Source organism: Brassica rapa, chromosome A09 (genome assembly GCF_000309985.2).
Source record: "Brassica rapa cultivar Chiifu-401-42 chromosome A09, CAAS_Brap_v3.01, whole genome shotgun sequence".
NCBI lineage: Eukaryota > Viridiplantae > Streptophyta > Magnoliopsida > Brassicales > Brassicaceae > Brassica > Brassica rapa.
The window spans coordinates 11,202,510-11,342,800 of NC_024803.2; the positions used below are offsets into that span (position 1 = coordinate 11,202,510).

The 140,291-nt window shown below is 33.4% G+C and overlaps 13 protein-coding genes, 1 long non-coding RNA gene and 2 pseudogenes across 23 annotated transcripts; 6 read left to right on the forward strand and 10 right to left on the reverse strand.

Moving 5' to 3' along the window:
- Positions 1-1,345: 1,345 nt before the first annotated feature.
- LOC103838604 (protein PHLOEM PROTEIN 2-LIKE A10) lies at positions 1,346-3,204 on the reverse strand. Its single transcript, XM_009115051.3, has one exon. It carries the CDS (start codon positions 2,628-2,630, stop codon positions 1,515-1,517), a length of 1,116 nt encoding a protein of 371 aa, XP_009113299.1. The 5' UTR covers positions 2,631-3,204; the 3' UTR covers positions 1,346-1,514.
- Positions 3,205-5,909: 2,705 nt separating this feature from the next.
- LOC103838764 lies at positions 5,910-7,861 on the forward strand (annotated as a pseudogene).
- A 402-nt stretch (positions 7,862-8,263) lies between these two features.
- Positions 8,264-9,551, reverse strand: LOC103838605 (GDSL esterase/lipase At1g59030-like). The gene is made up of 5 exons (XM_009115052.2): positions 9,422-9,551; positions 9,191-9,321; positions 8,885-9,109; positions 8,542-8,797; positions 8,264-8,457 (listed from the first exon to the last, which is right to left on the reverse strand). Exons 1-5 carry the CDS (start codon positions 9,549-9,551, stop codon positions 8,264-8,266), a joined length of 936 nt encoding a protein of 311 aa, XP_009113300.2.
- Positions 9,552-12,871: 3,320 nt separating this feature from the next.
- On the forward strand, positions 12,872-15,008 carry LOC103838606 (annotated as a pseudogene).
- Positions 15,009-18,105: 3,097 nt separating this feature from the next.
- On the reverse strand, positions 18,106-19,495 carry LOC103838607 (GDSL esterase/lipase At1g59030-like). The gene is made up of 5 exons (XM_009115055.2): positions 19,252-19,495; positions 19,028-19,158; positions 18,719-18,943; positions 18,381-18,636; positions 18,106-18,299 (listed from the first exon to the last, which is right to left on the reverse strand). Exons 1-5 carry the CDS (start codon positions 19,493-19,495, stop codon positions 18,106-18,108), a joined length of 1,050 nt encoding a protein of 349 aa, XP_009113303.2.
- Positions 19,496-20,132: 637 nt separating this feature from the next.
- LOC103838609 (RNA-binding protein 1) lies at positions 20,133-22,837 on the reverse strand. 3 transcript variants are annotated; one of them, XM_009115060.3, is made up of 3 exons: positions 21,845-22,837; positions 21,373-21,608; positions 20,133-21,241 (listed from the first exon to the last, which is right to left on the reverse strand). In XM_009115060.3, exons 2-3 carry the CDS (start codon positions 21,592-21,594, stop codon positions 20,369-20,371), a joined length of 1,095 nt encoding a protein of 364 aa, XP_009113308.1. In that variant the 5' UTR covers positions 21,595-21,608; positions 21,845-22,837; the 3' UTR covers positions 20,133-20,368. The 3 variants fall into 3 exon arrangements, with proteins under 3 accessions (XP_009113308.1, XP_009113307.1, XP_033136175.1); XM_009115059.2 differs by having other exon boundaries at positions 21,373-21,613; positions 21,845-22,836; XM_033280284.1 differs by lacking the exon at positions 21,845-22,837 and having other exon boundaries at positions 21,373-21,838.
- A 2,755-nt stretch (positions 22,838-25,592) lies between these two features.
- On the reverse strand, positions 25,593-29,264 carry LOC103838610. 4 transcript variants are annotated; one of them, XM_009115061.3, is made up of 4 exons: positions 28,843-29,264; positions 28,553-28,651; positions 28,294-28,366; positions 25,593-27,993 (listed from the first exon to the last, which is right to left on the reverse strand). In XM_009115061.3, exons 1-4 carry the CDS (start codon positions 29,164-29,166, stop codon positions 27,962-27,964), a joined length of 528 nt encoding a protein of 175 aa, XP_009113309.1. In that variant the 5' UTR covers positions 29,167-29,264; the 3' UTR covers positions 25,593-27,961. The 4 variants fall into 4 exon arrangements, with proteins under 4 accessions (XP_009113309.1, XP_033136177.1, XP_033136176.1 ...); XM_033280286.1 differs by having other exon boundaries at positions 25,593-28,161; positions 28,843-29,234; XM_033280285.1 differs by having other exon boundaries at positions 25,593-28,366.
- LOC117128247 lies at positions 28,937-29,375 on the forward strand. Its single transcript, XR_004451507.1, has 2 exons — positions 28,937-29,142; positions 29,228-29,375. It is a non-coding gene; the product is annotated as an uncharacterized LOC117128247 (long non-coding RNA).
- Positions 29,376-36,455: 7,080 nt separating this feature from the next.
- LOC103838611 (squalene epoxidase 1) lies at positions 36,456-39,365 on the forward strand. Its single transcript, XM_009115063.3, has 8 exons — positions 36,456-36,916; positions 37,037-37,148; positions 37,436-37,610; positions 37,770-37,938; positions 38,029-38,247; positions 38,317-38,592; positions 38,662-38,940; positions 39,012-39,365. The coding sequence occupies exons 1-8, from the start codon at positions 36,638-36,640 to the stop codon at positions 39,132-39,134; spliced, it is 1,632 nt and encodes a 543-aa protein (XP_009113311.1). The 5' UTR covers positions 36,456-36,637; the 3' UTR covers positions 39,135-39,365.
- A 1,874-nt stretch (positions 39,366-41,239) lies between these two features.
- LOC103838612 lies at positions 41,240-46,121 on the reverse strand. The gene has a single exon (XM_033280288.1). The coding sequence runs from the start codon at positions 41,956-41,958 to the stop codon at positions 41,428-41,430; it is 531 nt and encodes a 176-aa protein (XP_033136179.1). The 5' UTR covers positions 41,959-46,121; the 3' UTR covers positions 41,240-41,427.
- Positions 46,122-46,429: 308 nt separating this feature from the next.
- LOC117128246 (probable disease resistance protein RXW24L) lies at positions 46,430-64,238 on the forward strand. 2 transcript variants are annotated; one of them, XM_033280281.1, is made up of 5 exons: positions 46,430-46,652; positions 60,856-61,701; positions 61,795-61,938; positions 62,043-63,869; positions 64,018-64,238. In XM_033280281.1, exons 2-4 carry the CDS (start codon positions 60,864-60,866, stop codon positions 63,848-63,850), a joined length of 2,790 nt encoding a protein of 929 aa, XP_033136172.1. In that variant the 5' UTR covers positions 46,430-46,652; positions 60,856-60,863; the 3' UTR covers positions 63,851-63,869; positions 64,018-64,238. The 2 variants fall into 2 exon arrangements, with proteins under 2 accessions (XP_033136172.1, XP_033136173.1); XM_033280282.1 differs by having other exon boundaries at positions 46,445-46,652; positions 60,853-61,701.
- A 4,133-nt stretch (positions 64,239-68,371) lies between these two features.
- Positions 68,372-72,461, reverse strand: LOC103838616 (endo-1,4-beta-xylanase 1). 2 transcript variants are annotated; one of them, XM_009115067.3, is made up of 8 exons: positions 72,144-72,461; positions 71,993-72,037; positions 71,466-71,848; positions 71,232-71,385; positions 70,811-71,163; positions 70,560-70,737; positions 69,704-70,243; positions 68,372-69,629 (listed from the first exon to the last, which is right to left on the reverse strand). In XM_009115067.3, exons 1-8 carry the CDS (start codon positions 72,210-72,212, stop codon positions 68,502-68,504), a joined length of 2,850 nt encoding a protein of 949 aa, XP_009113315.1. In that variant the 5' UTR covers positions 72,213-72,461; the 3' UTR covers positions 68,372-68,501. The 2 variants fall into 2 exon arrangements, with proteins under 2 accessions (XP_009113315.1, XP_009113316.1); XM_009115068.3 differs by having other exon boundaries at positions 72,118-72,461.
- Positions 72,462-83,378: 10,917 nt separating this feature from the next.
- LOC103838617 (amino acid permease 1) lies at positions 83,379-87,412 on the reverse strand. The gene is made up of 6 exons (XM_018654928.2): positions 86,937-87,412; positions 85,363-85,456; positions 85,043-85,257; positions 84,742-84,884; positions 84,079-84,306; positions 83,379-83,988 (listed from the first exon to the last, which is right to left on the reverse strand). The coding sequence occupies exons 1-6, from the start codon at positions 87,283-87,285 to the stop codon at positions 83,560-83,562; spliced, it is 1,458 nt and encodes a 485-aa protein (XP_018510444.2). The 5' UTR covers positions 87,286-87,412; the 3' UTR covers positions 83,379-83,559.
- Positions 87,413-97,984: 10,572 nt separating this feature from the next.
- Positions 97,985-99,039, reverse strand: LOC103838766 (putative nuclease HARBI1). The gene has a single exon (XM_009115216.2). The coding sequence runs from the start codon at positions 98,986-98,988 to the stop codon at positions 98,032-98,034; it is 957 nt and encodes a 318-aa protein (XP_009113464.2). The 5' UTR covers positions 98,989-99,039; the 3' UTR covers positions 97,985-98,031.
- Positions 99,040-107,301: 8,262 nt separating this feature from the next.
- Positions 107,302-108,236, reverse strand: LOC103838767. The gene is made up of 3 exons (XM_033278296.1): positions 108,224-108,236; positions 107,672-108,110; positions 107,302-107,605 (listed from the first exon to the last, which is right to left on the reverse strand). The coding sequence occupies exons 1-3, from the start codon at positions 108,234-108,236 to the stop codon at positions 107,302-107,304; spliced, it is 756 nt and encodes a 251-aa protein (XP_033134187.1).
- A 3,974-nt stretch (positions 108,237-112,210) lies between these two features.
- Positions 112,211-117,955, forward strand: LOC103838618 (protein FAM135B). 3 transcript variants are annotated; one of them, XM_033278971.1, is made up of 15 exons: positions 112,211-112,463; positions 112,821-113,111; positions 113,185-113,270; positions 113,347-113,492; positions 113,585-113,838; positions 114,259-114,313; positions 114,414-114,635; positions 114,724-114,857; positions 114,932-115,118; positions 115,189-115,248; positions 115,333-115,581; positions 115,654-115,912; positions 115,995-116,200; positions 116,283-116,307; positions 117,823-117,955. In XM_033278971.1, the coding sequence occupies exons 2-15, from the start codon at positions 112,933-112,935 to the stop codon at positions 117,936-117,938; spliced, it is 2,178 nt and encodes a 725-aa protein (XP_033134862.1). In that variant the 5' UTR covers positions 112,211-112,463; positions 112,821-112,932; the 3' UTR covers positions 117,939-117,955. The 3 variants fall into 3 exon arrangements, with proteins under 3 accessions (XP_033134862.1, XP_009113319.1, XP_033134861.1); XM_009115071.3 differs by lacking the exon at positions 117,823-117,955 and adding an exon at positions 116,764-117,066 and having other exon boundaries at positions 112,212-112,463; positions 116,283-116,333; XM_033278970.1 differs by lacking the exons at positions 112,211-112,463; positions 117,823-117,955 and adding an exon at positions 116,764-117,231 and having other exon boundaries at positions 112,933-113,111; positions 116,283-116,333.
- Positions 117,956-140,291: the final 22,336 nt, after the last annotated feature.

Sequence of the window (140,291 nt, forward strand, 5' to 3'; positions counted from 1 at the left end):
TCAAATCTTTATTATTCAAAATCATTAATTATCATATATACTTTAGCCACATTAGGTAATTCCGTGATTTTTATTTCAGGAAACAATGAAGAACATTTATGATAAGTTTATGGTTAGTTTAATAAAAAGCTTATTATATATTTATATGGACCAACATATTTTTCTAAGGATTCATATATATATATTTCTGCCCTGGCCATGTTTATTAGAATGTTGTAGATATAAGACATTTGAACTCTGTGTCTTCAGAAGCTCAAACTCATTCAGACAAGAGTGATCTAATTAGTTACTTTCTGCTTTGCCGTTTTGATTCTACCTTATGTGAACTCTGGGATGTTATGATTCAAAACACAAGTTGGGCAGACCTTTTCGTGAGATATGTAAGAGAGAAAACTCAAAATGATTCCAAAAATGCTGGTGTATGATATCATGTGATTCCATAGGGCAACACATTGTCTTTAGAGTTGATTAGTTCAGTTGAATCATAACCTCTAGAAAGCTCAAAATGATTCCAAAATGCTGGTGTATGATGTCAGGATTTCTTCCCTGAGTCAGGTTTACTCGAATGGCCTAACCCTCCAGGTCAAGCCCATCAAGCGATCCAAGCGCGGTTTCCATTTCAGCTTAGGAAGAGTAACATACAAAGCCACAACCCCTTGATTTCCCCGTGTCTCCGTCAGACTCATTCACAACTCTAGCACCAACCACATCGACTCCACACTCTCGAAAGTCACCACGCTCTAGCTAGTGACTCAGAAGTGCTGTCCACGACAAGTTACTAACAAACAGCTTGTACTCTGTTTCTGGATACAGAGGTTAACTTTCAAGGTCCTACCAAGATACTCCTGAATAAGAAACAATAGAAACGTGACTTTATGTTTGTAAAGCTTCACACCTTTTAACTCTCACTTACAATTCCATCGAGGTTTTCGATAATGACGTTGCGATCTTCTGACGTTTCTCATGGTCACAAAGGTGAATCCACGACGACGTGCTCAGAGTTAGCGAAGCCTTGGATGATTTGAGCGAGTGTTGCACTGTCAACACTATTAAGGCAGGTTGCCAAAGTAGAGCTTAGTGTTGACGGTCGAAGGAGGATTGTCATCAGAAGTTGTTTCGTCCTCTTCTTCTATTTTGACGGCGATGGTCTCTGACAGGACTCTGAATTGCCGAGAACTGTCACTTGAGGAGTTCAGGAGAGGTTTTGGAGGCGCAAAGTGGAATCAAGGAGAGTGTTTTAGACTCCAAAATCACAGAATAATATTAATTTCATCTCAAACATCAAACACTCTCATATGATCTTTTCGGCTTTGCGTTGGCACTTTTATACTTGCATAGATGCAAATATTATCTCAAGAACTTACTTTATCAATTAGAATCAATCTGTGTTGACAGCACAAAAAAATCTACATTATTCAGCTCTAAACTATATTAAACCAATAGAATGTGGAAGCTGAAGATCCCACGTCCCTAACATACATATTCTAAATAACTAAAAAAAATCGACCCAACGACTAGAAATGTTGGTTTAAACAAACCGGAGAACCTCGAACAAAGCGGTTCACAACATGAAAGTAAACCGCAAGGCAAAGAGTGATTATCACCGAAGATTTAGCACCAACATACCCAACAACTTGCCGTCCTCTATCCGTAACCTCTTCTTGAACCGCATCCAAACTCCTCCTAAAGCTCTGCGACGTCTTCAACACCACAAACTCAAGAATCGATCTCATCGTCTCCAGCGTCACTCTTCCCGTAACATCGAACATAAACTTCCTATTGCTCGGAACCGCTAACGTAGTCCTGAACATCTCCGCCCATCCATTTCCACCAAAGGAAGAAGAATCCCTAACGGTTTCTTCTTCCGAAGATGTGAAGACTCCGCGAGACGTTCTCACGAACGTCTCGAGAGCTCCGTTACAGACCGAGACGAGAATGTCTCGCGCTCGATCTCGGTGTTTCGGATTCGTCAAGCCAGAGAATATCTGGTCGTAAGCGTTGACCCCGGCCGTTTTCTCTATATAGACGGTTACAGCGGCACTAGTGAATCTCTCAATGCAATCAGCTAACACCTCTCTAAACTTGTCATCGCATAACAAACTCATCCACCTAGGATTCGTCGTCGTTTCGACATTACTCTCAACCTCGTAGAATCCAAGAACGAGATTCTTCGCGAAGCTACCGACGAGAACTGAGACGAAACCAGTTCCCGCCTCTGAGAATAAAACGCTTGGATTCGAATCTGCTTCGACGTTGTTATTGACTATATACCCGCGGAGGACACCGATAGCTAGGGCCTCGGAAACCCTAGATATTGAATCGGTGAACTCTTTCGATTTGGTGATTTTCGCGATCTGTTTCAAGCTGTTTGGGATTTCGTCGGAGTCGGATTCGAGAAACTGCTTCAAGTCTCGGGAGACGAGAGTTATCGTCTCTGCTGAGTCGGTGACTAGCTCGGCGAAGGAAGCGATTCCTTCGAAGAGGTTCGTGAGACGCTTCCTCTTCGCGGCGATGTATGGGGAGTTGTAAGCTTTGTAAGCTCCGTAGCTCGAGACTCCGAGAAGGGATAATAGAATCAGCCATTTCCTTCTTCTATGAGGTGAAATCGAACCTAAACGAAGAATGTCCATCAAAATCGCGAGGCAGAAAGAGAGATTTAGGGATTGTGAGATTCGTGAGTAGAAGAAGGGGATGATTTGATTACGTGATTGATTTGGACTGTGACATGAGTGTAGAGCCAAGAAGTGAGGAACTCCGAAAGGCGAGAGAGGAAAAGGAAACAGATATCAAGTTGAAGAAGACGACGAATCTTTGGTTTGGTTCTTATTGGAATCTTTCCGGTTTGGGTTAAACATTTGGTTCTTTTTAGGGAAAATCGCATAAAAAACCTTCAGGGTGGCAACCACTTACACTTTAAACCCTGAGATTATTTCACAAGCACTTCAAACCTTCAAAGTGACACTTTTATCAAAAGAAACCTCCAACCTGGCTTACTTTTACATCAAGTCAAAACGGTAACCGGTACTGTTCAAAAACGATGACGTGTCGGTTTTATCTTTTTTTTTTTAATTTTTTTTTAATTATTTTATTAATAAAATAAATATTAAAAATAATAATATAAAAAAATCATACAAAATAAAAAAAAATCACTAAAAATTCACAAAAAAATCAAATTATTCACCAAATTTTTTTAAAATTATTTTATTAATAAAATAAGAATCAAAAATACAATAATATAAAAAATTCATAAAAAATCATAAAAAATTCAAAACAAATCATAAAAAGTCAATAAAATTCACAAAAATTCATAAAATTCACAAAAATATTTTAAATTATTTTATTAATAAAATAAATATAAAAATAATCATAAAATTTTACAAAAATAAAAGATTCACAAAAATCTTTATATTATTTTATTAATAAAATAAGTATAAAATACACATAATATAAATAATCATTAAGAAATTGAGACAAATCACAAAAATTCACAAAAATCAAGAATAAAATTATATGTGGTTTTATAAAAGCGACTAAGGAATAACGTGCATTGAGTGCTATAAACTGGCTACCCTCAAGCTATCATTAGTATACATTCTTCCCTAACAATCCTAAACTTTTTCAAATCCAACCAACACACATAGAACATAACAGATTAAAAAATATCCAAAATAGTAGTCTGGGTTATGATTACTCTAACTTAGATTAGAAAATATCATTATTTTATATTTATTTTATTAATCATAACCCAGAGACTGTGAATTTTAAAATATTTAAAATATTTTTTGTGAATTTTAAGATTTTTTTGTGAATTTTATTGACATTTTATGATTTATTTTCAATTTTTTATGAATTTTTTATACTTTTGTATTTTTATATTAATTTTATTAATAAAATAATTTAATTTTTTTTTGGTGAATATTTTGTTTTTTGTGAATTTTTAGTGATTTTTATGATTTGTTTTGAATTTTTTTATGAATTTTTATATTTTTTTATTTTAATATTTATTTTATTAATGAAATATTAAAAAAAAAAAAAAACCGACACGTCATCGTTTTTGAACAGTACCGGTTACCGTTTTGACTTGATGTACAAGTAAGCCAGGTTGGAGGTTTCTTTTGATAAAAGTGTCACTTTGAAGGTTTAAAGTGCTTGTAAAATACTCTCAAGGTTTAAAGTGTAAGTGGTTGCCACCTTGAAGGTTTTTTATGCGATTTTCCCGTTCTTTTTACATACCCACCAGCCATCATGTATAAACTAGTGCCTAACAATGGGCTTAACATATTAGCCCATCGTGAAGTCTAAAACGTTTTCTTTTTGCAGAGTCTAACACATACGAGAGTCGACAAAGAAACGTAGTGCAGGAGAAGAATAAAAAAAGTCGACAAAGAAAAGAAGAGTTTAGAGACGCGTCCACACACGTTGCCAAGAGCCACCACACGTGTTCTCATTTCTCAATAGGTTGCCAGAAAGAAAGAGGAGCCGTTTACGGCATGATTAACCCCAGTTTTTTAGCTGAAGTTCGTAATTTATGATTTGACATTTTTTTTTATATTTTTCTGTTAAGAGACGGTTTTTATATCTGTTACTTAAGACACATTTCTTAATTTTTCTTAGTTAAAATTTTAGAAAAATTAAGAACCATCTCTTATCCAATGCTAAGAACCCCATGTAAAAGACTGGGGTTAATCATGGTCTTAATTCATCATGTGGTTAATCTGACTCGCTTGGTCTATGTAAGGATAGTAGTGATTGAAGTTCGGGAATATTTCCCTGAAACTGAACCAATAAAATTAAAATTGAAACAAAATTCATAAATATATGAATGAATTTTATATTTTGTAGAAGCAAAAAAACAAAACTGAAACCACACAAAAGCCGAATGAATATCGAAAATTTTAAAATACAGTTTATATTCATAAAATATTAATTAAATTAAGTATTTAAGGTTTTGAAATAACCAAATATTTACTTTTTTAACATTGATATATTAGGATATTACAATTATGATAAAGATTACCAGAGCCGCTCTATGAAAATCAACGCGTGATCGGGTTTATTTGCACAATTTTTAAAATCTATTGTCAGTCTTTCCTCAGTATCATGTATAATTGTTTAATAAATTGTTTTCTCCATAAATTGAAACATGCACCTGCTGGTGTGGAAACATTAATGAACTCTTAGTCAAACCACTGGACTAAATGAACTATCTACAAATAACTAAATATTCTAAACTGATTTACAAATCAAATTATAAAAAAAAAAACTGAATTATCGGAATGCTTTTATCCAAAATATTTCAAAACGTTTGAATTATGAGATATTGTTGGATATACCACAAGTTAAGTACCATTTTTCAAAAATACCACCAATCAAAAAATATACAAATATTCGGGTTTATGCTTTAGTGATTATTGTTTATGGTTTAGTATTAAGGGATTGGGTTTATAAATATTTTATAAATATTTTAAGAAATTAGTTTAGTGTTATTTTATCACAAGTTTAGGTATTTGTGTAATAGTTATTCAGTAATGGTAAATTTAAAAAGTTGTATCAAATTTATGGTAGAATTGAATTTTTTGAATAATCCAATATCTTATAAAAAAAAGTCCGAATTATTTGAAATTTTCTTTGAAAAAATGGGGTTATCAAACTTCAGCCCACAAGCCAAGAGTTGGGAATTTGAATCATTATACGCGGGCTCCGTTCCGTTTGATCTGCCGCGGGACGAGTTTGGGTCAAGTGATGATTTAAAAAAATTGATTCACGGACCCACAAAAATAAGAAAAAAGAATTTTTTTAAGAAAAAGGATATTTTTAATACAAATTTTAAAATATTTATTTAATTTTAATTATAAATCAATTTTTGTTATGATTTTTAAATTTTTTGAATCCAAAAAATCACTCAACCCATGGGTTGGCCGAGGATCAAGCTGGACATGTCAATTGGTGACAACTCGTCCAAAGTGAGCGGGACGACCCGCAGCGCAGCACTACATGACAAGCCCATAATTCTGGTTTAAGAAAACCCTAATCTTACGCCCACTAATATACCTTCAAACCCCTAAGCAAGCTCACTGCATCGACATTGGCGGAAAGAGGTGGAGAACGCGGCGCTGAGCGTGGTGGTTTCGGACGTGGCTTCGGCGAACGTCGCGGCGGAAGAGGCGGTCCAAGAGGCCGTGGACGTCGTGGAGGCCGTCCCACAGAAGACGAGAAATGGACACCAGTCACCAAGCTCGGCCGTCTCGTTCAGAGCGCTAAAATCACGCAGCTAGAGCATATCTATCTCCACTCTCTCCCTGTCAAGTAGTACCAAATCATAGACCTTCTCGTCGGACCATCGTTGAAAGACGCGGTTATGAAGATCATGCCTGTCCAGAAACAAACAAGAGCTGGTCAGAGGACGAGATTCAAGGCCTTTGTCGTTGTCGGAGATGGTAACGGACACGTTGGGTTGGGAGTGAAATGCTCGAAGGAGGTTGTGACCGCCATTAGAGGCGGGATCATTCTCATGAAGCTTTCTGTGGTTCCTGTGAGGAGAGGCTATTGGGGTTAACAAGATTGGGAAGCCACATACGGTTCCTTGTAAGGTTACGGGGAAGTGTGGTTCGGTTACTGTGAGGATGGTTCCTGCTCCGAGAGGTGCTGGTATTGATGATGTCTTCACTTCCTCTAGAGGTTCAACCAAAACCCGGTAACTTCGTTAAGTTCTGTTTCTGTCCTTACTTGTAGCAGAAGTTACGACCTTGATGCGTTTGTTCATTTAGTTGACATTGGCTTAGTCATTTCATCTGATAATGATATGAGTGTACGTTTATTATGGATTTAGTGCACACTTGCTTAGGTGTTTTATATGTGAATGTCTAATCCAGATTCTTGATAAAGCTTTATATGTAGTGGAGAACATGTTAATTATATTCTGTACAGTATTATATTCAATTCATTGATGGATTATTGGTTGATCTCGTTTTTAATGTTTGTTTTTGATGTTTGTTGTTGTTAATACACATGCTACATTTGATTGTATTCAGAAGACATATGGGTTTATTACACCTGAGTTTTGGAAAGAAACTAGGTTCCAGAAATCGCCATACCAAGAGTACACGGATCTCTTGGCTACCAAGCTTGATTCTGCGGCCAAAGCTGTTACCGAGGTTGAAGACCAAGCTTAAGATTGTACAACCTTTATGAGGTTGGGAATTGTTAGTTAAGAAATGGTTTTATTATATGTTTGGTTGTTTTAAATGTTTTTGTTAACGACCTTGGCATGTTGATTTTTGATATTGGAGATTTAGTTGAAAGATATATATATATATATATTTTTTTTGTTAGTTTGTCTTTAATACTCTTTTGTGCAATTCAATTTTAATGAATAACATTTCCAATAAATTGACTTTTATTAATGCCTTATCTTCGAAGCAGTCTGTAAAGATCGTTTTTCAGTCAAGGCCACTTAATTTGACTGGCACAACTCTTATCATATGCAAATGTTTGTCTAAAATAATTTTAAGGCTTTTTTTTTAGTGTGATTGAACATAATTAGATAGAATGATGTGACTGATAATAGAACTTAACTTATACACGCACATGACTTTTCATATTGACCTATAATACAACTAAAGGTAGAGAATGCATTACTTGAATAACGTGAAACTTTTGTGCATTCAACATGTTAAGCAAAACTTGTCTTGTGGAGAATTTAAAAGTAAACTATATGTGGAGAATTTATTCAACGTGTTGACATATACAACTAAAGTTGTTCTCTTTCTACTACAATCATCGGTTCCAGACTGAACAATAGCGAAGTTAGGTTTCATTGTGTCACATACCTCCTTTGGAATTTTTCCGAAGAGGTCAAGGAGATGAGTTTCCCTACTCGATACTCTTCATCTCTATGAGAAAACGAAACTACTTGCGTTTTGATTCCACATGCTGAGAGAACGAAAAATCAATGTAGTAATATCGAAACAACAATATCTAACATCATGATCTATTAAGTTCAGTTATTTAAGAAAGAACCCTAAAAGTTTTTAATTTGTGCTTTAGTAGTGCTTCTTTCATATGTTAATGAGTCCATTATATAATATAAAGAAGTCTTTAAGTTTAAAAAAATATAATGAGTAAAAGTGGCATAATACCTTGAAAATATGAAGAGTGAATACATATAGACAAGAAAATAAAAATAGAAAAATAAAAGAATACATAGATAAAGAAAGCCAACAAGACACAATGATATAAATAGGTTTAATTTAGATGATTAACATCAATAGATCTTGCTCAAGTATTTGTCGAGTAACTTGTCAACAATAACTTGATAAGCTCTTTCAGTGGGATGATAGCTATCCCAAAATACATAGGCAGACGAATTAGAGCATGTGAATGGGTTCAATGAGTTACACAAATAAGATATTGCAACAGTGCCTTTACCACAACATCCTCTGTCAGCTACCTCAAAACCTGAAAGAAAATGAGACTTAATTTAGTTAACGTTACAAATACAGAAAAAAAAATTATAGAGATGTATTTGTAAGACGAACTTACCGTATTTTTCATGGTTTTGGATAATGTCTAAAAGAGTATCATAAACATTAATGTAGAAGATAACACCATCTAATTCTTTATCAAGAGAATCCAGTGCTGGAGAGAGTCTAGCGTTGAATTGTTTTGCCATTTTGTTTAAAGGCTTATTACATCCTCTTGTAAACAATCCTCCGAATAATGTTCTTTGAAGTGGTACACATCCAACAGGCACTGCGCTAAATACTCCAATTTTCCGAGCTCCAAGCTTATGTAACTCCTATATATATTACATAAAAGATAATCAATTAGTTTTAAATATAACTCTGTAATCGGTTGCTTTATATAAATTAGTTAGGATACTTACTCTTACGAACTTAGCTGCTGAGTCAGCCAAGAAATTAGCATAAGAAGTACGATCATATTTATAAGATTGAGCTAGAAACGTGTGAGCAAGATCATTGCTACTAGAAACCACAAGAAAAAAACTATGGTCCAAGATATTTTGGGCTTTTTCTTCTCCAAACTGTTGCTTGATGGTTGCTATGTATTGTTTGAAATATGTTAGTTGATCCCACACTGATATTACAGACTACAAAAGAACAAAACAATAGAAATTGTATTAGATTATAATATGAAGCTAACGTTGACGTGAAAGTATATTATAATGTACCATCATCTTAGCCGTTAATGGATCGTAACCAGTTCCTCCGGATGCAAATGTTACACCTTGAAGAAGATCTTCAGGCTTCAAATTTGGGCTCAAATATGCTGGCAATGTTTTAGTCAATCCCAACTTCTCCGCTGAAAGACAATTGGTTAACAGCAAAAATGTATCATCATATAAAAATAGCTATACAATTTTATAACAGCAAAGGTAAGCAAAAAGACTTTGAATCTTTACCAATGAGATCAGAGGGGACTTTTCCATCGGAAAATCTTCCAGTGGCATAGCCGCCGGGAAAGTCCTTGCCGTAGGGAGGAAAGTTGCATTTTAGAATTGTGTGAAGTCCATTGTTATTACCAGTATCCATTATGGAATCTCCAAAAACTATTAGAGCAGGGATTGTTGTATTATTTCCTTGCTTTGCTGCATTAATTTTAACGGCTATTAGTACCAAAGCGAGCCATAACATTTGAAGCTTCATTGTTTTGTCTGAGTTGTTTGGCTCTAAATTTGCTTGTGTGTTTTACAATGTTGAAGACATGCATGCATTTATAAATTGTTGGACTTCTAAAAATATATCCTATGAACAATAGGTCGTTACACCAGATGTCTTATCTCTAGTTAGTTATTAAAACTTACTTGGATGATGGTTCGTCACAACGACAACAGAATCAATTCTCTTCACAACTTGAATGTACTATGTTTAGTTTCTACACATATTTCATAATGTTTTTCCAGTTTTTAATGTTTTTGAAAGACAATTTTCTTTAAAATAAAATATTAGTTAATAGTAACAAATTTCAGGTATCAGAAAATATTTATCAGTAGTTATAATTTTAATTGTGTTTCAAAAACAATGTCAAAAAGTTAAAATTTTAATTGCTATCAGTTTAGATCAAAAATATGTTTAGATAAAACTCATATATTTATAATTTAACATTAATTATTTTAATATATTCTTAACGTTGATATATTGATCTTTCAAGGGAGTATATTAGTTTTTCTTTCAGTGCCAATGTTGTTTGGTATGCATACACAACAAGATAACAACACATAAAGCAAAAAAGGTTGAACGAAATAAGTGTGGCATCTATACTATACTAAAAGGGGCATATAAGCCATGGAGAGGGTGTCCACATAGGATAGAAAAATCAACCAATCAGAGAATCCGAAATTGCCATGTCATCTCATTTATTTTTCGTAAAAAATAAAAAAACAATGCGAATGTGAGAATCGAACCCGGGTTAGTATGATATATATAGGACAGTTACCAGTAAGCCATTGAAACTTTCTTGGACACATATACAAGAACCACTAAGTATATAATCACAAACTCTTATGTACATTTACAATAATATGAATTCAACTTTCAAGACTCCGATACTTTGTTTTTAAAAAAAATATAAGTAAGTGACTAAGCTAATATATTCTTAGAAAGTGTGAGAACGTTGACAAATATGAAAAAACATATATTTTTGTTTTCGTGACAAAGTTAAGAATTTTGTAAAAGTAAGTTTAACATATAAATTTTTGTGACAAATATGAAAAAACATAGATTTTTGTAAAATTTTGACAAAACAACTCATAACATACTTCTCTAATGTCTTAATAAAATATTATTTAAGGGTGCAATAATTAAATATATTAATTCAATAAATTTTGTAATTTATAGACAAAACAATAACACAACAAATTTTGAAACATTTGTTTAACCTATCGATTTTTTTTCATGAGAATCCAACTAAACAAGATAAAAAAATAATTAGATTTACAAATATTTAATTACCATTTTATTCAATTTTGATTAATTTCAAATTATCATAATGTATCTTTTTGAAGTTACAAATATGAAAAAACATAGATTTTTGTACAATTTGACAAAACAACTCAAAACATATTTTTCTAATGTCTTAATAAAATATTATTTAAGGATGCAATAATTAAATATATTAATTCAATAAATGTTATAATTTATAGACAAAACAATACCACAACAAATTTTGAAACATTTGTTTAACCAATCGATTTTTTTTCATGAGAATCCAACTAAACAATTAGATTTACAAATATTTAATTACCATTTTATTCAATTTTGATTCATTTTAAATTGTAATAATGTATCTTTTTGAATTTACAAAAAATAATGTTCTTTATTTATTACACTAGCATTATATATAGATTCTATATACACAAAATAAATATAATATAACAACATAAGCTTGCTTTCCCCGATTCATATGAAAACTTTTTAAGTTATCCACCAAAGCAAATTAATTAAATCAATGAAATTGTTAAAATACAGCAAATTAGTATATAATTTTATTTTAAATTAAATTATTTAAAAAGTGTATTTTCGTTAAAACAAAATAATAAATAAGTAAAACTGATTTGATGGTAATTTTTATGATATATATATATATATATATATATATATCAATTCTGTGAAAGAAATAGAAGCTTAATATGGAAAAAAATCTTAAATACAAAAACCTCTACAAATTAACAAAAAAACTAATAAATTAAACTATGATATCACTTAAAAGCTTCTTAGACCATATTAATAAAATATTTAGGCGATAATTAGACAAATTTGATTTTTTTCCAGCAAAAAGTTTATTATTAATTAGCATCAGTTATTTCAAGATGTTTAAGAAATGGTGGACAAAATAATAGGATGGACATTAGTGATATATGAACTATGAATAGTACTTTGTGAAGCAGACTTAGATAACATATCTGCACATCCATTTTCAGTCCTTTTTGATACTTAAATTCAATTTCTTCAGAGTAGTTATTCCACAAATAGATCGTATGAGATATTGTTTTGATATGTAGATTTGTTTTTTCAATGTTAAGAAGATTGATAACTGTAAAAATATCTCCTTCGTATATGATATGTCTATAACCGAGTCTCCAACATGAGACAAGTCTGTTTAAAAAGTAAATAATTTTATTTTTCTTATATTATATAATCAATATATATTATTTACTGATAATAAAAATATAGTTATCTATCACAAATATCTATGCAAATATGTGAATCAAGTACAACAATCAAACAACATAATGATTTCCACAAAGAAAATTTAAAAAATATATTTATGTTATGTAGTCATATTTTATATATTTTTAAATAATGTAATACAATATTATACATTATTTTTTAGAATTGAGAAATACATATATCAGTTAGACAAATTAAGCGATAATTAGACAAATTTGATTTTTATTTTGTGAGCAAAAAGTTTATTATTAATTAGCATTACTTATTTCAAGATGTTTAAGAAATGATGGACAAAAAAATAGGATGGACATAAATGATATATGAACTATAAATAGTTTTTTGTAAAGCTGACTTAGATAACACATATGCACATTCATTTCGAGTCCTTTTTGATGCATAAATTCAATTTCTTCAGAGCAGTTATTCCACAAAGAGATCGTATGAGATATTGTTTTGATATTCAGATTTGTTTCTTATTGTTAAGAAGATTGATAAGTGTAAAAATGTTTCGTTCGAATATGATATGTCTATAACCGAGTCTCCAACATGAGACAAGTTTGTTAAAAAGTAAATAATTTCATTTTTCTTATATTATATAATAAATATATATTATTTACTGATAATAAAAATATAGTTATTCATCTATCACAAATATCTATGCAAATATGTGAATTAAGTACAACAATCAAACAACATAATGATTTCTACAAAGAAAATATAAAAAATATATTTATGTTATGTAGTCTTATTTTCTATTTTTTAAATAATATAATATAATATTATACATTATTTTTTAGAATTGAGAAATATATATAATATCTTATCCGCGCGTAGCGCGGTTAAAAAATCTAGTATTACAAATGATGTTATATATTACAGATGTTTTCGGGGTTAAATAAAATAGCTAAATAATATACAAGGAAACCAAAGCCACCAACACATGTACGTTAAAACAAAAGATGAGAGACCTTTTTTTTTTTTTGCTAAAGAAAGATGAGAGACCTAAAACCATTAAAAGAGTTTAAAAGAATTTCACTAGCCTTGTGAGATCCTAACTGCATTTTTATTCTGCAACTGTCATCTATATGTACCATTGGGCAATGGCTTCACCATGATACCTCCGTTCATTCTCTCATGGACTTGACTAGGGACCTCAAGCTTCAAATCTTCTAACCGAGGTATTATCACACCAACTCCATCACCAGCTACAGGCCATGGCATAGCATTGAACACAGTAACGCTCATACCCGCAGGATCAAACCCGTTCATGGAAGGGAGACACCAAGGAGTGTTGGTGGGAAGAGGAGGAGGATGGCAGTAAAATCCCGCGGTAGGTGGCATAATCTGGTTATTCCATGGAAGGTTAGCCGGTTAGGCCCTTGAGCTGTGACTGGATAACCTAATCTTACGCCTACCTATATACCTTCATACCCCTATGCAAGCTCACTGCATCGACAATGGCTGAAAGAGGCGGAGAACGCGGCGCTGAGCGTGGCGGTGACGGTGGTGGTTTCGGACGTGGCTTCGGCGAACGTCGCGGCGGGAGAGGCGGTCGTGGAGGCCGTCCCACAGAAGACTAGAAATGGACACCCGTCACCAAGCTCGACCGTCTCGTTCAGAGCGGTAAAATCACGCAGCTAGAGCATATCTACCTCCACTCTCTCCCCGTCAAGGAGTACCAAATCATAGACCTCCTCGTCGGACCTTCGTTGAAAGACGAGGTCATGAAGATCATGCCTGTCCAGAAACAGACCAGGGCTGGTCAGAGGACAAGGTTCAAGGCCTTTGTCATTGTCGAAGACGGTAACGGACACGTGGGGTTGGGTGTGAAATACTCTAAGGAAGTTGCGACCGCCATTAGAGGTGGTATCATTCTCGCGAAGCTTTCTGTGGTTCCTCTGAGGAGAGGCTATTGGTGTAACAAGATTGGGAAGCCACATACTGTTCCTTGTAAGGTTACGGGGAAGTGCGGTTCTGTTACTGTGAGGATGGTTCCTGCTCCGAGAGGTGCTGGTATTGTAGCGGCTATCCTAAGAAGGTTCTTCAGTTTGCTGGGATTGATGATGTCTTCACTTGCTCTAGAGGTTCTACTAATTAAAACCCTTGGAAACTTCGTTAAGGTCTGTTTCTGTCCTTTCTTGTAGCAGAAGTTACCATTGGGTTTGATATGACTGCTTTGTTATATTTGATTGTTTGATAATGGGTTTGGTTCTGTGTTGTTACGATGAATATGTATAAAGTGCACACATGTTTAGTTGTTTTATGTGAGGATGTAATGATAATTTTTTTATCCTAATGATTCTTAATTAACCTTAGTTTAGTTTTTTTTGTCAATTGTAATCTGTAGAAGACTTCAGCACATACCTTTTTGATTATGTTCAAATCGACTGCTGCTTAGTTATCTTTGATTGATTTATATTGGGTTTGAAGCTGTGTTGTTTCTACGGCCAATATGTATTAAGTGCATGCATGCTTAGTTGTTTTATATTTGAATGCAATGTTAAGTAATTTTAATGATTCTTGATTAACCTTTGTATGTATGCAGTGTGGTTTTACATGTCAATTGTAATCTGTAGAAGATTTAAGCACATACATTCTTGACTATGTTTAATTGGTCGATGGATTATTGATTGATCTAGCGATTTGATGTTTTTGTGACTACACAGGCTACATTTGATTGTCTTCAGAAGACATATGGGTTTCTTACACTTGAGTTTTGGAAAGAGACAGAAATCGCCATACCAAGAGTACACGGATCTCTTGGCTGCCAAGCTTGATTCTGCGGCCAAGGCTATTACCGAGGTTGAAGACCAAGCTTAAGATTGTACTTGCCTTGTATGAGGTTGAGAATTGTCAGTTAAGAAGTAGTTTTATTAAGCTTATGATTTTTTATATCGGAGATTTTGTTGAAAGATATATTTTCTTTAATACTTTTTTTTTTCTCCAGTTCAATTTTAACGAGTAGCATTTTCAATAACTTGGCGTTTTATTAAGTCGTCTTCAAACTGTGTATAAGATTGTTTTACTTGGTCAATTTGATGTAATTAAGGCCACGTTATTTAAAATGAGTAAAAGCCCGGTTAACTCAATCACATACACTGCCTTTTGTATTGTAGTGTATTCAATCACAGACACTGCCTTTTTGTATTGTAGTGTATTCCCTTTTCTTGTAACCAAAAAAGTTAAGTCATAATGAAACTAATTTGTGTTTCAAAAAAAAAATTAGCGTAGTTGATATTTTGCATATTTACATTGTTTTAATCATCCATTCTTGTACATGTTGATCTTTTATAATAGCATTTATACATATTTAGGTTGCCTTGTCATGCATTAGTCATGAGGTGTTCGAGAGAGCTTCATGATGAATTTTGTGGCCAAAAGAGTGTTTGGTGTCTTAAGAGTGTAGAAGAGTCGTTGAAGGATCCTAGCGGCCAGGTCGCTACAGAAGATAGAGCCGGAAACCTGAGACACGTCCTAAGTACCGTAGTGGTAGTGTTATATCGGTTCAGAGAAGCCGCTAATTTTGGAGCGCCTTTCACATCGTTGCACCATAGCAACTTCACAAGGTTGCTATGGAATCAAGACTTCTGAATCTCCCAAGTGTCGTAGCAGCCACCACTGTAGCGGCCAAGACAAGTCGCTATGAGCATAGCGACCCACTGTAGCGACCTCATCTAGTCACTATTGAGAAAAATACTTATATTTTCATGGGTTAGCCCATGTTTATTGGGTTGACCCAGCTCGAGTTTTAGCCTTTTATAAATACTTTTTAGACATAAATTTGAGATTATCTTGTTTTCTCCCAAAATATTCTCTTCTACTTTGGTGAAAGCTTGAATTTTTAGTATTTTAAGATATCTTTCTTTGAGTGATTTGAGTTTATATCATCTTCTTAGCATGATTAGTCTTGAATCTATGATGGGTTTAAGGTTAAACAAAGTGATTAATGCGTAGACTCCTTTTGAATCCATGAGTTAGGTAGATCTAGGGTGATTAGTGAAGAGTTAAGGTGTTTAATGTTATATCTACTTGTTTCTATGCTTATTAAGTGATCTTAATGCTTGATTTGACTTGATCACTCTCATCTTGATATAAAACTATGTTTTGCACCAAAAGTGTTTATTAAAATGCTTGACTGAACTTAATATTGCTCAAGCTTGAATAACCAAAGGGATTTGATGTTAGGATTGCTAGATGGTTAATAGTCTTTAACATAATTCATGCTTAAATGATTTGAACCAATGGGAATTGATGTTTAACTCATGATTGCATAATCTCTATCTTCGGAAAGGATTGATCTTTACTAGTGTCTAGGCCTATAGAAACTTGTGATTGCTAAAGTTAACACCTTGATTTGGAAATTAAATGTCTTGGATCAATTGTCTTAGCCCATGGATTCTCCTTTGAAGAATTTATTGAAAGCTTTAGATATTGCATTGCTTAGATTAAATCTTGTTACTTATAAACTTGAATTCACTAATTGCACTAAGATTGAGTTGTATGGCTTGCATTCTTAGTAATTGAAATTATCTAGAGATTGGATTTACCGTAAAGTACTACAACTACTTAAGATTAAACTTATTTCATATCAGTAGTGTAGAAGATTCACTGCATTGTCTTACTTTAAGTTAAGACTTGTTATGTTTGATGTAAGGCCACAAACTCTAATATCATATGCAAATTTTTGTCTAACTAAAATTTGAATGATTTTCTTAGTGTGATTGAATAGAATTTGATAGAATGATGTGACTGAGAATAGAACTTGACTTATACACACACATAACTTTTCATATTGAGCTACAAAACTCTATGATATACCTTCAACATGTTGACCTATACAACTAAAGGTAGATAATGGAATACTTGAAGAAGTGAAACTTTTGTGCATTCAACATGTTAAACAAGACTTGTCGTGTGGAAAATAAAGTAAATTGTAAGTGAAAAATCTATTCAACATGTTGACCTATACAACTAAAGGCACATAATGCAATACTCTACATGCAACATAAACATAACGTAGACATGTTTGTCACGTGGCTTGGCCATTTTCTCCCTTTAGATTCCATTATCATCTCTGCATAAAATTGATATTGACTTTCTATTGAAGGGAGAGACACTCCATCATCTGGCAACGTAAGCGGTTCCTTACCAATATTTTTGATAACCTAGAATCTCTAGCAACACCTAGGCCCCATAAATGATTATATAGCAAGAAATTAAATTCAGCTTGGAACATGAATGTCACCTTTGTAAACACACAACATTTCTTTTTGCCAGTCTTTCGGTTCTTTACACTGCTCTCCTGTACTCTTTAGGTTTCTTTTTTTCGCTGAATATTCTTGATTCCTAAAAACATCTTGCCCAATTTTGATCTTATGATTGACTACCTATCATCATCCTCCAGTAACCAAATTTACATCCATATATTCTAATACAATCCTCAGTTCTAGATTTAAAAATGGCGGATTTAGGTTTCATAGTGTTGCACACCTCCCTTGGATTCTTGCCGAAGAGGTCAGGGAGATGAGTTTCCCGCTGATACTCTTCACCTCTATGAGAAAACATAACTACTTACATTTTGATTCCACATGTTGAGAGAACGAGGAACCAATGTCGTAATATCAAAACAACAACAACATCTAACATAATGATCTATTAAGTTTAATTACTTAAGAAATAACCCCAAAAGCTTTTAATTCGTGATTTAGTAGTGCTACTTTCATATTTTAATGAGTCATTTATAAAGGAGTCTTGAAGTTAAAGAAAAATATAATGAGTAAAAGTGGCATAATACCTTGAAAATATAAAGAGTGAATACATATAGAAAAGAAAAGAAAAATAGAAAAATAAAAGAAACATAGATAAAAAAGCCAACAAGACACAATGATAAAAATAAGTTTAATTTAGATGATCAACATCAATAAATCTTGCTCAAGTATTTGTCGAGTAACTTGTCAACAATAACTTGATAAGCTCTTTCAGTCGGATGGTAGCTATCCCAGAATACATACGCCGAAGAATTAGAACATGTGAATGGGTTCAGTGAGTTACACAAATAAGATATCGCAACAGTGCCTTTACCGCAACATCCTCTATCAGCTACTTCAAAACCTGAAAGAGAATGAGACTTATAAATTAGTTAATGTTATAAAATAGAAAAATTATATAGTTGTATTTGTAAGATGAACTTACCATATTTTTCAGGGTTTTGGATAATGTCTAAAAGAGTATCATAAACATTAATGTAGAAGATAACACCATCTAAATCTTTATCTAGAGAATCCAGTGCTGGAGAAAGTCTAGCGTTGAATTGTTTTGCCATATTGTTTAAAGGCTTATTACATCTTCTTGTAAATAAGCCTCCGAACATTGTTCTTTGAAGTGGTACACATCCAACAGGCACTGCGCTAAATACTCCAATTTTTCGAGCTCCAAGCTTATGTAATTCCTATATATTACATATAAGATAACTATTTAGTTTTAAATATAACTATAATTATTTGATTTATATATCAGTTTAAGATACTTACTCGTACGAACTTAGCTGCTGAATCAGCCAAGAAGTTAGCATAAGAAGTACGATCATATTTATAAGATTGAGCTAGAAACGTGTGAGCAAGATCATTGCTACTAGAAACCACAAGAAAAAAACTATGGTCCAAGATATTTTGGGCTTTTTCTTCTCCAAAATGTTGCTTGATGGTTGCTATGTATTGTTTGAAATATGTTAGTTGATCCCACACTGATATTACAGACTACAAAATAACAAAAAAAATAATAAAATGTATTAGTTTATAATATGAAGCTAACGTTAACGATGAAAATATATTGTAACGTACCATCATCTTAGCCGTTAATGGATCGTAACCAGTTCCTCCAGATGCAAATGTCACACCTTGAAGAAGATCTTCTGGCTTCAAATTTGGGCTCATATATGCTGGCAATGTTTTAGTCAATCCCAACTTCTCCGCTGAAAGACAATTGGTTAAAAACAAAATGTATCATTAAAATAGCTAGAAGATTTCTATTAGCAAATGTAAACAAAAATAATTTGAATCGTTACCAATTAGATCAGAGGGAACTCTTCCATCAGAAAATCTTCCAGTGGCATAACCGCCCGGAAAGTCCTTGCCGTAGGGAGGAAAGTTGCACTTTAGAATAGTGTGAAGTCCATTGTTATTACCAGTATCCATTATGGAATCTCCAAAAACTATTAGTGCTGGGATTGTTGCATTGCTTTCTTGCTTTGCTGCATTAGTTTTAACGGCTATTAGTACCAAAGCGAGCCATAACATTTGAAGCTTCATTGTTTGGTCTGAGTTATTTGCTGTTGTGCTCGAAATTTGCTTGTGTGTTTTACAATGTTGAAGACATGCATGCATTTATAGATTGTTTCAGATTGTTGGACTTCTAAAAATATATCCTATGAACAATGGTTTGTTACCAGATGTCTTATCTCTAGTTAGTTATTAAAACTTACTTGGATGATTCGTCACAACGACAACGGAATCAATTCTTTTCACAACTTGAATGTACTATGTTTAGTTTCTACACATATTTCATTAATGCTTTTCCAGTTTTTAATGTTTTTGAAAGACATTATTTTTTTAATAAATTATTGGTTAATGGTAACAAATTTCAGGTATCAAAATATATCTATCAATAGTTATAATTTTAATTGTGTTTAAAAAAAAAGTTTTTTAAAAAGTTATATAATTTTAATTGCTATCAGTTTAGATCAAAATTTTTAGTTAAAAATCATATATTTATAATTTAACATTAATTATTTTAATATATTCTTAACGTTGATATATTGATCCTTCAAAGGAGTATATTAATTTTTCTATGAATTTGTATAACTGCTATATTTCTCTGTATTCGCCTTTGAAATTAAAACGTCATTGGCAATGTTGTTTGGCAAGCATAAACACAACAAGGATAACAACACCACATAAAGCAAAAGAGGTTGAACGAAATAAGTGTGGCATATTACAAATGATGTTATATATTACAGATGTTTTCGGGGTTAAATAAAATAGCTAAATAATATACAAGGAAACCAAAGCCACCAACACATGTACGTTAAGAAAGAAAAGATGAGAGACCTAAAACGATTAAAAGAGTTTAAAAGAATTTCAGTAGCCTTGTGAGATCCTAACAGCATTTTTATTCTGCAACTGTCATCTATATGTACCATTGGGCAATGTCTTCCCCATGATACCTCCATTCATTCTCTCATGGGCTTGACTAGGGACCTCGAGCTTCATATCTTCTAACCGAGGTATTATCACACCAACTCCATCACCAGCTACAGGCCATGGCATAGCATTGAACACAGTAACGCTCATACCCGCAGGATCAAACCCGTTCATGTAAGGGAGACACCAAGGAGTGTTGGTGGGAGGAGGAGGAGGATGGCCGTAAAATCCGGTGGTGGGTGGCATAATCTGGTTATTCCATGGAAGGTTAGGCCCTTGAGCTGTGACTGGATAACCATAAGGATAGTGAAAGCCTGGGAGACCTTGATGATAACCATAGACAGGAGGAGGATACTGGAGAAACATCCCATATCCGTTACTCTCAGGCACATACGGTGTTGCTTTAAAGCTGCTGTAGGTAGGAGGAAGGTGATGATGATTACCACCGCCGTTATTGCTCTGGATCCCTTCTTTAGGTATTGCGCGTTTCACCTCCACGCGCTTATTACTCAACTCATGGAAATGACTCTGCATTACGATCTCAACAGAGTTCTCTGAATCATACGTGACGAACCCGAACCCCCTCGGCCTGTTCGTCACGCTGTCATGCATCACAACCACATCGGTCGTCTTGCCGAATTTCTCAAAGTAAGTCTTGAACTCCTCTTCTGTCGTCTCGGATGATAACCCCCCAACGAACAGCTTCTTGGTCCTGTGGTTGTTGTTGTTATTACCATTACTTAAGATGTCGTGAACACCACCACCGTTGTTCTGTTGGACTTGACTCACATATGGTTGCATGTTCTGTTGCTGATATCTCATATCATGTATCGGAATCGCCTTTTTCACATCAACCTGACATAAAGATATTAATCACTAAAGAGTTCAACTTTCCGACCAAACCAAAAAAAAAAAAACCATTTGAGACCAAAAGCTGATCAGGACACACAAGTAGAGAACAAAGGGAGACAAAGTGTGGAACTTACGGCACGACCGAGGATGAAATGAGAATCAGCGAGAGCCTTGTCAACATCAAGAGCATTAGCAAAGCGAACAAAGCCAAACCCTCTGGGTTGACCAGTGGCTCTCTCCTTAGCAACGAGAGCTCCCAGCACAGCTCCATATCTACTGAAATGCTGCTTCAGAGACTCTTCACTAGTCTCTCTCGGTATGCCTCCAACGAATAGCTTGTTTCGGTCGCAATCCATTTCACCCAAAAACCCTAATCTTCAATTCCAAGTCAAATGATCAGAGATTTGAGATCAAAATCAAAAACCCCTAAATTTTGAACAGTGATTTGTACGGAAACCCTAATTCGTAAAATTCTTGAAACAGTGATGAATCACGGAGAGAAAACTAGAGATTGAGAAGGGAAGCCCTAATTTTCCGGGAAAACTGTAGAAAAAAAGCCCTAGAAAATAAAAACATCAAAGTTTCATGACGAAGAGGAAAGTTTACCAGATAGGACAGAGAGAGAGAGAACAGTAGGTTGATTTGACACGGCAGGAGAAGTCGAAGAGAGTTAAAAGTTAAAAACTCTTCAGCTTTGGTTAAACTTTTTTTTTTTTGTTTATTTAAATATACATGGGATAATTATTGGATATTCTATAATGGAACTAACAGGCTTGAGCCTTTATTTATTAGGTTTTAGGCCCAATTGGTGTTACGGGTCGGTAGAGCGTTTCGAATTTGAGGCTGACCTAAGCTTTCCGATATTTTTCCCTTTTTTAAAAATTAGTCTTTTCGATTTTGTAGTAGTTATCTTCTTTTCTTCTTTTTTTTTCACATCATACGGTTAATTTCTTATTTAAGCTTGAAATGATCTGGTGTTCAAAAAAAAAACAAGCTTGAAATGATCTAAAAAATTAGACTGGGATAAAACAATCAGTGTAATACTTATTCCTATGATATGTTTCCGTAATCTTAGATAATAAATCTTTTTTGTTTTGTTTTCAGAACGAAAATGATACACAACATAAAAATCTACAAATCTATTACTCAGTTTTGATAATTTCTTTAACTCCCTTAAAAAGTTTGACCATACTTATAAATCTTGTATCATCGAAATCAAATCGTTGCAATTAGTACCAAAGTGTTGACACATTGACATTTATAGAATGCATTCTATATCCAAATATAGGGTATCAACCTCCGTATGTATGTATCGATGACATTATCCTCCTCTAATTTTTAGCTCTCAAGAGTTGAATTTTACATGTTGAATATATTCAAACCCATCCATCCACATCCACTAAAGAGTGAGTCATGAGTGCATGGTCCATCAACCATACAAATCTCATGTGAGCTTACACCTCGGATAAATGATGGATTCAATCGTTCTTCTGGTTTCTCCACCTTTCTATTATTAGCTTCAAATCATGTTTGGCATTCCGCTTTCACATGCTTAATAATTTTGTATTCCATGGTTTTGATGTGTAATAGTTTTTATTTAGCACTGATATGGGGGGTGATTGGTTGGGTTGTAGGAAGTGACTTTAGCTTTAATTTCCATCTACAACCTTAAATACTACCAATCATGATTTATCTTAGTTTTTAAAGCTACAACCAAAAACCTAAAGCTACAGCAAAAACAGACAAAAAATGGTTGTAAAAATCTTATTTTCTAAAGCCTCATCCTTTTAGCTGTAGGAAATTTTAAAGCTACAACCCTTAAAGCTAAATCAAAAAATTCTACAGACTAAATTCTAAAGTAAATTTTCTATAGTTACAGTCCAACCAATCACCCCGATGATATTAAAGTTAGATGTACAATAGTTTTGGTAGGGTCTCCCACAGATTGTTTGGATCCATGGATCTTCCTGAAATTTAATCTTATATAGATTAGTTTTATAAAAAATAAATATATAAAATCATATGAAATTTGATTGGTTTTATAAAAGTATATAAAAACTATGCAATTTAATTTTATTGATTTGAGTTTTTTTTCTGGTAAGTATATTATTATTTTTACAAAAATATATTTACTATGTAATATAAACATTTTTCTCAAAAATAAGAATTTACTAGAGTTTGCATTCATTATAAGTTTTATAAGTTTTAATGCATTCATTATAAGTTTTATAATTAATCATGTTTTTAATTGTTCGTAAGTTATGTTGGTTGCATATTTCAGTTTTGGAAGATGAACCAACCACTCTAGTACTGTCCAAAACTTCCTCCATTTTAGAGTACCCTCTTCTACCATAGGTATCTTTTTTGGCCGACCACGCTTCCTCCTTGGCAGCTCCTCCCCCACCACTAGTGATGGCTTCACATCTCCAAATGTGGATATCATCTACTATATATTGGATTATTAGATATTTTGTACACTTTACAAATATATTTTGAAAACTTAGGGAGTGTATTCAATCTAGAATTGAAACTGATTTGATTTTTACTAAGGTTTTAGATGGTTTAAGGTGAATTGAGAATTTAATATGATTTTAGTTAAACAAATTCAGAATCTCATCTAAAATTATGAGATTTGAATTGTTATTTTTAAAACAATACCAAAATTCTCTAAAATGACTAAAAGAATCTTAAAATTCAGAACTTAAAAAATTTCAATAGTAGTAGATTTTAAATAGTTTATCAAATAACAAATCTAATAACAGTTGATGTTAAAATAATTTTTAAGATTCATATTTGAATAAGATTAGATTTGTCAATTTAACCTAAATCATTCAAACTCCCAATTGAAAATATGTAGTTAAAAATAATCAAAATAAGTATTAAGTAAAAGTTGTCAAAAAAAAAGTATTAAGTAAAATTTTCAAGTTTGTTAAGATTTACATAACAAGTAGCTTCAATTTATTGTCTTATACTCAAAACTGAGTTATCACCAAACAGACATAGATTATGTTCTTATTCAGCTGAGTTATCTCCTAAACCTAAGAATCCAAAAACCCGAAAGATCCCAACTGAATCTGTACCTGAAACCACTATAAATATCTACTCTTATCTACATATTTAAATTTTGTGACATACATGAAATAAAATGACAGAAGCGATGGGGGTGTACCTACAAACGCAGATTACGGACCATAGTCTGGCAAAAGGACCAGTAGCCACTAACAAATTTGCTATGTGAACATGAAATATCACTTCCTAAGGGACCATTTGGTCCATTTTCATTATTACCATTTTATAAATTCATCATCTACAAACATATACATAAATACATTTATAGTCTCACATGAATTCACTTACATGCGTATACACATCCAAGGAAATAAATATCTTTCAAATGTACATATTCATTATACGAATCCAAGGAAATAAATATTAACAAACCTTATAATATTTTGGTCGACAATGATAACAACTATTTAGCAAAAAAAAAAGAGACAATGATGAATGATAACAACTGGAATATTGTAATCTCTGTTGTATGGATGAATAAATACTTTTAAGAAATGTTCACAGTTGAGTTACGTACTGATAAGAAAAATAATATATGAACAAACAAAAATTATATATCGTCAGGCAATAACATATCTATCTACTATCTAGTGTATCATTTTAATGTTTTTCCAATAGCAAGAACGTAATTGTTTTATATAAAAAAGTTAAAACTGTTCCTTTCACCAACTCGTTCATGATTATCTTTGTTTCATGAATCATGATCAAAATTTACGATTTAGAAATTAAATTTGTCTATTTTGGAATAAATGTTCTTTTTTTTTTACATTTACGTAACCAAAATCTGCAGCAAATAAGATTTTAAGATTTCCGCCTTGAAAACAACTATATTTTATTTGAAAGTACGTAGTATTGATAAACAAACAATTTTCCATATTTTTTTTTTTGCTTAAACAATTTTCCATATCTTGTCATCATGTGATGCTCATATATTTCATGTCAAAACTGATTTTTTTTTGGTAAAATGTCAAAACTGATTTGAGAAAGATATTGTGGTCATCCCAAATTAAGGTGGTCAAGATTTAATGCACCGACTCTAGCGTGAATTCTCTTTCTATAAAGTTGTATACGAAGTGGCTTTGGATGCAAACACATTCTGAGTTCGATTATTTTACTGCGGAAACTAAGTCATATTATTCTGTTCACCATAACTGTAGATACGTCCGTATAAAAACCTGAGAGACTAAATTTGTCGTGAACTGGACCCTCCAATCCAGAGGTTAGGTCCGTGTTTTTAATAGACCCGAGTTTAACTTTTTTTACAAAAAAGTTTCGTATTTACTGTCTTTCTATTCTGAAGTTTTATTTCTTTAAATTTTTACCGTTTGTATCTATCTTATCAAAGTAGAAGTACTTTAAGTTTTTGTTTGTCAACATAAATAGCAGTTAAAAAAAATAGTATTGTTTGGAAACATAGATAACAGTAAGTTAGAAAAAAAAAAGGGTTTATGCTATTAGAAAAACTTGAAATCCATTACATTATATTAAACAGTAATGAGTTTATGTTACTTGATATATATATTTAAATCAAAATAATAATTTAAAATTGAGTTATATCAAAAATGTATTCAAAAATATACATATATTCAAAATTTGATTTTTACTAACATATTTTCCAATAACCATTATAAAAATGTTTTCAATATATATAAAAAAAATACAATACAAAGCTCAATTTCAAATACCAACTTAAATTCTGGTTTTCATATTTCACACTGAAATTTAAAAATATAATATATATGTGATTATTTATAGAGACTTATTTATATGATTGTACATATAAAATATTATTAATTATAAGAAAATTTATTTGATGGTACGTATAAAATACCATTAATTATATGATAATACATATTTTTGTAACATATGGTGACACATATAGGATATATAATAGTGATTAGGGGTGGGCATTCGGTTTGTTTCGGGTCTATTTGGGATTTCGTGTTCGGTTCAGATCTTTGAGGATTCGGTTCGGATTTGGATAACCAAGTTAAATTATTTAAAAATAAATAAATTTATTATACGCTTTAATTTCTTAAAAATTTATAAATAATAGAATATATTACATATAAATTTGAATAACATATGTCCGAGTACCTAACTTGACATATAAATTGGTTTGGTTTAAATATTTAGATAGAGAATTGATAATTATTTAAGCATTATTGGAGTTTTGAGTATTTTTAACTATTTTAGATATTTATATTTGATTATTTTTATATATTTTCAAGTATTTAAACAAACTTAAAAGTATCATATATATTCTGGATGTTTATATATATATATATATATTAAATCTAAAAATAATTAATATATAAGTATATAAATCTATTTTGGATACCCAAAATATTTCGGTTAGGATCGGATTAGGTTTCAGTTCTTCAAATACCAAAATTTCGAATAATTCAAATATTTAATCAATTTCGGTTCGGATTTGGTACTACTTATTCGAATTGAGATCGGTTCGATTCTTCGAATTCGAGTTTTCTTATCCAACCCTAAATAGTGACATAAAAAATAACATCATATTTTGTTAAAAATACACCAGCGTAGACGCGCAAATCAAAATCTTGTTTAAATTATTTCACAAGTTCGAACAGTCAAGAAACATATTTTCTTTTTTCTAAAATATTTTCCAAAAAAAAAAAGAAACAGCTTCGAAGTTCTTTGTGATGTTACAATCAAAGATTTTTCAAAAAAAAAAAAGATGTTACAAGTAAAGAATAATATAAATCTGACTTTGCATAACATGCTTTATATAAAAACAATTAAATGTAACCACTAGTACACAGAAAGGTGTACAATAATGAGAAGGGTCCATGACCAGCTGTGTAGGAATGTACAAGTAATGAGAGTACGAAACTTAAAGTAGTAAATAAGTAGAAATGGTAGCTATGTTTACATGTTCAATCAATGTACTGTTGCTTCTTCTTTGATTAATTGCCCTTATCATCAATCAATATTCATCTGATTTCGAGAGTCAAGACGTATTTTTGTTGGAGTTTTACGAATTACGAAATCTACTTGTACTAATTAGGACAATCTATACCTCTACCGTAGCCTGACATGGCAAATTATTGACATAAAACCTCTCTTAATGTTCCAAGTTGGTTAGATACTTAGATGCAATGCAAACTATTGACGAATATGAGTTTGTAACAGAATATCTCCAGTTACTCTGAAATATGTTCAACGGTACGGTCTGTATTTATACATAAGTGGTTTAACAGAAAGGAAACTATACCACACTAAACCGATGGTAAGCTGAACTATACAATACGTACTATCAATATCCTATTACAAACTTATTTATCTTTTCTCAAACTTATTTATCGTGCTATGAAATAAGTCAATAACCCAAAAGATTAATCCAAGTTTTCTGTTCTTTGTTTTTTATCATCCAATTTTTTTTTTTGCATTCAACGATTTTTGGTTTCAAACGTTACTTACATTTTTTATTTGTTAAGGAAAATAACTTGATAGTTGCAAAATCGAGAAAAAGTGAAAAAAATAACAACATAGTATGGGCATTATCAAGAAAAAAATGGAGAAACCCACATGGTTTTCTTAAAGACATATATAGCCAACATACTCAAAGGAAGAAGGTGTTCTCTGTTCAAGAGATGAAATAAAATAATAAATATCCACCATTTTTTATCTTGTTCTCTTTATCTGGTTACTGCCACCTGCAAAAACACACATATAGCCAAGCAAAGAATTCACTTATACGTGGACAAAAGAAAAGAAATCACTTATACATGCATACATTTATACTCATACATGCATGAAACATCATAAATTTTTAAAATGCATTATTTTAATATAGGAATGTGACTAACTGGATCCACAATATACTTTCCAAAGGATGTTTACATTACAACATATCTACAATAACTAATTAAGTAAATTGACTAATGTATGCGATTTTTATGCATCATTATGTCTAATAGTTATATTAATTAATGGCCAGTAAGCAATGAACATACCATAACCTTGATGATCCGATGCAAATTTCTCAACCGGGAAAGCTTGTTGTAGGAAACCCGATTCATATTTTCCCTGCAAAGAAACATAATATTAGAAAACTGATTCAAGGAAATTATCATACTAAAAATTAAGATTTTTTTCTCAGATGCGGTGATGTAATTAAACACAACTTTTCTTTTAGTTAAAAAAACACAAAAATTAAAAAAAATATTTGGCATACACTAATTTTTAGAAGCCAAAGTCGTAATAACTAATAACCTTGATTATTCTTCTTGTGGAGTAGCTTTGGGAGAAATAATCTAATTGTTGGTATTGATCTCGATGTTTCTTATATGCTGATACTTCTTTTCCAGTTGCCTATATACATAAGTTTACAAAAGTTGAGACTATAATGATATAACTGAGACAAATGAATTTAGTTGAAACGAAATATGTAAGAACTCTTTTTTTTTTAAATGATAATGTTAACAAATAGCAAGGAACAATGTGCCCTGAGAATTAAGAAAAGATTCTAAGTATATTGACATGACAAGTTTGTAAAACAATACCAATGAAGAAGCTGTGTCATCAAGGCAAGAATTGAATCGCTCAATATATCCTTGTTCTTCATGAACTTTCTTCTTGTTCTTGATTTTGCTCTTGCACCAATATTGTGTGTTTTGTTGGAGGGGATCCTCAGGGACTGCCTCTTCAGAGTAATAAGGAGGCCCGGATGATGCATCCGACACCATGGAAGAATCATCATCATGTTCTTGTTTTGTTACTCCATTGTCATCATCAAAATGATGCAATGTAACAGAAGAAGAATGGTCTAAGTACATTGTCCAACCTGATTCTCCCGCATCGCTGTATTCTAAATCCGACAAATCCATTCTCTTTTGATTCGTCCCGAAAATACTAATTATTTTTGTTATTTGTTTGCTTTCTCTCTAGGCTTAAGGCCTTTAAGAAGAAGATACACTCTTTTGATGCAGCCATTGCAGAAGTTATAAGGGCATTGTTTGGAAAAATAAATAAATAAATATATGTATATATATGTAACATATCTCTTGAAATTTATTTCACTTTTGAAACTCTAAAATAAAACATATGGTTGTCGAAAAATACAAGCTAGTTTGGGGAGAAATATCCAAAAAAATATGTCAACCAAATTTTGTTAAGCTTATTAATATCTAAACTTTTTAGTATTCAGTTTAATACTTCAACTAATAATTTTTTTCATTTTAATACACTAACTTTAAAATAATGTTCATTTTGATTATCAAACTATGTTAATTATAATCATAAATATTACTCCCTCCGTTCTTTAAAGATGTATGTTTTGGAAAAAAAATTTGTTTCAAAAAGATATATTTTTTACTTTTTCAATGTATGATTTTATGAAAAATTGTAAGTTTCAAAAAAATTAATGGTGTTTATTGAATTTCTATTGGTCAAAAGTTATGAAAAATTGTTATTCACAAAAAACAATGTATATGTAATGAGTTTTCTTAATATATGTGAAAAGTCTAGAATATGCATTTTTTTAAAAAACAGAGGGAGTAATAGATTTCAACTGAAAAAAATTCTAAACTCATAAAAAATATTTGAAAATATCTAATTTAATTTTAAAATTTTATGAATAAAAAACTAACTAAACTTTGGATGATATTTTAAATTGTAGAAAAACTTAATTTTGAATGAAAATAAATAAATTAGTATTAAGTTTCAGACAATATATTAAATTTGATATTATAAATAAAACTAAAATTTTATATTTTATATTTTAATTTTAAAGTATCCATGATAATTATATTTTTATTTTGAAACTTAAAATAAAATTAGTAAATTTTGCAGATTTATTTTTTGAATTTTGGAGATTTTTAATTTTCATAAAACATTATCAATATTTTTTTTTGGAAGAATAGTTTGTAAGCAAGTATTAAACTCGGTAGTAAAAAAATTTTGGTATCAAAGATATTTTATTTTGACCGAAAAAGATATTTTATTTTTTTTCAAGTTGGGGTTTTCACTTTTCAGTCACCTACTAATCTAGAATCAATACATTATGATATTAAAAAGCGTTTAATTTTGTCTTAAGTTTGTTTAAAGTGAGATCATTCTTTCTTTTGTTTGTTCTTCCACCTATAGTAAATTAATCCAACATATCATTGGAGATTGAAATGATGTGATAATTTTTGACATTTTGTATGAGAACAAACAAAATTATTTTATTCTTGTCGTTTTAAGTCTAAACTTGAGATCGAATACAAAACTCAGAAAGACAAGAAAGGCAATATAATTTAAGAAATGTTTTGTCTCATAGCGCAGAGCTCGTTTTGGACACTCTAGCTTGCATTCAGTAGATAATTGACAGTTGGCTAACTGATTATAAACGTTGGGCCAAGAAACGGCCATAGTTTAGTGGTAGTAGTAATAGATGTCACGTACTATTCATTTACATCCCATCTTACAAAATACTTTACACCTACGCCCGGCACCATCCTTTATAGGTGACTACCTCAGAAATTTATACTTTAAAATGGATAATAGAACCAATTGTATTGTGTTACAAAAAAAAAAAAAAAGCAATTGTATTACTTGTTTTCTTTTGCTTAAATAATTGTATTACTTGTTACGAAAACATGAGTAGGTATTTAATTGTTTATCCCATAATAACCTTATTACGTATTTTGAATCGTTTCTGGTATTGACGCAATCTGAATCATGCAATTGGATAGTATTTTTTTAAGTTATTTTTAGGTATCAAATGAGTATTTAGGTTACCTTTGGATTTTTTTTTTGTTGAATATGAAGAATTTTTTTTAAAAAAATATATAATTTTGATATTTTAAAAATTAAATTTATATTTTTTAATAGAATTTTGATATTTAGGCTACCTTTGTATTTTTCTTATTTTATCAAACTCTATACTCCCCCCCCCTTTATGTTTTAGAAGATATTTTTTGTTTCAAAATAGATAATGTTTTGATATTTTTATATTATTTTTAGCTATACGGAAAACTGTGTAGCCAATCAGATTTTTCAGTCATTTTTATAATCGGTTGAATTATTTTTAAAACATATTTTTAAAGTTGCTTTTTTAGAGGAAACTAAATTTTTTAATATTTGTGCATCAAAGTAAAACATCATATATTGTGAAACAGAGGGAGTATCATTTAAAATATGGAAATGAATATTATTAGAATTATGAAAATAAATTATTTTACAGCGATCGTCAAAGAGAGAGAAGCGAGAGAAGAGAGAGAAGCGAGATCTACTCCGGCGTACGGCCGGCGCGTGAGCGTCCGTGCCGTCGCCGGAGCCTTGTTTTTCTTCTTGGTTTGTGGTCCTTATCGCTTCCTCTTCACAGATCCGTCAACGGTTGCCTTGTCGGAGCTCTAAAGCCGAGGTTTTCCATTAGAGGAGAGTCGGTTTTTGGAGTAACGACGCGGCCGTTTTGAAGGTTCGCGGTGGAGATGGAGCGGCGTGCATGTTGCAGTCGTTCTACCCGGGAGATGGAGGCTAACCTAGATCCATCATCGCCGGTCTTGTCGTGGGGTAGGGTGGAGGCTTTCTCAGTTCTACCGACGCCGCTCTAGCTTCCGGGAAGAGGAGGCTCAATCAGCTTCTTCTTCGCCGGCTTTTGGTCACGGAGGGTGGAGGCTAACAAAGCTCCGCGCTGTCGTTGTGGAATCCCAGGTCTTTTGGGTTGAGTTTAGGGTTTCGAGTTCTTGAAGGTTGAGGTGTGTCTTGGGTCGCAGCGGTTGAGATCTTAAGAAGAAGAAGATCTCCGGCGACGGTTGTGTTTGTTTGAAGAGGAGGTTAGCGGTGGTTCTCGGCGTGCTTGTCTAGGGTTTCCGGTGGTTCATAGGCGGAAGAGATCTCGTTTCAAACGATTGAACTCTCCGACGGGAAGACAAGGCGTCGAAGAAGTCCGATGGCGCGGAGGCTCTGTAGGCGCGGAGCTCCGGCGGAAAAGGTGTGACGGTGGAAAGCGTCGGTGGCTGTGCGAGGATGGAGGGTCTAAGTTGAGGCAGGCGACACGTGGCAGGCGGATGAGCCAGATTCTTACGCGTGTTCGGCTCTGCCTCCTTCCCGCGCGTCCAGAGCAAGCCCGGCGTCGCTGGTTGTGGGCCTTGGGCCATGTTTCTTATTTGGGCTTCGGCCGTTTCTTTTTGTTGCCCACCTGTTATTTGGGTTTTCTGGTTTGTAATCCGGTGAATTTGGGCTTCGGCCGGCTAGGCCCATTTGATCAATATAATTTCAATTTGAGGAAAAAAAAATTATTTTACAGTGACCAGATAAAGTTTGTGATAGCACTTGGGCTCAGATTCAGATATTGGAACTTTATAGAGCACCAAGATTTCTGATATGTGAGACAATACTTTAGCTATTAAAAATTAAAAAAAAATAGTTAAAAATAAGAAAAAGAACAATAAAAAAGAAAGTTCAGAATATGTTCTTAACTGAGAAAATCATGAAAAGTTCATAAGAGACTATATACACAAATGGTCATTCTAAATTTTATTTTAATTTAAACTTAATTGAATAATTAAGTCACATAAAAATAATAGTTATATTTGGTAAAAAAAAATCCATATGGTCTCTTGGCCGTTGCCGGTGCTCTTAATTTGGGTTCAACATTCGAAAACCTTTTACTGTATGGCATATGTAAAATTTTGTTTTAGTTTGTATCTTTTCCGGTTTGTGGTTATTCAGTTTATGTAAGTTTTCTAGCATTTTTGGTTTGGTTCGAGAAATAAAATTAAAAGGCTAATACCCAAAAAATCATGTCACGTTTGGTTCCGTTTTTTTTGGGTTGTTTCATATAATTTGGATAATATATTTGAAAATTTGGTTGTTTGAATAAAATATCAGAACATTTGGACTAAAGAATCATGTTGTTAGGGTTATTCACATTAAAATATCAGATAAATTAGATAATTTCAATTATTTTAGATAACAATATTGAATTAATGGGAATTTCAAAGTTTTAGTTAATTTTAGCTATTTACACATATAAACGTTCAATTTGTAAATTTTATTTGTAGATATTTATTGTTTCAAAATAAAATATAACTAATATTTTGGTACAAATTGTATTTTAGGTATTCGGATAACCATTCATTTCTTAGTTTGTCTTTAGTTCATAATTTCAGAAAACTAATTCATTTGGCAACTTATGAAATTTGGTTCGGATTTGTTTCTTCTTGGTTCAGTTTAGTTTGATACTTTGGTTTTGGGTAAAACCACTTAAAACAGATATATTAGTATTGTAGATAAAAAAATTTAAATGTTATGATGTACATAAATCAACTTAGACTTAATTAAAAAACAAGGTACTTTTAATAAATACCAAAGAAATAATGTATTTATTTTTGTAAGTTTTAAAAAGTCGGGGTAGTTACAAAACTAATAAAACATAGAGTAAATTAGCTCAATATCCAAAAAGAAGTGAGATACCATAGAATTGAGGGAAAATAGTGATGATGGGGGGAAAAAAATTGGGGGGAAATAGGATATAGAGTGCAAATAGGGTATATGTTGTGGGTAGGGAATACAAATTCTCTAAAACATATACGTTTTTTTTTTGTAAATGTTGAAATATATGTGATACTTTTATAAATACAAAACACAAGGAGTCATGAATATTATAGATATGGAGTATATTTGCAAATACCTAAAGATATATAACAATTTTGTAAACAGAAAAAGATAAAATGTATGTTTGAAAATATTAAAATATAAACGAACTTATATAACTGGAAAGAAGTGATAGTTTTGTAAATATTAAATATTATTAGTTTTTATTTAAATATAAAACATGACTATTTCTGTAAATATTAAAATATATTCGGCAGTTATGTAAAAATATATGTAAAGTATATAATATTTAGTAAACATTGAAATGATGTGTAATTAGTTAATTACCAAAATGGCATATGAGACATAAACAACAACAAAATTGGATTTTTAGATTAAATTTTATATTGATTAATCAAATGAATGACGAGCATTTACAAATTGTAAGCAATATAAGTTTATAACTTTAAATCACTATAGAACTCGTATGAAAACAAAAAGAAAAGATGCAGGTCCTTCAAGCAGCCATCTACGCTTGCCGATGCCTCCTAAAGAGTAACTGAAGTGTGCGAAGGTAGGCTCAAGCAAAGATTTTGCTCGTAAGTGTAATGGTATAAGTATGCCTGACTGTGAGACCGACTTGTAGAACAGAGAAGAAAGTCAATCATAGTGATCCGGGAATCCTGTGTGGAAAGGCTCTCGCTCAACGGATCAAAAGTACGCCAGGGATAACAAGCTGATGACACTAAAGAGCTTTTATCGATAGAGTCGCTTGGCACCTCGATATCGACTCATCACATCCTAGGGTTAAAAAGGCCCAAGGGTGTTCGCAGTTGCTATCTCTTAGCAGTTTAATGTGGTTGAATGTGATCTCGTTAACTCTGGTTTTTATAGCTATGAGTTGAAGAGTGAGATAGACGTCTAATTTGAATGTTCACTTATTGCCCCTACAGCCTATGTGTGCCATGATAATTCAGATAAATAATTTTGTTAGGGATCGTCTTCTCAATGGTACGAACTACGATTGGGCGCAGCAGCAGTGAAGTGAAACTGTGTCTGGCCAATCTGGAGTAGCCCTGGAGCCAAGAAGCTTTGCCACAAGGGTCGTCCATATTGTGTAAGTGTAAAGACAAGCGAAATAGAGGTGATCTCTACTCTCATCTCAATCTCCACAAAATACACACTCTTGGATGATATCCCCTGTCTCATACGAACTCATGTAGATAATTTTTTCTTTAGAGCCAACCAAACCATGAATGAATCTCTAGGAATTCCCTGAGCATACCAACCTATCTGATGCCAATAAATCTCATGTCGCTTAATCAGAATGCATTCCCAGGTTTCTGTTGTTGAGAAGTGATCCAGACTCTGGATACAAATCTTGTGGATAGCTATAATGAGTATCATTTGTTCGTACTGTGATACATGATTATCAGGATCATTGGTCCTGTTATACATTCTCATGCTTTGAAAAAAAATCTTTGGCATCTCGATCAAGGCGATCTTGTCCAAGAATGGAGTATCCACGTAGGAATTCTGAGCACTCCTCCTGATTGGGAGAGCAACACCAAGGAGTCTTTCGATTAATGCACATACTACTTTAAATTTCTTGGATAAAACCTCTTCCTTGTAGGTAGTTTTTGCTGATTTCTTGGCCACATATGTCTCTTGCATTTAGGTGTTCGTGTCTGTATCTGAGTTATCATCATCTACCTACGGTCCGTGTTTAGATGGTCACTCCTTCAGTTGGCTATCCACTTGTTGCAGGAGTTCACGGGTCATGCTCTCTCTTCCAGCTCGAGTGTCCAGGGGTTGCATTGGTCAAACATTAGTTTGAAATCTGTGGCGTGTTCTTCTTGTCTCGCCAAGGGTTGAGTATTCTCCCTAGAGAACCGGGTTCTCAAATTTGAATGGTGATAACTTTTGTACACTTTGTTCCAACTGTTTAGAGTATATTTCCATCATTTCTCTTAACGTCCAGCCTTCTGAAAATAATTCTAGGGTCACCTTCAAAAGCATTGTTGTTTAAATTATTTTCTCGTGCGAACTTCATCTTGATTACTTGTCTCTGTAAACAAACCAGAAATTGTAGCAAAAAAATAAAATAGGCGTTCTTTCTTAAACAAAAAAATTGCTTCATCGATTATATATCCCTAACATATTCCTACAAATATTAAAATACAAATAAAATTATTTATAATTTATTTTGTAACCAAATACAGTTATATATATACACATTTTAGAATCTAAAATCTTAATAATTACAATACGTATGAGAATAATTGAAAAGTGACTTGAAAAAGAAGATTATTGTTTTGGGGGAAAAGAATGAAGAAATGAAAAATCAGTGACATATCACCATAAAATCGTTTATAAACAAACTATTATATTTTCAAAACTAGTTATAGTTTTCCAACAATTCCAGAAAGGAAAACTGGTCCAAAATTTTGCAAACTTTTTATTTGCGTTAAAACTTTCTTAAAAAAAATAATCTATTTATGCTATCTTTAGTTTTGTTTTATGGTTAGTTGGTGTAGTTTATCTTATTTTGTAGTCTGCGAATCAGAGAATACCATTGGCCAGCATAAGTATTTGAACTGGATGTCCTGTCCTAATACAAATTGCCAGCGTAAATTAACTTGGCGTTTGCGTAAAAGTTAAAACAAAACAAATAAAAAAAGTCAAATAAAAATCAGAAAATAGAAAAACCAAAGCAAAAGTCTCGTGACACATCTCCTTTCTCGTTCTCTCCGCTGAGAAATCGAAACTTTTCTGTTAATGGTAACGACGATGATGGAGCCTCAATTACTCGGTTGGCTCTCGCCTCTCGTGATCTCCTTCCTTCTAGTCACCTCCGTCTTCGCTTTCTACGGACTTCTCGTGAAGACGAGGCGGAACAGTAATAAACTAGACTCTACAACTTCGAAGATCCATCACGATCGGACCGTCACCTCAACCGTTGGATCCCTGAATGTTAGCGGCGGAGATACAGTCTCCGACGTTATCGTTGTTGGAGCCGGAGTCGCTGGTTCTGCTCTGGCCTACACTCTTGGAAAGGTCATCATTCTCTATGTTTTGAATTTTGAGAAGTTAATGATCGAAACTAGGTGGTGACGGTTTTTAGATGAATTGATTAAGGACATGTGATTGAAAGAGACAAGTGTTTATATGTTGTAGGATAATCGTCGAGTTCATGTGATTGAAAGAGATTTATCGGAGCCGGATCGTATTGTTGGGGAGCTTTTACAACCTGGTGGCTATCTCAAGTTACTTGAGTTGGGTATTGAAGGTAAGGACTATCTAGATGTTTTGTAGTAAATGACATGGTTATATATCTAGACAGCGGTTTCGCTTGTCCAATAACGGGTACCCGAGCGCCCATGCCTAGTTCTTATAGCTTTAACATAATACAAAATACCTTTAGTTCCCAACAATAAAATCTCTCTCTTTGTCCGTGGTCATAGTCCAGTTGTTGAACCGCGTTGAATCTTGGTGTTTTTTTTTTGTTTATCTATCTGTTTCTGCACTATCTTCTCGCATCGGTTATAACATGACATCATGGGTGCTAATCTACAGATTGCGTGGAGGAGATAGATGCTCAGCGAGTGTATGGTTATGCACTTTTCAAGAATGGGAAACGCATTCGCTTAGCTTATCCCTTGGAGAAGTTTCACACAGATGTATCTGGAAGGAGTTTTCACAATGGACGCTTTATTCAAAGAATGCGTGAGAAAGCTGCTTCACTTCCCAAGTACGTTTTACAAATAGTATTAGTTTACGTTATAACTAAACGAAGATGCATAGAACATTATTTGAATCACTGCTCTATTTTTTGTTATGAGGCAATATATTTGGTAGCCACTCTTACGAGTAATGCTAATGGCTGTTTTTAACTGATTTAACTCAACAGTGTTCAGTTAGAGCAAGGAACAGTTGTTTCTCTTCTAGAAGAGAATGGAACAATCAAAGGTGTGAGATATAAGAACAAAGCAGGAGAGGAATCAACAGCATTCGCAGCTTTGACTATAGTCTGTGACGGTTGCTTCTCAAATCTTCGTCGCTCTCTATGCAATCCTCAGGTTAACATGCTCTTTAGTATTGTTCTCTGTCTTTGTTATTCTACAAGTTAGCTTGACAAGTTAGTATATGTATGTGTTACCTTCACGCAGGTCGATGTACCTTCTTGTTTTGTGGGTTTGGTCCTAGAGAACTGCAACCTCCCATACGCAAACCACGGACACGTCGTCCTAGCAGATCCATCACCAATCTTGATGTATCCAATCAGCAGCACAGAGGTCCGGTGTCTGGTCGACGTCCCTGGTCAGAAAGTGCCTTCTATCGCAAACGGTGAAATGGCAAACTATTTGAAAACCGTTGTGGCTCCTCAGGTAAATGACTACTTTTATCATTCTGTGCACTTTCTTCTCTCTGTTGGTAACACACTTGGTGTGTTGTAGATGCCTCATGAGGTCTATGACTCTTTCATCGCCGCGGTTAACAAAGGAAACATCAAGTCCATGCCCAACAGAAGCATGCCGGCTTCTCCTTACCCTACTCCAGGAGCTTTGTTGATGGGAGACGCATTCAACATGCGTCATCCATTAACAGGTGGAGGCATGACGGTTGCGTTATCCGACATTGTTGTCCTGCGTAATCTCCTTAGACCGCTCCGTGACCTTAGCGACGGGTCCAGTCTCTGCAAATATCTCGAGTCTTTTTACACTCTACGGAAGGTGAGATATTAAGTTTTCTTGTTGTTGTGTAACTGTGAAACATTGTCTGAAAGTTATATAACTTTGCAGCCAGTGGCGTCAACGATCAACACCCTTGCGAATGCGCTTTACAAAGTGTTCTGTTCGTCAAAAGATGAAGCGAGAAACGAGATGAGGGAAGCTTGTTTTGATTATCTGAGCCTTGGTGGTATGTGCACGAGCGGACCAGTGTCTTTGCTTTCGGGTTTGAACCCTCGACCGTTGACTCTTGTCTGCCATTTCTTTGCGGTTGCGGTTTATGGAGTCATACGGTTGTTGATCCCGTTCCCTTCCCCAAAACGCATGTGGCTTGGAGCCAAATTGATCTCGGTACGAATTACATTGTTCTATTTAATCATTTCTTGTTTTAAAGTTGCATGATCTTAACACGAAAATGGCAGGGAGCATCGGGGATAATATTTCCGATAATAAAGGCGGAAGGAGTGAGGCAGATGTTTTTCCCAGCGACTGTGCCTGCATACTACAGAGCTCCTCCGGTTAAAGGAGAAACCAAATGTTCATAGTTCCAGTTTGATTCTCTATCACAAGAAATGACGTCCAAAAGAAAATGAAAAAGACACTAAAGAGATGAACCTTGTGGCGAGTTTTGTTGTGTCTGTGTTTTTTAAACGTATGAATGATTGATTATTTCTCTTTTATAGGTTGTGACGGTTGTATCTTACTAATGGAATATCATTCTTTTTCGTAGCTCCCAAGTGTCTTACTTTTAAAAATTGTTCAATGCGTTTTTACTATTTTTTATGCAATAATTAGTTGTAGAAAATTTTGCCACCCGTGAAATTACACCAAAGCAGGTAAATATTATATCATGTTACTGAATTTAACATATTGGAAACTAAAGTGGCAACTAAAGTTGAAGCACTTCTTTCCTAAGGCAAGCTTTATTTTATTTGGTTGCTTATATGCAGAATCGGAGTACATTGTCTCAGTGTATATGTTGTTGGTACACCCAACAGTATAAATATACTTATCGTCATTAAAAGGTTATATTATCTTGTAAAATTATTAGAATTTTTGTTTTGAAATTACAAAGATAACATTGAAGAATAATGTGAAGAAGAATACATTACATTAGTGTTCTTTTTTTTTTCTGTCGAAATTGTAGTTATTAACCTACTAGGTACTTGTATAGAATTCAGAAGGCTTAAATTCAGATGAACCCATAAATATATAAGCTATAACAAGTCTCACAAAGTCGGCAGCAATATGAAATTAAGTTCAAAAAAAAAAAAAAAGTCGGCAGCAAGTCTATTACGTATATGCAGGTAGTCAGTAAATGAAGTTATGAAAATCAGTGGTTGGTAGTTTCATTTTATTAATGCGACAAAAAAGTCTGGTGAACATATATATGACTTAAGCCAAAGTGAAGACAAAGCGAATTTAATGTTTCAGAAGAACTATCAACAGTGACACAACCACACCCTGTTGCCCTGTTGGTCTGCTATATTAAATGGCAGAACAAAATAAATGATTTTATTTAAGTTTGCTACCAGAACATGAAGACACGAGTGTGTGTAAACAACAACTCAATATTGAAATATATAAAAGTGCAACCTGAAACACGAAAAATGGTATATTTTAAAATCTTTGTCAAAAGTTTATATATTTGTAAACAAGAATTCAGTACTTCATTGATTTCCCTTGATTTAGGCGTTACAACAACGCTTTTCTAACTTATTTCCTAATATAAAAACTTGCTTTATTCTTTAAGAAAAGACTAGTTATGGGTCCGATTGGTAATGGCTGTAGCTTTAAAATTTTTGTTGTAGAAAAAAATCTGTAGATTTTTTGCTGTGGCTTTAGAATTTATTGCTGTAGAATTTTATTGAAAGCACTAAAAAATTGCTTTGGATATTTGGCTCTGTAGAGCACTTGTACAGCTGTAGGTTATTTTAAGAGCTGTGGTTTTAAAAAATAATTTAAAGCTTGATTGCTCTGAATTTGGTGCTGTAGAAATAAATAGGGCTGTGGACAGCACCTACAGCAACTACCAATCACCCCATATTCATAGTAAAATATGTAGTTTATATATTTAAATTGCATATGTTTCATACTTTAAAAACTAATTTCTACCACCTGAAATCAGATTCTGGTCCACCTTCTCCAAGAAAATACATCTTAAAACCAAAAATAACGTTAATTAGTTCTGTTCGAGACTTCGAGTCATTTGATTTTCTTGGTTTAGAAAAGTCAATTACATAAAACAAAAATAAGTTTGTTCTATGTTTTATTTCAGCTGCAATTTTTGTCTTTCTTTATTGATATATACTCCATCTGTTTCAAAATAGTTGATGTTTTGGATGAAGACACAAAAATTAAGACATACACATTTTCCTAAAAAGTAACACTAAAAATATTAAATAAATCTAATCCACCCAATCATCAAAAATACTATAAAACATTATTGGTCACACAGTTTTCAATGAACTTTAAACTAATTAAAAATATCAAACATCATGTATTTTGAAACATCAATAACTCTTCAAAACATCATCTATTATGAAACAGAGAGAGTATATATATATATATATATATAAACTCTATTGTAGGTATCAAATTCGGCAACAGGGATCATGATGATTGTTCTTCAAAAGAAAATATCAGGTTCTTTACCAAAAATACGATTTATTGTATAAAAATATTTAACAATAGCTTCTTTTAGTACAAATCTATAACACTAGTAACTAGTATACCTCACAATCATTTTCTTTTCTTCTCCTTAATCCCCCCCCAACGTAAAATTTCGAGAAATCATACTTCTTTAAAAATTAAAATGACAGTTATGCAATTAGTTAATTAAAACTTGGATCCTCTAATAGTAACCGCGTGTGATCTGCTACGAGGGTATAAGAAATCAGATCCTTTCTTTTGATTCTTCAATGATCCTTCTTCTTCATTTTCTTCATCAATCCTCGCCATTGGCATCCCTACACTCGAGCTCTTTGGCAAACCGCCTTTTGCAGCCACAACCGCTCCCACCGCAACGCGATTTTCTTGCCGCTGCTGAAGTTGCTGGTGTCTGATCATGTCAATCTCGTTCTTATGACATAAACTCCTAACGGAAGCAGCTCTGACCAGCTCGCTGTAGTCATCGTCGAAGGTGAAATCGGAAGACATCCTCCGCGAAGAGGTGGTGGAGGAGAAGGCTGAGGAGGTGCTCCGGCTTCTCGGAAAGGGAATGGAGACGGCATCGGCTGAGGAGTAGTGAGTGCGAGCTGCGCAGCCTGTGATGCTTCGCATGTAGAGGTCACGAGCCTTGCCTAAAACTTTTAGAGGCATGGTGATGATTCTAAAGAATCTGTTCTTGTTTTCTCCTCTCTTTCTCATATTCTCTGTTTTTGTGTTTTTGTTTTGGTTTTGAAGTAGTGATGATGGGTTTGGTTTGGAGCATGAAATTGTTTTATGTATAGGTAAGTAGATTGTTTAAGGTCAATTTTGAGGAAGGAAAAATAGCGTGTTGAAGAAATAAATGGACCATGGTTTTGTTGACTTGGTGGTACGGAGTTATGTTGTGAAATTTAGGACAAAGTCTACGTTAGTATTCTTTTCTTTAACGAAAAAGGATACCTTATTAGTTATTAGTCACGCTGCCAAGAACGCGTAATTGTTATTTCTCTGCCATTTTATATACGTAACTTGTGATATATCTGATCCGGGGTAGGGGAAAAATAAAAACGTCCAAATTGAATTTTTAAATTGGACTGTTAAACAATAATTTGTTATATTTAAAGTCATAAACTTTGCAATATAAAAATTGAATAGTTTTTTTTTTTGTAACACTAAAAATTGAATAGTTAGAAAAGGAAAATTTACACTAGAAAAGGAAAATTTTAAGGGCAATGATATGCATGTTAGAAAAAATAATCATCCAATCAAAAATATGGATTTGTACCATATCAACTCTCCATAACAACAAATCACACTATCACATCAATTCACGTTCTTATTTCCTTCAATTTCCTCCTCCGAACGTACACATTTATCACACACACAAAATGGTTCGGTTTCTTCTCCTATTTAGCATAAAAAAATGAGTCATACTGTCATAGTCTTGTCAAACCCTAATCTCATGAGAAGCCTCTCTCTCCACGAGATAGCCAAGCTTACTCAACGAGAAAGAACAAAATCATTGAAGTCGGCAGTAAAGATTTGGATATTATCTCTCCAATGTTCATATTGGATTAATTTTAGCTCTCCGGTGTTCACATCCTTGATACATGTTCGAAAAGCATTCTTGAGTCACACCTTTTTTAATGTGTACGTGTGTATGTCTCCAGATAGTTCTAGTCAAGTACGAAATTCAGATATGTTTGTATGGAAGCAGCTAGAAACTTCAGGGAAGCACCTCGAGCCGGTCACGTCATTGTTGCACTTGAGAGGAACTACTTTGTATTTGGAGGGCTTACTGATTCTCAGAATCTTTAAAATGATTTATTTGTGTTTGATGTTAGTATATATGTAAGGCAATCTTAAAGCTTCAATTGCTTTATCCAAAAAAAATTATATATATATATGATTGTCGTTTTATTTTTATAGTAGAGGGTGTATGGTCCAAGGTAGTTGCTATGGCAGAAGGCTGTCTGCTAGATCCTCAAAGGCTGGTTCTTCTTTCTTTGTTGGTGACTGCAATAAGAATCTTGACCCGTTGGATGACATTTACTACTACACACAAGTTTGTGTCAACCTTTCGGTTGATTTTAGAAGATTTGCTTTTGTGCAACGTTGCTAATAATCTTCTTTAGTTATAGCTAACAGATGGTGGATATGATGCAGAGTTTGATCAAACTCCAGGGAACTTGTCTTTAACAAAACAAATGAAGCTAAAATGTCAAGAGCGGAAACTAGCTGAGAGAGGATGTATTGATCTTGGTATTCCGATTAATTCAACTGTGGAGATGGCAATTCAGTCGTAGAGGTCAAAGGCACAGAGTAAGTTCTCTGGTTCAAATAGATAAGATAATTCTTGATATGAGAACAAGAGGTCTAACGCAATCAGAAGATAAATGGTGCTGGAAGGTACAAGCGGGATTCAGCACAACAGAAACCTGGAACCTAACGAGAATGGTATTTCCCAAGGTTCCATGGTGGGTAGGTGTATGGTTTCAAGAATCACTCCAAAGAACGCGATGCTTGTATGGATAGCTGTCCATAATAACAGCCTCTCTACGGGTGATCGCATGCTTAAATGGAATTCACATGCGGTAACAAAATGCTGGTTGTGTAATGATCCTATGGAGACCAGGGATCACCTGTTCTTCACATGCTCGTATTCAGAAGAAGTGTGGCGCAAAGTTATTCGAAACATCCTTGGGAGTGGATTACTCAAACGAGTGGAATCAGCTACTACTAGTCCTGGTAGCTGGATTACAAGATAAAACTCTTACCATTATTCTTCGGTACTGCTTCCAGGCAACAGTTTATACTCTGTGGCATGAAAGAAATAGGAGACGAGTGGGAGAGCTTTCAAAGGCTCCACCAGTTCTTGCGGCACTGCTTGATAAATTGGTCAGGGATCTAATCACCTCGATTAAAGGAAGATGAGCCAAGAGACCCGAGGCTGCCATGAGCCTCTGGTTTGCGAGTAGATTATTTTGTAAAAGTTTATATAGCTCTCTATTTATTTCCACACAAACGATGCATTGATTGTAACAGATGTTTTTTGCGATCATTCATTCATTCAAAAAAAAAAAAAAATCACTCAGTTGTTGTTTATGGTTTTTATTGCAGGTAAGAGAGAATATCCTTTTGAACATTGGCTAGATTGATCAAGGAAAAACGGGTTTCAAGCCAGGGTTAATGAAAAGTGCCTTTAGGTTCCACTATAGAAACGATTATTGATGGAAAGGTAATACAAAGTGTATTGCTTTAAAAATACAGAGCTCTATTCAAACGGCAGACCCAAAGCTTAAGTAGTATGCAAGTGTTGGTATTAGTTGTCTTTAATGTTTCATCGAGGTTATAGTTTCTCTTTAAGCAGAGCCGTGCCTCAAAGTTCAAAATTGAAGCATTGGCTTAGAGCATCCAGTTTTCTAAAAATAATAAATCGCAAATTTTTAATATTCATCTAGTTAAACTCAATTAATAAAAATATAGAAAAATGTTAAAAAAAAATTAAGGCTTTATGATACTTGGAAAAAAAGTATATTATAAGCAACCAAACTGGTATATACTCATTTTTAATTGGTAAAAAGCAATACAATAAATAAAATCTGGTTGTGTCATGTAAAAAAAAATATATTTGGTTGGCTATTTTATTATTTTTAAGCTCATCATTTAAAATATTTATTATTTTTATTTTTATTTTTTAGTAGTTGAACTTTTCATTTGTTTTTACTATATGAACTAGTTAATGAATTATAATTACGTGGCGGTATATAATTTTTAGTCGCTAATGTTTGTACCGAGTTTGGTCAGAAACAAGTGAGAGAGACGAAACTCGTCGGTGGGTTAGTAACAAAGATGTTTTATTAGATCAGAAGAAGTTTTGTCGGTTTACAAATAAGGAAACAAGCGGTGAAACAAGCTGGTGACACCATAAAAGTACAAGTCGGCAAGAATAAGAAGTAAAACTTTAATTCTAGCCGCAAGGTGTGTGTAGTTGATTTCAGATCCCTTTTTTGATGTCTCTTTGTCTCCTTATATAGTCGGTCGTTACTTCTCCTTACCCTACCCTAGGTCGCCTTGTTTGATTGGTTTCAGCCCATCGGGACGAACAGTTAGGCCGTTTGAGTTAAGCCGCTGAGACGATCTGCTTTTAGTTGCCTGCTTGAGCCGGCTAAAAGTTTGAATTGGTGTTTCGTCGCTCAGTTCGTGGAGCCGAGCTGATATCTAATTATGATGGACTGGACCTGCTATCTGGTGGGCCTTGTGGAGTGATGTAATCCACCTTCTACATTTAAGGGCACCTTTGGATGCTCGCACCGCACTATCTTTAAGCACATTCGTTCTAAAGAATGTTTGATTTGTTGTTTGTCAGCAGGAAAAGGCATGTTATGCTAGATGCCAAATGTGATCATAGAGAAAAGACCAAAAAAACTTTGAGAAAGGATTCAGCAGGTTGTAGCCAACAAGCTGATACAATGGATGATGCTAAAAAGAAGGTTGCAGATACAAACGATATGTACACAAACACGGTTGCCACTGCTGATGCTAATATAAACATTGCAAGATCACATGAGGTAGAAACAGCTGCTATTATCTTTGATGTCAATGATCAAGATCCTTCTGAACTCGATATGGTATGAAATAATATCTCCATCAATTTTTTCAGCTATATGGGATGATGATGTTTCTTACCATAATTCATACGGAATACTCTGCATTTGTTTTTATTTTGTAATACATTTTGTCAATGTCAAAATAAATGTATTGAACTTTTAGCAGAGGAGTCTTACAAACATATATATAACTTCAAATCGAAAGGGAATTTTTTTTTTAATTATTGATCAATTATATATTGTATCATCTTAGGAAATAATAATAATATGTATATAGATATAACAGCCTAACAAAAAAAAAGAAGATATAACAGCCTAAACCTAAAACTGTTTCTAAGAGGCTGATAAGAGGGAGTGAAAATAATTTCTGCAATGAAGATAAGAAAAGAAAGGTAGAAAAAAACTACGTAGTCCGCGTCAAGAAGGTCCACAACATATGGAGTTTTTCTGTGGAGAGTTAAGAGGAAGACGAGTACAGCGTTGTCTGTGGTGAGTTGAAAAGTCTGAACCATCGATTATGATATTGATGGGCAAGAAGACACACAACAAGTTGCTGCGAGTACAAATATGGAAGACGAGTACCACACAGTTACGTAGTTTCCTTGTTGTCTGTGGAGAGTTGTAAAGTCTGAGCCATAGAATGTGAGGTTAATGGATAAGAAGATACACCACAAGTTGCTAGAAATCTAAGAAAAATACCAGAAGAACGGGATATTTTAACTTTGAAAACATAAACCTAAATCTTTTTGTTTGGAGGAACGAAAGAGCTAGAATCTCTCTATTCTTCCCAGGCGGCATCAAGAGGTTAGTCATTTTTCTTTTAATGTTATCGATCTGGTTTCTTTCCTTTTTTTTTTCCTTAGCAAATTTCTTTGTTTGCTGTGAATAAGATCTCTATTTTCTTTTGTTTATTTATTTCTCTCAAGTCTTCACAGTAAAACATTGTCCTTAGAAATTTCTGGTAGTTTGATTGGTGCTATTATTTGCAAATAAATGTGAATTTCATCTTTAAAGACATTTACGTATGAAGCGCGTTAATTAGCTAGTGTCGCAGCTAGAACAACATATACCAAGATCATTTGTAATAGAGGATTCTCTATAAAGAGAATCATCGTTCGAACAAAAAAGACTGCATCACATATATGCAGGAAAATGATGGAGGAAAAAGTTAAACCACAAAATGTCATGCTTAAACTATAAACAGAGATTCTGACCCAAAGACAAAACTATAAACATGGGTGATAATTATTAGACACAAAGTCCGACATCGCTAGTTGGAAGGGATCCTAATCAATATATATGATAGATGAGACAATTCACTTATCACCAATTGGTTTTAGGTTGGAAATCCATCTAACTTAACATTCTATCAGAGCCACAATGATCTAACGATTGGTTCCGTTCCTGTTTTTTTTTTGCTCTTCAAGCCACAGATCTTCTTTATTTTTCGTTTTCAAGCCATTGAGCCTCTTTTTATGTTATTTTTATCAAACTAAATGTTTTCACTATTCAAGTTCATCATGAACCTTTGAATCTAAGCCAATGAGCTTCTTATTGTCCAAGTCTATTATAGACTTCTGAATCCAGGCCTAGTGCTTCTACAATTCAAGCATATCACATGCCTCTGGATTCTAAAACCATTTTGGTCATTTAAATTTTTGTTTCTTTTGCAAAAAAAAAAAAACAGTTTTCTCCTATAAAAGAAAATAAAAATAAAATTTTTATATTTTCTGAAAACTTATTAGCTATTTATTTAGATTTTTGTTATTTAAATTTTCTTTAAAAAAAAAATCTTCTTCGTCCAGACAACAATTTCCATGGCAACTCTAGGCTTTTTAACGTTTGCGGCAACTCAAGTCACTTAAGGATGCCTAACAACGAGATCTTTGATCTCTGCTCCTTACTCAACAAGCATCATATCGCTTCATTTTAAATCAATAATCACAAATGATCACCTCCCACCATCACCACTGCCGTTGGTACACTGGATCTACTAACTGTTAAGCTAGATGGGTTTCCAACCTAAAACCAATTGGTGTTAAGTGGAATGGTCCAACCATCTTATATATTGCTAAGGATCCCTTCCAATATCCGATGTGGGACATTTATCTCTAATACGCTCCCTCGAGATGATGGCTTTTGAGCGTCAATCTCGGAATGTTCGGGCAAGGATCGATGGGCCAACTTTGGGCCAGATCGATGTGGATCGGGTTGGACTGCGTGGATCGGGTTCTGATACCATGTTAAGCTAGATGGGCTTTCAACCTAAAACCAATTGGTGCTAAGTGGAGTGGTCCATCCATCTTATATATTGCTAAGGATCCCTTCCAATATCCGATGTGGAACATTTATCCCTAATACTAACCTTGGATCTCAATCACCGTCACAAGATCAGCCGATCTTCGCATGAGCTTTCCGAGATCTCTTTGCGCAAGCGTGGGTCTCAAGCCTTACACTCCGGACGAGTCTACAATCTGCATATTCATCTACACCACCTTGCTTCACACCATCCTCCATCTACAGGTCCATCTCTCTCAGTGTCGAGCAATCTAGCCACCATAACTCACATGTTCCTATCACAACTTCGAATCTGCAAGTCAATCTCAAGCCGTTGCTTCCGTTTACACTTTATCCGCCTTGAGCTTGAGGGGCGTATAGAAAGATGTTGAAGATATTGGACTATATCATAATTATGATGTAAATATATTATGTTTTTATTATTAGATTCTCGTATATTTATATCTAGCCTAGTTTGAGTAATCATAGTAGTATATAAAACGTGTGTAATATAAAGCTAAATTAGACCGGATATAAATTTTTGGTTTTTGGTTATTTATTTAACTAAATGATGTATTTGTAATATTTGATGTATTATATTCACCAACTAAATATTTTTTTGGCATCTTAAACCATTTATTTACGGCGAATATTCAATATCATATAAAAAATTGAACAAATAGACGTAATTAGAGAATTGTAGACAATATATAAAAACAATGGTTATTAATGTAAAATATGAAGAAATATTATATTATGACTTAGTATGGCATAAAAGATTATAAATCAGTTATACATATTTAAAGGAAATACAATGATTTTTAAACTTGTATGAAAAATTTAACATATAAAAAGGGCGATGAATTAGTCATCAAATTGTAAATAATTTCATAATTTTATTAATAATAAATTATTTATAGTCTTTGTTTTTCGTCAAGATAATTATTAAATGTTCATAACATTAATATATTAAAAAGCCGTATTATGAAAGCCCATGTTGTAACCGTTTTTTTGGGAAGTGTAACAAAAAAAAAATTACCTTTAACTCTTCGTTTTGTTTAAGTTCTGTGTCGGCAAGAGATTAAAAAAATCTCTCTATCTTTTTCAATGTTCAATTTGAAGCTTATTATGCGAAAATCATACGCAAATATAGGCAACTGGTTGGAATCTCTATATCTTTATATTCTTACAAATTTTAAATTTATTATTTTTTCTTCTGCAAGCAAATCAATTACCAAAGTAATAGATCAATTGGTTGGAATCAAATCTATTCTTATAATTAGTATAATTATGGTTACAGTTTCTATATTTAGCTAGTGTCAGTCCCGTACTGCGTACGGGGAAAAATACTTATTTTTATATCAAATTATCATATAAATTTAACATGTATTGCTATTACATCTTAGAGTCAAAAATACCAACCCCACACAGATTATCTCCTCATATTACCGCGTGTCAAGAGATGTTGAAGAGTGTTCATATATATACATAAAGTCATAAATTGTGGATATATAACATATCTAGAAAATTATAACAATTTACAAAATAAGCTACTCTATAAAATATTACCTTAATCTCAGTCTACACAGCACCACCGATATGCCATCTTCACGTTTTTTTCTCTCCATCTTCACGTTCTTAATAGGAAAGATGAGCACCATTTCTTTTGTACTATATCCATAATATACGAAACAATTTACCCAAAAAAACTCAATAACGCTGAAACTTTGCATAGTTAACTAAAAGAAAAGTGATAAAATATTAACTTTGTATTTCCATTTCAGATTTTTAAAATCTATATGCCCAGCCTCGTTGTCCCTTAGTCTTCCTATGAATAATCTATTAAAACAACTTGAAGCTGAACAAAAAGAATATGAGAGTATTGCTTTAAGAAGAAACACCGATCTTGGACATAAGGAAGTCATAAGCTATATAGTTATTGTTGCAACACTCAAAACCCAAATAAATTACGAAGAAACAAACGACATAGAATAAGAGAGAGGGATAGAAGATAGTGAATAAATAAATTATAGATGAAACAGTTTGAAATTGTTGTTGGAGTAAGCTTGAATTAGCTTGGGAATCAAGTTATCCTAATCCCACCGAGATATAGTTTACTAAGAGGATTTGGAGTTATCTATAATAAGTTTTACTAATAAGATTAGGAGATATCTTTTCTTATATAAAGAGAGTTGCAGAGTTGTTGCAACCGTGAGAGTTTTAGGATTGTGAGTGTGAGCTTAAGGTTTTGAGAGGATTTTCCTTAAGATTAATAAGAGAGCAAATTCTTATTATTTGAGATCTTGCAACTACAATCAAGAAACTTAAACTATATTTGGTATCAGAGCTTCCAGGAACTGTGAAGAAATCATCATGGGAGACATCGTTGTTTCGAAACCGAAGGAAGGAGGAGGCTCCTCCTCCACAATAAAGTGTCCTATGCTCACGACAACTAACTACACGGTCTGGGTAATAAGGATCAAGCTGTTATTAAAGGTACACAAAGTTTGGGATGCGGTGGAAAGCGAGTCAGATGTCGGAGAGAAGAATGACATGGCCACAGCCCTAATTTTTCAATCCATACCTGAAGTACTTGTGCTACAAGTAGGTGATCTCGATACAGCAAAGAAAGTTTGGGACGCAATAAAATCAAGGTACATGGGCGCAGAACGAGTTCGTGAAGCAAGACTACAGACGTTAATGGCAGAATTCGAGAGACTGAAGATGAAAGATAATGACACCATTGATGATTTTGTTGGAAAGCTAGCAGAAATCTCATCAAAGTCAATCGCTCTGGGAGAAACCATCGAAGAACACAAACTCGTGAAAAAATTTCTATCTAGTCTTCCTAGAAAGAAGTTCATACACATTGTTGCGTCATTAGAGCAAGTTCTTGACCTCAAGACCACAACCTTCGAAGATATCATCGGGAGATTAAAGGCTTATGAAGATAGAGTGAAAGAAGAAGAAGAAACAGAGGAAACACAAAACAAACTCATGTACGCAAACAACGAATCTCAACCTACCTCGAACTCATATAATCAGGGTTATAACAACTATAGAGGTCGTGGACGTGGTGGACGTTACTATAACCGCGGAAGAGGACGAGGTAGGTATAACGATCGCTACAACGATCGCTACCAAGAGAATTTTGACATGTCAAAGATCCAATGTTTCCGCTGTGACAAGCATGGACATTACGCATCAACTTGTCCTGATCGACTTCTGAAACTACAAGAAGTCACCGAGACTAAAGATGAAAGCACACTTGAGGCAGAAGAGTTAATGATGCAAGAGGTTGTGTACCTTAATGAGAAGAATGTTAATCCTAAAGAGTTTGAGGCAAGCAAAGACAACGTATGGTACTTAGATAATGGAGCAAGCAACCACATGACCGGCAACCGCAAGTATTTTAAACGGATTGATGAAACTATCACAGGAAAAGTAAGGTTTGGAGACGATTCGCGCATTGACATTAAAGGCAAGGGCTCGATCCTATTCTACAGTAAAGATGGAGGAAAGAAACTCTTGTCTGATGTCTACTACATACCAGACCTTAGGAGTAATATAATTAGTCTTGGACAAGCTACGGAAGCCGGTTGTGACGTGAGAATGAGAGACGAGTATCTTACGCTAAGAGATAAAGATGGCAAGCTGATAACAAAAACAAAGAGATCACAAAACCGCTTATATAAAGTCATCATCGACATCGTTACTGAGAGATGTTTACAGCTTTCAGTATCAAGCGAATCTGAACGATGGCATGAAAGATTGGGACACATAGGCAGAGAGTCAATGAGGTCAATGATCAGCAAGGAACTCGTCTTGGGTATACCTAAGATTGTAATCGAAAAAGGGACTTGTTCAAGCTGCTTACTTGGAAAACAAGCAAGACAACCCTTTCCGCAAGCAACATCTTTCAGAGCTGAGAGAACACTTGAGCTTATACATGGAGACCTCTGTGGCCCAATAACACCCATTGATGATTATTCTCGATACATGTGGTCTATACTTCTTGGGGAGAAAGGAGAGACGTTTGATAAGTTCAGAAAGTTCAAAGCGATCGTTGAGAAAGAGACAGGAACTACCATTGCTACTTTTAGAACCGATAGAGGAGGAGAATTTGTTTCAAGCGAGTTTCAATCTTACTGTGAAAACAATGGAATTGCGAGACAGCTCACAGCCCCATACACCCCGCAGCAAAACGGGGTTGTAGAACGCCGGAACCGAACCCTTTTAGGCATGACTAGAAGCATCTTGAAACATATGAGCCTGCCTAATTATCTCTGGGGTGAAGCAGTAAGGCACGCTACATACATCATTAATAGAGTAGCAACACGGGTGCTCGTGAACACAACACCATACGAAGCGTACAAAGGAAGCAAGCCAAGACTTGATCATGTTCGGGTTTTTGGATGCGTCTCTTATGCTAAGGTTGAAAAGGGTCACCTAAAGAAGTTAGATGATCGATCTCGACTGCTGATACATCTCGGTACGGAACCAGGATCGAAAGCGTATCGATTACTTGATCCAATAAACAGAAAGGTGGTGGTAAGCAGATATGTATGTTTCGATGAAAACAAAAGTTGGGATTGGAAGAATTGTGAGAGAGAAGAAAGTGTAGAGCCACTCAACGTTGAGTTCGGAGAATATGGAAACCATGGAATCAATGAAGGTGATGAGATGAATCGTGAGAGCAAGATTGATAAGGTGGACGGAGGTGAAGTAATAAAAACAGAGGAAACAGAGGATCATGAGACCGAAGATCAAGTTGAGATCGAAGATGACGATGAAGAGAGTGCTGAAACGGGGTTGAGACGATCCCAAAGAGAAACTAGGAAGCCAAGCTACCTAGATGATTACGTTCTATTGGCAGAAGTCGAAGGAGAACGCTTGCTACTAAGTGTTAACAGTGAACCATGGAGTTTTGAAGAAGCAAAACTCGAGAAAGTTTGGCGTGATGCGTGTGACGATGAGATATCATCAATAGAGAAAAACAAGACGTGGGATCTAACTGATCTTCCTGCTGGAGCTAAAGCAATTGGTCTGAAGTGGATCATCAAAGTGAAACGTAACTCTGATGGAAGCATCAACAAGTATAAAGCAAGATTGGTAGCAAAAGGTTACATTCAGCGTCACGGCATCGATTTTGATGAAGTATTTGCCCCTGTCGCACGCATTGAGACCGTCCGCTTTATACTATCACTCGCTGCTTCTAAGGGTTGGGAAGTGCATCATCTAGACGTTAAGACTGCATTTCTTCACGGCGATCTAAAGGAAGAGGTTTATGTTGCTCAACCGGAAGGCTTTGAAGTCAAAGGACAAGAGAACAGAGTATATAAGCTAAACAAAGCTCTCTATGGATTGCGTCAGGCTCCAAGAGCTTGGAATGAAAAGTTAAATAAAGTGCTTGGAGAACTGAAGTTTGTTAAGTTTGCTAAGGAGCCAGCTCTGTATCGACGACAAGACAAAGAACATTTACTTCTCGTAGCCGTGTATGTTGATGATCTTCTTGTAACAGGAACAAGCATGGAATTGGTCATCGAGTTTAAAAGGGGAATGTCAGCACGGTTTGAGATGAGTGACTTAGGAAAGCTCACATATTACCTAGGTATTGAGGTCGAACAACACGATGAAGGAATCACTTTGAAGCAAGAGAGATACGCTAAAAAGATATTGGAGGAAACGAGAATGCAAGACTGTAACATGGTTCATGTTCCTATGGACCCAAGTCTGAAGCTTTCTAAGGCATGTGATGAAGGACGAGTAGATGAGAAGGAGTACAGAAGAAATATCGGTTGTCTCAGATATCTTTTGCACACCAGACCTGATCTCTCCTACTCTGTGGGGGTAATGAGTAGGTACATGGCAGAGCCAAGGACCTCACACGCAGCAGCTATCAAACAGATTCTTCGTTACTTACAGGGAACCCGGTCTCATGGACTTACTTTCAAGAAAGGAGACAACCCGAAGCTTAGTGGATACAGCGACGCAAGCCACAATGTTGATGATGACGATGGAAGGAGCACTACTGGCCACGTTTTCTACTTCCTTGACTCGCCTATCACCTGGTGTTCTCAGAAGCAGGAAACGGTGGCTCTATCGTCTTGTGAAGCAGAGTTCATGGCAGCAACTGAGGCAGCAAAAAAATCTATTTGGCTTCAAGATCTTCTTAGTGAGATAATTGGAAAGCCGTGTGAGAAAGTGGTGATCTACATTGACAATAAATCAGCTATAGCTCTCACTAAGAATCCGGTGTTTTACGGTCGAAGCAAACACATCCATAGACGATACCACTTCATAAGAGAATGCGTGGACAACAACTTGATAGAGGTTCATCACATTGCAGGAAGCGAGCAACGAGCAGATATCTTAACGAAAGCACTCGCAAGGATTCGATACAAAGAGATGAGAAGGTTAGTTGGCGTTGAAGACTTGGCAAGAAATGGTTTCAAGCTTAAGGGGGAGAATGTTGGAGTAAGCTTGAATTAGCTTGGGAATCAAGTTATCCTAATCCCACCGAGATATGGTTTACTAAGAGGATTTGGAGTTATCTATAATAGGTTTTACTAATAAGATTAGGAGATATCTTTTCTTATATAAAGAGAGTTGCAGAGTTGTTGCAACCGTGAGAGTTTTAGGATTGTGAGTGTGAGCTTAAGGTTTTGAGAGGATTTTCCTTAAGATTAATAATAAGAGAGCAAATTCTTATTATTTGAGATCTTGCAACTACAATCAAGAAACTTAAACTATAATTGTGCCATGAAATAAGGTGTTTATTAGAGAAAATTTAGGGATTTAAGATTTTACAGTTTTAAGAAATTAGAGATCGTGGTTCGTGGAGCTTTTTTTTGATTGGAGACATTTCTTTTTTCAGTTGGTTTATTTGCGATGTTTTTTTAATCCTTATGTTGATAATCAATTAGTTTTTTATTCGTAAAATAATGACATGTGGCAAAATTTTATTGCTCAAGTGACTTGTGTTTTAGTATATAAAGGATAGGTACATTAAAGATACCACATTGAAGATATTCTGTTTTGATTAATAAAAGATATTGAATTTTGAGTTTGTATTTATTGATTTGTTTTTTATAAAGCTTAGAAAATCAATAGGATGATTGGTTGGTTGATACATCCTATAAAGAAAACGAAAACTATAGGTGGTTTGAATATTGTACATCGATAGATGCATGATGTAACTTGACTATATAAAACTTGAGCATGATCATTTCAAACTAAAATATAGTTAGGTTATATGCATTTGTTATATTGTAGTTAATATATTTTAAATATTACATATGTCAAGTGATTCACGTTTTCGTAAAAATAAAATTCAAGTTCATTATTAGGCTGTACTCGTCCGTAATAAGCTACGTTAAATATGATGTATTTTTAGGTTCATTTAATGACATTAAGTTTAAATTTGATTAAGGAAAACTCATTAATTTAACTGGAAAAAACAAGCATTAAAATAGGTAGGTTCATTTAATGACATTAAGTTTATATTTGAATAAGGAAAACACATTAATCCAACTGAAAAAGATAAACATTAAAATAAGAAATTCAATTTAATTCTTAGTGGCATGGAAGAGTAATTAACTTTAAAAACTAAGAGGTATTTTCTAATGTGTACTTCTCTTTTAATAATAGAGATACAATATTCTTCCCATCTTCTACTCTCATTATTCTCAATAATAATTATGAAAATATATGATAATTTCATAAGAAACAAAACAAAAATTTAAGTGGGTCCTAAGCACATGCTTCTCTTGCTTCCGCTATAGGCCGGCCCTGCATATATGGCTGAAGCTTCACAAATTTCATAAGAAACAAAATAAAAATTTAAGTGGGCCCTAAGCACATTCTTCTCCTGCTTCAGCCATAGGCCGGCCCTGCATATATGGCTGAAGCTTCACATAGACTGCTTCACCTATTCCAAAACTTCTATCACTGTGATATCTATCAGCAATCTGTTTCATTCAGTTCTTTCAACTTTGCTATAGGATCATCTAATACACCTCCTCAAATCCTTCTATGAGCGGATTCTTATACGTTATCCAATTCCTAACAACAACTTTTTTTGTAATCTTCTTCTTGTAATAATGATTGATGCCATGTTTCTGGTATCCCATAAAATTGGATGGAAGCAATTCCAACTTTTGATTCTTCGAGAGTTTTTTACCAGTTAAAAATAATTTGTTCAACATTGCGAAACCATTCCTTAACTTTTTTTCTTCTTCTTTTAGGTATTACGAGTACCTGGGTGATTCCTACGAAGATATCAATATTTTTTGTTTCAACGTGAATTTTACTCGTTCTGCATTTTCTTTCTCAAACTTTATAGCAGTGTATATTCCATAGTGAACTAACAAAAATTCAAAAATACTACTTGAACTTTATGCGTCGTGCTCTTTTCTTTCCAAACTTTATAGTAGTGCATATTACATATTTAACTAAACAATAATTTAAAAATATTTCATGAACTTTCAAAATTGTGCTTATATATACACTGACCGTCAAGGTGCTAGTCATCAGTTAATTTATCAAAAAGACACCATTCTTGATAACTACTACATAAACTTTCAAAATCGTGCTTATATATATATTGATTGTCAAATTTTAAAATAAAGTTTTTTTTTAAAATGTTATTAATTTAAACTATTTCTTTAATGGTATTTTAAAATGTAACTTTATATAAATAAAGAACACAAAATTTAAAATTTTACAATATATTTCAATTTTTTTAGCAATCCTATAAAATAAATATTTAAATTAATAATAAATAATTTAAATATGTAAAACAATGATTTTTAAAGTTAAATTTAAAAATATAAATAACTATTTATTTATTTGATAAAACTAAAAAAATAAAAATTTGATAACATTTATTTGATTAAACTAAAACTTATATATAAGTTAATGTTTACATAATTTATACAAGAATGTTACTTTGTCTAGCAGTTAATATGCTCTTACTTGTCCACTTGTGAAATAGTTCAAACCTCCAAGAAAATTAATTTTTAATTTTACAAAATTTATCCAAAACAATATCGTATTGATAAATTAATAGATGACTAACACTCTGACAGTCAATTTATATAAGTGCGATTTTGTTAATAACATTGATTTATACGGTCAATTCATATAAACATCAAGAGATTGAACATAATAAGCCAGAGGGTTCTGAAAACTTCTCCATATTGAGAAGAAGAGGAGATCTTCTCCATATGTTTACAAAATCTCAGTGGCTTCTCCAGAACTCAGAAAAGAAAAGAAAAGTGAATATAATACATAAAAATACGAGTCTCTTGATTTATTATGTATTCAGGTATAAATGGTACTCTTTTGTCGGATTCGGGTTGGTTTATGTTAAGTGGATTTGCAACACACGAGATCAGTAAATCTACAAAACATGGACCAGTCTATGTTAGGATTTCAGCCTTGTGTGAATCTCAAACCTAAGCAATCAACTTGTTACTTGTAAGTTAAGCTTAATGAACACAAGCAACTTTAACGAGTTCCCGACCTCTAACCGGTACGTCTTGTGGGAGAACTCTTGCTCCAAACTTTACTAGATCAATAAGAGTTTACAAGAACCAATCACTTATAGAACCGTGATGGTTTCGAAACACCAAGAAGACACTATTAGTCTCAAGGCCTTTAAGCTAGAACAATATGAGCTCAACAATGTTCTCTATGCTTATACTAATGTCTGTGTCTCTCTTGTGCAACTTTTCTCTCAATAAGAGTTTACAAGAACCAATCACGTATAGAATCGTGATGGTTTAGAAACACCAAGAAGACACGATTAGTCTCAAGGCCTTTAAGCTAGAACAATATGAGCTCAACAATGTTCTTTATATGCGTATAGTTATACTAATGTCTCTGTCTCTCTTGTGCAACTTGTTTCTCTCTGAAGCTTGATCTCTTGTGGCTGAAAAAGAAGAACCGTTTATTGTACTTGACCTAACACACCTGTTATGTTGCATTTAATCTAATGGCCTTCATCGACTAAGCCCATAAATTGTCTACGTGCAACTTGTGTAAGCCGGCCTAACGTTGAACAAATCTAATGGGCTTTGATGAAACCTCACAGTCTATATATCTTCCATGGATCATTTTCCTTTGATTCCTTGCGTCGGATAGATCGATCTGTAGTCCTGGGATAGTTGATCTAGTGTCAAAATGACTGCTATAAATTTTTGGATCGACCGATCTAGTGCCTTCAACAAATTCTTGATATTAAGCACTAGATTGATCTTTACCATGGTGCTATTATGTTTCTTGCACGAGATTGACCGATACATAGATCAGAGATGTGGTGATCGTGTGTTAAACTGACGATAATCAAAATTCTAAATAGACTGATCTAATGCTTCTGGCAGATTTTTGATATTGAGCATTGGATTGGAGGTTATGTTCTTTCTTTTTTTTTTTTTGCTTTTTTTTGGGCTTCTTCTCATTCTTCTTTGGCGCAGGAACAACTAAAACCACCATCTTGCTCTTTCATCGATCCATATGTAATAAATCATAGTATTTTTAACGTTAAAACTCCTCAACTAAGTTTAGTTAGGTAAAAAACCTCAAACTTAGGGCATCTCCAACCCCACTCTATTTTTCACTCTAAAATAGAGTTTAGAGTAAAAATGCTCCAATGGTACTCTATTTTCCACTCTATAATAGAGTAAAAAATGGGTTTACTCTATATATAGAGTAAGTTGTTTTTTGTTTGTTCATCACTCTATTTTTCACTCTAAAATAGAGTACCATTGGAATATATCACAACTCTATTATAGAGTCACTCTATTTTAGAGTAAAAAATAGAGTGAACCATTGGAGATGGTCTTAATACTTAACCAAAAAAACCCCAAACTAACTTTATTTAATGGATTAAACCCTACCAGGTCATAATTACCATTACTACCGGTATATCTTTAGTTTAAGGGGGTCTCTACATTAAGTAAACATAGTTGAAGGGTTTACCAATAAAAAGAATAAAAAATCAAAATTTTATAGTATTATCTTAAAATTAGTAACTTAAATTTTCAAAATTAGCATTTTTTTTGTAAATATATGAGTTTGATGTCTTTTTAACATCAACAGCATATATGTATAAGTTAAAAATGTAAAAATCCAGATAATATAAGAAAAAATTATCTAAAGATTTACATGTAATAAAATTACTAAAAGATTAAAAATGTAAAAACAAGAAAATATAATAAAATTATATATTTTCTAATAAAAATGTAATAATAAATCTTTAGATAATGTTTATTATATTTTCTGGGGTTTTAAATTTTTAATTTATACAAATATAATTTTGATGTTAAAAACACATCAAACTCATGTATTCAAAAAAAAATTTAAAAATGTTAATTTTGAAAATTTAAGTTATTAATTCTTAGAGAATATTATAAGATTTTGAGTTTTTTTTTATTTTTAATAGTAAAACCCCTCAACTATGTTAACTTAATGTAGAAACCCTTAAACTAAGATTTACCGGTAGTAATGGTAATTCGACTTGTTAGGGTTTAATTCATCAAAATAAAATTAGTTTGAGAATTTTTTCGTTAAATACTTAGTTTGAGGTTTTTTACCAAGAACAAACTTAGTTGATGGGTTTTAAGTTAACCTTGAAAATCCTAGATCATATGATCCTTCCCACATTTCAACTTCATTTAATTTCAATGCTCTCTTTAAGATCCAAGTTCTCATCTATTCGCGTCATTTCCTAACAAACAAACCCGTAATCTGTAAAATCACTAAAACACACCAAAAGACCACAAAAAAGACTGATTCACATAGTAAAACTGATGTAGCGGAAGCTTTATAGGATAGAACTAGAAATCCGTTGATTCTGAGAATATCCGGAAAACTAGAATAATAACAAAAAAATCTTATTTAGTCTAAAAATACCTAAGATCAATGTCTTCTTAAATTCGTTGAGATCACTAATGATCTACCGAAAGCAAGGAACAACAAAGAGAAATCTCTTAACTTTTATTAATAATCAATCAACTGAATACAACTCTAGGCATAAACGACTATTTATATAAAAACCAAATAAACTTAAAACTATTAAAAATCCTTAAAATAATTATAACTAATTAAGATAAATACCAGAATAAATAATAATTTAGATAATTAAGATATTTGAAATATATCCAAATATTTCTCTGCATCAAAAACCAATCAATCTCGATCACAATTTGTACAGCTCATCAATGCTCCGTCCACAATGAATATTGAGTAATGCAGCATTACTAAGACCATCTCCAATAATAGAGTAAACCATTGGAGTAAAACTTACTCTATAATAGAGTTACTCTATTTTTGTGAGAATTATAGAGGAAAAAATAGGTATGGGTTGGAGATGCCCTAATGATTTAGAAAAGCTGTCAAAAGGTCCTTAAAGTAATCAATGGAATTGGCCTTAAGGCACGAATTAGAGTGGCACATTTTAGAGACTCGATAATTAAAGATCTGACAGTAGCTTCTGCTGCATTCTTCCTCACTAAAAAACGCTCATCCCTCACTTTAGATTGGCCGATATAAATTCAGGCAGGGTTTTAAGAGAGTCTGCAAGCCCGTCTCCAACATCAACTATTTAAAAAAAAAAGAAGCAATATGTAAATCCAATATTGCTTTGGTTGACCTCTTAGGGATGTGATTATAAGTATTCGTTCAACACTACGTAACTTGATTCTTATTTTCTTACTACTTAAAGCAGGATCCATTATGTCTGGGGAACTTGTGTCATTTGCAATAGAAAAGCTATGGGACCTACTGAGCCATGAATACGAACAATTTAAGGGAGTTGAAGATCAAGTTAATGAGCTAAAAACTGATCTAAACACGTTAAAGTCATTTTTGAAAGATGCAAACGCAAAAAAGCATACAGATGAAGTGGTGAGAAGCTGTGTGGAAAGGATCAATGAGATTGTTCTTGACGCTGAAGATACAATTGAACGCACTCGTCTAAAAGATGTACTCGGAAAACGTGGTATTGCGCGCTTTGTTCCGGAACGCAGGAATATTGCATTAGAAATTAGAAGCTTAAGTGAGGAGATCAAGAAAGCAGTTCGTGATATGAAAGATTTTAAGGTACACCAGAGAATTGACGATGTAAAGGATCCACAACCTTCTCCACAAAGACAAGAATATCCAAAAATTCACGAAGGCAATCTTGTGGGGATGGAAGCAAATGTTAAGACATTACTAGGATATTTGGTGGAGCAAGATGATATTCAAGTTGTTTCCATAACCGGGATGGGTGGTCTTGGGAAAACCACCCTTGCTAGACAAGTTTTTCATGACAACCTTGTTAAAAAGAAGTTTGATAGACTCGCATGGGTCTGTGTTTCCCATGTTTGTGATCATATCAAAGTGTGGCAAGCAATCTTGCAGAATTTCAGATCCAAAGAACAGCAAAAGGAAATCCAGAAGATGACAAGAGCTGCCCTCCAAGGCGAACTCTTTGAACTATTAGAAACATCAAACTCGTTAATCGTATTAGATGACATATGGAATAAAAAAGATTGGGACTTGATCAAGCGAATATTTCCACACAAAGCAGGTGATAACCTCATATGTTATGGTACAAATATAACTCATTATGTTTTTTCGTGTTATATAAATATATAATAGTCAAACGTTAAATGTTATACAGGTTCGAAGGTGCTACTTACTTCTCGAAATGAACGAGTCGCAGGACCTGGAGAAACATATAAAGACTTTAAACCAGAATGCCTATCTGATCAAGACAGTTGGACACTTTTCAAAAGTATAGCGATGCCCAGAAAAGATGCATCTGGTAAGAATTCAAATGAGATATGTTTTGGAATGATCGCAAGACATCAGATAACTTATTATCACATTTTAATGAAATATTATTTATTTGTTTTATAATTTGTGCAGAAATGACTCCAGATGATAAGGAGATGGAAAAGATGGGAAAGAAAATGATGGAACATTGTCGGGGATTGCCTTTGGCTATCAGATTGTTAGGGGGATTGCTGGCTGAGAAATACACAATTCACAACTGGGAACGGTTATCTGAGAATATTAGATCTCATCTCGTTGGTGGAACCAGTGACGACAACAATAATTCGCTTAACCATATATTGTCTCTAAGCTTTGAAGAGTTGCCTGTTTATCTGAAGTTATGCTTCCTCTACCTAGCCCATTTTCCAGAAGATTATGAAATAAATGTTGAAGATCTGTCTTATTACTGGGCTGCAGAAGGAATACTTAAGTATGGAACTGGAGACAGCAATCGAGATAACAGCATTGGAGTTGTTGGAGATAATTACATATGGGAGTTGGTGAGAAGAAATATGGTTATATCCGAAATAGACAAAACCACTGGGAGATTTGAGACATGCCGTTTGCATGACTTGATGAGAGAAATTTGTTTGTATAAAGCCAAAGAAGAGAATTTCCTACATACTGTTGGTGTCAGCTCTCCGACTTCACACTATCAGTCACGGAGGTTTGTCTCACATGATCCGACTACATTGAATGTTGAGAAAGATATTAGTAATCCAAAGGTTCGATCTCTAGTGGTTTTCTGGAAGTCGGATTTGTATTCATTATTGGCTGAAGATAATTTATTTCGGGTTGTTCCAGAAGATACGTCCATTGATACATTTGATAAAAAGGATGGAGCACTTTGGAGCCTTTCGGATTTAGGCTTAACAAGGTTGGAACTTTTGAGAGTACTACATCTTCCTGGAGCCAAATTTGAAGAAAGGAAGTTATCTGATAGCATTGGAGAGCTCATACACTTAAGATATCTGAACTTAGAAGGTGCGTGGGTATCTCATCTTCCCTCTTCTCTACAAAATCTAAAGCTGCTGATCTATCTAAATTTAAATGTAACTGGGCGTTCTCATTTACTCACGCACACCTACTTGTTGGGAATGGAAGAATTGAGATACCTTGCATTACCAAGGTGTAGGCGAAAGAAGAGAAAGTTGGAATTAAATCATCTAATAAACTTGGAGACCTTGGTTAATTTCTCAACGGAGTACTGCGATTTAGAGGATCTTCGTGGTATGGCCAGATTGAGGACTCTTGGAATCAAGATAACTGATGAGACCAGCTTAGAAAATCTTTCTGCATCGATACATGGATTGAGACACCTGGAAAATATTGATATAGTATACGAAGGGGCTAAGGGGACGAAAGAAGGACGAGTGCCTATGGGGACCAACAAATGGAGCACTCTATTGGAATTTGATAAACTCAACAAGCTGAAGTTGAGTACAAATATTCCTTTGCTCTCTGGTGAACTACAGTTCCCTTCCCGCCTAACAAGCCTGTATCTATTCGGGAGTGGTTTGAAGGAGGACCCAATGTGGATTCTAGAGAAGCTGGTGCATCTGAAAGAGGTTAAATTAGGGAGTGGATCTTTCAGTGGGAGGAGAATGGTTTGCTCGAGGGGTGGGTTTCCTCAGTTGCAGAAGCTATATTTAGGGGAGCTAGAGAAGTTGAAAGAGTGGATAGTAGAAGAAGGCTCCATGCCCCTTCTTTATACTCTCTCTATAGATAATTGCAAAAAACTAAAGGAGTTTCCTGTTGGGCTGCCATTCATCACTTCCTTAAAGTATTTGAGAGTTGAAAACATGGGAGAGGAATGGAAGAAAAGATTGTCCGAAGGAGGAGAAGATTACTACAAAGTCCAACACATCCCTTCTGTTGAAATCATGCATATAATATTTTAACAGACAAACTACGCACCAGGTAAAACATCTTTTCTTCTAATATCAATTCTCTGTATGTTTTCAGAAAGGATAGAAACCAAATTTACAGTGTTTAATGTGACATTTTTTTTTTTAAAGAAGTAAAATTCTGCTGAATTTGATTGGCGTTTGGTTCTTATGTTTTGTAGATGATCTGATCTGAAGCAAATCTCTTACCAACTTGGGTATTGGCGAATCAGCCGAATAATAATCTCTATGCAATCTTGTGTATTTTATTGTATAATTAATCAGACTTATGTTTTTCTTTTACGGTATTATGACGAAGAATAAAAATACTTTGTGGTTTGTAGCAAAACTGGTTTCTTATATGTTCAATTGTTTGAGTGAAGATACTAGTTTTATTTGACTCTTCAATACTGTATCAGAGCGGTAGATGCTTTTGCTTTCCTTTTCCATATGGACATCTTTGTTTCTTGAAACAACTTTTTGTTTGTTTTATCCATATATTTTCTTTAATTTTTTGATTTACTTTGCTCACAACCAGACAATCATATTATGTTCTTTTGTTGCCGAATGAAACCAAAGTTTCATGTTCGGTTTTGAATTAGAAACGTTACAAATATAAAACTGATCAATCGACGTCGACTAAAGCCCTTAGCCTTCCAAGCTAACTATGGCGCCGGCACTGAAGCCACTAAAAGAACACCCAATAATTTGTTCGGCACTGTACGAAGTATTTGAAATACATGAAAAAAAATACCATTCATGTAATCTTTCCAAAGGAGTTGCAAAAGGATCATATTCTGTCTTTTATCGGGAGAATATCCAGATCCTAAAACAACAAAGCTTTCGAATAAGCATGAGTAATCAAATAGTTGTTTCCCTCTAGACTTTGGATCTTGGCACCCCCAAAAGTCTGTACAAACGCGGGATTGAATACCCAGATCGAATCAGAGTTCACGCCTCCCGCCGTGAACAAATAAGAGCCAGTAAATTCTATATCTAATCTAATATTGATTGAATGTGAGCATTCCGAGACTTTCATGAGTAAAGTTTGGTAAAGGCCGATGATGCTTAGCTGGTCTTTTCTGACGATCAGCCACACCAGCACTGAGACACGGCCTGGATTCCCATGGGGAGGGAGGGGGGGGGGGGTGCAAGATACCTAATATTTACAATGCTCTGGTAGTTAAGGGTTTAAGAAAAATATCAGAAAAATACATAAGAAAATAACTATATTATATAACTTCAGTTGCCAGCCTTACCTCCATTCCCTTCTTCACCTCAACAGCTAAAGCATCCCTTTCTTGAGCTCCTGAAACTGACTACTTGCCTTTCCCTCCCTCGGAAAGAGCCTACCAACTTACCCACCTCTTAATCCCCGGCCGTTAACACTTCAGCTGGATTTCAGCTTCAAAGGGCAAATGGAAAGTGCAGATGGAAGCTCTCTCACCATCTTGTCAGCCTTCAGAAAACTAACTTTTGACCTCATATCACAATGACTCAATCTGAGAATCATTAACAACGAAGGGATAAAAAAAAATTGAGATTGGTATAAATTTTATCCAATTTTTCAGCTCACAACTCTTGTGCGTGAGGGTTTTTTTAATCCCAAATTCAGCAGTTATTCCAGCTACTAAGATTTATTTGTTACAGAATAGTTCAAGTGTACCACTTTGATAAATGCCAGTCTGATCTAGTTCGTGTACCCTATGCTCGAATCAGTATTTGTATTTATTGATGGGAAATTTGATCCTGTACCAAAATATATATATATATATATATATATATATATATATATATATATATATATATATATTTCACCAATTAACAATATTATTTTTTCTCTCCTTTTTTTCTATCTTTCTCTACCCTTTTACTATAAATCTGATATTTTTTCCAATATATATATTTTTTTGTGTGTAATTTTTTCCATTATATTCATCAAATTAACCCATTGTTTATTGATGATACCCATCATTACTTCTCTTCAGATAAAGGAAGCTACTGAAAATAACTTCAACCGCACATGTGAAGCATATGCGATATTGTGTGTATTTTTTGTTTGACTGGTCCGGAAAATTTTGTGTTAAAAGTAAGGAATAAAAATTAGCTTGGCAAGTTGGCAACTACAAAAAAAATGAAATATGCTGTTTATATTTTATATATTACTATATTTGAAAATCAAATAACTAATGTAATCCAAATAACCGTAATCCAAATAACCGCGTAGAATCTTTAAAATAAATGTTACTATTAATTTTCAAATAGAATTTTTTACATTGACTTTCTTACATATAAATAATTTATTATATATTGAGTGAAGTTTACAATTAATTTTTATCATCAAAAACATGTTTACTTTTATCTGATATACGATGTACTTATAGATGATAATGATTTCTCTACAGTTAAGGGAGATGTTTTCAACTACAAATTTAAAATGATTTGTATTAAAATGATAATTCATCTTTAGTCAAACATAAATTTTAAAACTGCTTTCAAATTCAGTATTATTGAATTCGTCATTTCATAAAGTACTATAAAATTTAATGTTATTGAAAAATATTTAAGTTGTAAATTTTATAATGTTTCAAGTGTTTTTAAAGTGTCTGAGTGGAGTTTTTTAATTATAAAAATAAAATCCAAATCTCATAGTTCTAGATAAGATTCCAGAGTTGCTTAACAAAAATCATACTAAATTTTGAAAATTTACCTAAAATCATCTAACCCCAAATAAAAATCAAATCACTCCAAATCACTTCAAATTTCAGGCTGAAATTTGTTTTATCCATAAAAATGAATATTCTATATACAGGATTTATATCTTTGTAAGAATAAGAATTTAATCTTAAAATATTAAAGCACACACATATATAAGTACGAGTATGACCATTCTATTTTTTAATATTTATGTTGGTAATAATTATATATTTAATATTAAAATGACATTTCATATTTCTAATTTCTTTGTATCATCTACATTTTAAAAAATAGTATGTATTTTATTTTGATTAACTTTATCATCTCATTATAACTATAGTTTGTATGTTGTGTCAACTTAGTAGAAACAATTGATGATGTATGATGTGACATCATAAACAATAATAACTTATCCTTTTTTTTTGTGCAATCCAAATTTATAACTTAAGAATAGGCTTAGCCTATTAGAGGGCCCAAAAGCAGAGAGTGTCTTTTGCTATAAAATCGGCTTTAGAGTTTTCAGACCTAGAAAAAAAAGCAAAAGAGATAAAGTCAAAGATAGAAGAAACATGGACATGTTTGCCACTATGCTGAAGATTTCTTTGTATGATTTTGAAGCCAAGGATGATTGCTGATTGGAGCTCCGAGCGGACTGCTAGAGCTTCTGCGATCAGGGGTGAGCCGATGAAATCTTGGGTTTAGGAGCCTCGATGATGAAGGAGATTCTATGAATCAGATAAGATCCATGCTAATCCAGCTCTTTTAGTAGATTCATCCCAAGCCGCATCAGTTTTGCAAGTTATTGATCCCTCAGGAGCCGGTTGGAGATTAGGACTTTTGTGAGATGAGGCATGATGCTGATTTTTGGGTATGACTGTTTGGGCCATGCATCATTCTCTCGCCGCTATGATTGCTTTTAGCCCCACTTCTTATGACAATGCGTGTTGCTTTCGAATATCAGTCTGTTTCGAGAGGTCCATAGAAGCCAGCATACCCAGGGGAAGATATTACAGGTGACTCCAAGAGGAGGCAGACAAGTCAATTGTCTTGCCCGGACGATACCTGATTCGAAGTCTGATGGAGGCAGCTATGGGAACTGCCATAGAGCGCTGGATTAGATTCCAGCCCCTTGTGAAAACGGACAGCTGAAGAAGATATGTGTTTCTGTTTTCACATCCCCACATCTTGGACAGGTTGAGTTCCTCAAGATACCTCGACGCAAAAGGTCCTCCCCTAAAAGTATTGCCTTCTTGAAAATAGAACAAAGAAAAACTCTGAGTTTGGCGAATATGACCTCCTCCAAACGTCCTTTTTCCAGTAAAAATCCAAGGGATGTTGTTGGACCACCTGGATAGGGATCGAAGAAGTTGCTGAGTGATACCCCGAATTTACATAATAGACACCTGATTGGAGTGGCTGCCAGATGTACATGTCTTCCATGATGTATTGTCTTGGACGGATACATTTTATTTGCAAGGCCATCTCAGGTAGTAATTCTTCTATTCGCCTTATATTCCATAGAAAGTCTGAGGTGAGAAGATAGGAGACTCTGAAGTTTAAAGCATCCTCTCTGATGAGGCAGAAAGGCTTTATATCTTGAGATAAAGAGATCCATGAATCATGCCAAACTTATCTTTATATATATATATATATATATATATATATATGTGTATATATATGTGTGTATATATATATATATGTTAGTGATTATTTTATTAAAATATAAATATTATAAACTAAACTTTAAAAATTCAGGTTTAATTAGGTTTAGCTTAAAAACATGTGTTTTTCTATTTTTCCAGTGTCATTCCACTTGTATGTTTTCAAATTCCAAAAATGAAGCAAACCACCATATAAAAAAATACTTTTGATATAAAGTTTTTATTCACACGATATACAAACACCAAAGCTTGAGAATTTTGAAATTAGATAGTCACACTAATAAACACACATGCATCACACAAAATAATCACAAACCTTGAAGATCCACAGTAATAACCTGAGCCGAATCTCCTTTTTCAACAACAAACGTTTTAAGAACCTTTTGAGATGAACTAGTAATCACTTCAACAGCATAATTTCCATGGTACCCTCTAAACGCAAACGCACCGTTTTGATCAATATGTCCATTAGCATGAGAGAGCCAATCTTTCTTCACAGCCAAAAGCCTTTTACCAGCTTCATTAACATCACCTTCTGCATTAACCAAATGAGAGTTGTCTCTACTCATGAACAGCTCCCAAAATCCCCATAACATGATGCCTTCAACCGCAGGATGTCCAAAAGCTTCCCACATCATTACCTCCAAATCATCTCCCCTGATGTGCTCATTAATGGAGGAGACATCTAACTCCGTGAACCATATCGGTAAACCAAGGATTCCTAGTCTGTCTAGAGCTGAACAAACAATTGGACCCACTGGACTATCGATATGGCCTTGAATCCCAATTCCTCCTACAGGCGCACCCTTTTCTTGCAGGTCAAGAATATGCTCAATGTACTTCTCGGGGCATGATTTTGGATCACACCCGTCTTCTATGTGGTAATCATTCACAAACAATCTTGCTGACGGGTCTAGCTGGTGTGCGGTCTTGAACATGTTGACTCTTATGTCTTTGCCAAGCTTGTCTTGGTAGAATGATCCATGTAACATCTCGTTGTTCACATCATAATGTTTGAATTTTCCCTTGTACCGGTTTAAAAGACCGGTTAAGCGGTTTTGGACTGCGGTGTTTAAGTCGTTTTGGTTCATGTTTTGTATCCACTGCTGAACAGTTGCTTGGACCTCCCAAAAGATACAATGTCCTCTTGTTTCTATGTTGTTGCTACTGCACAAGTTGAGCATATCGTCCGCGTCTTGATAATTAAGCTTCCCTTGTTCTGGCTCCGTCCAGTACCATTTCAGCTCGTTACCGAAGACCGCCCAGTTAAAGTTTTTCAAGAAAAACTCGACGAAATCTTCGTTATCTATGCTTGATCTGCTGATGCAAGTTCCCACAGGGAAGCTGTTCCTTGTCTGTCTAACTTTAACCGTAGCTCCAGACAGTTTGCTAGCATCAGCACCGGAGAATTTGAGGATAACGTCGCTTCTACGGATCTGTATATCAAGAAAATTACTATAAAGTCTCGTTTGATATAAAAGATTACTGAAGCAGTGTTTTGTGTATATACCTTGTCACTTTGTCTTCTCAAGTGTTTGATTCTCGCGAGCCGGTCAACAGGGAAAATCTGCAAGCCAGCGACCATGAGATCAACGCCAGAAGAAGGGCCTTGAATATAAACCAAAGTCTTTGATGGTTGCTTCTCAACTCGGAAAGAACCACCAATCTCATGCCATTTATCGTCGTTGATCTCGACTTGTCCACCGTTTACCCATTGGCTATCAATACCAAGTGCGACGTTAACATTCTGCGGACTATTAATGCCGGAACCGAGTTTAACCCAAACTGATATTTGGTATGTCAAGAACAGTTTAAGTTTGTCAGTGATCATTTGAGCTGGACCCATCCATGTCTGTGTTCGGTTAGTCACTAGCATGTAGCGACCACTTAGAGGCTCGTGTGGTCCAAGCGAGTCCCTTGCCATTGGAGGAAGAATGCGAGGGGAGCCTTCTGCTACGCTTAGCGTGCAGTTCCCCAATGGGAACCAGCCGTTGGTTGTACCATCAGTTAACTGGCTGTTGGTGAGTATGTTCACCCCAAATGCAGGATTCTATAACAAAATACAACAAATAAAACCTTATTCTCAAATACAAAATTGTTCTTTAGGAATGCAGAACTTGTGTCTGACAGATATATAAAATATTTTATTGTTTACTCTATTAATTATTTTATTAAATATTATATTTATTATTATTTTAGTGTTTTTACGGTTTTAGGATTTTTTATAAATAACTGTTAATGTCTAAAATTGTATTCAGTTTTGATTGATTAATAAGCTAAACTAGATTTTGCACTATTGTAGCTTCACCTACATCATCTTCACATATAAACTGTGGTTAAAATGTGATGTGGATCTCTGGACTAACCTCAATGGCTGGGCGCGGTGAAGGAGGAATTTTCTCAGCGTGCTTTACGGTTAAGCTGTTCAGGAGAATATCGGTTCCTGGAGGCGGACCTTCGATGTAAATTACTACCCGTGATGCAGAACCATTGAGGAGGAACTTCCCTTTACATTGTATCCACTCCTTGTCTGTTGCTTGCACACTATGAACAAAAATAAACATCCACTTTAGCATTTATAATGATTCTTGATCTGAACTATTAGAAGAAGACTAACTTGGCAATGCCAATGTATTGGTCACGTTGATTTGGATTCTGGACCCATAGAGTAGCTTGCACAGTAGCACTTGTCACATTGTTTCCATATATACGAACAACGGCGGTTGCTTCATATACACGTTTCCTCTCAACTTTTCCAGTAATCTCTTGTTGAATACCGTTCCAGCTCTGTGTGCGTTCTGTCGCTGCAGCGAAAGCTTTTCCAGATTGTGGAACTATCTTTCCATCAGCCATGGAGTCATGACACACAATCTTGCAGCTTCTCCCAGACCAGTTATTTAGTCCATCTTCAAAGTTTGGATTCACTACAAGATTCTCATCTTCCACTGTAACAGCCTCTCGTCGTTCCAGCTTCAAAGAAAATCAAATAGGTAAGAGTTAAGGCAAATAAATAATCATTGATATGATTAGTTATATACCTCAGGATCGCTTTCAAGGTGAATGGTAACAGACTGTATTAAGAGATCAATCCCTGGTGAAGGACCTTCCAAATAGAAAACAACTCTCTCCGGTAAGCTTGGTAACGAGAACATTCCTTCTAGTCTCACCCACTTCTCCTTGAATACACAAGTTCTGCAAAATTCAGAAATAAACAAATATGTTCTTCTTTTGTGAATATTAGACAAAATTATAAATGTAAAAAAGGCATTTACTTTGCGATGAACTGATAGTTTGTTGGTGATTGTTGGTTTTCGAGCTTCAGAGTGGCCATGACCTCTTCCAATCCTTGAACAGGACCAGAGACGGCAACAGTTGCAGTAACTTTATAGAGAGAACAAGGTTTCACTCTGCTTGTTATGTCTTGCTCTAAGCCTTGCCAAGTTTCTTTCCTGTTGTTGACAACTACATAGCTGCCATACTTTGACGGGTCTAATACACCGTGAGGGATACCAGAATCTGCGGTGACAATAGATGCCTCGCAGCAATTTGGATGCCATGAATGCGTCCCCAAAGAGAAGTCATGGTTCACAATAACATTGGTACGATCAGAACCGATGACTGGTGTCACATTGTTGTTGTTGTTCTGTTTTGCATGCTGGTAGAGACATGATTAAACAGAGAAAGATCGAATCAAAACGTTTAGCTTAGATTTCAAGAAAGTGTGTGAAAAAGGTGAACAAGACTTGTCTATGAAGAAAGGAACATATCGAAAAGACAATCAAACCCTTGCAACCCTAACCTCTCCATTGTCGTTTCTTGAAATCTCCATGCTGTTTCTTAGTTTCTAACAGAACAGAATCAGACCCAGAACAAGTTAGCATATCGGTCAGAGAAAACTTTGATGAAAAGAGACAAATATTCAACCTTTGTGTGTAAAGGATAAGACAAACCTTGTCTGGATTGTGATTTTTGTTCTTGTGAATTGGATTTGAGAAGCAGCAGACCGTGAATCTCTTCATTATATAGCACAGAGATCAAACTGTTGTGTGCTACTTGGTGGATCTATCAAGTTAATCGCAGGATTCAAGTGAACTCCAAGAAAAAGCAGCGGGACCAGCTACCCAACCAAACTCTTTGAAGATTTAATTCTTTTTTTTTTAAATACTTGAAGAACGGATGAGCGCTCTGTTTTCTGGGATTTTATGTAGAGTCCCTTGGAGGTTGTGCTACGAAAAGACAATGCAAAATTATTAAAATACGGTAGACATTAACTTTCTATTTAAAATTAACTAGGGATTAACCCGGGCTACGCCCGGGATTTTTATTTTTTTTCTAATTTAAGTTGTTAAATTATTTATATATAGGTTATGATATATATATTTTTATAAATCTTAAGATGCATGTCATAATTAAAATTTATTTTAAATTTTAACACGTTCAATTAACAAATTTTTACTATTTAAATATTTTTTTGTAATTTTGTTGGCTATCTAATTATCATATTTAGCAAAACTATCTGTTGAGTGTTGGAATAAATGTTTTAGATATTTAATTAAACTGCAGAGTATTTTCGGATCGATCACATGCTCAACAATCGATCGATTCGTAAAAAGATGGTCGATCTCCTTGGCCAGGTAAGTACAATTTTAGCAAAAATATCTTTGATTTTCAAATATTAAGTATATAACTATTCTTTTGAATATTCTCTTTTTGAATTGTATTTTTTGATTAAATTATTGTATTATAATGTTTATGTAAATATTTTTTAGTGATGTTTGAATTTGTTTTATTCGTATACTTAACCTAGATGATATTAATGTTTAACAATTTATTGTTTTCTGGAAATATAAAATAATGATATATCAAAACGTATCTAATACTTGTTAAATGATAGTATAATGTAAATTACATCCATTATTTGAAAATAACCATTTGTTGTTTTTATTTTTTTAAATCAGAAATTATTTTTATTTAAAAACATTATTCATATATAATATAATAGTTTAAGTTTGGAAGATTAATCTATATATATAAATTATGTGTATGTTTTAAAAAATAATTTAAGATGTTATATATTGAGTAACTGAATAAAAGCTGAATTTCTTATCTTGAAAATCAAATAATTATATTTTTGTCTTCATGTTATACTCATCAATCCATCATTGATATTTATAACTCAGTATGCTTAAAAAAAAACTTAGTTTGAAGTAATAAATGAATTTAATAAAGTAAATTCATCACCTATAATATTCTGTAAACTATATTTGAAAACTCTCTACAATTATATTTTTAGCATAATTACTATTATTTAATTTAAGTTATTTTAAGCATAATATATGCTAAATCAAGTTAAATTATATTTACAATAGGACTATCTTAAACCGGTTAATAAACCAAAAACGATACTAAACCAACATGAACTAATACCGGATTCGGCGAGGAAGGAAGTGTTCTGGGATAAACGCTTGAATGGATATTAAATGTAATGGTTTGATCATGAAAGAGTTAGTATGAATATTAACAATAAAATTATGGATTAGATTAATTTAAATTTGTAAGAATACCTTTGAGTCTATGAAAAACAATTCAATTCCCTGAATAAGTTTGCCCTTTGGAAATTGCGGGGTTTCCAACAATGAATCCACCTAATAAAAAGTTCGTTCTTATAAAAAATCTCTTTCAAGGTCATTAAAAGTTTTTGGGACGGCAAGGGTTAATGGTGGAACCATTTTTTTGCTCGAGTGTTTTGAAGCTTTCCTTGATAGTGTGAGGTTGATGTTGATGGTATAATGAGTTTTATAGGGACTTTCTTGATGTAAAACTATACTTTTTTTTAATGTGGTATTTCCATTTTTATATAATTTATTACCATTTTAAGATAGATGTTTAAATCTTAATATATTTTTTCCATTTTTTAAAATGTTTATTTCCATTTCTTATTTTTTTTACGTAATATCTATATTTTATATTTTAAAATAGATATTTAAATCTTAATGTACATTTTCCATTTTTTTAAATTGTGTATTTCCTTATATTATATATTTTACATTTTAAGATAGATGATTAATGCTTAATGAACTTTTCCATTTTTTAAATGTTGTTGTGTATTTACTTATTATTATATATATAATTCATATATTATATATTTACATTATTTACTTATTATTTACTTATTATTTATTTTCCTGTATATGTATTTCTATTTCTTGTACTTTTTATTTACTTAATATCTCTATTTTACATTTTAATATAGATGTTTAAATCTTAATGTACGTTTTTCATTTTTTAAAAATTGTATATTTTCATTTGTTATACTTTCTATTTATGTAATATCTATATTTTAAATTTTAAGATATATTTTTAAAACTTTGTAATTTTCCATTTTTTAAATTGGGTATTTACTTATATTATATATTTACTTACTTTTTTATATTGTGTATTTCTATTTCTTATACTTTCTATTTACTAATAATTTTATATTTTAAGATAGATTTACATTTTAAGATAGATGTTTAAATACTAATGTACTTTGTCCATTTTTTAAATTGTGTATTTCCTTTTCTTATACTTTCTATTTGCGTAATATCTATATTTTACATTTTAAGATGGATGCTTAAATCTTAATATACTTTTTCCATTGTTTTTAAGTTGTGTATTTCTTTTTCTTATACTTTCTATTTACTTAATATCTATATTTTACATTTTAAGATAGATGTTTAATATTTAATATACTCTTTCCATTTTTTATAAATTGTGCATTTACTTATTATTGTATATATAATTTGTATATTTATAATATTTACTTATTATTTATTTTTCTATATATTGAGTATTTCTCTTTCTTATACTTTATATTTAGTTAATTTATATATTTTATATTTTAAGATAGATGTTTAAATCTTAATGTATTTTTCCATTTTTAGTGTAAAGCGGCAATGTTTAATAGAAGAACTTGGACAAATAGTCAAATAGTTATATTTATGTTTTTTTTCTTTTTTTTTATATAATGGTAATGTTACATTATGGAGATAAGCCGTTTTTTTAGTGAAAATTGTAATCTTACATATGTTTAATGTAATTTTTCTATTTTTTTATGTTGTGTGTTTACATATTATTGTTATTTTTAAATGTAAAATGGTAATCTTACATATGTTTAATGTAGTATTTCCATTTTTTATGTTGTATGTTTACATATTATTTATTATTTTCAAAATTATATATAATACTTTTTTTACAAAATAGTAATATTACATTATGGAGATAAGCCGTCTTTTTTTTAGTGAAAAATGGCAATCTTACATATGTTTAATTAATGTAGTTTTTCCATTTTTTATGTTGTATGTTTACATATTATTATTTTTAAATAAAAATGTAAAATAGTAATCTTACATATGTTTAATGTAGTATTTCTTTTTTTTTATGTTGTATGTTTACATATATTTATTATTTTTGAAATTATATATAATGTTTTTTGTTTTTTTTTATAAAACGGTAATGTTACATTATGGAGATAAGCCGTCTTTTTTTTTAAGTGAAAAATGATAATCTTACATATGTTTAGTGTAGTTTTTCTATTTTTTGTGTTGTATGTTTACATATTATTTATAATTTTCAAAAATTTGTAATATTTGTAATATTAAAATGTAAAACTATATTTTATGACACGTGTCATCTTTCGAGAGAAGTTTTTTTTGCTGATGTGGACGCTCTATGGAGCCTCAAAAGGTCCCTTTTATTAGTAAAAATGTAAAATAGTAATCTTACATATGTTTAATGTAGTATTTCTTTTTTTTTATGTTGTATGTTTACATATATTTATTATTTTTGAAATTATATATAATGTTTTTTGTTTTTTTTTATAAAACGGTAATGTTACATTATGGAGATAAGCCGTCTTTTTTTTTAAGTGAAAAATGATAATCTTACATATGTTTAGTGTAGTTTTTCTATTTTTTGTGTTGTATGTTTACATATTATTTATAATTTTCAAAAATTTGTAATATTTGTAATATTAAAATGTAAAACTATATTTTATGACACGTGTCATCTTTCGAGAGAAGTTTTTTTTGCTGATGTGGACGCTCTATGGAGCCTCAAAAGGTCCCTTTTATTAGTAGAGATGTTTTTTGCATAGGCTTACGTTGTGTAACTCAGGTTATGTTCTGAATTTCTTATTTAGGTTTTGACCGATAATACTAGCATAATAAAATCATGGATTCGATTTTTGTTTAGAAAAATGGTATAAATAAATTATTTTAAAACAAACTACTATTTGATATATCATTAAAATTAAACAAATATATAAAAACATTATCTATATATTATTTTAATAATTTATTTTAACTGTGATTATTAACTTGTTTTTATGTACACAAGAAATCAATCATTAGCTTTTAAAAAATCAAGATCATTACGAAATATTTTTAGTTCAAAATAAAAAATCGTGTAATCATTTAAATTCTTAAAAGTTACTATTTATATAATTAAGTAATATTTTTTTCGAACAAAGTTGTTATAGTATTTTACCATGTTTTGATGGTTTGATGGAGGCAAAAAATGTCAGGGTTAATCTCTTTCCTTTTCATTCAAAGATGGAAACACTACCTTGAGCAATAGGATATATGAAGAATCTATGTCAGTCTCATGTCATATTTACGACGGATTGTTCTCAATTGGTGAAGACGGTTTTAGAACCAGAAAAATGACCATCTTTTGCAAGCTATTTGGAAGATATCAAGATCTTGAAAGAAAGTTTCATCGGCTCAGCGATCATTCATGTACCACGAACCCAAAATATAAAGGCGGACAAAATAGCACGCAGTGCAAAGAATCAAGGACGTCGTTCATATGGATGCGGAGCTTCCCATTTAGTTTACAGAGTCAGTTTGAGTCTGTTTAAGTTGATAACAAAAAAAGATATATATATATATATATATATATATATATATATATATATATATATATATATATATATATATATATAATTAAGTAATAAATTAATTAATTTAAATTAATCTTTTCATCCCAAAAGTAGGAGGATACTCGAGACTCACTTAACTATTTGTTAAAATTTTCTTTTATATAGTATAACCTCTTTAAATTAATATTTTATAAAGTAATAGACACTAAAAATCTCTATAAAATAATATAATTTTATAATCTCAAATTGAATTTTTGGTTCAATTAGTATATCGATAAATTAATATCTCTATAAATTAATAAAAAATTATAGTTTTGGTATAGTCCCAACATTATTAATTTATAGAAGTTTCATTGTATATTTTTTTACATTTCAAATACATTTTTATAATTTTAGTAAAATACTTACTTCTAAAACATCATTTTGTATTACACAGCTTTATATCCATTTCGAAAACAGTGTTAACTTTGAGAATGCCAACATAACTAGGAATTCCAACATAACATATGATGTTTAATGCTAGAAGTTTTACTTTTGAATTTTTTATTACTATTATTTTATCAAATCAAATTTTATAAATGCATGGCACATAGTAATTTTCTCAAATAGACATTTTTAAGTTTTTGACACAAAAATAGATTCTAAAAACTAAAATGACCAAAATAGCATTTTTTATTTTGAAATTTTCTTTTTAATTTTTAAAATTTGAAATTCTATCCCCAAAACCCCCCCTCTTGAATTCTAAACCCTAAACCCTAAATTATAAACACTATACCTTAAACACTAAACCCCACCCCTTAACTCTAAACTCTAATGTCTAGATTAATTAACCCTATAAGTGTATATTTAAAAATTTTAAGTTTACTTTGGTCATTTTTATTTTTAAGGTTTATATTTTTGACAAAAACCTTTTTTAGGTCTATCATAGAAAATATTTCTATGGCAAATCATATACGTTTAACTTTATAATTTAACAATAATTAGATAAATTGTCATAAAATCTGTCGGAATTAAATAAAACATTAATTATATTTTTTAGTTATTTATTTTTTATCAAAAAAATAACTAAAACATATATAATATTTGTATGCAAGAATATCCAATTTTAAAATAAATCAATTAATTTTGGTCATGTCTAACATCTCAATTATCATTCTTTGATACACTGATTTTTTATTAATATCATTATATATTGTTTAACTAAATATATTTATATAACTATTAAACATATTTCAAAACTATCACACTTGAGTATAACCAGGGGCGGAGGCAGTGAAGGAGGTGTGGGGTCAGCTGACCCCACTACTTTTTTAAAAAATATTTTTTTTATTTAAGAAAATTTGTATTGACCCCATTAAAAATGAAATTTGACCCCACTAAAAATATAATTTCACAAATATAATCACAAAACATTAAAGATTGAAGATAACTTAAAATTATATAAATAATATGTTTATTTTATTTGTTAAACATTTGATTTATATTAATTTTAGCTTAAATTTCAATAAACACGGTTTTATATTAAGTGTTAGTTACATATTTCAATAAAGTCCAAATTATATTAGGTCCAATAACTATTATTAAAAAAAAGTTTGAAATTAATGAGTGAATTTGAAAAAAAAGATTTGTACTTCTTTTCTGGACAACGCAAAAAGGAAGAACTCTCATGTTCCCCAAGCAATTTTTGGATATTTTTTTCTGACCGAATAATTTTTAAATAAGTTTTTTTTTGTTATACACTCTCCACTTTATTTTACCAAACTAAAAATGATTATGATTTAAATTTATCAGTTAACTAATGGATCAATTTTTGAATCGGCAAAAAAATATCAGCCAATTAAAATGGTCAAAAAATAATATTAATACAATATTGCATCAGTAATGAGTTTCTAAAATTTTTTATGATTTGTTTTTTCGAAAATATTTTAAATTGTAGTAAATAATTATGATAAACAAGTTTTAAAATATGAATGATCATAAAGTATATTTATAGTTTTTCTGTGGTTATAAATTATGTATTTGGAAAAAAAAAATTGACTCCGGTACAAAAACTTTCTGGCTCCGCCACTGAGTATAACACAAATGGTAGTTAACGAATATGGTAACTAAGACTATGTATCTTTTAATATGGATGCACGCAAAATTGTCTGATAGGTTCTTACTGAGTTACAGTACAATAGAAAACTGTTATGTAGTTATATATGAAGTTGTTGCCGTGTTTCCAAGTTTCCAATTGCTAATAGTTAGATTCGTTAATTACAGCGTTAATAAGACTGCATTTGTAGGATGATTAAAATTCGAAAGTATTTCATAATTGATGAAAATATATGTAAAAGAAAAACTATTATAAGTTATAAGACATTTTCTTTAAAAAAATTGGCATTCATGGGAAAAACAACCATAACTATCTTTGAAAAAAAAAAATACATCAATGTTAAAGCATTAAATTTTCAAAATATACTTAAGTGCGATGTCATTTTGACATAGCCGACACGCATTAAAGAAGAAAAATGGAATATCGATAGCTTATCACATTCCAGTCATATCTATGTGCAGTAATCGTTTCTCAATCTTTCTGTAAATCATTAACTCCAGATAAATAACTAATTACGAAGGTAAATATTGTTTGTTAAGTAGTACGTATATTAACTAACTACAAGTTGACAAAAAAAAACTAACTACAAAAGCAGAACATTTTTTTATCAACGAATCCAAGATATAGTTCAATTGATTTTTTTTATAAACTTTATCGGCTAATCCGGTGGGCTCCAAGAAAAAAACACACTTAGTGTTACATAATAGACACTCGAAACTATATCATATTGTCTGATCCAAATTTGGAATATCTTTTAATTAATACCAGAACGTGAACCAATCGTTTGTTACAGCTCACCATGTTAACCACATGAATCAAAACCCAAATTCAAATTGACCAAATAGCAAAAATTTAGTTTACAGGGATAATCGAATCCATAACAGATATTGATACAGACAAAACTCTAAAAAATTACCACTAAACTACTACTGCTTGGTTTATAGTTCAATTTATGTGCTACGAAATTCTTCATAAAAAGAAAACCTTTAACGTCAACACATAAACTAATTTAAAAAATTTCTAAAAATTAACATGTTCTAGTCCTAGAACCAGAAGATTATAAAAGTTGTTCCTCAAAAACTTGTGGCAATCTTAAAAACTATTACTAAATATTTTTTCTTTAAAGAAGGACTCCGGGTTAGCCTAATGTCATAATCGAAGATATCGTCTCAATGTTGTCGATATCCTAATCGAAATAAGAGCATTTCCAAAAAAACCTCTGTATTTTAGAATTTCCAAAACTCTATTTTGAAGTTTCAAAGTGTTTTTCTCCAAAGCAAAACTTTTAATATAACTTCAAAATTATTTGTAATTTACACTGTGGTCTTTATATTTATCATAATTAATATAAATCCATAAAAATTTATAAGTAACTAGCACATATGTAAAAATATTACAGTAATATTAATTAATAAAATCTTACACTAAAATATAAAATATAATTAAATAATTAAATGTTAATACAAGCAAAATACAAAATTATTCCATAAAATAGTTTGGTTACACAAAACTTGTTTGGACAATATTCTAGAGGTTTCGGAGAAAATTTACAAGACTACTATTGTTGTTGTAATATTTAAATTTCCGTAGTAATTGTGTTTTCTGCATCTTTTTAAAATGTCTTTTATTAAGTTTCTTTTGTAACATTTTTGTTGTTTAATTATAGTCTTACAATATTATAAATCTTATTTTAATTTTTTTTTAATTTAATGTGTAAAATTTGAAGTTATAAAATTAAATTTGAAATATTTCTGATATACAAAAATTTTAAAGATTAAAATGATAAATGAAAAAATACTTAAGAATCATAAATGTGATGTATAATTAATTATAATGACTAAAATGCAAATACCATATGAAAATTCAAATTTAGAGTTTTGAGTAGTGAAACTTCCTTAAAACTCGAAATTTAAAGTTTTTAAGTTCTTTTTTTAAGAGCAAAAAATTATATATTTGAAGTTATAGAGTTTCTTTTGGAAATGCTCTAAGTTAGATATTTGGTACAATATACAATTAACGAGTATAAATAAACATGAACAGACTTGATATTGTTATTACCTAACAGGCTTTTCATCGTTAGAAAATGGGAAAAAATATGCAATTGTGTGGCAACCTTTGATATAAAAACTAGAGTTGTATCCCTTAAACCGCCGTTTTGTATCAGATTTCAATTTATTAATAAAATTTAAGCTTTAGAAAACTAAAGGCAGAAACAGTTATTTTGGCCTCACATCCCTAAAATATTAGGACCGACCTAGTTGCTGGTTTGGTTGAAGACTTGAAGTAAAATCTGTTACCCAATTTGCGAGAAACAAAATGGAAAAAGAAGGCGAGAGGTAATCATCGCGAGGAAGAACAAAACTTTGAAGATTAGTTAAGAGCTCCCAACTTGATAATTATTTTATAATTGTTTATGCTTGGATAGCTTGGATAGCTTGGATTGAAAGCGAACTATTTTTTTGGACTCTAATCGTAGGTGGAAGGTCAGTTGAAAATGTTCTTATTCAAATTAATGGCTATCCAGTTAGTACAATAACTAGTAAATGCAAACGTATTTTAAAAGTGATATGTACCGAAATTTTCATTAAGATAGTGCCTACGTATTGAAAATGTTACATCTTTGCTTCAACGATTATCCATCAGCATCAAATATACAAACTCACCTCATCAGTTTCCCCCTAATTATGTGATTTATTTGCTGATTAAAAACCAGTGACAGGGAGAAAAACAAGACAGCGAAAAACAAGATAATGGTTTTAGTCATACATACCTTCAAGCTTGGTGAATGGTGATGCAGCTGGTCAGTATCTATATACACACATCTATTTATGTTTAGAGAAAACTACATGTTAAGCACATTTTACTAGGTTCCTTTCACACAAAGAAAATTTTTAGTTATAAACCCCAGCCTGGAGTTTCTTATACTTGAAAAGCGCATGATTGCTTATGAATATCCGCAGTTGAGGAAGCACGAGAAAAATTATCCTATCATGACTTGGAAATTGCATCTTTTGTGTTTGCACTCAAGATTTTGATGGTCATACATGTATGGGGAAAAAGTTATGGTGTTCATGGCCCATAAAAATCTTAAGTACATTTTCACTCAACCCCTTGATGGATAGATCGCATTTTTGTAGACATTGGTCAATCGACCGAGTGCGCATTGAGATCATTCGATGGCGACCATTTTGTCGCCTTTTGGATTATATGAGCATATAAAATACAAAATTATGTAGATGCGTCGCTTTTACCAATAGATGAAAGACTTTCCACTAATAAGATTGAGCTCTTTTTTAACAAATGATAGGTAATTTATTTAGCTTCATATGCCAGATGTTTGAGGTCCATCTAATGGTGCAATGATAAGTGCCAAGGTTGAGCTGATCCAATCAAGAAGCAGTGATGATGTGGAGGTGGAGTAACAACTTTAGGCAAGAGAGTTTGCTGAGTCTTGAGTTGTATATCGTTTAGACTATAAATAATGAGTCTAAGAGAGGTTGGCCATTTACTGGGAAATTGTGTGGGACACTGAGAGAGATCTTATGTGTATAGGCTCAAGGTCTCCTTGAGATCTTGAGATTGTAACTGGTTCGATTAGAGTAACAATAGAATGCTGTGCTCTATCAGGCAACCAAAATTTATGTTCGTTTACTGAAGACAAATCATAATTTTCCATGACTCTTTTTTCAAACATCATATTTACATTCTGTCCATTTTTTTTTTTTTTTGCACTCAAAACTACAAACAAACTTTTTTATATTGTTTAATTCTTTTCTCTTGAAGAATTTAGAGTAACATTAGTTTGTGGATTTGATCCCTAATATATTAATGCAATTTGATGTACAAGTACATTTAAAGATAACTTGATGATATCAACTCGCAAATAAAAAACAGTAAATTTCGTTCTTATAAATCGCAAAATGGTTCGTACCAAGAAAACCCACCGGACGAAAGCGGTGACGAAAACCACACAGGTTCCGTCCATGAACTGTGGCGTTGAGAGAGATCAGAAAAGAATTGAGATTTTGATCCGAAAGCTTACGTTCCAGAGAATCAAGGGGGAGAGGGCTTAAGAGAAGAAGAAACGAAACAAATGGATTCTGCAAGTACATGAGATTCATTGTCTCTCTTCGGACATGGGCTATGTTCGTATGGTTTATACATGATCAATCAAATTTGAAAAAGCTATTATTGGGTCATATGTATTGCACTGAAAGTTGTGGATGATACATAGACATTCATGTAGCTTTTTAAGCAATACAATATTTTCATTTGGATTTTAGACACCAAACAGTTACAAAGAAAATACCAAACTGTTACATTTTTTCACTCTCATGCATGGATCTCAAACTCACTCATGGATAGTCCGGAAGGGCTTGTATGTCTTCACACTACTTATCAGTCCAGCGATGGATCCAGCAGCAGCTAACAGGGAGACGATCAAGCAAACCCAGCACAACATTTTCAGCCCAATCCATCTAGGAGAGTATTTCTTAACCTTAGTTTGTGCTATGTGCATCTCCACGGGGAAATAAACAGTTAAAGGCCAGAAGGAAGCTGCTCCGATAAGACCCAAGATGGCGTTGAAGAAAGGGAATATCATAGCTACTAAAGTTGTTATAACCACATAAGCTGTCCTCCACACTAGTCTGAAGAGGTTGATGTTGAATTTTCCAAGGAATGGTATGTTTACTGAATATTCAGATGTGATGAACTTGTTGTCAGGCCAGTTTCTATTGCATTTCTTCTCAACAAACTGGAATATGGGCTGCGCGAACACCTGCAAGAAGTATGTTTCTTTTTCATTAGCTAAACTGCGAGAAAGTGCAAAAAGAAAACAATCTTTTTCTCCTTTTGGATTTGGTTTTACCTGATAGGCACCAATGAGATGGAAAGCAATGCAAGCGTTTGCAAAGTCAATGAGCCAAAATGGCTCGTAGAATCCGAAATCTGTGAGGAAATCACCAGGGGCTTTGTTTCCAAATGCAGCATATCCAAGACAACCACATAAGATGTAGAAGAAAGTGGTGGTTGATACTCCCACAAAACTTGCTCTTTTCATAGCTTTGTTCTCTGCGGGGCTAGATCTCAATGTGTCCTGCAAAAAGTATCAAATTTTCACCGGTTAGTGTGTGCAAATCCAGTTTTGTCTCATGTGTTTAACTTAAATCTTATTAAGCCGTCACTTTCTAGTCGACATATACACTCTATTGAACTAAATGCATGTACACTAGAAAGGTGAACGCTAATATCATTAAGAGACAACAAAATTTTAACTATATTGTCAACTCATTAAGCTAAAGTCCATTGATATCATTGTTTGCTGTCTTTGAATGTGACATCTTGTCACTAATAAGCACATGTTATACCTTTAAGCTAAAAGACAGATTCTCTTCTTTTTACCCTTTGTAGTAAAAGTGGTCCATAGAGAATTGATTGTCATTGTCAATAATTTCAAACCACAATTCTATTAAGAGGTTCATATTCAAAGCAAACAAGACTCAATAGTAAAATTGATTGATGGTTAACTTGCCTGAATCTCAATGAGAACCGTGGCGTAAGCATATGCAAACGCTATGTCTCCAACCGCTTGAAACGATCTCCATATCTTCTGAGCCGCAGTTACATCAACTCCTACCACCGTTCCCGTCATATTCGTCTTACCCACTTTCCCACCTTTTCATATCGTAACATATCAACCGTTACTTTATTGTATTATCTATCTTGTTACAATTATTGATATAGGTACTTTGAAAACTACAACTTGATGACCAATAATTGTTAGTAGTTGTTGTTTTGCAACTAATTAAATCTTCAAAGATTTGTATATGTACCTGCGACCGTCGCGATGGCAAGGCCAATCCCAATACTTGCGTAAGCGAAAGACATAACCGCAGCCATAAGGGAGAGAAAAGAGAGCTTGTGAAAGTTGGGGATCTGGCTAAGAAGGATCTGAATGATCCCGAAGGCCGCCATATATGGATAGTTCGATATTGTACAATCTGCATGGTGCCCTTTATTGTGGTAACAGTTCGCTTTCCCGATCGCTCTGCGCAAGAAACCATACTGATCACATCAATATGGTAGATAACTAAACTGTACATTTGGTAACGGTCATAAAGTAAAATCACATATTCACACATAGTTGACTTACACCAAACTAATAGAAGCAGTGATGGTGTACCCAACAGTGATTCCTATCAGATTCCCATACTGTGCCACTCCACAAAGCTGCACTTTCCTACCACCTGTCAATTTTCAATAATTCCAATGTATTATTTCAGTCTATGATTATTTATTACATTTGTTTTTAAGCTATTAATTAATCTTCTGTTTCATACATCAAACATAAAACACTCCACGGAACTATACTAGTATATATAATACTCCATCAACATCAAATACCAACAATAATGCTAATACTACCAAAACCCTTTGCCTCATATGTCAAACTATTATTTAATTTCTGTTTTCCTCGGGTTGCACAGTTTTGGATCTTATAAACAGTACAAAACCGTGAGTTATTTAAGAAAAATTTCAGCCTAATTAATTATTTCAACAACCGTTGTATAGTTGGAAATTAAAGGACGGTTACCACACTTTTGCGTTCAGTTCAATGTTTTACTTAAAATGATTTGAAGTAAAACCTCATTGTTTATTGAACTAGACAACATACTCTAAATTATTTGAAGTATGTAATCCTTATGAAAATAATAGCGAAGTCTAATTAATTTTTCAACAACCATAGTTTATGATTAGAAAATTAAAAGGACGGTTACCACACTTTACATTGAACTCAGTTGTTTTACTCTTTTTTTTTGTCAATAACTCAGTGTTTTTACTTAATAAAAAGAATTCGTAAAAAATCATCGTTTATTAAACTAGAGACAACAAACTTTAAATTGCTTACGAATATAATCCATGTATAAATAATAACCAAGCCTTTAATTATTTCAACAACATTTTTTATAACTAGAAAATTAAAAGAACGGTTACCACTGTTTTTATATTCAGTTAAATTTAAATATTTAAAAGGATATATATCAATTTATAAGCGTCTACAAAAAAAATCAATTTATACGCAACAGTAATTTATATGCCCGATAGATTTTTTTTCTTCTGTAAAACCAAATTGGCAGGAAATGTTAGAAAATCTATAAATCCATTACTTTATCTACATTCCTAACCACAACTCATCGGATGCATAAGCTTTTCGATTGTTTCAAAAGATATCAATGATGATTTCTTATGATTGATCTTATAGTTCGTAACATCAACTATTTTATAAACCACCATCATTGTTCTATATAAACTCATTACATAACCAGTTTTGTTTTATTTCAAATTGACCTAAAAGTTACTGTCGCTTATAAATTATATTATATGTTTTTATTACTAATATATATTTTGTCATTTTTAATTAATATTAGTATAAATTTTTAATACTAATAATTATTTTCCTATTCTGACCACAATAGTTTTCCAGACAAGGATCAGCCTAACTAAATACCAGACAAAATCAGTATATTATTTTAATGAAAGAGAACCTTATGTTATCCTCTCTCTTTTTTTTTGGAAAAGGAACCAACCATGCCTTAAAAATTACTTAACAAAATTGAATTTTTGGTATAGAACCCTTTTCAAAAAAGGGTTGGTCTAAAAAGTGTCTATTTTTCAATCTTCTTTACAGTAAAAAGTTAAAAAAAAAAAACAAAGAAAAAACCATACCGAGGTAAGATCGAACAACGTCCATGTAAGTGTAGTTTCGTTTTCCGGTGAGGGGATCCGGCGCACGGTAGCAATCAGCGAGCATCGTAGAAGTGAAGTACGTGATAAACGAGAAAATGATCAGAATCAAAGTCCCTGCTATCCAACCAAGCTGAGCTATGGCCCATGCCAACGACAACACTCCTGAGCCTATTACCGCCGTGATAATATGCGCACTCGCCGTAAGCCACGTCCCCGTCCTCTTCTCTCGGCCATCGTCATCAACGTTCTTTGTTGGATCGGACATGGCGTAGACGTCGCCGGATTCCGCCGCGGAGTGACCGTGTTGATCGGTGTTGAAACTCTTCATAGTGAGAGAAGAGAGCAAAGGAGGTTGACAGAGAGAAGAAGATAAGTAAATGTGTAAGTCAGAGAGAGAGAGAGAGAGTAAACGAAGAAGTCTAATTGTAGTCAATAGATATGTGTTTACATAATATCATATATATAGGCATACCTGTATATGAATGCATATATATAGTGTGATCTAGCATATATGCCAACGAGACGTATACGTAAATACGTGTTGAATTTCAACTTTTATTTTCTTATAAATGATTTAAATGTTTTCTTTTTAATGCGGCTTGGGATGTGTGATTGCTTCAGACTAGATATGAGCCCACCTATAGAGGGAGGATTGTAATGTTCAGATTCTATAATGATTATTCGATTGTTTTTTAAAATATAAATTAATTTACAGAAAAACATTTGCACGATTTTTTCTGTATGATAATAGTACCTTTTGAGACTTTGAGCTTACCAGTGTTGAGTTATAGAAGAAACAAATGTTTATGATTTATAAATAATAATGTTTAATTTAATAATAATATTTTTTCGACGAAAACACTTTAAAGAACTAACTTGTAACTAGTTTTTTTTTTTTTTGACAACAAAAGCTACTGAACAAAGAAACCGCCGAATTGAATAGCCAAATCGAGGGTAAAGAATCTACATATAACATAGCTGAAGAAGAACTCTTCATACCACGTGCAAGCTTGTCCGTCATTGTATTTTGTGCTTTTGGAATATATCGGATCTTGAAATTAGAAAAAAAAAATCTTACTGCGTTAAAACTCCTCCATGTGCGTAGCAAAATCTGGCTATTCTTCAGGTGACGACACCATCTTCACCAGTTAGAATAATCTGTCGCAATACTACATCTGAAAACTACAGGGTCTTCATACACTCCATCACCCAGATCAATGATTCACATTCCGCATGTAAAGGAGATAGACTTCGTCTTAAATTCATTGCCCCCATCATGACATCATCTGAGCTTCTCTCTCGACAGTACCAACCCTGTCCAGTGAAAGCATCCTGCTCCCTCCATACCCCATCAATGTAGCAAATTCGGTTACCCATAAATTGCACATTCGTTTCTGGCTGTAAATACTTGTGTTGTTAGTCCAACAATTACGCTTCAATCCAAAGTGTTCCTTCAATTTCTGCTTTACGCAATATTTCCTGAGGATTTTCATTCCAATTCTGATAAAAATTTTCATTTATATTTTTTCAGATATACCACATAATCCATGGAAAACAATCAGAGTCGATTTCTTTCGGAACTCTCCAGAACAAGTGATCTAAATTAGTGAACACCGAAGAAGATGGAAAAATTCCGGGAGGAGAAAAGATCTTAGATAAAGCCCAAGTTTATAATGCTGGTGGACATTCAAAGAGGACATGATTTATAGATTCTTCCTCCGCTCCACTTAAACTACATCGTGGATCACAATCTATGCCACGCGTCCTAAGCACCTTTGCTACCGGTAGGATTTCTGATAATACTTGCCAAACAAAATGTTTAAGTTTCGGAGAGCACCTAAGTTTCCATGAGAAAGCTAATAGGGGTTTAACATTCAGCCCATAAATTGAATCCTTGGACCCTTATCTGGATATAAAGATTCTGTTCGGAATCCCGATTTAACTATGTACCTCCCAGATTCAGTAAACATCTACCAGCCGTTGTCTCCTACTAACTGCCAATCCATGAATGATCTTCACATCATCATGATGGAAAAGATCATTGAGCAGATCTATTTCCAAGAGCGATCAATCGGATCAATAAGATTCTCTACCATAAGAGATTGATCCAACAAAAGTGACTGAGTTTTTGGTATTGCTTATCTTGGGCGAGGAGCAGAAATTCAGGGATCATTCCAAACGGAGATCTTTCCCTTCCAAAGATGTTCAATTTTCTCTTTTATTCTAAAAAACTTTAGAAAGTAGATTTTTTGTTTCGACAATTTAGAAATATTACTTATTGATAAGAAATTGTATTAAAAAGACGCGTATCATGAAGCTATGAGCGTAGTTATAATTAGTTTACCATAAAGAATTATAATTTCATTTGGTTTCCAAAATTAGTTTAGATTGTTCAACCAGAATAAATGAAAAATGAAAAAGTTTGATTTAGTGAAACTAAGTTAGAAGTTAAAATAACGATTATTTTACAACAAGGTTGCCTTATTTATTTTTGACTAAACAAGGTTGCCTTATATAATATTTATCACTACTAATCAATTCTGTTTTCTTGGTAAGTTGGTAACTGGAACAGGTTCCTCGACCTCGATCAGGTCAAATAATACAAATGCACTTTGACAAAAGCAAATGTTAGATCGTTATATAGAACCATCGTCTTTTTGCTTTTAGGTTATATTTATTTTCAGGTGCTTCTCTAGAAAACAATATTGACTCATTTACTTCAAAATGTGAAAAGAGAATTAATGGATGTATTCTATTTAAAATTTTAAATGATTTAAGTTTTAATGAATTTTTAAATGATTTTAGATGAACTGTAAAACTTATTATGATTTTAGATAAACTACCACAGCTATGATATTTGAATTTTTTAAATATTAAAACTCCAACAAAACAATTTTAAATCGGTAAACACCTCTTAAAATCTTAAATTAAAATATTTTCAGTAACCAAATATTTTTAATTTAATATATTTAATAATCATGAATTTTTTATTTATGTTTAATTAATAATATTTAGTTTATTATTTAATACAATTACTTCAAACTCTCTTACATCTCTTAAATATTTTGGGTTTGAAGTTACGCGTATTTTTATTATAATAAAAATTTACAGATTCATTAGCGATAAGTATATATAGGATTTTGTTTCGGAGATATATATATATATATATATATATATATATAATAATGGATTCCATATCAGTTCATATACAAGTTGTTTGACTAGTAAAATAACTATTTACCATTTCTAGATACCTATCAAACAACCTTTGAAAACAAATAATTTATGTAAATATGTCGGACGGAAGAGTTGTGAAGCTAATAAAGAGAAAAAGTTGCATATGCACCTATAATATATATTTTTTTCAAAGAATGAACCTATAGTATTTTCAAAACATAATATACTTTAACTAATTTATAAATACATTTACTGTAATTTATAAGGTTATACCCATAACAATGTTGTGTATATAATATAAAAATATTTCTAGATCCCCCCTAACTGAAGATACTTTTTATATAGAAACAACATTATGCTACAATTTTAATAAATAAGACAATTATAAGTAAGCGAATTAAATTCAAAAAGTGAAAATATACTCCCATGAGGCTTCTCATTTTTCAAACAGCTCTAACACCTTTGAAAAGACAAGTTGTTCCAATTCTTCAATGAAACTCTTTCAACGAATGAACAACATGTCTTTGAAATCGTTCAACAAGTGGCTAGTCATATTTTTATAATGATCAACAAAAGACTTCATATATGTGAAAGGTTGACTTCTTTGTATCCTCTACGGATTAGGTGTACTCACAAAATAGCAAGGGTTTTCTTTTAATTCATAATTTCTGGAAAGATTCAAGACCTACTTAAAACATAAACAAACCATAATGGCATTTATTGAATTTTCCAACAAATGGCATAGGGAGGCAGCTCCTTTCAGTAACGCCTCAGAATCTGGGGTTATTTGCCTAAAAAATCAAAACTCGTGGTGGTGATGAATCTTCAGTTAACCATTGAATTTTTCAACAAATGGCATAGGGAGGCAGCTCCTTTCAGTAACGCCTCAGAATCTGGGGTTATTTGCCTAAAAAATCAAAACTCGTGGTGGTGGTGAATCTTCAGTTAACCAGTGAACCCATAATTGTAAAGCAAGTAACGTCCGTGCAAGATAATAAATTTTAATAGTCCAGAAAGTTATATTGGTAAGTGAATTCTTATCAATTTTGAAAATTTTGAGATTTCATTGTTATTGGTTCTTGGATTTCAAAAATCTTAATAGAATTCTTTGTTACTGATTTAAAAATTTTCAAAATCCATTCAAATCTTTTGTCATTCAAAAAGTTTAGTTATTATTCATTTTTTAATTATAACTAAAATTAGTGTTATTTTTTTTTTTTGTCATCAACAAACAGACTCATATAGACTCTGCGAACCTAACTGGTAACTCCGCATCCATGTGAACGACGAAAGACGATTGTTTTCTGGCACATCGTGCTAGACTATCCACCTTTTGATTTTCCGTCCGAGGTACATGAATGATTGTTGAGCTAGTAAAACATGTCTTCAGTAGCTTTATGTCGTGCAGGTAACTCTCAAACGCCGGCCATTCCTCTGGTTCCGAAACTATCTTCACCAATTGAGAACAATCCGTAGCAAAAGTAACCTGAAACTGATGTAAATTCCTTATGCATTCCATTGCCCATATCAAAGCTTCCATCTCTGCATGAAGAGGTGAAAGACATGCCCTAGTATTCCTTGCACCCATCAATCCCTGAAAGCCCTCGAGTATGCTATATCATCCTTGACCTGAATAAGGTTCTTTATCTTTCCAGGAACCATCTATAAAACACCAACGACCAACTCTCAGCTGCCGATTCAAAACCTCATTCTGTGGTGGAGTCTGCTTAGTCTTAATCACCTGGGCCTCAGCCCAAAGTGTTGATTCAGTTTCTGCAAGCGTAAGTGTATCTTTTGGATCAATATCCAAATTACTAAAGACCTTATTATTCCTTCCTTTCCAGATATACCATAGTATCCACGCAAAATGATGATCTTCCATCTTCGGGAGTACCCTCCAGAAAAGATGATCCATATTTGTAAATAATGAGATTGTGGGAAAGTAGACTGGGTTAGACGGTATCTTTGATAAAGCCCAAACTTGACGCGCAGGAGGGCACTCAAAAAACACATGGTTTATTGATTCCTCCTCAGCTCCACATCTAATACAACAAATATCTCCCTTCATTCCTCTTGCTTGCAGATTCTTCTTAACAGCTATACAACCGGATACCATTTGCCATAAAAAATGCTTAAGCTTCGGAGGACATCTCACCTCCCAACAGAAAGCTTTTAGAGTATCCACTGTGGGACCATAAAAAGCTGGTGGTTTTGCCTTGTCCGGATAGACCCGTTCTAGCTGATATCCTGTTTTAACCGAATATTTTCCATTATTTGTGAAATGCCATCCATTCCTATCCACCAATTGAGTCTTACTCAAAGGAATACTTTCAATAATTTGAGCGTCCTGGGGATCCACCAAATCCCGGATTACTTGCGACTTCCAAGTTCGTGAAATTGGATCTATCAAAGAGTCCACTGTGAGGTCCTGATAAGTGTCATGTTGCTTTTTGTTTGCTGGTCTCGGGCGAGTGGTTGGGAGCCATGGATCACTCCATACAGAGATAGAGGACCCCGTTCCCACCCTTTTGATTAGTCCTTTGCTAACCAGAGATCTAGCAGATACAATACTCCTCCAACCGTATGACGAAGAGTATGAACGGATCGGTTCTAGGGGTGAGGCATTCCTATAGTACCGTCCTTTAAAAACTCTAGCAAAAAGAGTTGAAGGCTTCTCTATCAGCCTCCACAATTGCTTTCCAAGCATAGCTGTATTGAAATCCGTTATGTCCTTAAAGCCTAGACCTCCTTCGTCTTTGTTTGTACATACTTTGTCCCATGACTTCCAGTGCATACCCCTTGTATTTCCCCCTGGGCTCCACCAAAATTTTGATACCGCACTCGTCAATTTCTTTACCGTTGCTTTTGGTACCCGATAAACAGACATCACATGGTTAGGCAAAGCCGTGACTACTGATTTAATGATAACTTCCTTTCCACCTTTTGAAAAAAACTTAAACGTCCACCCATTCACCCTGTTATTCAAACGGTCCTGGACAAAACCAAAAACTTGTATCTTGGATCCCCCAAGACTCTCTGGCAGACCTAGATATGATCCCATCCCTCCTAAATTTTGTATCCCAAGGATGTCTCTCAATTCCTGTCTAGTGGACTCCTCAATCTTATGTCCAAATTGAATCGAAGATTTCTGAAAATTAATCAGTTGCCCCGAGACCACCTCATATTCCTTCAGAATCCTAAGAATAGTATCATCTGCGAACAATAAATGAGAGATTGAAGAACAATAACTAAAATTAGTGTTATTAGAAGATGAATTCTATTCATTTTTAGTTATACGACTCAACGTTCAAAATATCATATGTATCCATGTGATTTTCAAAATCCATACTAACAAAACAAAATAGTTGTACTTAAAAAATATCTATTGCAATTTAAGTCCAAATTATATGTCCAAAACTATTATTTTTGAATATATAATTATTTTACATTGTTTTATCATTTTTGAATATACAATTATATTTATAAATATTAAAATATTTTATAAAAATATTTTCATAAAGTATTTTTGAATTTTAAAAAGAAAACTTGACAAAAAATTGAAAAACAAAATTCGAAAAGTATTAAAAAATTGTAAAAAGTTTAAATTTAAAAATATATAATTCGAAATTAAAGAAAAATTATAATTCTTATTATTTATATATCTACAAATAGTCTTTTGCATTTTTAATGAAACCTCTTTTGGTTCATTTTTTTGTGACAAAAACTTAAAATAAACTATTTAAAAGAATCGCCCAATTTGTATGTATCACTATTATTATTATTTTTTAATTTGAAAGAAAATATAAATAATCATGCTATATGATTGAGAAAAAATATTATATATTTACTTTACAAAAAGAATGATAGAAAAAAGGTAATACAAATTCATGAAAAATCTATACCAATCTAAAAAAGTTATGATCAAATTTCATTAGTCAATGTATAAAAAATGTCACAATCCACATAACTTTGTTAAATCTATCAACTTTTAAAATTTTACAAACTCGATACAAATTCATCTCCCAATAACCCCCCAAAGGTTGAACATTACAAGATTTTCTATTATTTTTATTTATAGTTAATTTAATTATCATTAAATATGCACCCTAGCTTAAAATTTAGGAAGTAAAAATTAATTTATTGGTTTTAAAAATAATGAGTTCAAATTATATTAACACTAAATTTAATTAACTAATCAATTATATTATATTAATTACTATAAACGGAATTATATATACTTACTAATTCGTATATATTCAATTCTAATCTAATTTAAATGCAAGAAAACAAATTCTTTAAACCCTTCACCAAATACATAATAATATAATTTTTATCGATAGAGTATTAAAATTAGATATATATATATATATATAATATTTAATAAAATAAATATTATATTTATCTACTTTTAATATTTAATGATATGACTGAACATGTTATTATTGATATTTTAAGTATAGTTCTACGGGTTATTCCACCAAACATGTAAAATATTTATTAAATAGAACTTATTAAATATAAAATTAATTGAAGAAAACATAAAACACAAGTTAGACTTGGGGGTTTATGTATCTATTGGGATATGGGTTGAGTATTTTAAATTTCTCTTCTAATTTATATCACATCATAAGTCTCATTCCGGTAAATTTGTAAGTACAAATCAGGCTCGAATATAACACATTGATTTTGGTTCTGATTTGTAGAACATCCTAAAACTCATAAAGTAGCTATATATCATTCGGATTCAGATTATATTGATTTGGTTCGGATACATCCAAATTTAAATCAAAATTTAAAAACAAAACATAAAAAATAAATACTTATTATATAGAATTAGATATTTGAAGTTCTTATTTAAAATTTAAATACTTATTTTTATATATCATTTCAAAATAAATATAGAAATAAATATTTGAAGTACATATTTATGTTTCGAATATTTATATTTTTGATTAATTGGGACATTAGGATAGGTTTTTCAGATTTTTCGGGTTATCCATTCGGATTTGACTAATAACACTTCGAATTCAGATTTGTTTTGTACCACCATACAAGATTCATTCTGGTATATTTTATATTTTGGACCGGGTACGAACCGTATTTTTGGTTTGGGTTTAGTTCGGACTTCGGGTTATGGATTATATATATATATATATACCTACGTCTACTTTAGATAATGAGAAAATGCGAGTATAACAAGTTTTCACTGAAAAATTATTAAGGCACGGATCAAAATCAATTATTAATTATGATATTTTGGGTCGACAACATTTAAAGGAAAAAAAAATCTTATTTGCAAAACTGACGGTCCAGAAAAATTATACATGTGATGTCACCAAAATCCCTCGTTGTTGAAATTTCCTTCGGTTGAGATTTGTTTTCAACGAAACAGTGATATTATATTATAACAAAACATGTGTCTATTATTAATGTTGACTGTTGGAGAGAAGTATAAGCCAATATGCCGACAAAAAAAGTATAGCCAATTTGGAGACGATGTAATAATACAAGAGTTTTTACATTATAGTTTTATTTTCTGGGATTATATTGAATCAAGTTTTTATAATTGTTTATGTTAAAATGGCAAATTATCATTTTTAGTTGTGGATTTAGCAAATTCTATGGTGTTATTAACTACAATATTGGTTGATGTCTTAAAAAATAGAATTAGTGATAGCATTTTAAAATTGTTAAAACATACATTCAAATTTACTATCATTGAAATAATAATTTAATTATTTATTGCATCATCAAATATTTTTGTCAAAGAGTATGGAAATTGATGATCAATTAATCAAAATCAACTACTCACAACATATACGATTAAAATGCAGTTTTATGAACAATAATTGTATAACACATCTTTCTTCACAACACACATATCCATGAAACGATTTTATCTGCACAATACTAATAGTGTGTACATTTACGAAGGATAACTCTCTACAACACTCGAACTGAAACTATGAGAGACGGTTCTTCTTGAATATTAACATTACTCTGGAACTTCTAGTACGTTTGTGTCAAAAGGATGTACAATCCTGTAAATCGCGGACTACCAAATCAAATTACTTCCACAGAATATAACATTCTCTATAAACTGCTGTAAAGATTTATGTTTCCTTTTGGCTGTTATCAACTATTTTCAGTTGCACCACAATTTAATATGCAATATTTTTTAATCCAAGGAATCCTCAAATCCAATCATATCGGTGAACATGCGCAACATCCCCGCGTTGACTGCTTCCAACTATATCATACAGAGCCTTCAAGTATTCTTTGTATGAGTTAGAAAACCAAATTGAAATAAACAATTACACATAAAACCGATAATATGAAAACAAACAATGAAAAATGTTTTCACAAATGAGACCACAAAGTCGATATGATATTTTTTCCTTAATTCTTTATATTGACTTTGTAGTGCGACAGGCCATAAACGACTTAGAGTCACATGATAAAATCATGATAAACTTTCACACAACGCTCGTGAACAGTTTCTACGAACTACAAATACTATGAAACACTCGTAAACTTATTATGGGAGATTTTTGATGGTTTTCGATGTGAAAATGTGTCCATGAAGAGTGAGGATATATAGACTAATTTTTAAAAAGAAGGCGAAAAACGACTTTCAGTTAATTGTTGCAAAATGTTCAGCCCCTTAGCGGAGATTCACGGAGATCTTAGGAAGTGGATGTTACGAAATTTTTTCATCAAGTTTCTCTCACTCTCGTTTCCCGTTTAAATATCTTGACGAGAGATAGACTTCGTGTTATTTTAAGAGGAACTACGCATCGTTTAAATATGATGCTGTTTTTAGTTCTGAAATATGCCAAAAACTGAAATTAATTTGGCCATAAAATGATCTTAATGAGCCTTCGACCTTTCACCAAAGCCCACACCCACGCGAGCCGGTCAGACGGTGGCGGCGACACATGCAAGCTCTCTCTCCTTGAAGCCTTGGACCAATGTTACGCGGGTGAACATATTTATGCAACTCAAGTTTTGTTGTTCCACCCTATGTGAGCCAAAGAGAAATGACTTGTCTTTGTCTTAAAATCTTTTCAACTTGTCCACTTCATTGTTTCATTTGTCATTGCAAGTTTTCTAACGAACGATTAATCCTTGCTATAACGACCACCAGTTTGACCAGAATAGCCACTGAAAAAGTAAAAAAAAAAAAAGTCAAATTTTATATTTTTGTCAAAAAGAGAGTTCCAACAGCGTCGCTCCCTCTTGACGGGCACGATCTTCATTAATACACCAGTGCACACAATATATATATATATATATACTTCTTTTTTTTTTTTTGTGTGTGAGAAACGCCAACAACTAGCCGCTGCATTTAATCGTGAGGATAAAGTGGACAACTAAATATAAGCTCTCTTCAGCTTCTTGTTGTCTGCGCAACAACTACTCTTGAAGTATTTTCTTGCATACGGAATCTACTCTGGCCATATAAACAATTCAACGTACTAAAAACAAAAAAAAATGTCATAAATCAGTTGAAAAAAATGGTATAACTTGGACGGCTTAAACGATGGTTACATGAAAAAACATATATTAACGACCGATAGAATGTTTGTCATACTTAGTTATCGGATTGCGATGTCCTTTCCAGTTAGTCATTTAATAATGTTCCACGTCATGAAAATCTTCATAAGAGCATCTCCAATGGTGTTACCCACCATTGGAGTCCTTAGCCATATTTTAATAATTTTTTTTTTTTTTCTGAATAGTTAAGGACTTTGATCCTAATTATATGTCCAATGGTGTTACTACTATGAAGTCCTTAGAATTTTTTTTTTTTTTAAGAAATTAAAAATTATGAAAGTTGCAAAACATTAAAATTGAAAATTCATTTATTGAATGATTAAATGCAAACATACAATAATTATTCATCTTCATCATTACCAAACTTGTTCCAAATATTTTCTACCAAATCATTTTTCAATCGTTCATGTAACTGCCTATCACGAAGATGAGTCCGTATAAGAAGCATATTAGCGAGACTTGGAGGCATCTCGGAAGTATTGGGTGCATCCACATTCGAACTTCTGGTCGAGGTTCCTTCTTCAAATTCAGATGTATCATACTGAGTGTATCCATTGCGTTCATTTTCTACTATCATATTGTGAAGTATGATACATGTTCGCATAACCATCCCTATCTGTTTCTTGTCCCACAAAATAGCCGGGTTTTTCACTATTGCAAATCGAGATTGCAATACTCCAAAAGCCCGCTCCACATCTTTTCGGGTTGATTCTTGAACTTTAGCAAATAACTCTGCTTTAGGACCTTGAGGAAGTGAGATAGATTGGATAAATGTTGACCATTTTGGATATATACCGTCAGTGAGGTAGTACGCCATATCATATTGGTGTCCGTTGACCACGTATTGTACCCTTGGAGCTCGACCTTGTAAAATGTCATCAAAAATAGGTGACCGATCGAGGACGTTAATATCGTTTAAGGTACCTGGTGGACCAAAAAAAGCATGCCATATCCAAAGATCTTGTGAAGCGACAGCCTCCAAGACAATTGTCGGCTTTCCTGATCCACGTGTGTACTGTCCTTTCCAAGCAGTTGGGCAATTTTTCCACTCCCAATGCATACAATCGATGCTTCCAACCATTCCAGGAAAGCCACGTATTTCTCCAATGTCGAGTAGTCGTTGAAGATCTTCTGTAGTGGGTCTGCGTAGATATTCTTCTCCAAATAATTGTATTACGCTTTCTGTAAAATTAGTTAAACACGAAAGTGCTGTGCTTTCACCAAGTCGGAGATATTCGTCTGTGGCGTCCGCCGCGCAGCCATAAGCAAGCATACGAATAGCTGCCGTACACTTCATGTTACAATGCAAACTCCTACTAATTTCACACGAGGCAGAGATGAAGGATAATTTAATCCACTAACCTCAGAGGGCTCTCTCGAGTTCAGCCACACGCATAAGCAGCATTCTCACCTCGTCCTGCAGCATTCTCACCTGGTCCTGAACATACATCATACAGTTATTACAGAACTATAGTCCTATAAGTAAAGTCCTAAAGACATAACAGATCACTCATCACTCACCTTAAGTGCCTGGCACTCTCTCAGAAGCTTCGCCTGCTCGTGATACCGTTCTTTGAGCCTCTCAACTTCTTCATGAATAGCCGTAACCCATGGTTGCCTGAAATGCAGCCCATCATTCTGCAAAAAAAGATAAACATTTGTCAGAATATGAACCATAAAAATAACCAGATTAATTACAGTACATACCTCAAAGTCTTTGCAGATAAAGTATCTTTTTCCCGGGAGGTAGTCGTACGTATCATCTTCATCAACGGTTTCTTTCGTGATTGATCCACAGGGGCAAATTTTGGGAATCCCCTGTTGCGCATTTGCAACAAAATCGATCATGTTGTAGTACTCTTTCTGTGCTTTCTTATCTCGAAGTTCTTCCTCCATTTCAAAACCTGCAAGGAAAATCATGTTATCAGATTCATAATTAGCTATAAGGATAGCTTAACACAAATGGTTTCGACTATCCCGAACCCGTAATCGATTTACAAATCAATCTCGAACCGTAAAATTATTTATAACTCTTCACGGAACGTAAATCAATCCAGAAATCAATCCCAACTCAATTTCAAACCCTATATCTATTAAAACCATACGATAGAACTCTCAAACAACAAAGAACCGATTCGAGATGCAGAAAATAACAAACCTAGACGAAAACCGTAAATCGAAAAAAATTCCCAATTCGATTTGAAACCTAAAATAGATTTTTACCACACGATAGAACCCTAGAACTGACTTAATCAACATGCATCAACACCTAATCCACAAATATTGAGTTAAGAGCACGCGATTTACCTTCACCGTTTCACGATCTCTGAATCGCCTTTCGCCTTCGGGAGAGTTTTTTTTCCGAGACGGAGAAAGAGAATGAATGTTTTTTTCCACATACGAAACACAACCCATGCCATGACCACTCCCGTCTTGCCACGTCATTAAGGATTTGATCCTTAAACCCCTTAATTTAGGATCAATCCTTCGGTTACGACATTTTAAAATTATTTTTTTAATTGCTTTTACCTAAGTTATCGCGCTTAGGATTCATCACGAACCCGCGTTGCGGGTGCTCTAAGACATTAAGTCTTTGAAGTTGATTGATCTCTCTACTTATCTGTATTTGTCATTTTTAGAGCTGTAGGTATATTAAGTTTACATAGATCAAAGCCACAAGAGTTTCTTTGATTATTAAATGATGAATATTTTTTTGGCTATTGGTATTAAATGAGATATTGAAACTATAGTTAAGATTTATGATTTTCAGCATTATTTACCAAAAGAACTGATAATATAATATATAACTGATAATATAATATATATATATATATATATATACACTATCACTATGTATTTGTCAACGACTCAACGGTAATAACTCTTGACTAACTACAAGTGGTGGTGATCTTTTTTGAAAAGTGGTTGTGTTTATTTTGGAGACATAAGATGATAAAACCATTAATTATCCTCTGAATCGAAGACACAAATCAAGAAGATAAATTTAGGTGTGGGATACCAATCTCACGTCAGAATATATTTACCAGAAAGAGATTTGGCGATATCGCTAAAGCAATATAAAGTAGTTTTGGAATTGCAATACATGGTAAAGTAATTGACCAAACGAATTTTATTCTTACTTTTCTTTAGTGCAATGTCTATTTCAGTAGCTCTTATAATATACGTACTTGAAAGGTTTATATTATTTACAATACGATATAGTTTATCAAATTCAAAGACACGTGAAAGAGTTTGGCATAAAGTTGGCCCCATAAAAGATCCAAATTATCAACCTACAATGCTTTTAAGCAAGGAAAAACAACTTTGAATTATGCTTTATGCATGTCAGTTTTTCCTAAGAAAATCATGTTCTGATAGTCGAAACCCAATAAAATTAAAATTTCTAACCGATGAAATATATAGTTATAAAATGTATTTTAAGAGACAAAAAAATTACCGTAAATGCAGAAAATTCGATTGTTATTAAAATATTCTGAGCAAAATGGACGGTATTAATGTTATAAAAGGACAGTATTTTTAATGAAACTTTACTGCCGACTTTCTGGAAAGCTAAAAACAAAAGTAAAAAATAGTCATAAAATGATGAAATAAACATTACAAATTGGTTTACAAATATCACAAAAGTAGTTCTCGGATTCCCATTTCAGTCACGTCACCTGATTTCTAAATAATCAGCCAGACCTTATCGACCGGAGTAGTTCAAACACGACTCAAATAATACTTTAGTACTTTGACTTGAGAAAAACAAAACTTCAGTTCATGTAAGTCTTTGATACTGATTGATTGAATGTTTATTATATTTATTTTATATAAAGTTGGTTTATAAAAATGATTCGTAAATAAATTCAAAGTAGTTAAGAAAAGAAACAATATATTTAATTCAATCTAAAAATATAAAAAGTGTTTATTTCAGTTTTTAATATATCATATTCTAAATTTACTAAGTTTTTCTCTCTTAAATTTAGATCTAAAATAAAACTATTTTAAAAAATTATAAATATTTTGTGTTGAGTTTCAAATCTGCATACATATCATTTACCAGTATCATCATCCATTATATCTATGATGAAATTGGTGCGTAGATGATCTTTACATATACAATTGTCAAGATGGTTATTATAGAGGTGAGAAAATATTTCTCTTCCAAAAATTCTATAACAATCAAAGAGTAAAGATTTTTTAGGAGGTGGGTGGTGATTAACTATAGATTTTTCACTTTGCCTGGCACAAACTTATTTTATGGCTGGTTAAGAGCATGGCTGGTTAAGAGCATGGCCAACGAGATAATTTAGTTTTGGAATTCTAAGAAAAAAAAAAAAAAAAATATATATATATATATATATATGTATGTATATATTATATATGTGTATGTAAATGCGGGAAACGTAATCCAAAATATCTGATTTTAGATATTTTAGTTTTGTTTTCCGTAAAATTTAGAACTCCGTAATTACATACAAATATATAAGATATACATACATATATATGTACTGTTACAACCCTAAAACTAAAATTCTTTGATAAAGTTGTTCTAAACTTTCTCCCCTCAGTTCAGACCTTGAGCATCTCCTGATAAATAATAGGGTGAATTAGCCAAATAACCAAATTTGAAAAGAAAATTAAGTGTATAGCATTGATTTTGACATAATAAAGCCCATAACAATTATGTCAACTTCTATCCGGTAATACTCTTTTTTTGTTCAAGTTGTCAGTAATAGAGAGAGAAACTGATGATATCAACAATCTGACACCCCACAATTAATTATCACACGTAATTCAATCAACACCACACATTTGTTTAACACATAAATATACATCTAATTTTTCTATACCATATTACTAAAAATAATAGGATTCAAAATCCACTCACACCTAGTAAATACTAAACTTTAATCCAAACCTCAACTCCAAAATAATAAACCCTAAACTTTAAACATCCCCTTCCATCTAAATACTAAACCCTAAACCCTAATTACTGAACCCTAAACCCAAATATAAACCTTAAACCCAATTATCAAAATCTGAAAATAGTATATAATATTATGTAATATTAAACTAAATCCAAACAAAACTCCTCAATGCTAAACTCAGACCTAACTTTTGAATACTAAACCCAAAAATGCTATCACTAAACCCAAACCTAAACTCCCACCTTCCAAATACTAAACCCTAAATCCTAATCACTAAACCCTAAACCCAAGTATAGACTATAAACCCAAATAGAATGGAACAAAATACATAGTATAGTATAAATTGGTAAGCAAAAAAAACACCCTTTTTTAATCGTCAAATGGAACATACATAATACGGTCACTAAACCCAAACATCAACCCCCACCTTCCAAATACTAAACCCTAAATCTTAATCATTAAACCTAAACCCAAGTATAAACTCTAAACCCAAATAGTATAGAACAAAATAAATAGTATAGTACATATAGTTGTAAACAAGAAATTGATAAATAATGAATTTATCAAACAATCGATGGTACAATAATACAACAACCGTAGCATACTATTTAGTTTGGTACTTGCGAATTGTACAAAAATATAAGAATCGTACTATACTATAATTTTCTTTCACTACATATAGTATAGTCGACGAGTTCATCTTCTTCACATCTTCCTCTTTTTACAGACATGGTGATACACACATTCACTAGTACAGAGTAATTATTCTTCATCATACCATATCAATACAGCATACTATAACAATTTAAATAACAATGAAAAAAATCAAGATGAACAACATTGAAAAAAACTAAAAAAAAAAAGAAATTGTGATGTCACCTCGTTGTTGTCTACGGTGCCATCTTCTCCTCCAAACTCAATTCTACAAGCCCAAAATCCATATTATTTCTTAGTCTAGTGGTTTGTATTCGTATGTATAAAAAAAACAGAGATTGGAGGAGAAGAGGAAGAAGAAGAGAAAGAGATGTGGAACAATGATAACCACAATTTATTAAATTATTTATTTAATATTTCTTTTGATAAATAACTCTCAGCAGGTCACACAGGTTGAATTGAAGGGTAATATAGCATTATTACATAAAATATATGTACTATAGATGAAAGTTAGGGGTTTTAGCTATGTAATGAATTATAATTTGTTTGAAGGTTATACAGCCCAATTTCCCTAAATAATAATCATTTACGTGGCATAAACTTATATTATGGCAAAATAGCTGACTTATGCATATTGTCTAGTCAGTTCCGAAAGTTTACAGTTATATCTAGACACTGATAAACTCATTAAAATTTTTGAGTTCTATCAAAATTTGTTTTAAACAGTTGTAACATGCTCAAACTAACATGTGTCAATTAAATAATAAACATAACCAATTAATTGTTGAAGTGGCAATGATATCAATAAAATAGTGGGCAAACGGTCGATCTGTTACCAAATGTATTCTAAAGTACCTTCTTAATATGATAAAAAATAAAAATGTTATAATCAGAGATAACTAATTTAGAAGCAGATCCTCCTAAATAAGACAGAGTGTCATTCTTATGCTTTTGGCTTCCGACTTACAAATCACATATTCTTTTTACCTCTAGACTAAGAAAAAATAAACTTCTATATAAAAAGAAAATTTTTCCATATTTCAAGATATAATCTTCTTTTTTTAACAACGAACAGCTATTATATAATTCAAACTTGAGGTGCATGGTCTACCCAGACCAGAATAAAACAATCAATGTAGTAAAGAACTCTATAAAAAGATCTTGCAATCTTGGCTAACGAGTCCGAAATTCCATTTTGTGCCCTTAGAATATGATATATTTCGAAGTCCGTAAAATATATCTTTAGTGTCTTTATTGCCTCCAATTCAGTTGCAAAACTTGACCAAGCAAGAGGCTCTTTTATCATCGCGATCAAATCTTTGCAATATGTCCAAAGCTCTGACAAGATAAATGTTGTAGCATTCTCTTCATTGCCCATCGCAGTGCTTCCACTTTCAAATGTAAAGCAGTTTCTCGCTTTCTTAAGTTTCACATCCCGTAAGTTGAATCTTTCCTAGACTATCATTCCATACCCAGCCACAACCACTGAACTGACCTGTGGAAGTCCACGAACCATCCACCATACAGATATGAGGGATTCCTCACTACTATGGTCCAGTAGAATGGGAGGTACCAAGTCATTCACATTAAACCAGGCATGGCACTCACTTTCTGCATATCGAACTAACTTCATGGGATCCCTGTCGATCCCCCTAGCTAAAAAGTTTATCATTCTGAGACTTCCAAATATACCAGATTATCCATGGGTAAGGATCCATGTCCAGTTCTGGTTCAATGAAGCTATTCTTCCTCCGGAAGAGGTAATCTATATTCGCATAAATGCTTGATAGCGGAAATATATCAGGACTAGATGGTGTAGTCGATAGGGACCATACTTGCAAGGATGGAGGAAATTCAAATATAGTATGAGTAATTGTTTCTTCCGGTTCCCTACATCTTGAGAAATAATTATCGCATCTCATATTATGGCGTGTCAAATTTCTCGTTACAACCACATGTCCTGTTAGGAGTTGCCACATAAGATTCTTATGACATTATCTTTTGAGGTGTTTTTACTTTCCAAACAAAGATTTAAAGTTTGGCTATACTGGGCTCCTGGACCTCCATTTCTTCATCAGCTCTCATTAGGTTCCGAGCTACCCAATATCCAAATTTAACCGTGTACTAACCATTCTTTGTAAAGTTCCAGCAGAAAGAATCACGTAGATGAGTAGAGCTTATGGCTAAATTTCTTATAAGAGGTATATCATCAGGGGCTACATAGTTCTCTAATAATCCAACATCCCATTCCCTTGAGGCTCCAATAATAAAGTCACTGACTCTCATGTTTAGGTGCAAAACATGGGCAGACGATCGAGCCGGCCTAGCCAGTATAGTACAAATCCAAGGGTTTTCTCACACCTTTACCTCATATCCAAAATGAATTTTCTGTCTAATTCCCAAAAGCAATAGTTTTTGTGACGCTGAAATACTAGTCCACACATATGATGGGTTGTGTACTGAATTTATTCGCAAAAGCGAACTCATTCTGTAATATCCCCCTCTCAAAACTCTCGCCACTAGAGAGTCAGGGTACTGAACTAATCTCCAAAATTGCTTGCCAATAAATCCATGTTGAACTCGTAAATCATTCAGAAACCAATCCCACCCTCTTCTCTTGGTAAACATAGCTTTTTCCATTTTCCTAGTGAATTCTCCTCTTAGGAAGATTGAAGCTCCACTAGAATTTTGCGATATGGCGCTTGCAAGATTCTCACATATCTCAAGCGGGAGCAAAAGGATAAACATGACGTATGTCGGAAGAGTTAGTAAGGTAGAGTTGATTAAGACTTTTTTTCTCCTTTCAATAGCCATCTACTCGTCCTTCCATTTATTATGTTCATTAATTTATCTTTGAACTACTAATATCTTCAGGAATCACTAAGTGGGACCCCATTCCTCCTTCAGTATGGATCACAAGTCTATCTTTTAGTTGCTATCTAACGTTTTCACCATTCCTCTTACCAAAGAGTAAGGAGGATTTCTCAAAGTTGATACACTGGCTGGTATTTGTCCATATTTCATAACTACTTTAATTACTTATTCACATTTACGGGGCTCCGTCTTACAGAAAAAAAGACTATCATCAGCAAAGAGAAAGTTGATACCGAGGGACACACATGTGTAACACGCATCCCTGTTATTTTTCTTTGGTTGTCATGTCAATATAATATTTGAGGTGATTTGACTTTTAATGGAGTTTTATATGATTTCAATAAGTTGCAGAGATTTAGGTGATTTTTGTTAAACCACTCTAGAATATAACCTAAAACCATGAGATTTGAGTTTTAATTTTTGTAACTAACAAACTCCACCCAAACACTCTAAAATCACCTGAAAACTTTAAGACTCCACAACTTAAAATATTTTCAATAATAGTGGATTTTAGAGTACTCTACGAAATGTTAAGTTCAATAACAATGAATTTTAAATGAGTTTTTAAAATTTATTTTTGAATAACAGTAGATTTGTCATTTTAATACAAATCACCTAAAACTCTCAGTTGAATACACCCCCCTAAATAATTCGAAAAAGAAAAAAACTGATTATCCATTTATCTGAAATATGGAATAATTTATAAAACTTGGTCTAATTTTTTTTAACTATCCATTAAAAGTATGACAAATGATAGATATGACTCCTTCTATTGTATTTTAGTTTTAAATGTCATTTAATAATTATTCACATATATATAAACAAAAACATATATTTTATTATTATAATTCTTGTTAAAACATTAAATAATTTATATTATTATTTATTAATAGATTTAATTCATATGATTTATACTGTTTATATTAATTTGGACTAAAATTAAATCAATAAGTAATTCTAAACAAAAAAATTAAAAAGTTTTAATTTAAAGTAAACAAAATAATAAACATATTATATATTTTTTTTGGGTCTAAATGTTAAAATTTATACCATTTTTAAGAGTTTACAATGTTGTGTAAACACAACTTATTACAAAGAAGGAAAAAGAGCAAGGAAAGGAGCAATAAGAGAGCAATAAAAGGAGAATAGCATTAACTATATGGGGAGATAAACCAAAAGTACAACTCAAGCAAAGATGGGGGAGGAGCAGAGACAGTGGGTCTTGAAAGAGCCAGAAGTCTATCTCGCACAGTACGATCCACCACTCGGAACACAGCCTCTTGAGTTGAAGACACACCGGTAAAAACCCTGGCATTACGCTCGCGCCAGATGTTGTAAATGATGACTTGATTTAGGAGCTTCATCACCGCAACCGCTCGCCGGGCATGAGGACCAGGGAAGTGCTGGCAAAGGACCACGACCGCATCAAGTGTAGCCGGAGGAGTCGCCAAAAACCTGCCACAAAAACGAGTCTAAGTAGCAACCGCAAAGGGACAATCAAAGAAAAAATGGCTAATAGACTCATCAGCTACAGAGCAGAGAACACAACCTGGTTGGATATTCAAACCCCAAGATATCAACCGATCACGCGTTGGGAGCCTACGAAGGAAGGCTGTCCAAGCGATAAACGAACAGCGAGTAATTTCCTCTCTGAACCATGCCACTGAATGCCACTGAACTAGGGGAATTGGAACACGCATCCTCTCCCAAGTTACCTTAGATGAGAATGAGTTTCCAAAAGCGCCAGAACTCGTTCTCCACAAGTATGTATCGCAGCCATAGGTTGCAGATGGAACCGGCAAGGTAGAGAGAATAATCTGAAGAGTGATTGCATACTCAGAGCGAGCCGAAGGGAGATTCCAGTGGTCGTTGGTTACTGCTTGAGATACAGTAGCATCAAGCGGAATCCTAAGATCACGGGGGCCTGATGGACCAGAAAGGAGGTGTAAAGGACCCAACTCTGTCCAATAATCATATCAAAACAAAGCTGTGCATCCATCTCGAACACTACATCGAAAATAGGTATGAAGTTCTGCTTTCATCTGAAACATACTCCTCACAGTCTTTGAGAACCTTGGCGAGTCATTCACTAGCCATAAAAATAGATTTGCGGGAACATATTATATTTTATCTGAAATATGTGGAAATTTATAAAACTTTGTCTAACTTTTCAACTTTTGATTAAAAATAAGAAAAGTTCTATATATATAAATGTATATGTATTTGTTCCTCCTTGCTCATGTCGTGGTGTGAGCTGTAGTGGTCTTCTGCTCCGGTTCCTCTCTGGTGTTTCCCTCGGTGGTGTTCCACTTCGCCTTCATCAGTTTGTTCTTTTGACGGCTGGCCATTTCAGATAGATGACTGGATGTAATAGTGCTGGTTTGCTGACGCGGTGGTGGACTTTCCAGTGAAGTGGTTTAGGTTGTTGGTTGCAGATTTGAGAAGGTCAACTCAACTTAATATTTTTCTAAAGATGTTTTAATTAATTTGGGGTATTTCGGGGATATAAAAAATCTAGACTAATATCTAATAAGAAATTCATTTCATGGATGAACTTCTTTCTAGATATTTGAATGAGTTGTAAACAATAGATTCATATCCACGTGATCACATGATGGAGTATAGTTAGGGTGCCTTTGAGTCAATTTTGCTTTAAAATCCAAAGTTCTCATACTAATAAGAATGAATTGGTAGGATAATTATATTGAGAAAAATATTAGACAAATAACTATGTAATAAAGTAGGAAGTTTGAGGTGATAATTTGGCATGAAAATATATCACTCTCTCATTTTCTGCGTGTGAAAGTTTGGCAAATGCATTGTCTAAATTTTACTATACTATTATATTCACACATTTTTTTTATAATTTCATATTTTCGACGTTTTGTTTTAGAAATTCTCTTTGCTTACCGGAGCAATCTTTATTCACCGCGTAAAAGATAGATTCGAGCAATTGGGAAGTTGACACAAGAAAATAATTATCATAATATAAATCATAAAAACTATACTATAATATATGTGTTTGACAAATAGTATAGAATAATCAATTTTTACAAATAGCATATAAGTAAACATAATTGTCTTACTAACTACAATAATTAACCCAAGCAAAATAAAAACACTCAACGCATGGAACAAAATAAAGACCAAAACATATTATAATTTTCCATTATCACCGTAAACGAAACAAAAACATAGAGAAAGATGAGGAAGAAAAGAGGGAAAAAAGAAGGACAAGAAGAATGAGAAAAATAAAAAGGAACAAAGAGAAGAAAAAAGTGGAGAAATATGTAATAGAAAAAGTACTATAAAAAAATTATATTGTGTTACTAAAATAGAATAGTATTTAGTACTTACAATATTTTATAACCAATTACATATTAGTTGTTCAAGGAGAGTTAAGACTCTAGACAAATCAATTCATATAAAATTATTTAATCTATATACTCTAACATGATATATCAAATGTTATAATATATATATATATATATATGTTTTAAAATTTTCGAAACACATCATAAATAGAAATATATATATATATATATATATATATATATATATATATATATATATATATATATATATATATATATATATATATTTCTGAGAGTATTTTATAAATCTGAATAATTGTTTTTAAAGAAGCTAGAAAATAAATAAGATTAGAGGGAAAACATCTTACAACAAAATAAAAAGAAAATAAAGAAAAAACAAAGCCACTACATATGCTTATACATAAGGTTATAATTGCAATTAATACATAATATATATTGTGTATCCTAGCCATTTAGTTGCTGTGGTTATTTGCCTAATTAATTTTTTTTCATGGTTATATTTGCCAATTTCTCTACTAAAAAACCACTATCGGGTAGTTATTTTTAATTTATAAAATCGACGGTGGGTATTTATAATATAATTGAATATGGTTGTCTTGTCTGTATATTTTATGGATCGAAGGTGCAGTATGTCAATGAAGAAGCTGTAGGCGTCGTTAATTTGTTTTAACTATCTGAGAGCTTCTCTTGGATATATCAGTAACTTGCGACAAATTTAATGCATGTTTGTTCCATTCTTTTGCAAATGATCACGCGGATAGCTTATGATATTGCAATTTACGATATAGGAGTTTTACGATAATCATAGATTTCATTTGTGGTTTTTAGCAGTTTATTTGTTCTTTTTGCTACTTTTTTTTTACAAAAGGTTTGCTATTAAATACTGCTAGAAAAGTAACAAGAGCATGGCTCAGCCATAGAGTTCAGAATAAGAAGTCTGCTACTTATTTTTCAAGTAATCTTTTGTTATAAATAAACATTAGTATAAAAAAATTTAACATTTTACAAAAAATGATACAATGATACAATGTCTTTCTATCCAAGATATCAAATATTCAGGGTTCAATAATAATCATGATGTTTAGATTCTGAGTTTGAAAAGAACATTAAGACTTTGTATTGCTAAACAAAGCTCAATAAATAAATGAAGATGCCACTCGTGATGCTAACGATCTTCTCCATTTAGCTTTACAAAAAGATGTGTCTCTTTCTAACAACTTTGTTCTTCAATGGGTTTATGCGTTAGCCTACAATTGTGAAGGAATCTACAATGGTCCATATATGCACAATTTAATATATACTATTACATATTGATTTCATAGATACTTTGAGGATAAAACAGAATTTTTTTTTTTTAGTTTGGACATGGGTACATCTAATTTTTGGCTTTGAAGATGCCGTCAAAAAATGCCAGTATCAAACGAGGGTTTATCGACTTGGCAAAGCCGATAAAAAGGCCGATATACCAATTTTAAAACTTCACGCTTTATTTTCTTCAATATTTTCCTAAGAATGTTATCGACATCTTATGATAGTTCTAAAGACATCTTGATTTTTGTGCAGATAGGGCAAACACAAAAAATAAACATGAGTGAATTTGTTAGTTTTTTTTCGGTGTAAAGTCTTGTAAATACCTAATCCTACGATGTCTTATGCTTTTTTTTTTGGACATCCGATGTTTTATGCTTTGTTTAGTCGTTGAATGGAAAAATCACATGTCAATGGAAAATCACATGTTCAGCTGTAGTTAAATCACAGAATTTCCAAGTTCTTGATTTATAAACTAAATGTTCAAATAAACCTTTTACGCATAACTATAGTATTTAAATAACAAAAGCAAACGGCCTTGCTATTTTCTTAGATAAGTGTCAACAAAATATCCAGACCCAAAGAATCAAAAGGAAACTGATATAAATACATAGCCCCAAACTGCTATACCTAAAATTTTGGTATTAAACTCGATCTGACATAAGAATCAAATGATTATCCAAAATATAAAAATATATTCAAAAAAATAAAAATAAATATATATTAAAAAACTATTAGTTATATTAATATTTGTAATAATTTAAGTATCATATATTATAATTATAAACTGGAATATATTAATTAATATCTTGTTATTTTTGTAGTTTGGATATTTTGAATAATTTAGATACAATAACTGAACTGTATCCATAGTTATTTGCAAATAAAAAAAATAAACTAACGAATATTTGAATAAAAACCGAACCATACAAATCCTGACCACAAAAATTAAAAAATACTCGAGTAAAACCTATCAAAATACTCGTCGTATATAGTTTAATTGTTTATTTTTATTTGCAAATAATTATGGATACTCGAGTAAAACGTATCAAAATATCCGTTGGATTAGTCGGTTGGGCATGACTCCCCAAGTTATTTAGAAAGAAAAAAACCTATCAACATATCCAGAATTTAAAAGATCTAATCTGAACCGAAACCAGAAGCAGCGCACCTAAATCTTGAATTTAAAGAGTTAGGTTTCGAATTCGACCCACATGGTTAGGCCATAACTTTGTCGGCCACGAAGCCTAACAAAACTAACTTGGTGAAGGAATCCGAAATTTAACGTGCCAGATCCCATAATATTTAACAGCCCATTAAGATAAACCAAAGCCCACACCTAAATAGTCAAGTAACCCGAAACATACCGGGTCAGAATCTTCACTGTACGAATCGAAAAGAAGGACACGGCGTGGATCGCGATGATGGTCTCTCGTATGAACAATTGAACATTCATCCTTCTTACCCGACAACTTTAATCAAAAAGATCCGACCACAGCTTTTAAAAAGAAATAATTAAAATCCTCAAATTGCTCGAACAAAATGTTGTTCCTGTACTATCGTTTGTAGCTTTCCCAGATCCTTTTCTCCATTTCTCCCCCATAAGCTGAATACACAATGAAAACAGAGACGTAGCAAATCGTGAGATCTTGATCTGAGAAGACTTAGAGGTTCTGTTTCTTCTCTGTGATTGCGTTAAGATGTTATATAAGCTCTGACAAATGATGGGTCTCGATCAAGTTTCCGTCTTTATTAGTTTTTTTTTGGGTTCTCTCTGATATTGATTTTATTTACAAAAAATGTTTTTTCTTTTATGCACAGATTTGGTATTATTGGTATGGTTTTGTTCGTTGCAATATCCACTAGCTTAGATGAAGACTATATTAAATGAAACCAAAACTTGTTAGAGAACTTCTTTTCCTGAAGATGTTACCTTGTTTGCTTTTTATATAAGATGATCACATTTATTTCGAATAACTGAACTGAGAATTGGGGAAATGATTCTGAATAAATACTTTTTGTTGCAGGTCCTTGTCTCTGAGTAGCTCAAAGAGCTGATTCAAAATCGTTGGATGGTCTTGAGAAACACCCACATTCCAAGATTTTAGAAAAAGTGATGTGCGTTTTTATATTTCACATATGTTACGCCATCTTGGATGGCTATTTGGATTGAGCAGAAGAAGAAGTAGGCGAGCAAAGACACTTGACGCTAAACCTTACATAGATAATAGGGTTAAGCCAGTACTAATGGTTGACACGGTTCAAGAAGTTGCCATTTATATCCACAGGTTTCATAACCTTGATCTTTTCCAACAAGGGTATGTGACATTTCTTTGCCTTAACTCAACATTTTTTCTAGAAAAAGAGTTCTAATTCATTTATTTTTATTAGATGGTATCAAATAAAAATCACCATGAGATGGGAAGATGGTGATAACACTACTCGTGGTATTCCTTCACGAGTCGTTCAGTATGAAGGTACTTTATATAGCTTTCTTGTGATCTTGTCTCTTTTTGAGTATAGTTTAGACAGAGAGGATTGGTTTTGTTACAGCTCTGGAATCAGGCTCTAATGGAGTGTGGAGGATAGATGATAAAGATAATAGTTTCTTCACACAGCCTTTCCAAATCAAATACGCAAGGCAGGACGTTCGTCTGTGTATGATGATTTCATTCACTTTGCCACTACAAAGATACGACGTAACAATCTCTACCTACTCATTACGCACCCTAACAACTTCGAAAGTTATGTTTTGTTATATGAAGTTGTGAGATGAATCTTTGGAACGCAGGGGTCGGCTACATCTGCTGCTATATTGAAATTTGAGCTCATGTATGCCCCAGCTATGGATAATGCATCAACGAAGCAATTAGAAGCTTTGCCTGCTGCGATTCATGAGTTTCGTATTCCACCTAAGGCTCTTACAGGCTTGCATTCATACTGTCCTGTGCATTTTGATACACTCCATGCGGTGCTTGTTGATGTGAGTGTCCACATCAGTGTGTTGAAATCTGCTGCTTATAGACGACCTCCAAGTCTATCAAGGTTTGTCAAAAAAGATTTTTTTTTTTGCATTTTACATAACTTAATATCGGGAAAATGTTCAGTTCCAACCTCAAACAATTTCCTTCGTGTTTTTTCCTACCTCAACTTTGTTATCGTGATGATTTCATCTTAAACTAACATTTTATTTCAAATAATTTATCTAAATATCAAATTCAAACCTAAATCAACTTTGACCAAAATGATGTTTTGGTCAACCATCCTTAAATTTACCCGAAAAATATACTAAAAACCCCAAATGTATTGAAAATTTTAAAACTATTTTAAAACCTGAAAAACCTAATATACTTTAAATCCAAAAGTGTTCCGAAATTTTATCCCAAAACCTAAAAATGTTTGTGTTCTACATAACTTTATATTTCTAGTTATTTGATATCTCAATCTCAACGTGTGTTGATGCAGAGTGGTAAGTAACAGTAAAAGTGTCAGTGGCAGCAGTGCTCAATCTTTCAAGAAAGTATGTCCTTATGATTCATTATTGATTCAGTCTTTTGTTTTGTCTAGATTTTGAAAACTTCTTATTGATTTGGTTGCAAACACTTTTGTTAACTGAATAGGCACTTGGTCTGCTTGCTTCTGCTGACAAGAAAATGGTGTTATTCGTTAAAGCATTACTTGGAGCACGCGACATTCTACTCGAGGAAATGACAAGACTTAGCGAGGCAATTGGAAAATCAATTGATTTGTCTGAATTTGTATCAGATATGAACAATGTTCCCTTATCTCAGTTACCAGTTGCTGGTTCAGGACAAGGCAAGGAACAAAACAGTCCTCTTGAGGTCCTTGCTTTTATTTTTGATGCCAACTAGTTTTTTTATCTGACTATATTTTTCTTCTTATTTTAAAATTTTCCATTCTTTGGTACAGAAGCTGCATATTACATTTGATGTAGCAAATGATGACTGGCTTCATGAACTCTCCAAGGATCATCTAACTCGTTTATTCCACTTACTTGGCACCCAGCTGCATTATCTTTGGAACACGTTTCTTGGATTTCACCGGTAATTTCTTTTGAACTTTCATTGATCTAAGATTGTTCTCTAAAAGCTAAGATCAACATTCTTGGCTTTTATAGGGATAATAACACAAAAATACTTGAATATCTTCGTGATATCTGGAGAAAGGATCGTAGAGCTGAATGGTCGATATGGATGGTGTACTCTAAGGTTGAAATGCCACATCATTTTATAAACAGTGGAATGAGTGATATCATAAACCACAGTGCACACAAACGAGCCTCAAGTGTCTTGAAGTTGACTGATGTGAGTTTTAGTGTTCTGTCTCTATTTTATCAATTTTTTGTTGGCTCATACAAGTTTTGCTCTGATGCAGCCTGCACAACTTGCAGCTAACCGTGCTGAACTTCACCGTCGAAGCATCGCGCAAATGAGGGTTTGTTCTGTGCTCTCTGTCCCATCTTGGCATCACAAGCTGTTGATTTTGATGTGTCAATGCATTTTTTCTTGTGTGGTGCAGATTAACAACCGGTCAATACAAGACATGCATATACTTGGGGATCCTATGAGAGTTCCTATTATTATAATCGAACGAGTCTTGAATGCACCAAGACGCACTTTAAGTGATAATTCTTACTTGAGACACGTGGATATGCTCGATTCCGGCTTGCTCAACGCAGTCAATGATGAAGGGGAGAAAACAAAAGCTACTAGCTCCCAGAAAAGTGCTCGTGAGCTAAAGATAGTTGTTTTCGTTCATGGTTTCCAGGCAAGTGTCTTATCTAGTAGCATCTGTTTATCACTCAATTGATAGAGTTTTTGTTCATATTTGCTATAATAGGGGCATCACTTGGACTTGAGGCTTGTCCGGAACCAGTGGCTTATGATAGATCCGAAGATAGAGTTTCTCATGTCCGAGGCAAATGAGGAGAAAACACATGGCGATTTCAGAGAAATGGGACAAAGGCTGGCGCAAGAGGTTGTTTCTTTCCTCAAGAGGAAGAAGGATAGGTATGCAAGACAAGGGCATTTGAAAAGCATCAAGTTGAGTTTTGTTGGGCATTCTATTGGTAACGTCATCATCAGAACAGCAATCTCTGGTAAATGTTCTTTAGAAATCTCCTTGATGTTGAGTGATTCATCTTTTTAGTTTTGTTTCATCTTTTTTTTTTGATGTTTCAGATGGTTTGATGGAACCATTCAGGAAGTATCTACATACGTACCTATCGCTTTCGGGTCCACACTTGGGTTATCTGTACAGTACAAACTCTTTGTTTAACTCAGGACTTTGGCTCTTAAAGAAGTTGAAGAGTACACAGGTTATTCATCAGCTTACACTCACTGATGATCCTGATCTACGGCAGACTTTCTTTTACAAACTCTGCAAGGTAGAGACAAACATCTCAACTTTTCTTCACAGGTTCAGTTTTTGTTGTTCTGTTCTAATATTTGGTTTTGAATCCTTTTCAGCAAAAGACGTTGGAACATTTCAAAAATATAATTCTCCTGTCCTCACCCCAGGTACTCCTTACTCTTTCCCATGGTTCTAAGAATCGGTGTAGGCAACAATTTGGTCTTAGGCGAAATGATTTTTTTTTAAATTTGAGTTTTTTGAAGAATCTGATTTATAGGACTCAAATTGGTTAAAGATGTCTAAATAATTCATATAGCTAAATCTATTAAATTTAGCTATAATCTTGGTACTAATTCACAAATTTATCTAATTTCTTTTGCTTTATAATTCATCAAAATAACCTTATAATTAAATCCAAAAACTAAAATAGTTTATATAAATGTAAAATATAAATATAATAAATCAATAATTCGTTAACGCCTACCTATTTTCTGAACATTGCTCTTCCCTCTCTCTTTAAGGTTGATTGTGTGAAGAAGTTTGAGACTTGTGAAGATAATGAAACATCTTTTGTTATGTGACTGTTATACAATGCAGGATGGTTATGTTCCATATCACTCAGCAAGAATTGAATCGTGCCAACCAGCTTCATTCGACAGTACAAAAAGGGGAATCGCATTCCTGGAAATGCTGAATAATTGTATGGACCAGTTACGTGGACCAGCCCCTGAAGCGCCGCATCAGCAAAGGGTTTTCATGCGCTGCGATGTTAACTTCGACATGACTGTGTATGGACGTAACCTGAACTCGTTCATCGGACGTGCTGCCCATATAGAGTTCTTGGAGTCTGATATCTTTGCAAGATTCATAATGTGGTCATTTCAAGATCTGTTCCGCTGATTTTTCCAGAACAGGATGTTGAATTTTGTACAAATTTTGGTGGGACTATAAACTGTTGTATATTAGCTCAGTGCCGGTGCAGAATTTTACAAGGCCGCAAAGAGAAAAATCGACCGTATTAATTTATTACAAATGTGATAATTTATAAAAACAATTTTGCACACTCATGACTTGAACTCACCATCTCTTAACCTCTGAGAAATTTACTAAGGGACTCAACACAAGAAAAGCTAAATGTTGGGTTTAAATGGTTTGATGGGATGAGATATTGAGTTTCATCCGTAAACATCATAAAATCTTGGTAAGCTGAGTTTTGTTGGGCATTCTATTGGCAACGTCATCATCAGAACAGCAATCGCTGTAAATATTCTTAGAAAATCTTGTTGATTTTGAGTGATTCATCTTTTGGTTTTGTTTCACCTTCGTTTTTTTTTGCTGTTTCAGATGGTTTGATGGAACCATTCAGGAAGTATCTACACACATATCTATCGTTTCGGGTTCTCACTTGGGTTACCTGTACAGTACAAACTCTTTGTTTAACTCGGGACTTTAGCTCTTAAAGAAGTTAAAGAGTACACAGGTTATTCATCAGCTTACACTCACTGATGATCCTGATCTCCGACAGACTTTCTTTTACAAACTCTGCAAGGTAGACACAAAGATCTTAACTTTTCTTCACAGGCTCAGTTTTTGTTGTTCTGTTCTAATATTTGGTTTTAAATTCTTTTTAGCAAGAGATGTTGAAAAATTTCAGAAATATAATTCTCCTGTCGTCACCCCAGGTACTCCTTACTCTTCCCAATGGCTCTAAAAATCGGTTTAGGCCGCAATTGGGTCTAAGCCAAAACGATTTTTTTTTAAAAAAAATCTGATTTATATGACTCAAATCGGTTTAAAATTTTCTAAATCTGTTTAAATTGGTTAAATCGATTTATACTAGTCTAAATCTATTAAATTAAGCAATAATCTTGGTACAAATTCACAAATTATCTAATTTATTTTGTTTTGTATATCTAATTTTGATAATTCATCAAAATAAATCTAGACCTCGAATAATTTGTATAGTTGCTAGTTCTCTAGGTTAGTTACCGCCTACCGATTCTTAAACGTTGTTCTGTAGAGTTCAATCGTATCTCTAACAAGACTTTGTTAAGTGATTTGAAGCTATGGTATCGTTCGCTCCTAATTCCAGGTCCCTTGATCTTTTGTATTGATTCAATCCTTGTTCATAACTCAAGAATTTTTCACACAGTTCAAGGCCGCACCGCTACATCTATGGTGGATCCATGATCCACAACATCCACTATGAAGTATCAGAAAACACTTTCGATGTGGTTTACCCTACGTTGTACGGAAGCTTCATCAGACGTCTACTTCCCGCTTCAGAACCGGAATCGGAACCTTGTGGAATCTTACGCAATCTCGCTTCCAAAACGCTTTTAAAATATTCTCTTTAAAAACACGTTGGAAGCTTACGATTATGTTTTGGAATCACGCTTCCATTATTTTTTTTTAAGAAAAACACAATGTCTTATATCAATTAAAATATAAAATTATATATTTTTATTTATATAAAATCCAAAATTTAATAGTATTGAATAGAGAGAATAGAAATATACAAATATTAAAATTAACACTATAAATTATCTTTATGCATTGAGGTTTTTATTAAAGATAAATTCTATATTCAAATATATTATGCCAATTACTTATAAAGTATTAAAAATAATTAATATAATAATTTATTCTAAATTTAATATATGTGTATTTTCACAGTTTTAATATGAAATAATTTCAAATTATTATAAATGAATAAATGCTTTATTTTAAATTTAAATCACATAATTTTTAGTTCTAGATTTTCTTAAAAAATCTTATACATGTATGTATATATATAGATACGCTTCCAACACGTACCCGCTTTTTAAATTTTTAAAACATCTCACTTCTTGTCTTCCATATGATTACGTTTCCAAGTACCCACTTAAATGTAACATAGGGTTTACCAAATCATTACTCTCTCAGGTATACAATCCCTAGAGAGTATACAAGAGAGTACATGGCTAAGAACTAAGCCTAGAACAACATATCTATGTTTAGCTTACTTTTTCTCTCCACGAGACGCCATGGAAGCACTTCCTGGATGCTTGAGGCTCCTGCCTACCAGAGACTTGGCTTTTGCTTCGCTTAGAGATCCATGTCGTGATCTCTCCTTCTTTGTATCATCACTTGACCTAATGAGCTTCAACGATTAGGCCCATTATGTTGTTTGCACATAACTTGTACAAGTCGTCCAATATTGAACATGTCTGACGAGCTTGACCAAACCTCACAAAACTCCACCTGTTTGGTCTAAGTCCATAACCCTTCCTTTATGCCGACACCTCTTGATGCTTGAGCAAACCTGCTCATCTTCTGCATCTCCATGTCTTCTCTTATCTCTTCTTACTTCTCTCAGCTCCATCTTGAGCAAAAGCTTGAAGTCCCTTCATGATCTTCTTGAAACCTGCATAAGTTTACACTTATACACCACAACCGCTTAAGTAGATTAAACACTTAAATCCATTTAGCCCCATCAATGAAATTAGACATCACGCTTGATGAAGGGTATGGGACAATCCCATTGCCATTCTGAATTTTCGTCACCTTCATATATTGTCTTGAATTGCGAACCCAGCTGTTACACTCCAAATGTTAAGTTCAACTCCTCATTGATGTCGTGTTACTTCATATATTGTTTCTCCTCGTGAACTTATCAACAACACAACCTTGCTGTCAAAATCACGAACCTGTTCAAATCCTTGAACAGAAACCTGAACATCTTCTCCAAGTTGATTTCCTCCTTGGGTTTTCGGTTCCACTAATGTGCACTGAGCCTTGAACCAAATTACCTGAATTTTGTGCAGCTAGCTCAAAATCATACATGCTCCACACAAGAACAATCCTTGATTCAATTATTTCTCTTGCTTAAACATGGCAGCCTTGACCATCTTCTTGTTCTGCTGTTACTCCAAATAGGACCCGCCATCCAACCATCACTGTTGGACATACTTTCGACACAACTTTGGTTCACCCTTCATATTTTTAACAGAAATTGCTACCACATAATTATCCTTGAATCAACCGCAAACCCTTGAAGTCACTCATGCTCCATATTCTGAAACATTTTTTTGACTTACCCTTGATGTTCTTGAAACACATTACACTTGAGCATCACTTTGTACCGTTACTATCACAAGTAGGTCACGCCGCCTAAACCCACATGATTTGGAAGCCTTTCGACACAAATATCTTTGCTCCACCATCTGATCAACCTGTTCTGCAACAACAAAACCTCACTAACAGATTTAGACCCCACTATTAGTTAAATGAACTGAGCCTCATACCATCTAATTCATAATACGCCTTAGCTCTCCTCACGATCTGCATGTGATATCTTATCTAGAATCCTTGATATCCCTCCTTTACTCAGCTGTGAATTCATTATCTCAATACCCTTCTTGTGTTGAGATGTCTCCAAAATTGAAACGTGTGCACCATCAACGACTTGAACACGCATGTTAGTCATGGAACTCGCCATTAGCCTGATGAGTACTTGGCCATCGATGAATATCTGGCCATTAGCTAATGGACTTCCATGAGGAAACTTCCTCAGTACTCCATGTGATGTGACCATATTTCCAAAACTCCACCGGTTCCTTTTCTCTAAATGCAATCAGTTTTTCCTTGCATTTAGACCTTTATGAAATTTCTTTCAGTTCCATGACTTGAGCTTAAGATGAGCCTGCTTGTAAAGAACAAGTCTTACCCTTCCTAAGATGGACAAATTGTAAGACAATTCTCTGCAATCCCTGTAATGTCTTCTAACAGTTTCTTACTTTGCTTCATCTCACAATTCTTCATCTTCACAGCTCAATACCTCAGTTTAACTAAGTACTTCACCACATGTTACCCTGCATCATACTCGGCTCAGATTTCGTGGTTCTCTGTATCAAACCTCACTAGTGTATTCCTGATACGTATGCCGGTTTCACTTGTCTTGCCTATAAGTTACCTTATGTAAGACTCCTCTTACAAATCTCATTATGATGTGCCTTGTATTTGTTTACAGATCTTGACACTCCTGGCCTTGACACTCTGAACATGTCCACAAACCAATTTCTCTTTCAGCTCTTACTCTCTTGAGCTGACCAAGTTGCTAATCGAAACTTTTACCCTTCAGCTGAACCAATCAAGACATCTTATAAAACATAAAACCAGTGATTCACTCCACCTAGAATCGGATTAAATATATTCATGATGCATCAATCCTTATATAATCTCAGTGGCTCTACCTGAATCAAATAACCCTTTGGAAGTATCATGTCTCTGTAAAGTTTCTACAACTGTTCGTTGTTCCTGTCGGCCTTTTAACCATATCTCTCATCATTCACGGCCGTGATGCTCCTGAGATATTTCCTTACAGTTTTTCTTGTGTCAAACTCGAGCTCATGACTAGTGTCTCTAGCTGTAACTTTACCTGAACCATAACCTGTTCAAGCATGAAACTCCGACCTAGTCAAGTCTGCAAATTTTCTCCTTTTGCTTTTGAGCTTCGATTAATGTTCGAGAGCTCCACCTTGACAGTTATGGTCGTGACACCAGACCGGCGTCCCTTACTTCTCCTATGAGTCTATTCATCTGGAATTCCCGACTCAGACATCCATGACGATTCCTCTAAGGCAAACTCACACACGCTTATGCTAGCTGTGGTAGCGACTTTCTGTTTCTTGAACAAGTGCTGATGACTGTTGTCTCATATCCTTTATCCTCATGATTATAACTAGTCATAACAACATATTCAACCTGATTCTGCTTGCGCATTTTTCTCTGTTTTTGACCAGAATCTTCAAGCTAAGTCGAACCTTGAATCACTTTTTTCCCTTAGGTTTTTCCTGTCACTCTCACGACCTCACTAAAGCTGCTACATGTTGTTACCACAAATAACCATTTTCTCCGACATACCCTTGTGTAGGGTTTTACCCACTTTGTCCTTGCTCTAGTTGCTTCTTCGTGGAATAACAACCTGTTTTAACCACACTGACTTGGAGACTCCTCTGCCTTTCTTCTCACCGCCAGAAACCTTTCCTCTCATGCACCCGTGAGACTTACTTGAACTGACCCAAAGCAAATCACCTATGTTTCGTCATATTGTTTCCACACGACAACCAACATGTACAGCTGCAAGATCTGTTGATCATCTTTGTGTGAACCAAAATTCACACTGTTAATTTCCATAAATTAAAGAAAGTCAAGAAATCTTAACTTTATCTGAGGTCCCGGATTCTCTGCGAGAGGCAACTAAAAGTAACCAAACAAATGTGGAAAATATAAAAAGATAACAAAACGAATTTTAAGAAAAAGTAGATCTTATTTCGAATCAACGTAAGAGTGTTGCGATCATTACAAAAGATTATAAAAGCTTCGGTCGCAAGAGTTATCAGCGAGTTACCTAGTTATAGCCACCCAAAACCTTAAACCTAGTTGAGTCAGAGCTCGATAACAAAAGACAAAAAATACACAAAAAATGTTTTGATTTGACTTCGGACTGAACGTTATGAAAGGCTGCCTATGTACCCCTTTCGAGGATCAAACCGAACGTAGTTCGATTGAAAGAGTAGAACAAGAGATCGAACTGGCTGGGCGACTTCATCTAGTAATCGAGTGCCAGTCATAGAAACCAAACTTGTCGAGAATAAAGCCTATGATTTCTAAGTACAGAGAGTTCTAAGTTTCAAATCGTCCCCTTGCGCTTCTTGCCTTGGCTCCCCTTATATATGCCTCCAAGGTCGGTCGTCTTTTCTTTTCTACCCTTGATTCGAGTTTATCTTCTCGCAGAAATATTCCTTTTTTTCTCGATCTTCATGATTATCCCTTGAAACTTAACATTTATCTTTGAACTTGACATTTATCTCTATACTTGACATTTATCTCTTCTAGCGAATAATCGATAAACCGTCATAGTGACTTTAGGCCAATTCTTCGCTAAAAATCGCAAGTGGGTTTTTGCCGACCCTTTGGGCCGTATTTAATGAAAACATTTTTATGATTTCTTTTGGAAGAATAAACTTCGGTACAACGGCGGTTTTACAAAACAGTGGAGATCAATCGTATAGCTAAGAAAACCTTGGTGTTTAGTAAACCGTTATCGATTTATACGATCGATCAAACTTATACGAGAAAATATGTCTTTATCGTTTTTTTCGTAAAGCTTCATTGGTAACTCTGATCGAGACGAAACAAGACACAGCTTGACCGAGACCTGAAGGGGGTAGTTCTGGAGACAAGAATGCATGATTATGGACTGATCCAACTCGCCTTTGGGTGAATTGGACAAGACTGATCCAACTCGCCCAACGGCAAGTTGGATTGGTCGGTCCATGGTCTCGGCTTATCCAACTTCTCCAATGGCGGGTCAGACGATGATGGTTTGTTTGTTCTGATGCTCCGGACTTGTCCGTTCGATAGGTTGAATGATCCCTTGCGAGGAGTTTGTCGTGCAATAATCTTAGAAATACGAAGTTTTAGTTTTCTACATTCTCATTTTCTTTTTAGAAAGGTTTATTGTGAACTTTCCGAAATTGATTTCGTAGTTACCAATTTTGACCCAACAATCTTTCACAAAGATAACCTACATTCTTTGTGATCTCTGAAAATTTTCAGTCCCTGAGAGATTGACGACCTTTGATTCCATCTCCTTAAACCTAGCTTTGATTCAATATGAGTCTGTTTTTACCTTGAGATATCCTCCATCCTAGAGGACTCAAATCAATCTCCAACACTGCAGATCACAAACACGCCCACCTGTGCAGCTATTCTTACTGCAACTTACGCGGATCTTCCCTTTCTTGCAAATACTGTTGGATCCCTTGCAAATTTCTCATCATGATTTTCCAAACCTAAAACCATCACGTGCATTGATATAGTCCTCTGTAAACGGTTATTCCTCTGTTTCTGACATTGTCATTGTCTACCACAAACTAACATCATATGCTTCCTTCTCTGATGTTAGAGAAAAATAGCTCGTTTTAATTTATTTAAAATAACATATAATTTACTGAAAACAATTTTACACGATTTGAAGTCCCCAATTCTTAGCTTCGGAGATATTTAGATCAACACTACACTAAAATAACATTTTAGGAATTTTGGGCTGAAATATGATTTATTTAAAGAGAGGTGTCCTCAGCTTGGGCACAGAGTTCTATAGTTATCTTTCTGCAAAAAAAACGTTAGATACTTGGGTTTACAAGCAATGTACGTCCTTCAAGCAAGATGTGTTTACTTTTCTTTTTTAGAAATGCAAGTAGAAATATATGAGCTTCGTTTTAGATTTTACTAAGGGGCCCAATAAAAGAAAAGCTAAATGTTGGGCTAAAATGGTTTAATGGGATGAGATTTTGAGGTTCATCCTTAAACATCATAAAATCTTAGAACAGTCCTTGTAGTATTGTAAGTGTAAAGATTCAAAAGAAACCAAAAAAGATTTCCGAACAAAAACAACCTGGCTCTGATACCAAACTGGCACAACATTGATAGGCTCGAAGATCGTTGATTCCAACGAGAATTGTCGTTTGACGGACTCGATGATCGTTGATTCCGAAGAATTGGCTTTAAACGAGGGTTCTTGATAATCGTTGATTCCGAAGAATGACGAAGAAGAACTGAAAGTTCTAGGATTTTTCTATATTCAATAATCAATATTTTTACAAACTATAGATCACACTATTTATACTAGTCTAAAGAGATCATAATCGTATCTCCATATTCTTATATACACTATTTGTACTTATCTTTATAACTAATACAATCAATCAATACTATTAAAAGGAAAGGAGTCCTAAAAAATCTACTTATGTAAGGTTGTTCGACCTTTTCCTTTTAATCTACAAATTAAACTAAATATATCTAAACTATTAATATGTCATATTTTCTATTTTTCTCTTATATCCTATTGTTAATTATCCTATTTTTGTGGAACTATTATTTTTAAAAAATATCCTAATAATAATACCTACTATCTAGGATTAATATTTTGAATCGTAACTAAATTAGTGATTACATACCTTACCATTTCAAATATGATAAAACACTACTTTATTAAACAAAGTTGACATATCCACTTCAATTCATGCATAAGAGCCCATCGAACTGGTATATGCAAATCATGCATTGCTCTTTTCTTCCACCTACAAATAATAAACACGAACAACCAACTTTAGAGCTGCAACATTAAAATGTTATTAGTAATCATTCGAATTGTCATATAAGAAAGTTTTATGACAAAATTAAACAATACTTTTAGTATACACAAATCAGTAGAAAAATGTTTTAGCCACATATGTTATTATTTAACATATAATTACTCAAAATTATAGTATAACAATGTACTACAATAATATGACTATAACCCATCAGGATCATATATATTGAATTTGACCACATGATATATCATTTTTTAAGAAATTAAATTAATTTATTCGAGACCACGAGTTTGTTTTTTTTTTTAACTTTGTTAGATTCAAATCATTTTTTATAAAGACTACTTCCAATAATAGTGGGCTTTTGGAGTTTTTACCGGATTATATCAGATTTTTAATTAACATTTTTTTTTAATCCGAACCAGATTATATACTGGGTACCGGGTATACTGTTTGATCACGGCTCCGAGTCGGATAGAAAAACGCTTCTTAAAATTCAAACATCATAACAAAAAACTCTTAAATTATTTTTTATAATAATTTTTTTTATAAATTCATGCAAATTTTACCAAAATTGTCAACAAAAAAAAAGATACTTGTGCTTTGAAAACGTGTCAAAGAAGTAGTACCTTTGAAATTGAATATAGATAAAAAATAGTATATACTGATGGTTATAACTATGATACAAATATGTAACAATAGAAACTCATTTTCAATTTAAAATAAGCAACTCATATCGTTACTACATTTCAATATTGAAAACACATTGTTCTTCAATATAGAATATATATATATATATATACTATTAAATTACACATATAATCTTTAAATCTACTTCGAATAAATACCACACTTTGATTTTTTTTTTCAAAAACATAAAATTGTAAGATTTGAAACAAAAGATAAAAGTAGTTTTCCAATCAATATTGGATCAATAGGTGAAAAACAAACCCGCACTTTTAAGTGCGGGTCAAAATCTAGTATACTATTAAAAGTGAATGATTCTTAAAAAATCTACTTAAACTGAGTAACAATTAAAGGATGGCGACAACCCTAATTGGCGACGGCGATGGCGACAACACGAGTGACAAGGAGGGTCCGAATCTCACGGTTAGCTCTGATCTGTCACTGGAGATTGCAGGAGCGGATAACGGGGACGGGGGTCTTGGTCTCACGACCAAGGGTACTGCGATAGCGGGGGTTCTGGTCTCTTCACAAGGCGCAGAGCGGGTAGACCTGCAAAAAGGGGATTCTGGCACAAGCAAGATAACTGTGAATTCTCGGTCACAGTCTAAACAGAAGGGTGTTTGGACGAAGAGTCAGACGGTCGGAGAGGAAAGTGAATCGGGGACAGTTGAGGTAGTTGATGGAGTTGCGTCTATCCAGATACCAGAAGAGATTTTTGATGAGGCGGAGCTTCTTTGGAAGAGTTTTGTGGTGGGATATTTCATAGGAGATGCACCACATGTGGGATCAATTCATGCCACTGTCAATCGAATCTGGTCAACACCAAAGGCTGGTTCAAAAATTGATGTCCAATTCATAGAGAAGAATACAGTGCTTTTCCGTATCGATGATAGCCAGATGAGATCGCGAGTACTGCAGAGGAAGTATTGGCATATTGCAGACATTCCGCTGGTGGTTAATGTGTGGTCTCCAGAGTCAGCTGCGAACCCACCAGACCTCTCAGCTATGCCTCTATGGGTGGATCTCAAGGGAGTTCCAAACAACCTCTACTCGCACAAGGGGCTGAAATGCCTATCCAGAGCGGTTGGTCGTTTTGTCAAGCTCCACCCGAACACTGAGAGATGCGTTAGACTAGACGTAGCTCGTGCTTTGGTGGAAGTTAATCTTCACCAACCTTTAGTGGAGAAGATAACTTACACCGATAATGAGGGAAGCAAGCAGGAAGTTGAAGTTTTATTTCCATGGCTACCTTCTCGTTGCAGTATCTGTAGCAGATGGGGTCATAAGAGTCAGGAGTGTACAAGTAAAGAAATCAAGCTGAAACAGAGGAGTGCTGAGGTAAAGGAGACAACTGTTTTTGCCCCAGTGAACTTAGAAGTGGAGAGGAGTGCAGTAGAGAAGGGGAATGCTATTGAGAATTTGATGCAGGACTTGGAGGCTGTTATCCCTCTGACTTCGCCCACGAGGTCACCCAGCAGTGGAGGAGTGAAAGGAAATGAGGGGGTGCCACTATCAGAGGCCTCAACGGAGGGTTTCCAAACCAATGAAGCAGGTAACTGGGAAACGATACCTGGAAGTAAACATGGAGCAGAAGTTGATGCAGTACAAATTAATGACAAAGAAGGGATAGTAGTTTCACCCTCTCGTTTCAGCCCTTTACTGGGCATAGATGAGGAGGATGCGGAAGAGAATGAAGAGGAGACCATGGAAGTGAATAAGGAGCTTGAGGATGGAGAGATATCGGAGGGCAAATTGATACAACGACCAGACTCCCCACCGAGGAAAACGACCTACACATGTATCTTCGCAGAGAGCAGCGAGGGGTGCAACTGTTCGAGCAAGGGATCTGATGCTGGCTGGCAAGCAGGGGGCGCACAAAAAAACTTCCGTTAGGAAGTTATGACAGCTTTCTTTGCTTGGAATATGCGTGGCTTCAACATGCCATGCAAGCACAGAACGCTCAAATCATGGATTCAAAAGGAAAAGCCTTCTTTTGGTTGCTTAGTTGAAACACGAGTCCAGGAAATCAATTTTCAAAAGTGTATGAGCGCGGCTATGCCTTCCTGGAGTTCCCTCACTAACTATGAGTATCATCACCTTGGTAGAATATGGTTCTGTTGGGATGCAAGTGTGGTGGCTACGAGACTACATATGAGCGCTCAGGTTATAACGTGTGCTATTCAGATTCCTAGCACTGGGGAGCAATTTATTTGCTCAGCAATTTATGCATTCAATACTGCTGCAGAAAGACATCAACTGTGGGAAGATTTACGTGGTACCCGTGCAGCATATGCTCACTTGAATCTGCCTTGGATTATCATAGGGGACTTCAATGAAACCTTAGCATCAAGTGAGCACTCTAGAGCACTGGACTACCGTACTGATCAAGTGGGAATGCGGCATTTTCAGGAAGCAGTAACCGACTGTTCTGTGACAGACCTCCCTTATACTGGAGCCTTATTTACCTGGTGGAACAAGAGAGATGAGGATCCCATAGGAAAAAAGCTGGACAGAGCACTAGTTAATGCTGCTTGGCTCACTTGTTACCCTCAGTCTTACGCTCACTTTGATGCTGGTGGAATCTCTGATCATGCGAGATGTCTGGTTCGGGTCACAGGTGCTACTAATGAAGCGAGGAAGCCTTTTCGGTTTTTTAACTACTTAGCTGATCACGTGGAGTTCTTACCTACGATTAAGGAAGTATGGGAATCTGATGAACCGCTCCACCACTCAAGGACTGCTTTATCTCGTTTCCACTGTAAACTAAAGCAACTTAAGCAGCCGCTTCGCGCTTTGAATAAAACTCATTATGGAGACCTACCAGCGAGAACGAAGCAAGCTTATGAGGAGTTATGTGCTTGTCAGAACAGAGTACTTCTTGACCCAAGCCCACAGAACTTTGCGCAGGCAGCAGAGGCAGCAGAACGATGGCAGAAACTGGCACGTATAGACGAAAAATTCTATCGACAGAAGTCTTGTGTACGCTGGCTGCAAGTAGGAGACAATAACACAAAGTTCTTCCACTCTATAGTCCAGACTCGCGCCGCCAGAAACATGATCAGAAGTCTGGTCACTGAACAGGGAGAGGTACTCATATCTCAGCAAGATATTAAAAAGGAGGCAGTATCCTATTTTCAGAAATTCCTGCAGAGCCAGGACTCCACCACAGAGGAAGTATCAGTCGAGCAGCTCCAAGAACTCCTCACTTACAGATGTTCAAATGCAGAGGCAGCCGTGCTAGTCGGGCCTGTTACTGCCAAAGAGATTCAGGAGGCTCTGCACGCACTTCCAAATGACAAGGTTTCTGGACCTGATGGATTCACAAAGGAATTTTTTGTCTCAGCTTGGCCAATCATAGGGAGAGATTTTATTGTAGCGGTGCAGTCTTTCTTCCTCTTTGGTTTCATGCCTTCTGGAGTAAACGCAACTATTCTTTCCTTGATTCCCAAGACGACAACGGCACAGACAATGAAGGATTACCGCCCCATTGCTTGCTGCAATCTGTTGTATAAGGTGATATCCAAGGTATTAGCTAACAGACTCACAGTCATTTTTCCTGCTGCGGTGGAGGCAAATCAATGTGCTTTTATTTCGGAGAGACTGCTACTGGAAAATGTTCTGCTAGCCTCAGAACTTGTGAACGGTTATCACAAGACAAATCAGAAAGCGAGATGTGCAGTGAAGTTTGACATCTCCAAAGCGTTCGATACAGTCAAATGGTCGTTTATCACATCTGTCTTGCAAGCCATGGGACTTCCACCTCAGTTTGTTCACTGGATTCGGCTTTGTATCTCGACTGCTGCTTTTTCGGTTTCAGTGAATGGCAGTCTGGAGGGTTTCTTCACAAGTGCTAGAGGCATTCGGCAAGGATGCTCTCTCTCCCCGTATCTGTATGTCATTCTCAATAATGTTCTCTCAAAGTTACTCAACCAGGCCGCAGAAGCAGGAGAATTTGAATATCATCCCCAGTGCCAGGGTGTTAAGCTTACTCATTTAAGCTTCGCAGACGACATTCTTGTCTTCACAAATGGCACATCAGACTCTTTGCTTGGAGTGCTGGAAGTAATGAAGCGGTTTGCGAGAATGTCAGGCCTCCACATCAACGCAACTAAATCATCTATCTTTGCATCAGGAAGCAATGTAACTGACCTCCTTTCCACAGCAGAGTATCTGGGTATAAGAGCTGGAACGCTACCTATCCGGTACCTAGGAATGCCTCTCACTACGAAGGCTCTCACACCTCATGATTACGAACCTTTGATAGAAAAAATTCGAGGACGCATGCTCTGCTGGTCGAACAAGGCTCTATCCTTTGCGGGACGACTTCAGCTGATACAATCTGTCATATCTAGCACAGTTAACTTCTGGAGCTCGGCATTCATCTTACCAGCCAAGTGTCTCGACACGATAGAAATCATGTGTAGTGCATTCCTCTGGTCAGGCTCACCAACGCAAACTCACAAGGCTAAAGTCAGCTGGGAGGAAGTATGTTACCCGAAAGAAGAGGGAGGGCTTGGAGTTAGAAAGCTCCGAGACTCATCCAAAGCGTTTGCACTGAAGCTCATATGGCGATTATTCACACAACCTGATTCTCTCTGGGTGAGTTGGGTGCGGCACTATCTCCTAAAATATCACTCTTTTTGGGACGTCAGAGATGACTCCAAAGGCTCTTGGATTTGGAGGAAATTATTAAAACTGAGGGATATCGCTTATCACTATCTCAGGGTGGACATAAGGGATGGAAGAAGCTGTCATTTCTGGTTTGATGATTGGTTGGGAAGGGGTCGCTTGATAGATATCACTGGAGCTGCAGGAACTATTTATCTTGGAGTTCAAAGGCACGCCATGGTCAGTGACGCGGTAACAACGGCTGGATGGAACATACGGGGTGGGAGAAGCAGACATTTTCAAGAGCTTCACAATGTCATTATGGCAACAAACGTTCCGCAGATGGAGAGAGGCAGAGATGTAGTGCTATGGAGGCACGGTGATGATGATTTCAGGGATACTTTTTCATCTTCTAATACGTGGGATCAGCTTAGAACAAAGCGCACTAAAGTCGACTGGTACAGAGTGGTGTGGTTTCCACAGGGAGTGCCACGCTACTCTTTCATCACCTGGCTAGCTATAAAAAATAGGCTCTCTACTGGTGACCGCATGAGGCAATGGGGGATGATCCAAGGTTGTGAGCTATGTGGAGAAAGGGATGAGACAAGAGATCATCTGTTTTTTGCATGCCCATATTCATACACTATTTGGGAAGTAACAGCGCGTAAACTGATGGGCTCTGGTATCAATCCGGATTGGCAGTGGACAATACAGCGTTTGGAGACAATGGGTACAAAAGGGGTTGATTCTTGCATTGCTCGACTCCTATTTCAGACACTCATCTATCACATATGGCGAGAAAGGAACGCCAGGCGCCACCAGCAACCTCGAAACTCCATTGAACAGATGCGCAGGCTCATAGACAAGGCAATGAGAAACAGGATATATTCCCTTAAGTATCGGCCAGAGCACAAGCTAGGAGGAATGTTAACAAGATGGTTTGAAATCACACTTTGATTTTGGTCTTTTATAGCTTTAGCAAATAGATAACCTCTTAGAAGGCTCCTCATTGTACATAACAATTCTTTTTGATTAGATCAATAAATTTGAAATTTCATCAAAAAAAAAAAAATCTACTTAAACAAGGTTGTTGGACCATTTTATTAAACTTAACTATTTTTTTGGTTTTGCTTTATATTTCTCTAACTATATAAATACTTTACATAATTTAAATGAACTCATTTATTATTCTCTCATAATCTATTATATAATTACTCTACAATAAATTCCCATGAATATAGGACATATTATTCAAACATGTTTACACATGACGTGATCATTATTACCACATATAGTTCTATTAATAGTATTAAAAATTTTTGGTCTTGCTTTATATTTCTCTAACTATATAAATACTTTGCATAATTTAAATGAACTCATTTATTATTCTCTCATAATCGATTATATAATTACTCTACAATAAATTCCCATGAATATAGGACATATTATTCAAACATGTTTATACATGACGTGATCATTACCACATATAGTTCCATTAATAGTATAAAATTTTCAATGGTTTAGTTATGTTTAATATATGTTGTAATGGAGATCCTCTGGTATAACTATTTATTTTTTCATTTTTACGTGAATTGAAAAGTAAAAGCCTTAATGTCAACTATTCAACTATGAAACATTAATTTAATTAATTACATGCAATCAATTATTAATATTTGATCTTACATTCTTATATATGAACTAAATTATTAATCTTATCATAAAAAATATCAAATGGTCTAAACGGGTTGGAGATTTAAATGGAATTAGTAAAAAAAAATACAGGTTTAAATAGAACATGTTTATTTACTTTACCAATTCTAACAATGCATATGATACGTTTTATTGAATTTTCACAAATGTAAAATATCTTCCTCTTTAAATCGGGTAGTGTAGGTTTTTTGGAAAAAATATAGGATAAATAATTTGCTATTAATTATTTGAATAAAAAATATTCGAGTCATTAATTTTTTGTTGTTGCATAATTTGGTTTATAAATAGTATTTTTAGGATATTTGGTTATTTAGAAATTAAATATAATTAATATTTGTAGGTATATAATTTGTATTTTAAAATTTTAATTACTCATTTGGTTCTCAATCCGGTTTCTATTTTTCGGTTCCAATGTTTTTTTATAGTTTGGTACGGTTCAGTGTACCTGTGTAAATGTACCCAAACCTATACATTATCTTATATAGAAATTATATAAGAACAATTTATTTAATTTGAAAAATAACAATGTTCTTTCTAAGCGCGGTCAAAATCTAGTTATTAAATAAAATAGAAACTCTATGAACAAATAAACCCCGTAGCTGATTTAGTACTAAGCCTATGGTCCATAGTAGATGGATGCGATGCATCAAGAAGCCTTAGAAAAATCCTTCTAATATCCCATATATATTAATTGATGGTCGCTTAAAAAGTTGTAATCTTAAGTTTGTACTAATTAAAAAGAAACCCAGCTTAGGTGTCACTTAATTAGAATGACAATTAAGCTTACGTGGCAGTTTAAGAATCAATTGAAAAAATATTGGTCCAAATCTAATTACTAGGGAACATTATATGAACCCAAAATATAAGAAGCGTGTATTCTTTGCTTAAATAAAAGTTACAAAATTACCTAATATGATTAAAATATATATGACAATTAATGACTATGAATAATAAAGATTTGATAACAATTTTTGCATCCTCCTTCATTTTTGTTTAATTTTATATTATTAAAGAATTAAACAATTACATTAACCTTATAATAAAAAATTAGATTTTTTCTTATATGTTATATTTTGAATTTTTAAAAAATAACTTTAAATTACAAAAAATGAAGAAACCTTATATGTTGTATTTTAAAAAATTTTAAAACGACTTTAAATTAAAAAAATGAAAAAACCTTATATGTTATATTTTTCTTATATGTTAGATTTTTTCTTATATGTTATATTTTGAATTTTTTAAAATGACTTTAAATTACAAAAATGTAAGGTTTTTTAGGCATACGACTAAAAGCATTTTATATTAAAATGACATGTATCAATTCGATAGTTGATTTGTAACCTTTCAAAACCATATGAAAAATAAATGTTAAAATAATTCAACTGTGAAAACAGTACTGTTCATTTTTTTCAAGAATGTGTTTGGTGAAAAAAAAAGGTTTTTGTGTCATAATTTGTTTAATGTCCAATCCGATCAATCCATGATATATTAATTATAGTTTAGTTTCACAATTTTTAATAAAAAATGATCTAGTCCATCGGAAAGAAATTATATAATAACAACAAAAAAATATTGTATATGTATAAATAAAATAATCAATATAAAAAAATTATCGATAATATCTACAAATAAACTCACCCTACACAAGGCGCATGTGTTATACTAGTTGTAGAGTACAGAGAAGTATATACTCATTTAAATGATAAATCTTTATAGTTAGATAACAATGTTTTACATGACAAATCTCTATAGTTAATGGTTCCATACATTCTGATGCTCTCAGGGTGGCTGGACAAAAAAATTGAACATCGAAACTGCCATCAAACTTCACACATTCCAATGCCTTCGTTAACTGCTTCAAAGTCAACCCATTCTCAGCAATCTTAGGTCTCTCAAAACCAGTGTTAATGGACGATGCTATCTGGTTTCCATGGACAACAAAAATGAAGCCTACTTCTAGGAATCTCTATAGGCAACAGAGTCGGAATACCTTGAATACGGTACTCCTAAGATATTGATCCGTCAACATGTCTTTTTGCAAAGGTTTTACTTTAGAAGGAGAATGTATTAGGTAAGTCCTACAGATGTCCTTTGGATGGACTAATCAATGTGGTTTTCAATAGAGACATTTACACTCAGAGGCAGTTTCTGAGTTTATATTAGACTATAAGGCAGTTTCAACTCCTAGGACACTTTTTCTTAATCTATTTCATTCACTACTAACTAAATTGTAACTAGAGCATAATCTGTTGGACCCACTGCTTTTTCATTTTTTTTTCTTCTTTTCTCTTTCTCAATCGTGTTATCTTTTTCAGATCTTGTTTCTTTTTCAGTTGACTAATTTCATAAAATAAAAACACAATTCTTCAAGAACTTCCATGGTGCATCAGGTCATCTATGTCACAACTTCTCTTCATCGTGAAGGACTGGCTCTGCTCGTCTGTGACCCTGATGAACCTCAACGAACCTTAATTGCGTTTCATCTTCTCCTTTGCCATCGATCAACACGACCAAGCTTCTTCCTCCACGCCGTGCTCTGCAACTCATCCACCTCGCACTATGACAGTAATTAAAAAAGAAGCAAGATTTACGTTTTTGTTGTAGAAAAAAGTAATTTAGAGCTTGAAATCGTGTCTTATATGATATTTCTACAAGTTTAAAAGTATAATAAGCAAGAAAAATGAAAAAAACTGATGATTAAGGTGAGAATAATGGCTGGCGGCCATAGAGAGAAATTGCAGAAAACCCTAATTGATTTTGGGGAAGATGAAGTTGGAATTATGAAAATGCCACTCATTAAAAAATGAAAAAATAAATGATTCATATGTATATGATATGTAGTACATACAATTACAATATCCACATGTACAACGAATCACATGTACACTATTTTTTTTTGTAAAAAGAGAAATCAGTTTGAGTTTGTGGTTATCACTTATTCAACTAAGTGAAAAGAAATTGATGGTCCTTGTGAGCAGTTTGGTATTATGTTATCCTTATATATGTATACATATAAATTTATGTACAATGTGATTTTGTAAATGTACATTGTGATTTTGTACATCCATGTCGTGTACACTACCACATTTGTTGGACACATGTACGCCACCAACCTTTAATTTACACATGTACACTAACGAATGTACACAACTTTACAACATGTTGAACATGTAACATGTGTCTCAAACATATGTGTACATGTAAATATCCGTTAAAAGATAATATGTATATTGTACACGTATATACTTGTCGATTTTGTACATTTATGTCGTGTACATATTATTAAAGAAATGTACATTTGCATAATGTAAATTATATTTTTGAGAGTTGTTGCAATATTACTGATGTGGGATAAGTCTAATCCTTTAGTAGTTGTAGTGCTTAAGGTGTCAATCCAAACTTTAGGGGATTTCAAGCACCAAGAATACATGTCATTTGGCTCAATCTAAATGCAACCAATTTGTTGTTTGTTGGTAACATGTGACAATATGAAACAAGACAATAACTGAAAGATGAAAGTGGTGTACATAATATATTGGTGATTTTAATGGTTTTCACAACATCAACATGTACACTTAGAATGTACATATGTACACATCTCTACGTGTACGCGATTTTTTAAAATAATTAATTTATTAATGGCATAACCGTAATTATGTCATCTTCTTCCCAAGTTTCTTAGGGTTACGAATTTTGCAGAAATTGGGGATTTTTAGCTCATTGGCATCTTGGACGAAGGAGCTGAGGACAGAGAGGAGGAGGAGAATGAGAGCTCTCGGACTGTAACTCGTTTTTGACCCGTCAACTACAAACACCAAAAGATTCAATTTTTCTTTAGCTTTCATCATCCAGGGTTTCAGAGTTCTTGAATCCAGAACTCAAATTCATCAATATTCGTGTCTTCGACAACAATTTGCTCTTACTTTTCTTTGATTTTCTTCCCTGTAAATTGTACGCCTCTTAGTATTGTTCGCTGCTATTTCGCCTAATCGAACGCTGCCGTTGGGTTATCGATTAGTGATATAGATGTGAAGCTACTTGAAAAATTAAAAGCATCTCATATGAGATTTAAAAAAGAGAATGTCAGAGTAAAATCGAAAAGAGAGAGAGAAAGATGCTAGAACCCACTTGCCTTTTAAAAGTTTAGTTGGTTAACTTTATGGTTAGTTAGCTTATTTAATTAGTATATAAGTAGAAATTGGGTTTTAGTTAGAAAAAACTGCTCTAGTAATAAGAACTGTCCTATAGTGTTATAGAAAACTTAAAACTGCCCTATGGTGTAATATTCTCAAAATCAATTGTCTGTTAAAAAGAAAAGAAAGAACGAAACTAATGAAGAAGAAAGTCACGTGAAATAAGAGGATATGTCCCACTAGTTAGAAAATGTAACTTTGGTTTGGTCTTAGTTGAGGGCATCAAGGTAAACAACCAAAATAAACTACCCTAGTAGCTGAAACTGTCCTAGGATGTAATAAAAACTTGGAAACTGCCCTATAGTGTAAAACACTCTTTTCAATATATTGTGGAGAAGAAATTTGTTACATTTGGATGAGTCTTAAATCTCAGTACAGCAGTACAAATCCAGTATTCGTTGGGTAGGTAAGCCTTTTAGGATTCAAAAAATTTACTTGTATTCCTAGAGGAAAAATGAAATCGGGTTTGAATCTGTTATAAATATGTATCTAAGGGATTGTAAAGTTATTTATTCACATAATAATAAACAAACCTTAAACGAGTATTTACCTCAATATGTTTTGCTTGCTTTGGTTTCTTTATAATTTTGATTCACAAATGTAACTTTCATTAGAATTATTACTATCACTTAAAAGGTGACTATCAATACAGATGTGAGAACGAAATTCACCAAGCCAGGCTATAAATAAAAAGATCTTTTATTTGTATTTGGGACGAGACAAAATCAAAAAGGATTCTCTATTTCTATTTTTGTGATTTTATTTATTTCTCTTTCGAATTGGAGCTTTTTCTTTATCTAATCTCTATCTACATTTTTTTATATAAATAGAATTACTGAGAAAGTTCTATAAAAAAGTTATATTATAGTAATATATATATTAATTATATATAAATATATGATAAGTATTCTTTACTTTATATAATAAAAATTAAATTATATATTTGTTCGCAACAGAATTGCATAATAACCATTAAGAAGCTTGGAAACTCTAATTAACTATTCCATATACTTAATGTTTCTACTAGGACTTGGGATTTCCAAAGAGAATTATGGATGTTCATACGATGTGCATAGCTTTTTGAACTCCGAAAGCATCTTTATCAAATTCTGAGATTAAAACCATTCTGGTGTGAGTAACTTTTAAAAAATATCAAGCATCTTTCATAGGGTTTAGGGGCTCCTATGGCAACCCAAAAACCTAGGTTAGACCCATTGTAATTGACGAAGCTAAGATTTTGGTTGATTGAGTTGACGAATTCAACAACGGATTTTAGCACAGTCGAACGACAATTGAAACTTTATTAGCAGAAGTGGCTACTTTGTTGAAACTTCATTAGCAATAATCATCATTCGACTCTGCTAAAATCCGTTGTTGAATTCGTCGGTGGCTATATGCAATTTATAAATTTTATATATATCATTCTCCCACTTTCAATGAGTCGCTCTAACCTTTTTGTACAATCACAGATAGTGACCCTAATTTTGTTATATCCCCTAGTCTGTGCATTATATTCCAATGTTTTCTTATGTAAAAGTGAAACTCTTGTATCATTTCATGCCAATAAATTCCAAAGCAAAGCCTACTATGAACCCTATTTTCTTTCTTTGTCAATACAATTACTAGGGTTTTCTATTTCTTCTTAAAAAATGCTCAAAGTTATACAAACAAAATGATGCAAACTACCTACGTTATTTCTACGTTAGAATGAGTCATCAAATTCTACACGTTATACGTTCAAATTCTACTATGATTCTTTAAAATGTATTCATGCACCTTGACCTATCTTTTGTTTTGATCAAACACCTTGACCTATCTAAACTGCCTATTCTAAGCTATCGAGGACCCATATTCACTCGTTCGTAATTGGGCCTAGCTATAATGTTCAAATCATATTATTCATACTGAAAATCGTTATGAATAGTTCACAGCCCCAGTTTTGATATAAAAATACACGCAAGTCCTTATGCACAACTGAGATAACAGGGGAAAATCCCGTGTTTTTCATCATTCTTCGAATTTATTGGCAATATAATTTATCTGACGTATGATATGAAGATAGACATAAATTACTAATCTTTATATCGACATATTCCCCAGCTCATTCTTTCATGGTTTTCTCGCTTGTCTTTACACCATAATTCCTCTCTAAAGTTTTTCTACCTAAGATAGGGATCTGCATACGAAAACCTTGAGGCATTGTGTAGGTTTTAGGTCTATCATCATCATGAAAGGTTCTGTTGTGCATCAATTATTAGGATCTGTAGCCTTGATCCATGATTAACTCTCATTCTCGTCCCATCCCGATAAAAAAGGAGATGCATACAATTATTTGACTATAGGTTTGCGTCACACATGCATGTGACGACGTTACTACTATAGTTTCCACCACATGTATTTCTATGTCTAGGTAAAGTTAGCGTCAAAGGATTAATTATTTGTGCTCTAAATTGTTTGTCTCCGTACGTGCCAATTGTCAAGAGCGATAGATGTATTGAATATATTTGATTTGGGACCAAATATCTAAGTTTAGTATTTTTTGACAAGTCAAATGAGATATTCTTTGCTTGCATAATTGCTGTTGGACGTTTTTGAAATGAGAATAGAAAGATGAAAAGCTCGAGAGATGTTGTCAATCTCAAAGGATCGAGAAACCATTATGATATTTTCTGCAAAAGGTATTGAGGTACGCAATATAGCCATTCGTGTCCTCTTCCAGAAATAACAGTGCAATAGGACCACCATTTTGATATGCACGTACAACTTTGACTAGTCAACGTGCAAGCAAGATAGCTATTTGCTATGGCCTCTTCTTAGAATGCAATTTCTAAGCTAAAAATATGCTTATAGAATGAAAAAAACATGTAGAAAACCGTTTGTATTGGCCATCACTGTGTTCAGCTTTTAAATTTGAATTGATTTATGACCAACATATTTTTAGAACCCAGTAGATCCCTTTCTATCATTCTATGTATGATGTTATCCTGTTATGACATACGCATATTAGGATGTTATGATGTACGTATACATGATACGAAAAAATGATTGCACTTATTTTATAGGGGTTATTTGTGAAATAACCAAAAAAAAGGGAAACTAAATTTGTAGAGAGAAATGTAGAGAGAGATAGGAAGGGATAAGAGGAGAGAGTGTGATTTTGGTTAGATAGTGAATTATAGTGTTTTTGTCGGATTTCCCTATTTTTTAAATAATTTTTTGTTGGTTATCGCGAGAGCCGGTCCTAGATTTTAGGTGGCTAGAAGCAAAAACAAAATGTTGGCCGCTTTATGAGAATCGAAACCGGGTTTACCGTTTATCTAGACTTTGAACTTAATGTTATAACACTAGACTAAGGCAATTTTTTTAAAAAAATGTGGCCAACTTTTAGTGATAAATATGTCGGCTGGAAGCAATTGCTTCTTTTGCTTGGCCCAAGGGCTGCCCTGGTTATCGCACCTTCTTCTCGATCTCTCATTCACTTTTTCTCGTTTGATCGAATGAATGCAAGGAAAAACAATAAAGGTAAGAACACAAGTTTAGGTGGCTTTTGTTTACCCAATGTTAGCATCCGATTTGAAATACTTATTAGTCACTGAATATGAGAAACCGTCTCTTAATTTTTAACTAAAAAAGTTAAGAGCCGGCTCTTAAATAAGATATTTAAGAGTCGGCTCTTAACTTTTTTAATTAAAATTTTTTAGTTAAGAGACGGTTTCTTATATTCCACTAAGAATTCCATCCTAAGAATCCTCCAATAATCATGCTCTAAGCTGTTTACAAAGTTTTC

Coding starts and splice junctions, on each gene's coding strand:
- LOC117128246 (XM_033280281.1), top strand. CDS start 60,864: ATGTCTGGGGAACTTGTGTCATTTGCAATAGAAAAGCTATGGGACCTA. Junction 61,702..61,794: donor AATATTTCCACACAAAGCAG/GTGATAACCTCA, acceptor AATGTTATACAG/GTTCGAAGGTGCTACTTACT. Junction 61,939..62,042: donor GCCCAGAAAAGATGCATCTG/GTAAGAATTCAA, acceptor TAATTTGTGCAG/AAATGACTCCAGATGATAAG.
- LOC103838766 (XM_009115216.2), bottom strand. CDS start 98,988: ATGAAGTGTACGGCAGCTATTCGTATGCTTGCTTATGGCTGCGCGGCG.
- LOC103838605 (XM_009115052.2), bottom strand. CDS start 9,551: ATGGATACTGGTAATAACAATGGACTTCACACAATTCTAAAATGCAAC. Junction 9,110..9,190: donor CATTAACGGCTAAGATGATG/GTACATTATAAT, acceptor GTTCTTTTGTAG/TCTGTAATATCAGTGTGGGA. Junction 8,798..8,884: donor CAGCAGCTAAGTTCGTAAGA/GTAAGTATCCTA, acceptor TAATATATATAG/GAGTTACATAAGCTTGGAGC.
- LOC103838607 (XM_009115055.2), bottom strand. CDS start 19,495: ATGAAGCTTCAAATGTTATGGCTCGCTTTGGTACTAATAGCCGTTAAA. Junction 18,944..19,027: donor CATTAACGGCTAAGATGATG/GTACGTTACAAT, acceptor GTTATTTTGTAG/TCTGTAATATCAGTGTGGGA. Junction 18,637..18,718: donor CAGCAGCTAAGTTCGTACGA/GTAAGTATCTTA, acceptor TGTAATATATAG/GAATTACATAAGCTTGGAGC.
- LOC103838609 (XM_009115060.3), bottom strand. CDS start 21,594: ATGGATTGCGACCGAAACAAGCTATTCGTTGGAGGCATACCGAGAGAG. Junction 21,242..21,372: donor ATTTCATCCTCGGTCGTGCC/GTAAGTTCCACA, acceptor TCTTTATGTCAG/GTTGATGTGAAAAAGGCGAT.
- LOC103838616 (XM_009115067.3), bottom strand. CDS start 72,212: ATGAAGAGATTCACGGTCTGCTGCTTCTCAAATCCAATTCACAAGAAC. Junction 71,386..71,465: donor AACTATCAGTTCATCGCAAA/GTAAATGCCTTT, acceptor TGAATTTTGCAG/AACTTGTGTATTCAAGGAGA. Junction 69,630..69,703: donor TGAGAAGACAAAGTGACAAG/GTATATACACAA, acceptor CTTGATATACAG/ATCCGTAGAAGCGACGTTAT.
- LOC103838610 (XM_033280285.1), bottom strand. CDS start 29,166: ATGGATTTGTCGGATTTAGAATACAGCGATGCGGGAGAATCAGGTTGG. Junction 28,652..28,842: donor ATGACACAGCTTCTTCATTG/GTATTGTTTTAC, acceptor TTATGTATATAG/GCAACTGGAAAAGAAGTATC. Junction 28,367..28,552: donor CCACAAGAAGAATAATCAAG/GTTATTAGTTAT, acceptor GTTTCTTTGCAG/GGAAAATATGAATCGGGTTT.
- LOC103838617 (XM_018654928.2), bottom strand. CDS start 87,285: ATGAAGAGTTTCAACACCGATCAACACGGTCACTCCGCGGCGGAATCC. Junction 84,885..85,042: donor TGCCATCGCGACGGTCGCAG/GTACATATACAA, acceptor CGATATGAAAAG/GTGGGAAAGTGGGTAAGACG. Junction 84,307..84,741: donor CGGTTCTCATTGAGATTCAG/GCAAGTTAACCA, acceptor TACTTTTTGCAG/GACACATTGAGATCTAGCCC.
- LOC103838618 (XM_009115071.3), top strand. CDS start 112,933: ATGTTACGCCATCTTGGATGGCTATTTGGATTGAGCAGAAGAAGAAGT. Junction 113,112..113,184: donor CTTGATCTTTTCCAACAAGG/GTATGTGACATT, acceptor TATTTTTATTAG/ATGGTATCAAATAAAAATCA. Junction 115,119..115,188: donor GTGTCTTGAAGTTGACTGAT/GTGAGTTTTAGT, acceptor GCTCTGATGCAG/CCTGCACAACTTGCAGCTAA.
- LOC103838612 (XM_033280288.1), bottom strand. CDS start 41,958: ATGAGAAAGAGAGGAGAAAACAAGAACAGATTCTTTAGAATCATCACC.
- LOC103838604 (XM_009115051.3), bottom strand. CDS start 2,630: ATGGACATTCTTCGTTTAGGTTCGATTTCACCTCATAGAAGAAGGAAA.
- LOC103838611 (XM_009115063.3), top strand. CDS start 36,638: ATGGTAACGACGATGATGGAGCCTCAATTACTCGGTTGGCTCTCGCCT. Junction 37,611..37,769: donor AAAGCTGCTTCACTTCCCAA/GTACGTTTTACA, acceptor TTAACTCAACAG/TGTTCAGTTAGAGCAAGGAA. Junction 38,593..38,661: donor CTTTTTACACTCTACGGAAG/GTGAGATATTAA, acceptor ATAACTTTGCAG/CCAGTGGCGTCAACGATCAA.
- LOC103838767 (XM_033278296.1), bottom strand. Junction 107,606..107,671: donor CTCTGCTCTGTAGCTGATGA/GTCTATTAGCCA, acceptor TTTTTGTGGCAG/GTTTTTGGCGACTCCTCCGG.